This window comes from Numida meleagris, chromosome 1, assembly GCF_002078875.1.
Source record: "Numida meleagris isolate 19003 breed g44 Domestic line chromosome 1, NumMel1.0, whole genome shotgun sequence".
Lineage (NCBI taxonomy): Eukaryota > Metazoa > Chordata > Aves > Galliformes > Numididae > Numida > Numida meleagris.
The window spans coordinates 88,355,794-88,499,972 of record NC_034409.1 but is presented as its reverse complement, the minus strand read 5'-3'; the positions used below and the strand labels follow the sequence as shown (position 1 = coordinate 88,499,972).

At 37.1% G+C, this 144,179-nt stretch overlaps 2 long non-coding RNA genes across 6 annotated transcripts; both read left to right on the top strand.

The window, feature by feature from the left end:
- On the top strand, positions 33,008–84,907 carry LOC110401030. Of its 5 annotated transcripts, XR_002440220.1 has the most exons (6): positions 33,011–33,113; positions 38,098–38,191; positions 63,234–63,338; positions 68,299–68,366; positions 69,218–72,748; positions 74,867–75,962. It is a non-coding gene; the product is annotated as an uncharacterized LOC110401030 (long non-coding RNA). The 5 variants fall into 5 exon arrangements; XR_002440209.1 differs by lacking the exons at positions 38,098–38,191; positions 63,234–63,338 and adding an exon at positions 83,894–84,907 and having other exon boundaries at positions 33,008–33,113; positions 74,867–75,028; XR_002440219.1 differs by lacking the exons at positions 38,098–38,191; positions 63,234–63,338 and having other exon boundaries at positions 33,008–33,113; positions 74,867–75,028; positions 75,158–75,962.
- LOC110401041 lies at positions 42,534–45,283 on the top strand. Its single transcript, XR_002440223.1, has 3 exons — positions 42,534–42,665; positions 43,388–43,435; positions 43,574–45,283. It is a non-coding gene; the product is annotated as an uncharacterized LOC110401041 (long non-coding RNA).

Sequence of the window (144,179 nt, the reverse complement as noted above, 5' to 3'; positions counted from 1 at the left end):
CTGATGGACAAACACTGTGGATACATGGATGCACCAGTCAGTTCTCCTGAAGTGCAGTTTAGAGGTAAAACCATTAGTGACAAAGTTAATACGATTGAAAAGTCTAAGTGGTCTGCATATGCCAGCAAAAAGTTATTAGCCTGTGATAGTACATTTAATATTCTTTTTGTTGTCCTAGTATCTGTACTGCACATTCATTTCATTTGCTTACCATAAACAACTAATATTGTCTTCAATATTGCAAGGTGCTGCCCATTAAAGATGGCATTTCCTTCATATAAAAGTTTACTAACCATCTTATGATTAAGGAAAGTAATGTATGCTTGTGATACTTGATGCTTTGAACAGATACTTCACATTTTATTCTATCTTGAATTGAAAAAAAATCATAAAATTCTGGGTAAATAGATTAGGAAATGAATCCAAGTGCAACTTTAAGTATAGTAATCTTTGCTGCTGCTTTGAAAGTGCTACTGAGAAGATAATTTCCCACAGGTCCTGTATTGGCATATAGAATAGTACTGGCCTTGGCAGCAATCAGTGTGTAGTTTCACACAATACCTTTCTGTCTTCCTACATGACATGTTTGTTAGTAAGTGGTGTTTCTTTCCATCATCGTTTACTTTTTCTTGCAGTTTCTTTGGCAGTTTCTCTGAGATTTCAGTGTAGTACTGTGATAAAAACTCTGTTAAAATCCAGATGAATTATATCCACATCATCTTCCTTTATCCTTCCAATCTGCCATGATGCTGTCGAAGCCTTTCAGGTTACATCGTTCTAACCTGTGCTCTTCAGACTTTTGTTCTGGCTGTGACTCAATAAGTTCTATACAGGATGCCTAGATATATTCATAGTTTTTTTTTATTATTGTGCTTAGTGTTGTACCCATATTCCAAATCAAGTTTGATTTGAAAAGCGTTTCTGAAGCATGCTGGATATGAACTTTAAGACCAAAACTTCCGAAGATGCCTGAGGGATCCAAAATGAAATGTCCCATTAAATTGAGGAGGAGTAAAGTGTCTTGGTTCCTTAGTGTCATTGGTTTGTATAAATCTTGATATTCAGCCTAACAGGAAAGCAGTCTAACATCTCATTACATTACATTTGTGTCAGAATAATAGGCTTGCAGTTTTCTGCACTTAAAAGACCATATGTTGAAAAATATCAAATTTGTCTTAAAAGGTCTTGTTTGCATTTTGCCTTCAGATAAGCTAGAATTTTGTTTTATGACTGCATTTATTTGCATATTGCAAATCATTACCTTCCTTTTTTCTATCACTTTTTTTTCCTGAGATCCCCTCTACTTCACCCAAAGGAGCCAGGCAGTTCACCTTACAGCAGTTGCTGGTAGGGACAGCTTCTGCAGGATGAGGGCTGAATGTACTGAGGTGTGTGCTCAGTAACTTTGCTAAATGTTAAATTTTAATCTGTTTATGTATATAAGTCAAAATCTTCAAACCTAAAAGACCACTGTTATTCCAGGGGGACTGGGAAAACACTTAGCCTTGGGAAAATGACTGAGAATGGAAGTTAAATCTAATCTTTGGAGTAGACGTTTGAACGAAGTCTGCCTTTGGCAGGAGCTGTTTAAGACAGCAAACCTACTTGCTGTCTCCTTTAACTCAGTTTTTCTTGGGTGGAAGGCTGTACTCACATATTATTGGGTTTTGAATTGATCTCAGAATATAATTTTACTGGGGAAAACATAGTCAGTTTAAACTGTAGTGGAGTGCTTTTGAAATGCACAGCTGAATACCAGCAGTAACTCTGCATACAGTAAGTGTTTTTCTGTTTGTTTGTTCTTCCTGTAAAATTAACTCTCAGGAATGAACATTAGGGATTGAAATGTATTGTCTTCCTCCATGTCAAGAAAAGAATTATAGTAGCAGGTAGCTGTTTCATTTTTACAAACCATCTTAAAATGGAGTTTTGTTTACCAACACATCTAACAATAACAGAAATAATGTTATTCAGGTAGCAAACTCCAATGTTTATGCTAAAAGACTAAGAGTTTTAACTAAGGAACAAAAAGGGTTTTCCCTGAGTGGAGATATTGGCTGACTCACAAATAGGAAATCTCTCTTCCTGACCTTCAATCCAACCTTCAAGGGAAAGAATAAAGAAAGAAAACTGTGAATGTTGCTGTAGAAAACACCACCATGATTAACAACTGTTCTTTAAAGATAATGCAAACTATCCTGGCAAGTTCATAATTGTTTTCAAAAATGTATTTTTCAACATGTGTGTTGGTTTTGACATTATCAGTCTCACCACATTCATAGCTGTAAGAACTAATAATTTCAGCAGTAGTATTGGAAAGATGGAAACCACACAAAAGATCAAATCCAGTGTAGTCTTTCCACCAGAGGACAGGTACTTTCTATTGTGTGAAAACAGTACAAAGCATCCAGGCAAAATTATAAATTTATAGGACATCATGCATCTAGAAACCTGGAATGCACACTAAGCGTGCAATAACTCGTTATATGAAATAAGGAAAAAAGTAGTTGCTGTCTAGTCTTCCTGTGTTTCAGACTTCATCCTTGTATGTTTCTATACAGCATTGGAACAAATAAAATATTCTTTCCTTTTTCACATTATCATTTTAAAAAAAGTGTTCATCACACAATCTTCACTTTCTTCAACATAGAATAATTTTCCAAACCAATTTCAAAACATTATCAATTTGATTACATGGACAAAAGTGGACTATTTACATACACTATACGTTTTGTCCCTCCACTACATACAACATCACAAATTATTCTGTTATTCTTCCTAGACAGGTTTCAGGTTTTTCTCTCTGTGAACAAGCATTTCATTACTGCTCTTAAAGGCAGTCTATTCTGTATTATCAATGATTATGAATCAATGTGTTGTGAATGATTCCACTCAGTGACTCAATATAAGTACAGAAGAAAGCATTTCTTCAGACAGTTCTTATTTTACTATTGTAAGGTCACTCTTCTGAAATTCTGGAAACAATAAGACTTGCACAGAACAGTGATTTGTTTACAATACCATAAAACTAAGCAGTTAGTTTTGTAGTCAAGTTTTGGATTCGGTGTGTCACAGAACAAGTACAATGACGATAATTTTTAATATAGGCTTTATCTTTTTTTTACAGTGTAGCTAAACTCCCTTTCCATAGGGATGGGGAAAAAAAAGCTTAAAATCCATCTAGTGTTCAAGCTGAAAACGTCGCTAAGTGTTTGCTGTTATCCCTCCCCTGAAAGTGCACAAATGCTCCTTACGTGGGCTCTTGCTCTACATCTAAATATAAGCAGATATAAGCTTTCACATTTCACTATGAGATTTTCTTTTTCTGTTACTTGTAGGCAGTGGCTTCATTAAAAAACAAAAAAACAAAAAACAAAACAGAATAAACTATGCATTCACTTCAGTGATTGACTTTCTTGTGTGTCTCATATGGTTAAAAATACCATTTTCCTCTTTAAAATTAATTGTTTGATCTACTAACAGTTGGATCTGTATAAAAATACTTCTATATTGCTTCTGTTATCGACTGTCCTATTTGGACACAGTGCTAAACACTCCAGAAAAGGGGTTAAAAATCTTTTTGTGGGCAGTGTTGAGCAATCAGCTCCCAACGATTAAACAAACTTCCCTGTGAACAAACAGTGATGTTTCTAGCCCCTTCTCTACTATCGTTTTTAAGATTCTCCTTATTTCCACAAGTACCCCTTTGTCTATGGATTTCTGCTTGAAATTGTAATCTCAAAATATTAGATCTGATGATAAGTATTGCTAATTATTCATTTAATTTAATAAAGAGCAATAAAATTGTTGTTTGGTTTGAGTGGGCGGGGAAATTTATTTTTCCTGTAGCTTGGTTTGATCTCTTTTTTTCCTCTGTTTCTGATGAGAGTAAATGTTGAAAACGTCCAGTCTGCCTGCATTGCTTGTTACTGGCTTTTTATTTTTTTTATACCACCTGGCAGAGGCTCTATTTTCTTTCTACTTAAGGTTTTCCTGCTAAACAGAACACAGAAAGAAAACAGAGAGAAGTATAGATGTGTTTTGAGCAAAGCATGTGATTGTAGCTACAACAGGTGTAGGTTTCTCTAGCATCATCAAACCGTTACAAACCAATTCAGATATTTTATGATCTTGCTTGTACTTACTGTGAAATCAGACCTGCTTATTTCCCAGATTTATGATTTAATGCTTCAATACTTAGAGGCCCTCTGGGAGCTACAGGATCCAAGCTCCTATTCTCTGCTGTTTTGATACAATAGGAAAAAGATTTCTTTGTTACAGCTTTTGATTTCATGGACTAGTAGGTTTTGCTACTAAACGGTGGAACTGTGTAAGCGTCTGCTTTTCAGTCCCTCCTCTATAGTAAGATAATGCTGACAGTAACTACTATATCTAGACGTCTTGTATTCTTTTCAAAAACCCATGCTCGCTGACAGTATTTTTACAGCAATTTACTTCCAGCATTTTTTTGCATTTATTTTAACAGTCTACACTTTTTTTTTTTTTTTTAATCTGGGAAACTTACTTTAAACAAAGTTGTTCTTTCAGAAAGATAACTAAGAATCTTATGCCATTCAAACAGGTTAGTGCAACAATATGTGACTGACAGCTAGACCACTAATGACAGTATGGTGAATCAAAGCTTTAATGGTTTTAAGCAGTCTGAAAATACAATGCTTGGATTTGGAGGATTTGATATGTGATTGAAGAGAGAAGAATATAGAAAATATCTGTGGTAATCTGCTTTAATTAAAAGCTTAGGCTGTGTTGGTTGTTGCAGTCAAGTCACAGATGCTTTACTGCAGCGAAACAACTTGCTTGAAGGATTGTGTCTTCTTTTTGTGTTGTTTTTTTTTTTTTTTCATTAAGGTGGGAGGATGAGAAGCAGGGGAAAACCTCAAAACAAGTATATTAAGCATTCAGACAAATGAAACTTAAATTCTCTTTTAGAAGCAAGATTCTTTGTTACTGTGGATATGTCCAATTTGCCTGGTTTCAGGTGGCAAGTGGGTCACTAGTGGATAAACGTTTAAATTATTTGAATTCTCTTGAATCTGAGGTAAATATTACAGGTACAGTGCCTTATTGGGGCGTTATGGCTTTTTGTTGATTTCATTTCTCTGTTATTGTGCCTTCTGACTTTAAACAGGGATTTTCCGTTCATGAGTAGATTTTTGGGTGAGTCCTCTATTCGAAGTATTAAAGAATTTTCTTCCCTCTATTCAAAGTATTAAAGAAGTTTCTTCAAGGCAAGACAGCTTCTGAGGATGCTGATGGTTTCTTAAGTATGGTCTTCTCTGGCAGGAATTTGTTAAATTATTGGTAAATAACCAGAGAGACTCCATAAAGCAGGAAAAGTTTTTGCATGTAGCTGGTTTTAACTCATCATAGGAAACCAGGTAGGAGTGATGTTAGTCAATCTATAAAAGAATTATATACTCCATTTTGAAACCGTTGCCTAATAAAACCCAAAATTTAGGTTACTGCAGAGCAACAATTGAATACTGTTTTTTGTTTTTATTGTTGTTGCTGAAAGCAAATAACTAATTAATTGTTCTTTTTTGAGAAACTGGATAGTGATTATAATTTTGGTTGCAAAGGAAAACAGCTTTCATAGAATCATAGAATCATTAGAGTTGGAAGGGACCATTAAATGTCATCTAGTCCAACACCCCTGCAATGAACAGGGATACCTACAGCTAGATCAGGTTGCCCAGAGCATGATCCAGTGTTGCCATGACAGTCTCCAGGGAAGGGGCACCCACCATCTCTCTGGGCAACCTGTTCCAGTACCTCACTGCCCTCACTGTAGAAGACTTTCTCCTTATATCTAACCTAAATTATCTCCTAAATAATCTCCTAAATTAATCTCCTTATATATAACCCTTTTTGCTTCTGTCTTCACTGCAAAGACTCCCACTTGGGAATCTTGGACCCTGGAGGTAAGTGAGGGAGTCTGGGGAATGGAAGGCTACCCTTTGGTGAGGGAGGAGATGGTCCGAGAGCATCTAGGTAGCATCAATGTGCATAAATCCATGGGCTCTGATGGGATGTATCCATGTGTGCTGACGGAGCTGGCAGGTGATTGCTGAACCCTCTCTATCATCTTTGAGAGGTCTTGGAGAATGGGAGAGGTGCCTGAAGACCTGAGGGTAGCCAATGTCACTCTGGTCTTCAAAATGGGCAAGAAGGAGGATCCGAGAAACTACAGGCCAGTCAGCCTCACCTCCATCCCTGGAAAGGTGATGGAACAGTTTGTTCTGGATGCCATCTCCAGGCAATTGAAAGAGAAGAAGGTTATCAGGAGTAGTCACTGTGGGTTCACCAGGGGGAGGTTGTGCTCAGCCAACCTGGTAGCCTTCCATGATGACATCACTGGCTGGGTGGAAGGGGGGGGAGTAGTGGAGGTAGCCTACCTTGATTTCAGCAAGGCATTTGACACTGTCTCCCACAACATCCTTATAACAAAGCTGAGGAAATGTGGAATAGATGAGTGGATGGTGAGGTGGGTTGAGAACTGGCTGACTGGTAGGGCTCAGAGGGTTGTGATTGGTGGCGCAAAGTCCAGTTGGAGGCCTGTATTTAGTGGTATTCCTCAGGGGTCGGTACTGGGTCTGGTCTTGTTCAACATCTTAATCAATGACCTTGATGAGGGGATAGTGTCCGCCCTCAGCAAGTTTGCTGATGATACAAAGCTGGGAGGAGTGGCTGATATGCCGGAAGGTTGTGCTGCCATTCAGCAAGACCTGGACAAGCTGGGGAGTTGGGCAGAAAGGAACCAGATGAGGTTTAACAACAGCAAGTGTAGAGTCTTGCACCTAGGGAGGAATAACCTAATGTACCAGTACAGGCTGGGGAATGACCTGCTGGAAGGGAGCTCTGTGGAGAAGGACCTAAGGGTCCTGGTGGATGACAGGTTGGTGATGAGCCAGCAGTGTGCCCTGGTGGCCAAGAAGACCAGTGGCATCCTGGAGTGCATTAAAAGGAGTGTGGCCAGAAGGTCAAGGGAGGTAATTGTCCCCCTCTACTCTGCCTTGGTCAGGCATCCTCTGGAGTACTGTATCCAGTTCTGGGCTGCACAGTATGAAAAAGACAGGGATCTCCTGGAAAGAGTCCAGTGGAGGACTGCAAAGATGATAAACCGCCTGGAGCATCTCCCCTGTGAAGAAAGGCTGAGTGAACTGGATCTGTTCAGCCTTGAGAAAAGAAGACTCAGAGGGGATCTGATTAATTTTTACAAGTATCTAAGGTGTGGGAGGCAAAGGGATGAGGCCAGACTCTTTTCAGTGGTGCATGTCGATAGGACAAGGGGAAATGGCCAAAAACTGAAGCATAGGAAGTTCCATACAAATGTGTGTAAGAACTTCACAGTGAGGGTGATGGAGCACTGGAACAGGCTGCCCAGAGAGGTTGTGGAATCTCCTTCTCTGGAGATGTTCAAGACCTGCCTGGACGCCTACCTGTGCAACCTGGTTGAGGGAACCTGCTTCGCAGGGGGGTTAGACTCGATGATCTCTAGAGGTCCCTTCCAGCCCCTACAGTTCTGTGATTCGGTAAATCTACTGTCTATGAGCCTGAAACCATTTCCCTTTGTTCTATCACAGCAGACCCTGCTAAGGATAATGTCCCTTTCTTTTCTGTAACTACCCTTTAGATACTGAAAGGTCGCTATCAGGTCTCTGTCCCAGAGCCTTCTCTTCTCCAGGCTGATCAGCCCCAGCTCTCCCAGCCTGTCCTCGTAGGAGGGGTGTTCCATCTAATGGATCATTTTTGTGGCCCTCCTCTGGACACGCTCCAGCAGGTCCATGTTTCTCCTGTACTGAGGACTCCGCATTTGGATGCAGCACTCCAGGTGCTTGTGCAGAGTAGAAGGGCAGGATCACCTCCCTCGACCTGCTGGCCATGCTTCTTTTGATGCAGCCCAGGATATGGTTGACTTTGAGCTGCAAGGGCACGTTGTTGATTCATGTCCTGCTTCCCAACTATCAGTACTCCCAGGTCCTTTTCAGTGGGGCTGTTAGAGAATTCTCAAAATCTGCTAAAATTCAGATGAACCTTGATATCCTCAACTTTTTTAGTGTCCTTTAAAAAGCTTGAAAGCAATTAGAATCTGAATGTTTTGAGAGGAACACTAGAATACCAACTCTATCTGAATAGGTTTTAGATGCAACAAAACCTATTTGTTTGGATGTGAATTTGCATTGCTTTATCTCAGTAACTTAAAATCATGTCTTATGGTCAATGGGAAGCTATGCTACTATGTAGCTGCTAATGTAGTAGATAAGTAAAAAGAGAATAAAGGGCTTGGATGAAGTAGCATGTGGTTTCTACCTGAATAGTTTTTCCTTTTCTTTGAAATTCCCTAAGACATACATTGCTTTTTAGGCTGCATCTAGATGGAGAAACAATCTGCTCACTGAGTGGATTTTTCTTTTTTTTCTCTTCAGTAACTCTTGAAGGGTTGTATAATATTAGAAAGATGGAGTGGGAGAAGGAGGGCTGAGCCCTGAGGTTTGTTATACCTGTGTGTGTAAGAGGAGATAGTCTTATTATGTAGTATCTTGCTTTTGGGGATTTCTCCACTGTATCTAGCATTCTAGTTGCAGATCACTGTATTTTCATGTTTGTATGGGTAGCTGTATTATCTTGCTTTTATTTTTCTCTCTCTGCATTTTTTAATTTTATATTTAGGCACAATGAGAGGAGGAAAGATTATGTGTAGCTGAGGTATACCACCAACATCAAGACCCTACTTATGCTTACCGATGACCAGCACAGATATAGCATTATTGAATCTTCTTTCACAAATGAAACTGTCAACAAATAGAACATACTACACTTCTTTTTATAGTGTTCCCCCAAGGTACGGGTATGATAGAAAATGAAACAGGAAGATATAGATAAAAGATGACCCTATGTTGGAGTAGGAAAGCATTTGTCATGAAGACTACACTCAGATACATACATGCAATCCCCATTGGATTTGAAACAACTTATCTGAAGGCACAATCTAACTCTCAGGATGAGGAGGGCAAAAAAGAAAGATTTTATTTTGGTTTGGAAAGGCAGACTCTTCTGGTGATTCTAGCCTACAGAAAACCCTGAGGCTTTTTGCTGTCTGCTGTGCTATACAGTACAAAGTAACACCTTTTCCTGGTAATGGGTAATGGTTTTCTGGAACAATAAAAACAAATTTGTGTTATCATGTTACTTACCCCTTTTTCCTTCCTTTTCCCTCCACCCCCCAGAAAATGGAAGGGGTAAAATCTGAAACTGAAAATGCATTAATCTTGACAAGAATCCCTAAGATTACTCCTCTTGTCCTCTGAGAGCATCAAAAAAAGTAATGTCATGGGTCACTTTCGGGCTCATTGCAGTGAAAATTCAGTAAGGTTGGCTGTATAACTGCTTTAGAAGTATACTGATAGAAGGTGGGAGGGAAATAACATCCACTCTACAGATGGCTTTTTATCTGTATAAGCACTGACAGGAAATAAGTGTATCTATGCAATAGACCGTATAAATATGGTGAACTTTGGAGTCTTGGTCAACAGCAAGTTATATCTGAGTCAGCAGTGCATCCTGGCAGCCCAACCTGGGGTTGCATCAGGCCCAGCACTGCCACCAGGCAGGGAGAGGGGTTGTCCTGCTCTGCACTGCTCTGCATTGTGCAACCTTGCCAGCACTGGGTGCAGTTTTGGCTGCCACAACGTAAGAAAGATATAAAACTATTAGAGAGTGTCCAAAGGAGGGCTGCAGAGATGGGACAGGGTCTTGAAAGCAAGGCATATGGGAAGAGGCTGAAGTTCCCTGTTTTTTTCAGCCCAAAGCACAGGAATAGTGTGGAGCCAGGAGTTGGACTTGATCTTTATGGGGCACTTCCAACTCCAGATACTCTATGATTCTATGAACAAATCTGGCTATAATCAGTATACACCCATTAGAGACTTCAGTGTTTGTGAATGTAAAATTCAGATTTCGTTGTGCAAATGTGTCACCTTTAATTTAACTATGGTATTATGTGGGATTTAAAAGTATATTATAAAGTTTTACAGCATAAATTTTTTACTGGCATGTGTTTGACATAAGTATTCTGCTTATTAAAAAATGAATTTAAACCAGAAAAACTGCTCTCAGACTTTCTGCTTTGCTACACTACTGTGTGCAGAGAGATAGAGAAAGGTTTGAAGAACTCTATTTTAGAGCCACATAAGAGTGGCTTTTATGACGTTCTTCTTTTGAGACCTGTGATTTCTAATTTCCTTAAATCCAGCTAATTGGATTTCAGCAATAACCTATTGTGCGTCTGTGATCAAGACACTGAATATGTACTGTAACTTTGTGAAGACAAAACAAACAAAAATGGAAATAATGATATTTAATTTATTAAGTAAAGTATTTTACTTCATATGAGAAGAGCCATAGTGGGCTAAATATAGTTAGTATTTCTGAGCCCTTATATTGCTATATCAGAGGGACTTGAAAGAAAAAGATACTGCTTTAAGTGGTCTCAGCTCAGCTGCTTCTAGGAGCAGAATCATGCATATCCAGCCTTCCAGGAAGGATGGGTATCTTCCTTTTCCAAGTAGTTTATGGATCCTCTTTTTAGCTCTGCTGGGCTAAGAGAAAACAGACTTTAACAGTGCCAAAAGAGAGGAGGGAGGCAGGAATACAGTTTACTGTTCAAGAATGTCTGAATTTTTTCTCCTGGGCTTAAAATGAATATAATTTTGAAAATGATTTCTACCTAAAGAATTGAAGTAGATGTTGCTATGGAATATTTATTTATTTTTAAATAATCAAAGACAGATCAAAACCTCTAAGTTGCTTAGAATACTAGAAATCAAAACACTGATTGCAGTGTGATGGCAAGCAGAAGACTAAGGTGGATAAAAGATCTTGAATTGAAAAAGATCTTGCTGTTTACACAGTTTACACCAGTCTTAATGTTTATGTACCTCAGACTTCCCTTTCTGTTTACAGTCTAAAACCTTACATCATTAAAAATCATGATAGATGTCTCATTTCAACTATCCTTTCTAATCCAGATCCTTGCTGAGTAGTCTGACACGTGCTCTGCCTTAAAAGACTTTATCTTCAGAAATTTCAATTTAAATAATATATTAAACACAGTGTGAAAGAACTGTCTGCATTCTTGGCTAGTTAGAGATACTTAATGAATAGTGTAATGTCAAAACAGGGTAAAGAGCAGAGTGCTACTTCTCCAGGATGGTCTCCAATGCTTCGTGGGTCAGGGGCACTCCAGGCCAGAGGTGATGCATAAGCTTTAAGATGGTTTTGTCTTCTACAAACTTGTCTGCTAGTCCTTTGAACTCTAATTTCTACTATCCACGATAGAGTCTGGCAAGGAGCTAGCTTAAAATGTCAAGCAGCAGTGACTTCAGAGAATAAGTCCAGAAGATTCAAATATTTAATTTCAATTGTGTATGTTATGTTTACCTTGTCAGAATTCTTCAACAGTGGCTTCAAACTTCCCTTCAGTGGAATGATAGAATCACAAAATTGCAGGAATTGGAGAGAATCTCAAGAGATCATGGAATCCAACCCCCCTGCTAAAGCAGGTACCCTAGAATAGGTTGTGCAAGTAGGCAACCAGACGGGTCTTGAGTATCTCCGTAGAAGGAGACTCCACAACCTTTCTGGGTAACCTGTTCCAGTGCTTTATCACCCTTATTGCAAAGAAGTTCTGCATGTTAGTATGGAAGAACCTGTTCTAATCCATTTGCCTCCCACCTCCCTTTAGATATTTATAAACAATTATCAGCTCTCCTCTCAGTCTTCTTTTCCTCGAGCTGAACAGACCCAGGTTACTCAGCCTTTTTTTTCATATGGCAGATGATCCAGGCTCTTTATCACCTTTGTTGCCATCCGCTGGACTCCTTCTAGTCGTCTTTGTCTTTTTTAAACTGAGGAGCCCAGAACTGAACACAATATTCTACATGTGTTTTCACAAGGGCAGAGTAGAAGGGGAGGATCACCTTCCTTGACCCGCTGGCCATGCTCTTTTAATGCACCACAGAACTGATACTTCCTTTAAGGAGATGATGTCAGCATAATGTTAAGGAACTGTTACGTCATGGAAAAAGTAACTGGCTTACCTGAGAGCAGGGGGGAAGTCCTTCCCAGTGGTGCAAAAAGATACAAAGGGGAATAGGTGCTACTGGTTTAAATGAGTCATTTGGACTTAGAGACATGGAAGTTCCCTACTACGCTGTGATAACAGCAGAATTTCAATACCATTGATTCATCACAGTTTCACCTCTGGATTTTGGATGAAACAGTGCTGAAGAATGAAGGATGGAAAAGAAGAGTAGTGCTGTACTTTTTTCTTTTTTTTCTTCCCTCTCCTCCCCCCCCCCCCACCCTTTCAGGATAAATGAACAATGTCTGTTCATAGTTTCTTAATGTGAGATTCTTAAATTTGCTTAGTTACAGCACTGATGAAAGGATGGGCTGTTTAGTACCGATACCTCCTAAAAAAATACTGTGAATGATATTTAGAGCTGATATGATATTCTTTAACTGCATCTGAACTGTGATGTCAGTATTTTTATCTCTTAGGATACATGTAGAGTTGCATAAAAATCTTTGGTGTGTTAAACTTCATAGTCTTTTGAATCCAAAAATACTCTGTAGGCAATATCCATCTTATTCAAGTCCTTTATAGAGTTGAGTTGCTAGTTTGGTTTGAGTAAAGTATATGTATACTGAAATCCAACATTTTTTCAGTAGATTTTTCCTTTTCAGCAAATATTTACTGGCACTCTTTTAATTTATTTTTCCTTCAGAAATTTAGTGAAGGAACTTTATACAAAAACCATATCTGCATGCTAATGACCAGTTTAGTTTTGGAAATGTTAACATAACTGTAGAATGACTTTTCCATACTGGAGATAGACTGCATTTAGAATCAAAGGAATGTGAGCCTCGTTGTAGAAAGAAGATGAGTGGAAGACTAAATGATATGTCTGTAGAAAGGAGAAGTTGGGTGGAAGACTGAGTGATACATAATTTGTTCAATTATCTTGCAAAAGATAATTCTCCTGAGCAAACTTTGTTTTGTATTTTTAAGAGTTGCAGTGTTACTGTACTAAATCTAACATTGATTTGGTAGTAACTCTATACTCCAAGTGAAATCCCTACCCTTCAGAGTCCTAGCAGTAAGTTCATGTGTCTAAGCAACAACAGAAAAAAATAGTGCCTTCAGCCTGCCATTCTGCATCCTTGCTAGCTTTTGTCCTTGCCATTTTTTAGACTTGCACATTTGTAATGGTGGCCTGGTGAAGTCTCTGGTGACTGGAAAAAAGGCAATGTAACACCCATTTATGGCTCCATCAAGAGCAGGTCCTGATCTTTCTATGATGGTATAACTCCATCAGTGGACAAGGGAAGGGACACAGGTGTCATCTGTCAGGACTCCAGTAAGATCTTTGACACGGTCCCCCATCACATCCTTCTCTCCAAATTGGAAAGACATAGATTTGACGAGTGATGTATTTGATGGATGAGGAACTGGTTACAGGATCGTACCCAGAAGAGTGGAAATCAGTGGTTCAGTGTCCGGATGCAGATCAGAGATGAGTGGTGCCCCTCAAGGGTCAGTACTGGGACTGACGCTCTTTAACTTCTTCAGTGACATTGACAGTGGGATCGAGTGCACCCTCAGCAAGTCTGCATATGACACCAAGCTGCATGGTGCAGTCAACACACCCAAGAGATGGGATGTCATCTAGAAAAACCTTGACAGGCTCAAGCAGTGGGCCTAGGAGAGCTTCATGAGATTCAACAAAGCCAAGCACAAAGTCTTGCACTGGAGTAGTGGCAACTCTTGCTATCAGTACAAGCTGAGGGATGTAAGGATGGAGCACAGCCTGCCAGAAAGGAGTTGGAGGTACTGGTGGATGCCAAGCCGTACATGAGCCAGCAATGTGCCCTCGCAGCACAGAAAGCCAACCATATCCTGTTTTTGATTCATTCCAGTTGCACATGTATTCTCTGTCTGGATTCTAGCATTAAAAAAAATTAGTTTTCTGGTATTTTCTCGTAATGAAGTTCATTGTTAGCTTTTCTTCTCCACAGGCCTCTCCCTGACTAATAGACCTTGGCTTTCAGTTGCTGATTTTATAAGTCTAAGTCTACACCTCACCAGTCCCTTCCTTCTGTTTCTGAAACTCTGGCTGGTTTAAAGTTAAGATTTTTTCAATGGGTTACATCTGTACCAAAGTACCAGTACTTTGTCTTCATTTTCCTTTTCCTGAAAAGATTGTTTGCTTTCCCCAGTAATTTCTCCTGTCATTCCTTCTTCCTGTAAACTGATGTTTCATCTGATTTGGGTATGTGATGACTTTCGCTAATCAAGAGTTATAGACAGCCCAACTGCAACACAGAAAACTGCCCCAATCAACAAGTTCAATCTATTAATGGAGCAGTGTGCAAATAAACATCTGTGATTGTCACAGCTGTTTCACATGCCTGAGAAGAGGGCAGTATTACGTAAATAAGTCTATGCAAAAGAGCTAGTTCAGCTAGGTTTTAATATATTACTATGTAAAAGAAACAAAACACCATTAAACAACTCAAGATCTCTGAAAGAATGTTAACCAGCAAGATTTAAAATTTAAAACAAGGACAACTTCTGTGGGATAGACTGTCAGTAAAATAACTCCAAGGCTGTGGAATCAGAGAAAAAGAAAAGTTACTGAAGCTAGCATGAAACTATAATGATTACAATGGTTTTGCATCCATCTAGTTCTTTTCATACTGAAGTGTACTCCTAATGGTATTCAAATCATGTGCAGGGATCATTTCATGCACTGCTGAAAACCTTTGAAACAAAGGCACTGCTTAGCTGCACAGCATCCCAGTCTGATCTGCATGGGAAGTTCAGATTGACAAACTATAATTACCTGAGGTAGTCTGGCCAAGACACCAATACTAACAGTCTTGCGTTATATAAAGAGAGCCATGGGATCTTTAACAATAACCATAGGTGGGTGGTGTCGTGGTTTTACATCTCATCTCTATTTCAGAGAAAAATGTGCTTATACCCCCACTGAAACAGCAGAAATTGAACGTACATTGCCTGGAGTCCTACCTGTCTCTTCTTTTTAGGTCCCTATTGTACAACACTGTGCTGCCTAGAAAATAGACACTGCAAGCAAAGTGTCTGCCGTTCCCTTAGCTGTGCTGACAAACAAACAAACAAACAAACAAACAAACAAAAAATTATGCAAGAAGTTTGTCAGTGAGGCTCCTGGAAATGCAGAATCCAGCCTTGCTGGAAGGGTTATGTCTGCACCGAGCATGTAAAGGTGTACCAGTATACCAGTGGGAGTTCTCTGAAGGACAATGTAATCGTCTCAGACCTGATAGTGTGAATGGCCCTTAACTGGTTTTGGACAATGTGAGACTCGTTTAGCAAAACCAGGCTTTTCAAGTTGGTCCAGTACTCTGGCATCTGCTGGCTAGAGCTGCATTGGGGTGCTCTTGCAGGCAGCTTGATGGGGAAGGCAGAAATGAGCAAAAAGGAACACGCAGCGCCTCTGCCAGTTGGTTACATCTGCGTGGGAAGCTCTGTCCTCGGGGTCCATTTGATGCTGCCAGGTGCCATCCCTGGCATACCTTTAAATGCAATGCATTTCTATTTTAAGCATAGTCTCTTTGATTTTGGGGATATTACTCATAAGCATATATTGTTTCAAAATATACTTTGACTGATTTGCATAGGTAATTGCCATCTTGGTTTGTTCTGGGTAGACTTTGCTTGCTGAATCTAATGCTCAGCCATTCTAATTCAGTAGCTAATCATCTGGGTCAGTGATGATACAAAATAAATACACTGTGAAAACAAAATAGTTTTAGCATATTGGGTCTTAACTGCCTTTAGGGTTTTACATGCTTTTCTAAATTGAAATTTCATACGCAGAGAATACCTCCAGTAGCACAGTGGCTTCTTAATCCCATGCTTTTGTGATAAGTTCCTTTCTAGAGAAGAAAATAAAATGTAAACTTAATTGCTTAAACTCTGAAAAATGCTTTTCTTTGAACTCAATGAAGCACAAAGATGAATAGTTTATTACTAAAGGGAATTTAGCTCTATTTATGACTGCTTGTACTGTGAAATTGGCTGTTTGTGATATCTGAAGACTTGCTTTCTTTTCAGGGATACTGCACTGTGGCTTAGACTATATTGTAAAGCCACACTGTAAGAAAACTCCACTCTGTAGGACAACCAGTTTCTATATTTTGTAAATATGGAGCTTTAGCATAGGGTTCAAAGCAGTGAACTTTTTATAAGTCATTGGAATGCACCCAACACTGATAGACTTAAAAATGATCTTTCTGTAATTCTAGATTAATGCTGTTCCATTGGTACTACCATTACCTCATTTAAGACTCCAACACTGCTAGACTGTCTTTGAAAAACAGTCCAGAATATAGTTATAATGAAGTCAGTTCAGTGTGATGAACAAATACATCCTGAGTAAAATACTTTATAGTACTTCGGAGTGCTTTTACTGGTGGTTAAGGCCTGCTATTATGCAGTAAAAATGTAGCCCAACAGTTAGCACGTCTATAAATTTCCCAGCTCATCTGAAAGTTTTCATATTCATATGAAATCAATTAAAATATTATTCTTTTACATGTAGTGGAATAAACCAAGTATTTTAGGTATGTCATCTTACCCGGTAGAAACAACCTCTGAAAAAAATATTTTCATTTTCTCCTTTAGAATGGCTAAGGAGGTGAGGAAAGAATCGGAAGTAATCACTAAGTATATTAGATATATTAAAACTTAAAGAATTGCAGCTGTTCTTTGAGATGCTGATGAGATGTAGTGTATAGCAGTGTGTCCTCCTCTGGTCAGCTTTGCTTGAAGCCAGGAACAGACCGTGAGCTTCCCTTGCCCAAAGATATGTAAAGCCTGATCTGTTTAGTCCTCACAAGAAAAAGGGATAACTTTTGCAACATCTTTCCTATAGAACTGCATGGATTCAAAGGTACTGGAGGAGGTAAGAAAGATGACACATCTTAAGATAGTGTTTGATAGCCTGATAAGTGGGATTATGTGAAAAGAATAAAACCACTAAAATTGCAGAGCCAGGAGACTCTGATGTAGGAGGCACATTCCAGGTCTCTGTTCTTGAAAACAGATTGGTTTCAGCAAATAACTCAGCAATTTAGGAAAAAAAATGAGGCGATGTTAAAAATATATATTTTAGGTAATACATATCCAGCTTTTTTTCTTGCTTTGCAAAAAGTCTGTTTCGATAATGTGTATCAAAAGAAGTGAAAACTTGGTGTATACTTACTGCTTCCAGAGAAAAAACTAGAGTGAAAATCAAAAAGAACACATATTTAAAAAGACATTGTTCAATTACTGAGCAAAGAACCTGAATATCTTGGTTGCTTTTTTTTCTACAGAACATTGTTTCAACAGTTGTGATGCTGTAGTGTTGCATTTTTATGAAAGACTAATACATTAGACTTCATGCAAAACCAGCAGCTACTGAAGTCATGCTAACATCATTATTTTGATACAATTCTATTAACATTTTTGATGTGTTAACACAACTGCTTGCTGTATTGTATGGGCCACCAGCCATCAACTCACTGTTAATTTATTGCATTTGAATTAAGCAACAGCTTTTCTAGTGCATGAAAGTGATAGAGCAGCAAACCTGCTTTCAGAGATGAAGAGGACCATATGTTTCTTGGTGTATTTATGCTTGCTGGGTTTTATTTTCACCCTGTGTCTTGGTCTTGGCTAGCAACTGGCGTACTTTAACTCTGGGAAGATTGATCACATTGCCAGTGCTACTCTGACTGGATTAATCCTAACCCTGTGCCGTTGTGAACGTGTACATAGTGTTTTAGCTCAGACTGTGCAAAGCAAGCTCACATCTGTTTGCAGTATCTTATATAATTATAGACATTATCAGTACATCTGTAATATTTATGGTACTCCTCCTGCTATGCATGGAGGTGGAATTTTAAGGCATAAAAACCAGCACCTGAATAAAGTCATTCACAACATTTGCAGGGAAATTCAAAGCAAATTGAATTACCTTGGTATGTGCAGTGTTTGTTGCTGAAGGAGTTAAATGGCACTGACTGCAGTATACAGGGTTCACTTAGAACTCTGATAATGATATTTTTGCCAAAGTGTCTTGCTTGCAATGTGAGTAGTGTTCTCTCCTGTCTGATAGAAAACAGAGTATTTAGAAAGATTAGGCTGTTTCCCAAGTGAAAATGCTTGAAAAGTTCTTATTTTGCCACTCACTATATTGAAAATATGTTAGAACTTTGAGTTTCACTTCAATTTTTCAGTTGGGAAATTGCCAAGAACAGTACAAAAAGAACCCCAAATCTAGTCACTGATTTACACAAGAACCTTTCAATTACTTTAATATAGCTTTAGTTCTTGCAAAGGATATTTTATGATAAGATAGCTGTCCAATCAGATATACAGAAGCAACCAGGAGGAGGTAAATGCATGTGTAAAAAATCCAGAGTATGACTACCTTCTCATTCATGCATATGTGCAAATGAAAGGATGTACTGAATGCAACTACATGCATCTTTCTCCTGTATCTAGGAGCATTCAATATTTTCTGTTGATTCTAGGTAAAAGTTTGGTTGATAAATTTGCTTATGCGACCAAGAAGATAAGAATAAACAGATCTGCAGATTACATGCAGTAGACAAAAAAAAAAAAAAAAAAACCCTAAAAAAACCCACAGTGTTTCAGTTTAGGACAAGTGCAAGATAATGCCAATACACAAATGCAGGTTTAGAAACAGACTCAGAACTGTTTCTCCTCAGTACAACAGGAAATTAATGCAAATCAGTATTGTTACTAATGTGGAAAGGAAGATGAATATGAAGTAAGTTACTCCACCCAGCATAGAATGCACATTCTAGGGTGGAAAATACAATTCCAGAAAGTGGGTTAGTAAAGAGAAGATCACTGACAAAGTTTAAAAAATCAGAAAATCTAGATAACCCAATTGTGAGGAAATCTTGAGTAAACTTCAGAATTGAAAAGAGAAATTATCACATCACAGATTTGAAATAAAATCTTCCATGGAGAACAAGAGAACAACTTTTTCTCCTGGTGCATGGTGAAAAGAAAAAGAGCAGATGCTCATAATTGCAGTAAGAATGATTAAGGTGTGATATTAAGGAAAGTTCCCTAATATTTTATTATCCTAGAATTGCCTTTTGGCTCTTTTGTTTTCAAGCTGTTCTGTCGCAAATGGCTTGCAACAATGTACTGGATTTGTCTTTCATATTTTCTTTTGTACTCTGAATAGTTTATGAAAATAAGTAGAAATTAAGGACAGATTTTTCACTTTGGTAAATCTAACAGTCTGTGTAAACAAAACTTTTGAAATCATTAAACAAATTCAAAAGGTAACAGAGAAACTCCCCAGCAGAAAATTAAAGCAAATTAATTGAGTAAATTACTTCCTGTGAATCATTAACTTTAGCTTTATTTCAAAAATGTGCTTATTATTGATCATTAATTAGAATAATGGTGCTGTATGCAACCTTAATTGCATTTATTCTTAGTACAGATATTTTCTCACTGCTTTAAAAATTTGCATCTTTCAATGTACTTCCGAACAGTTAGTTTGCACACTGATAAGTGTTAACGTTGTGCTAAAACCTATGTGATATCATTTTGTGAACGCTGGAGAAGTAAGAGCAAGTAAACAAGATTAACTGCAGGCTGTGATGCTAAACATATTCAATTATTCAAGTGAATGTTTCTCTCCCTTTCAGCTAATGAGAAATTTATGGATTAGCCTTTTCTGCCTTCCCTGGTGGATATTCCTTCCTATTGTTAAGAAATGAGGAATAATATAATGAGATACTCACTTGATTACTATCAATAAGACTTCAAATGGTAATTTTATGAAGCAGCAGCCAAATTTATCCCAGGTGTAACATCAAAAAAATCGATAACATAGCAGCAATGAATATTGCTGTAGAAAACTGATTATGTAGATCACTGCAACATATCTATGTGATAACTTTGACTCAAATGATTTCTTAAATTACAAAACATTACATCTTTTTTTCTAACAACATTGAGTCTTGCAGTGTGTATTTAAAATCTTTGCTTGGGAAAATGGTCAGTCCATGGAGAATCAGCAGAAAACCTTGCTGACCTCATTAAGGTGCTGCCTAGGCTTCCAGTTCAAAGATGTATATTATTAAAGGCTGAAAAGCAAGCCATGGGCATGCTCTACATGTCTGGCAATTCCCACAGACAAGCTTTTCCACTAGGAGATCTTAATGTGGTCTCTTGGGAGAGGCTGGAGTATCTGGGAGATATGGGTAAGCTAGGACAGGGCTGCAGTGCCTCTTGCAGACTGCAACTTCCTACAGTCAACTGAAAGGGGAAGGGCCCCTGCTGTGGACTAGGGCTGTGAAGGGAGTGTGCTGACAGTTAAACTAGATATGTGATTACTGGGCAGTGCTTGAGCCCACACCAGTTCTTCAAGGACAGCCATATTCATGGTTATTGAGCTGACTGCAGATATTGAACTATTCCATCTCCTGGAGTTGCTCCTGCCATTACTTTTGCTCAAATTTTCAGAATGGATCTTAGTCTGAGATCCCCTGCTGTTTTCAGCAGACCTAATATAGTGATTTAGGATGCATTCAGCAGACCTGATGTAGACCCAGAAGAGGAACCCAGCTCATCAGACGTTCCTGCTGAGATATCCAATAACTAGCCAAACTTCTCAAGGCAAAGCTTCTCTTTGTAAACAAAGTGTCTCAATAGACAGTCTTATTTAATAAGAAAAGTTTATTTTAAAGCCTCTTTTTTTTTTTTTGGTATTTCATTTTAACACAGCTTATCTTAAAAAAAAACCTAGAACTGTATGTTCTCTCTATTGATATGAAATGAATCTGTCATGAACATATTGCTCATTTTTAAATTAAAATTTTCTATTACTCAAAGCATAAGTCTTAAGATGACTGGCAATCATTCAAGCTTTTGGAACAGAAAACCTTAGCACAGGCTCATAGAAAATTCAGCGAGAGGCTTGTGCAGGAGTTCCCTTCCCCACAATGAGATTTCACTAAATTATGCTATCTCCTTCAAGAGTAATTGCAATAAATTTAATATGACCAGCAAACGTAAAGTATGTCAGTGTATCACAGTTCATTACAATAGGATCTCCATTGTGGACTAATAATAAATAGTAATGCTCAGATAACAGCCAAGAAAATGTAACATCTGAGCATTGAAAGAACATAAATAAGGCTCTGAACTCATTGGATCCTGTTCTGAATAGAATAAATGGATGCCCGGCGGACTTCTATCAAAGTGATGGATGAGGGTTTTTCTTTTTTGACTACTGAAAATGCAAGGAAATAAAAAATGTACCCAACCCCCAGACTTTTAATCCTCCTCTTGCATTTGTAGCAGATCTCCACTCCAATGAGTGATTGAGGACTGCGAACACAGAATGTGAAGGACAACTACTCCAGCAGGAATATTTGAGATGATAATCCAAGTTGTAGTGGCACCTTGGGCACTTAAAGGAATATGGTCAAATAATTTCTGCTGTGGGTTTTGCTTTGCTTTATTTTTCCATGTTCGTAAAAATCATGTTTTCTAGAAAATATGAGCATAGTATCTTCTTTTCTTCTTGAGGAATCCTCTCATTTGGAAAGAGTTGACTTTTCCCCTTTTTTTTTTATGCACAGTTCAATTTAGTATGCTTTTTTTTTCTGCAGTGCTGATCCGGTCAATCAACAGCTAGCTGTTATATTCATTTTTTAATACTATTTTGTGCTCTTTCAAGCAACTCTGTCTAAGCACACTGAAACACACTTCAGCTGCAGCACAGTACAGTATTTTAATCTTTCTATGATGGTAGTGGATGCACAGAGAACTCTACATATTTTTAGACTATAACTGAATAATTTAAAGCATTGCCAGATTATTATTGTGAACTCATGAAGGAGAAAATTAAAAGTTCAACGGACAAACTCAGTGCTAATCTAGAACTATCACTACATGTGGTGATAATAAACATCCATAAGTTGTAAAATTTGTCCAAACAGCATCCATGAATTGACAATGTGTGTAGATAATTTTGTGATAACATTTTTATTGTCATTCAGGCTGAAGCAGAGGTAATCCAATCTCATTTGTCAAGGCTGGCTTATTATTTCAGCCATCTGAAGGGAACATTTCTTTCCAAAGTTACAAAGGAAAAAATATCTGCTGCAAGGTAGGTATACTGAAGGGTTTTGATCTTGTGAAGTATATGATATAGGGCAGAGACAATACACCGGACTTGATTGATGAATGGTATGGCTTGCCATGGATTAATAAAACCAACGACCCAAACACCACCTTTTACTTTATTCTGTATCTACAGCATTTTATAGTTCCTTACAACTTTGGAAGCCTTTATTTATTTTTTACAATATTTTATTTGCAAAAATCCTTATGCATTGCTCTAGCATGCAGTAAACAATATTTACAATGTTCTGTGTTTAACTTCAAACTTTTCAGTTGCAGATATTATACATAACAGATAAAGCACATATGCTTTAAACTTCTGTTAAAGTCTCTCACCTGTTTCTGAGAGACGCAATGACTTAGTGCTAGAAAAAATATTTCATTTTTAGACACTCAGCTGAATCCAGGGAGGGTTGCTTTGACTTTGCTGGTGAAGCAGTTGTTAAAATTAACATGTTCCTTCTCTCATGTCTGAAATAATAACAACTATGTTACTTTTAGATCAGTGCTGACTGTGCCATGGGGGTGAATAAAATACCTCTTGTCTGGCCTCCCAGAACTGATTGCTGGACAGCAGGCCTGTTGATTTCAGAGATGACGTGCATGGTGTTTCGAGTGAACACTCGAGCAACGCAGAGTTTACTCAAAAAACATGATTTTCTTTTCTTTGGGCAAAAAGACTTTAATATCCAAAATGGACTGCTAGGTTTACCTGGTTTATCTCCTGGATGGCATAAGCTGTAAAATAGAAACAGCTGATGTCAATAACAAGAACATAGGTTTTTTTGGAATTCAAGAGTGTTTTTTTCCACTTTATTTGTTTTTTTTTTTTTTCAGGAAGACAGTAATTCTGAAAAGAAGTGAATTTTCCATGCAATTGTTTCTCATCTACATTTTCACCTGTTTACAGGCTAAGCATTGGGTAAACATAAACAAACATATTTTTGTTCATAAAACAAAATGTTGTCTAATTTTGTATAGATCAGACTATGGCCTGGTTATTGAACTGTTGTGTCACTCATGACTTGTTTCTGGTATTAGAAGAGTAAATAGTTGCAATCTGTAAGGAAGCTTCCCACTTACTATTGTCTTGGCTAAAATACAGTATGTGAGGCAGTGCTTACAGGCTTGTAGTTACTCATACAGGATGTGTGGTACTAAGACTCTCCTCCCCAGTTTAAAAATACTGAATGCCAGAATGGAGCGTATAATTCCTGGTAAAAGTTTGTCAGTTCCCTTACACAAAAGCAAAGCATTTTATGATTCTGCTTGATAATTTGTTCCTTAAACCTTGCAGTAAGACAAAGACTTGTGAAGAACGTGATCATTGTCTTTGCTTTGGAAGTTCTTCTGCCCTTGTCTGGATTTTAGCCAGGATATTGTATAAGTCAGGCAGGTGAACTTTTCCACACTACTACCCATTGTAGACTCCTTCAACCTGGCTTGCAGTTCATCTCTGCCCTCTCTTCAAGTTATTGCCTCCATGGGTTTGCTACCACTAATTAGCCAGTTAGTCCTTGATTAGTTTCAGTCAAATTAAATCAGGCTAGCAAAGACCCTATCACTAAAATTGTTTCACCTGAATTTGGTCCCCATCAGCTGAAAACAGAATGGAGAAAGTTCCATGAAAAAACATCTGATGCATCTGAGAGATACCTATCCTTTGGGGAAGTGGGATGATGAACAGCTCCAGGGAGAAGGACAAGGAAAAGGAACCTGAAACTGAGATTCACACTGAGCATATAACACCAAGTTTATGTTGAAAATGACATGGGCTATGTTCTGGGTAGATCTTGGAGATGTTTGTCTGGCAATCTAAAGTGAGAGGATTGTGTCAGAGGTATCTAGTCTGGAATTCATCAAAGGTGAGAACATCAATCTGATAAGGAAATCTTGGTTGATCCTTGAGAGCACAAAGCTGTTTTCAGGCTGAAGACATTATGTGTATTGCTGTGCTTGTGCTGTATGATGGACGCAGACGCAGAGGATTTCCTGAGTGTCCCAGAAACGTGGCTGAATTGCTCTGGCTTTGTTTGGGAGTGACTGTTACCACACTGCCCAAAATAGGCAGCTTGCAGTTATCTATTTGCATTGCTGTGATGGACATTGTTGTCATTTGGGATATTGTGGGCAATGCATTGTTCTTTCCTTTTTAACACTTTTCATCCATTTTCTACTTCCTCTTCCTTAAGTATATTGATTAATGTGAAACCCAAATTATTTCACTTGATACTCATATTTCTCAGAAAAGCAGCCCTTGAGGTTAGGGTTTTCCTATCACTTAGAGGCGCAGAGTACCATTCAAACAAAACTAAGGCATACATGTGTTTCATACATGTTTTCTCCTTTTGTTCTCTGAAGGAAAGGCACCCATGCCTATGACTTCAAATTTTCATAAAGTTCAGTTTTCAAACAGTGTCATAGTTCTCAGTAAAGAGATCAAATCAAAGCTGCATCAAATTGTATTCTGACCTCAAGGTATTATCCTCAAACTACAATTCAAGGTGCTTCCCTTCATTAGTTTAATGAATGCTACAGCAGTTTGTCTTGGTTGACTTTTCCCATGAATAATTGGAAGCCCTTTGTTGCCATGGCTTAATATAATTTCATGCCCTATCTCTTAATGATTCGTAGGCAATTTGTTAATCTGGAACTTTATTTCCTCTGAAATACTCCTGTCCACAGTGATTACTTCCATTACTGCACCAAACTGACGGAGAACTTTGGCACTTGGCCGTGAACCATTGCTCTGTTTCCATCAGAACAGATGCTAGGGAAATTTGCTTCTTTATTCTCCTCACTCATTTTGACCAGAGATTTTGATCAGATGCTTATTATGTGAAGAGGGGCTTTGATATTAATTAATTTACATCAATATACAGGTACTTCTCTATTATCTGTCTGATCTACTACAGGTATAGATGCCAACTCAATCATATTGGCAGCTGCTTGTCCTATACAAAGCATTTGTGCTGACTCCTGCTGATACACCTCCTAGGATTTAAGCTGTTGAATGAGTTGCTGAACAAGAAAAATAAAGTCTACTGCTCATCTAAAAATAATAATAATAAAAAAAATTAAAATACTTCCTTTCCTCTCTGAGTAGATCCTAGACATTTCTCTTTTTTTGGCTGATAGATCTAATATGAATTTCCAGAAATTTCAAAGCTCGAGTCCCAGGAAGTATATAATACTGTGGAGTTAAACGTTAAATAACAGGTTGTGATTTTTAGTTCATTTAAGTGTTACTCAGGCACATAACTATGCATTTATGAACAAAACTAACATTTTAGTTCAGAATTAGGTGTGGGCTTTGCCACTGTGGTTTGCTTTGCACCACAGGGTACACAAACTGGATTTTACCCAGACCCAAACAAACTGAGGCATGGTTATTGTACTCCATTCAGCACCATGTGTTTACCTATAGTGGTCATCTGACTGTTCAGCTTTCAGTCCGCGAGATCAGGGGAGGCCCAGTCCTGACCAATGTCACATATCTTGTGAATGTAATCTTGTTAGCACCACTGTAGAGCACCATGCTTGGCTCTATGGATCATCAGTTGTGCTGCACTGCCTGCTGTTGGAGCAGTAAGGCATAACAAGTGAGTCTGAAGACCAGAGAAGTGTGTCTCTCTTTACCTTTTTTCTGTTTTCTTTTTAATTGCTACTCCTGAATGCCCAGGTAATGTTGTCAATGCTAATGAAAATTAATGACCCTTCTGTAAGTGTGCAGTTTACAGACATGTGACAACTGTGGGTAAGGACAGTGAAGAACTGTCCCAGTTGAACTTTAGTGTTTTTGTTTGTGTGCTTAAAAACAACAATAATGTATTTTACTGTAAATTGTTTGAGATGATCTACAAGAAAGGGAACGTGGTTGGAGACTGAGCAACGTTTAAGAATGTGTTTACAAGTAAACAACATATCCCAGAAAGAGCAGATCACAAATAGTATTCAGTTTTACCTGCACGCATGCAGACTCTGGTGACTGGGTGTAATTGAAGACTGATTTAGTGCCAACTACATAGTACAAATTGAGTGAAAATAGAGATGCATGTTTGTACTCTCTGCTTGCAGAAGCAAATTCTGGAATTTAAATGCTTTTGTGGCTCTATCTCTATCATGTTGTAATTTTTCTTGATGATAGTTGTGGGGTGGTGGTGAGTAATATCTTAAACTGAAAGTACTAGCCTATTTATGGAACGTACTAATTCATGTAGAAGGCATATTGAGTCCTATTTTTTTTTTACACATTGCCCGAAAAACAGATTGGTTTAGTACTGTGGAACCCATGGGCTGGATGCTGTCATCAGCTTCTGTGTGAAATGAGTTGTTTTGGTTTTAGGAGAACATTTTTCCATATGATTGTGTATTTAAAGCGGTTCATTTTGATGATAGAAAGCATGATGTTGATTTTTATAACCTCCTATGAATTAAACTGACAGTACACTGGCTAGTGTTCTGGATGTACATTTAAACAAATGAAAAAAGAACCTTCACCATTTTTTTTTTGACCAGTTATGAATACCTCCTTATTCAATAATATAAATGGTGCATTATTTAATTTTATTGGCTTCCATGGGATGTTCTGTCTCCATTCGATTGAAACCAGTGTTGAATCTGGCCGAGTCTTTCTTATTGCTGAGCTAAGGAAGTGCTTCTGTTTGATGTTTAACATTAGAAAAATACATCACAAGAGATAAAATCTTGTTTGTTCATATCATTATTACTGATGGCAGCTTGGGGACTGCACCTCTGTGAAATAACAAGCACCTAAAAAATTAAGCAATTACAAATATAAGCATTCACACAAATATATCAACTTAAAAAGTATGTGCACACATACAAAAATCAGTATTTCATGGAAATAAGCACATATTTTACAGATGAACATTTAGTTTTTCCTATGCAAAATATTTATAAACAAACCAGTGATTTTTAAAATCAGTTCAATATGGATTATAGAGAAACTAACAAGGTTTGACTAAATCAATAATATTCTCATTAATACTATCCTCAGAGTGAAAATGTTTATTGTTAATTCAAAACAGCTTTGTCTGCAGATGAATTTGCCATATCATTTTATGTTTTATATATCACTTTCTTGCCAGCAATTTCTGATCCATTAACGTGAAACCTTTATAGATTTTCCATATAATAACAACCATTTATAGGAGTAGGATTTTATTTTTTTATTTTTCTTATTTTTTAAAATTAAGGTTTTGTTATATAACACCATGTAAAATGTGCAAATTGTGAATATGTGGATAAGTTTCTCTTGCTTATGGTTGGGTAAGCCTATGGCTACAGGCTTTTTTTTCGTGGGTGAAGGTGATTTTTTTTATATGATGTGTGATTTTACTGGAAGTGTACAAACAAGTGTTATTTTAACTTTGCATTTTGATGCTCAGAAAGATAGCCTCACAAGAATTACCAGTTGCAAAGAGAAAGGAAAAGTGTTGCTCAACTATATTCTGTCAGAGTAACAAGGAAAACTATTCCAAGCTTGCAGTTTAGCTTTTCTACTGAGCACAAAGTCAGTGCAAATCATACCTACAGCCAAAGCAAGTGGAGTTCTGCTCTTTGTAAGTGCTTAAAAAGAACAAAGCTGCTGGGTACCGTGAATTAAGTAAACAATTGGGGAACCTCAAAGGTATTTGAGAATTGAATAAGTAGGTATACACATATTAATTTACATTCATGTGTCTTAAGTCAGAATGTTTGAAGTTGGCTGTTTATAATTGGTTCAGAAAAGAGCATTAACCATCCTCAGTAGGTACTAATTTCTTTTTATCATTGCAAGTAGATGACTTATAAATTAGGTGTTAAACTGTGTGGCCAAATTATGTGCCTCGTATCCAAAAAGGGAAGCTAGTCAGAGTTATCCTGCATATTCTCACGTCGTTACTGGGCTATGTATGGCTCAACTTTCATATGAACAAAAGCATTGTTGAGACAGTTAAAATTCACTGAGGACTGCAAAACCCGTTAAGGGCTGCAGTTAAATACTTCAAGTGGTTGACTCTATGTGCTCTGTGCTGCTGCAACAATTTTCTGCCATTGTTTATTTCATTTACTAAATGACAAGGTACTCTTGTTAAAACAGTTTGTAGTTTGGCTAAAATTAGGATACAGGAAAAAAAACCAACCACCAGTCTGATCCTATAAGGATCTTTGTCTCGTGGGACTACATGAAAGCACTTTAATTATCATAAGGCTGAGCAGTTTGGCATCTAGTTCACATCTAAACCCTACTCATCTGTATCAGGGAGACATTTTTTGTCCTTGATCTACTTTAAGGGCATAAATTGCCATGATATCTGCCTCTTGCTTTTCTAGTACTTTCATTTTAGTCCTTAATCCTTGGTGAATACCAGAGGAGATGTGCTTGGCCTTTAAACACGTGGCAAACACCTTTGTTATCTATATTAAGAGAAAATATGTGATTCTAGAATAAACTATATATTAATTGTAAAACTTATAGTAACCATTCATGTGAATGTACTTAACTTGAGGACGTGTACACTTGGATGAGATGAATCTCATGCTGTGAGTTGAGGTCAAGACTGAATTTTCCCACAAGGCCTATAATACACAGTAGGCAGTGTTAGGGTTAAGGGACTTATTCCTTCAGAGTTGCTTTATCAAGAGCATTAAGACTACAGTTATATGCAGTCATCTTTGTCCTTGTATATGTCATACACTGGGACAAAGACCAGGGAGAGCAGTGAATACTGGTGTTTCCCTAAAAAGTGAACTTTCTGGGGTGGAGGCTGATGGCTTTATACCAGTCCCACCTCCCATTTCCAGGTACCTGTATCAGTGCTATGTGAATTCCCTGTCACTTGGCTCAGGAAAATCCGGGCTGCTCTTACGAGGCCTGCACCCCTCCCTGACGTACATGCTCAATCCAATGCTAGTTTGATTTTTGTGAAGGCCAAGAAAAAAAATGTAAGGCTCAAGAGAATAAACAGGAGGGCAAGAAGAGCTACATCCAAGTTCTAGTATCTGTGGGCATCACTGATTATCTGCAATCTCTGGCTCAAGTTGTTCTTGTGGTCAAATGCATCCTCAGGAATTTACAGATACTGTTATAGATGCAAGTGGGAAACTTTTCACAGCTGCTAATTAGATGTGTTTTTGCAACATATTTGTTTTTGTTATTTCAGTAGTCATGCTATTCCTGTCAAACGTGTACAGTTTATTGGCAACCAGACAGTGGACTACAGGCTCCATTAATGATGTTTTGGCCACAATAATCTGTGTGTATTTTGTCAATTATCACAGTCAGCCTTGAGAAGGAAACTGAGGTAGGTGGGGGTGGGAGGGCAGAACTGAAACCTCTTGGATTTCACTGTCTTGAAAGAAGCAGGATGTTTATTTTCTTAGTCACAGGTCTGATATCACTATGCTAATGTATGCTGCATCTGAAATTCCGGAAGTATATACAGAAATCAAAAAACTTGAAAATCCCTGTTTATATGTGTAGCTTTAGATGGTCAGCTTGATTTCATATTGAAAAACTCAATCTCACTTAATGATATAGTGGAGGAAAATGTACTGTGTACACAACTGGATAGATGGTCTAAATAGTTCATGTGAGGATCACAAAACCTGACAGACTTGTAAGTGACTTAACTGAGTTAGTTTTTTCTGTACGCATATTTCTGTTATTAAAGGAGACACAATAACTCTTCTTTAAAACATTTTCTAAAGTAGCGATCATTAAATAGAAAAAAAATCCCCAAAATATATGTTTGACATGAATCTAACAATGATAATCACCTAATGAACTGAATGTACAGATCCACTGTTTTTTCAAGAGTTGCTTTTGATGCCCAAACTACTCTAATTGCTACCTGGGTAATTGTGTAACTCATGTAAATTACTAAAGACAGGTTGATTTAAACACAGTGTTAAAATTTAAAAGGAGTGACAGTACTAATAAAGTGAAACAATCAGAATAGATCTATTTGACGAAGCCAGTAATTATAAACTTGAATACCAATTAGTTCTGAGTTGGTAGGTTTATTTCAGCTCTTACGCTGGACTTGAGAATAATTATATTCATTTTCCAAGCTATCCAAAACATACAGAAAAATAAAGTGTGAATTCATTATATGAAAACAACACATCTAGCACTTGTCTTTCCAGTATTTCGATTTAGTCATGATGAAAATATACATGCTGGTAAATCCATCTACTCAAAATAGAAAAACTGTTACCCTTTTGCTGAATTTAAGTAATGAAATCTATCAGTGAATGAGTTCTGCAGGTGGGAGAAATCGATCCAAGTAGGACAGAGTGAAACAGTGATGGAAAAACTGCTAAGGAGGTTTTTGAAGATATATTGACAATGCATTTGCTTTTCTCACAGCAATTTATCTCACATTTAGAACTATTGCCTTTAACAGCATAGTCATTATAGTGGTGCTTTCCGATTTTCTCTTGTGAGTGACAAAACCATCCATCTATCAAATATGGACAAAATGCTGTTTCTCCTCTTTTCCTTTGGGATTACTATTAAGGTAAATTAATTAAAATTGGAGTGTCACGATTTTTTTGTATTATCTATGAATGCAAATAAGTGCCTGTACTTTCTGTAACTATGTATTAGCAGAGCAAATACAAATTTACATATTTTAAAAAGTTTTATATTTAGGTTGATTGAAAGCGTGGTGTTGTAACAGCAAGACTTGTTAAAATAAACTCTCAAGGAGCAATGGGGAAAATCTTATTATTTGGGACATCATAAATTGAACAAGAAAACTATTCCATTAGAGGTTGTGCTCAAGAAGAGATGAATGAACTTATTCAGAGTACTGTTAGGACTTCTTTAACGATGTACCCTAATAAATTTTGGCAGGAAGGAATGTAACACACTCAATTATATGTAAAGTATGTATAATTTCTGCTAAATCTTTGACAGTGAAGTTTATTTTTTATGCTAGCAACTGAGAAATATGAAACCAAGACAATAAAAATATGTGAATGTGCTGATATTATGGAAATTACTTTTTCATCACTGCTTTTAAACACATATATATATATGAGGAAACGTTTGAAGCAATGTCTGTTCCATATTTTTTTATATTTTTTTTATCCTAGAAAGTTTTGAGAGACAATTCTTTGGTCTGAGGTGCACTCCAACTATCAATAGTTTAGACAGTAATATAAATACAGTAGTATCACTGATGTCACTGCAAAATTGGGTGTCTTGTATATCTTGAGCATCTGCGTGAGGAATAAGTACAAATACAAATTTGGATTTCTTATTGTTGGGTATAACAGCGTGTCCATTACTGGCAATGCTTCATTTATTTCTCAGTCAAAGTAGATTATAGTGAGAAGAATATGGAAAAAGTGGATGATGGAAGTAAACAACACTTCAAGAATTTGTTCTCCCAGTTTCAAAATTTGATTAAGTCTTTTGAAACAAGGCATGGTATCACTTTCAAATGCTTTGTTTCAAGTAAGTGTATCAGGCATAATACTAACAAAATAAAAAAGCTATTGTCATCTTACTCCCAAAAGCCTGGCCATTCATAGTATGAGCTTCTGATATGGATATTTCTTCAAGCACAACAAACAATATATATATATATATGTATATATATATTTTTTTTGGTCAGTTGATTGTTTCCTACTTTTTTTTCTTTTAAATTATGTAACATTGAGATTAGCTGCATGGAAAAAGCAAATCTCTCAGGAAGTTATATTTTAAACTAGTAAAAGTTTTGTTGAAAAGTTGGACAAAAGAGCAACTGAGAAAGAGGGAGTTGATGGGTTTTGGTAGGTCATGAGGAATATGTTAAAAATAAAATTTCTTCATGCAATGTGTATTTCGACTACAGATTTGCAGTTGTACTGGATAGGAAAAGCTACTTTCGTCAGAATGTCAAGAATCTTCCTCAGTGTTTTGGTTGTAGAAATGGTACAGGGAGACCAGATATGGAAACTTTCAAGGTGATTATGATGATGAACCTGGAAGAAATCTCTGTGTTTATTTTGATCTGTTTCTGGTGTTTACATTTCTGACAGAAATCACAATTTCAATTTTCCTGAGCCTTTATTGTTCATATTCATTGTGAGTGTTAAGGATTTTTGTTTGCTGGTTTTACAGCAGAGAACGTAAATCAAATTCATTTGTAAATGAATCAAAAATATTTTTTCCTGTTAACTTTCTTTTTTTGTCTCTTAAAAATGTCTTTTTAAAAAAAAAAAAAAAAAAGCACATGCTGAAAAAGCTGCATAAAGCTCTGGAAACTAACTACAAGAAATCAAACTGTACTCTCAGACATAGGATTCTCTAAACTGGAAGCTTGAATTTTGCAATATGAAATCTTGAAGCATCTTGATTTTCAAGAATAATTCCAAAAATTGCTACTGTGTCTGCTATAGTGACAAAGATGCTAGTTACTTCCAATTAATAAACAGGGATCATACATTCATGACACAACTTTTTCACTCAGTTGGTATGTTCAAACCAGTTGCATAAAACTATGGATTATCAGGTGTACAGATAAAAATACTAACTAAGCAACATTAGTTATATGCAGAAAATAAGTAAATATAGAAGTAGGGTTTTTTTATGCAACCCTGTTGTAGTGGAAATGCTGAGTCATGGCTTGAATCAGTAATTAAGCACCTGTAGGAAGGCAGGGCCAACCCAGGGGAGCTCAGGTGCATGCAATGTGACCAGAAGGGGTGGAGCCAGGATCCACCCCTTCCCAGACCTCATTTAAGGCTTGGCAGTGGAGGTGAGGGCTTCTCGTTTGGAGATCCTTGCCCACCTGAGGATCTTACAGGCCTTCTGAGGGTATACAGTTTTTGTTATTTCTGCACCTACTGCTATTGCATCTAAGCAGATCCTCGCTTGCTGTAGTCTGTGACCTTTCTGCTCTGCTGTCTTGTTATGCTATCATGTTACACCTATTTAAAGGAACATTCATCAGGAGGATAAATCTTATTTAGATAGAAATGTTAACAGTGATGTTTGGGAAACTTTTAATTTTTTGGAAATCTAGTTTAGAAAACAACTATGTGGTATACTAACAAACTTGCACAATGATTATTGTTTGCTCTCTAAACAATGAGGTACATTCCTGTGACAGGAAAAAAAACTCAGAACTTTGTTGGGTGAAGTTAGTGACCTGCTACTTGAAGGAAGAGAAAGTCATCATAGAGCAGCAGCATTCGACCTTTTTTGAGTTTATGGGTTGCAAATGTTGTTGTAGCATCTGTCAGGAATCCCATATAAGGAATCTAAAAATTCTGTGAGAGATCATAGTTCACCTAGTTACTTTTGACAGAATGCACAGGTTAATACTTCATATCTATCCAGAAGTCCCTTACTAAGAGTCTGCAAATGCTGTGGTTTCTGATAGAAGTTGGGTAATATTGATGTTGCTTGCTTTACTGCTGCTCATAGAAGAAGCTTGGAGGGAAGCACTGGAAAAATCTGAGACATTTTGGCTATGTATGGACAACTCTTCACTTGTGTGAACAGTGAAAACTTAGTCACTTCATTTTCCTTGCTTAAGTAACCCCTTCTCTATGCAGTGCCAGTTGCTCTTTGGCTCTCCTTAGAACAGGCGTGATTAAGTGCTATTACATGTGAAAGTAACAGGTTGCTTTAATTGAACCGTGACTGCTTATTTCTGTTGTATCAATAGCTTATTCAAATTTTAAATTTGGTATGGTTTACAAATAACAAATTAAGATCAAAAATTATTTTTTTCACTTAAAATACATGAGGAGATTTTGCAGTACATATTAAGTATTATAATACTTTATATGCATGAGTATGAAGGAAGGTTATGTACCATATTTATTTCTTTTTCTAGAAATAAATTTGTATTTCTAATTTACAGAAAGATGGACTTGCTGTTTCTGTATCCTATGAGAATCTACCTCTACTCGTTTATATTTCAAATTAATGTTATTTATTATTTTTTTATCTCAGTTCTTCTGTCCTCTCTTTTCTTGGCTAGACTCAGGTCTGTATACACAAATACATAACAATAAATGTGTTGTTAATATGCGAACACTGTTTCAATAAAGAGCTTAAATTTTGGACTCCAATGAGTTTTACCTTCAAAATTAATGTATATGAACTGTTGTGAATTTGTTTCTTTGAGATTTTCTGTGAAATACCAATAAACACAATTAGAACAAAAGCTTGTGAGAAACTATATCCTTTAAATATTGTTAAAGGTATATTAAAAAAAAATCTATTTTCAGTTAAAAATGACCGTAATCAACAGAATAATATAATACAGTCTCTTTCAATACAGATCCACTACTATATAGGCGATGGCTTTGAATAAAGCTAGAGAATACTACGTATATGTATTGGCTTGTTAAAACATATTTTGTAAAATATTTTTTTCCTTTATAATTGGAAATTTGTGGACAGCAGCTTCTGAGTAAACTATTTTCCTTTCAAACCATAGTGTTCTGTTGGTGAAGTGTTGGAAATGAAACAATATAGTGTGAAACTTGCTGGATTTCACGCTAAATAGCACCTACAGGCTTAAACAGTTGAGGTTTGGAAGAAAAGAGTTTTAATTAGTATCTTTCTGCTTATGGATTTCACTTTTAATTATTATTTTGAATTCTGTTTAGTTTTCTCACAGAATCAATCTTTTTAAAAAAAAATCACAGCTCAGATGTTCGTTTCTGCAAGATGGTTAGTGCCTTCAATTCTCATCAAACTCATTGTAAAATGAATGAATGCAACAGATTAAGAAATTGAGTCTTAAATTATTCATTATTCACAGGACTGGGAATCTGATGTAGCTAGGAGAATTCATATGGGTGGAAAAAGAGGATTCTTTGGAAATTAGTATGTTTTTGAACATGAAGTGGCAAGGACAAATCTCTAACAAACTAAACACAGTAAGGAATTTTAACAAAATAACATGGCAGGATATCTGGTAAAAATACAACTTAAGAACAATATATTTGGCTGTAAATTGTGAAGTTTGGAGATTCACTTCTAGCAGTGAAAACTGAAAAAAATAATTGCAAGATATTTGAAGACAGAGCCAAATCATGTAGTTGCAGTAATTCTACTGCTCAGTATCTTGTGGCAATTGTGCAAGATATCCAACAGAATGTTTATTTATGGGCAGCTCAGAGAATTGATATTTGTAGTTAGAAAAATCATATAAAGGCAGATGTGAGCACAGAAGATTAAATAAAGAAAACATTTTGAGGATGGGAAAACCAAGACTTAAACCAAATGTACCAGCCTGTGTAAAAAGGATTTTTTTAATTCTGGATATCTATGACTGGAGAAAGTACATTATTATTATATTAATCTAATAAAATTTAGTGGCTTTTTAATGAAATTCTTTCATCTTCTGTCTCACAAGATTGAGAGCTCTTTGGATCCCAGATTGTAGGAGAAAGTTCTTAACATCATGTCATCCAAAGGACTCTGCAGCTCTGAAGGGATTGGTCCAGACCTCAGGGTCAACAATTTAAAATCTAGTACTTTTTTTTTTTTTTTTTTGCTATCTGAACATACACAGCGCCCTACTCTACAACGTTTCCTTTCGATGGTAGAATAAAATACTTTACTTTTTTGTATAGAAAATTCTTCTTCTGCATTATCTATGAGTATGTCTTGCAACACAGATATTTGAGATGCAAAATTTTTCTTTTTCAGAGCTTTCTTTTTCAGAAGCTACTTATGATAACTGTCAACAATTTTTAAATTGCTTCTAAGTGTCTTGGGATGGATATTTTATGGCTCAGCTAAGAGGAAAATATCAAACTTACCAAGTGTTGTCCTTCTTGAGCAGTTCGTTGCATTAGCCTCTCATGCACGCTAGTCATGAATTGTATTGTCATAGTTGGCTATTTTTATTGAAGACTAACTCCGAAGAGCATGTCCTATATTTTGACATGACTGTAACCCACACTCAACTCAGGTGCCATCTTTGTCTTTAATGGATTTTCAATATTTGTGAGCTAGCAGGTCACGTTTACAAGACAGGCACACAGCATCTACAGAAGCAACTTCTACCCACATCTACTTTGTTTCAGTTTTTCTCAAAGTAGCTCCTTAAAAGGTGAACGACTGCTACCTTAAGTCCATTCACCAGTTGTCCCTTCTGACAGTAGTGAAAGGCATGAGTTGTGTTGATGAAGATATAATGTGGCTATACTGAGGTTAAGAACAGTGCTGATAACTTTAAGATAACTACTTAAAGCCTGTAATAATTATTTAGAACATCAGAATAGACTGTATGTACAATAATTCTATTAAAGACTGTGGAAGGAAAAAAAGGTATAACAATTAATTTAATAGGTCTATCTTTATTAGAAACATATGAAAATTTATCTTTCAAAAAGATATGTTAGCATCCAAAGGAAAGAAGGCATTAAGAACCTATATTAATTTATCAAGAAAAAAAAATCACTTGTATCCTACCTACTTAACTCAGTGCAAAAGGTAGAAAAATAGATATCAGAAGCTTGGTAAGGTTTATGACGTTATCGAAGATAATGCAAAGTAGGGAAACACAAGCAAAGAGGAAAAACTGTAAGTGCTGCGTGAAAGTATTTAAAACTCTATAATGAGATGATCTTTGATGTTTGCTGTCAAAATGGAGGGATGCACGGAGCATAGCTCAACAGATCTCAGTATGACTCAAAGTTCCTCGGTGACTTGGGTAGCAGAATATAGAATATATTTACTAAATTTGTAGATGATGCATACTTGGGCATTCTTCAAACTCACTAGAGAATACTGCTCAGATTCAGAGTGATTTTGCTGAAGAAGAGAAATGAACCAAGCACTGCAGAGTACAATAAAGACTGTGTAGGGTAGGAAACTTTGCAATAACATGGAAAAAGAAAGTCTGGAGAATGACTGGCCATAAGTTTTGCAGAAAAAGGCATGATTATTAGGTGAATGTGGGTCAATTTTACAATGCATCTGCAAGAAAGACAAACACTGTAATGGGCCACATAAACTGGACTGCCTATGCAATGCATACAAAGCAATCCTTTTGCTTTCCTTAGCACTAAATATTTAGCCTAAGTTTCAGTTCAGTGTCCACCTTTCAGGAACGAAGTGTAGTTGTGGTTTTTCATACTGAAAGCATTACTGTCTTTTCTCTCCTTTCCAGAACTTTTGTTCTCAAATACTTCTTCACTTCATATTTTTCAGCTTGCAGCTTAGTACTGGCCATGCTCATTTGACTACTCCATGTCCCAACCCTACCCATCCATCAAAACCTATTAATTGCCCATAGCAATTCATATAATGCAGTCTCATTGATTCAAAGATTTTGTGACTCCCACAAGATCCTGCTTGCTGAATGTTTCATCTGATCTGTGTCTTCCCTTCTACACCTCAACTGGCTTTATGAACAGGCATTGCCTGTGCATTTGCAGCTAAGGGGTCTTTCCTCTATACTGAGCAGTTAAATTTCCTCTTTGGCTTTCTGTGTATGTAAGGGTATGGGACTTTATAATTTATGGACCATTCAGTGGTGATAGTTAGAGAGAAAAGCCTAGGACCTCAACAGAAGGACACTTACCTGCCCCAAAGTTGCTCCACAGACAGAAACCTGAGTAATTAATGTGTCACTAGACACAAAAATAAGCATTTCTGAACTGGTAAATTGATGCAACATGTTAATCCTGGTTACAACTGATTTAACTGAATCTCATTTCGCTGATTAAATGAGACTTGACTATTTACAGCAGCCTCACTGTACACTGAATACTATACAACCATCTTGCTGCATTTGTTTAATTTCTAAAGTTGCTGTCTGTTACCTCAGGCAGGTAAGCGGCAAGGCCCTGCTGTGACCACACACACTCTTGTGCCTAAGCAGCTCTAGAAACCGATGTGCTTTTGATGCTGCCAGTACACAGGTCAGTGAAGAAGCGTCTGTTGCACCATCTCAGCACCTCCAGATCTGTGAAAATATTGAAGCAGATGGGGATTTTTCCTAACAGCAATAACTATTTCAATTCACTTTCAACTGTGCTTGTTCCTTGGGAAGTTAATCCTTGGCTTCACTATTTTTATTATTTTTTAAACTGTTTCCTGAGCAAGATCGTTTTTCTGTCATTGGTGAGGAACAGTGCATGAATGTCTGTTCCTTCATGTGTTTCTCCTGACAGTGGGGAAGCTTTTCTTAGTTTGACATGCAGCATTAAATAATTTTACCCTTGAATTCTGAGTTTCTTGAAATGAGCTGAAATCTAAAAATATTTCTGGCAGAAGCAGTTACACCAGATATCTTAATTATTATGTTTCCAAGGGAATGACAGCCTGTGTAAGGGAAGTTGACATGTCTCCCTGCAGCTATGCGATTTTTATATTGGAACTTGAGGCTATTATAAATTACCTAGGAGAGAGACAGGCATGAACATGTTACATCAGATTTACACCAGTTCTCACAGGATGTAGTAAGAGGATTAACCCTTTCACTTCTTTATAATTTTGTACAATTGAACTTACTCATGATAGCAGATATCTCAAATACCTATTGAGACATGATAAAAACATTTCTACTGTTTGCTAGTCTGCAGCTTGATTGCCCACAATGACTGTGGGGAATGCAGGGCTCAGGGGAGGGGAGCAGCACTGATGGAGTGACTGTTGGGGGGGTGGGGGGGGGGGGAAAGCACCTGTTTTTCTTGATAACCAGCTTGATTTTGAGGCACTGCTTGTTATTCCTACTGCCAAATTTTCTTCTCTGTCAGGGCATGCAAGCTCTGCACCTGCTGCCTCCTGGTTAAATGGGAGAGGAGGAGGCATTCCTCGGACTCCATACTGTGTAGCTAATAGAACAAATGAGTAAAGATGAAAGTAGATTTAAAAATAGACCCTGCTGATTAAGTATTGTGTTGTCACTTTGCATTACGCTGTCATTTAATTACTTATCCAATTTGTTCAGAAGATGTTTCTTCCACATTAAAAATATGACAGGGAAAGTAAAAGATATTTTATAGAAGAATATTATATGTTAAGGTTGTTCTGCTAAACTTAAATTTATCTGGAATGAGAATAACCAAGCTAAAAGAGACAAACATGTCAGTGCTAGAATGGACTTCTTAAATTGTTCACAAAAATACAGAAATCTCTTTAACTTTGAATATACTTATCACTAGAGAAAGTAAAAATTCTTTGGAAAAAAATCATATTTTATGTGAAGACTTCTATTTAGTTTTGAGCAACAAGCAGCTGTCAACTGCAACCAAAATGCCACAATCATAAAACAAATTGCTGACAGTCTGTAATTTGCAACTAAGATATAAAAACATTGATATCTGATTCTCTCCAATTGTTACGAACTAACTTATCTACTTGTCACTCAATTTTTTTCCTTGCCTCTGTCCACAAAGGTATTATGCTTGAGTACTGACTACTTGAATGCATGGGCTCTTAGGTTGCCTTTATTCTAACTCCTGTACTTCGCTCTGAATAAGTCACAAAGTCACAAAAACTCTGGGACAAGCTTCTATGTGAGGTGATTGATGCTTTATACCTGTCTGTGTTCAAGAGGCATTTGGCCAATGCCCCCACTTATAGACCTCAACTTTTGGTTAGCTCTGAAGTGGTCAAGCAGTTGGATTCAATGATCTTTGTAGGTCACTTCCAACTTATTTTATTCAATTTCTAAAGTCATCATTACTACCTTAATGGGCATATCTTTAATTTTAGAAGTTATACCCTTACAGAGACATGCTGTCCTAACAGTAGACACTGCTAGGATATTTATGAAGAGAAATAGAAGAGACAAGTCATGTTCAAACTTCACAGGGCTACTAGGAGAGCTGGGCTAAATAGCATTTTGTATGGTATGCTTCCTCATTTTCCATTTTTGTTGGGCCCAGTGTTGGTAAGTGTACTATCAGGCAGTGGTTATGTTTTGTTTCCCCAGTTCTTCACAAGCAAGTGGATGCTGGTAACAGCATGGATATGCGTCGTTATCCCTGAAATCTCACCTCTGTGAGAAAACCTCAATGTATTTTCTTGTATCTAGATTTGTGAATGTGAGAAAAATTAAATATTGGAATACTCGTAGTTGTTAAAGTTAATCCAAATATGGGTTAAATGTGAAGTGGTAAATTTCCCTGAAATTTCTGAGTTAGCCAGCAAATGAAATACCTTGAAGTGAGCATGTAGATTACATGAACAACTTCACTTCCAGTGGCTTCTTAAGACACTGAAATTTTCTGATTTTTTTTTTTTTTTTTTAAAGAAACTTTCAGAGTTTTAGAGGGACTTCCAGAGGGATCTTGAGAGGTGGGCCTGTGTGAACAATGTGTGATCCAGTAAGGCAGCTGGAAGTCCTGCACAGATTGGGTAATGAGTGGATAGGGAGCAGCCATATGGAGAAGGCTTTGGGGTTACTGGTGGATGAAAAACTCAGTGTGACCCAACAATGTGGACTTATAGCCCAGAAAGCAAATTATATCCTGGGTTGTGCCAAAAAATGTGCTGCCAGTAGGGCGAGAAATGTGATTGTCTCCCTCTACTCTGGTCTTGTGAGGCGCCACCAGGAGTACTGCATCCAGGCCTGGAATCCACAGCACAAGAAAGCTGTGGAGCTCTTGGATTGTGTCCATATAAGGGCCATGAAGATGAGCAGAGGGCTGGAGCATGTCTCCAGTGAAGACAGGCTGAGAGAGCTGTGGTTGTTCAGGCAGAAGAAGAGAAGGCTCTGGGGAGACCTCACTAAGGCCTTCCAGTACTTGAGGGGAGCTTATAAACAGGAGGGAGACTGACTTTTTACATGGTCTGATAATGATGGAACAAAGGGAGTGATTTTAAACTAAAAGAGAGGCAATTTAGATTTAACATTAAGAGGAAATTCTTTACTCAGAATGGTGAGTTTGCCAATAGAAATTATGTATGTCCCATCCTAGGAGGCATTCAAGGCTGGGTTTGATGGGGCCCTGGGCAGCCTGATCTAGTGGGTGGTAATCCAGCTCATGGCAGAGTGGTTAGAACTAGATGGTCTTTAAAGTCCTTTCCAACTCAAACCCTTCTGTGATTCTACAAGACTTCATCTTAACGTTTCCAGCACACAAATTTCTTAAATTATTTCAAGACTTTTTTTTTTTTTTTTTTTTACTGAAGAGAAAACCTTATGTTGCTTTTACCATTGGCAGGTTCCATCATTGTGCTGCCTGTCATATTATAGTCTCTAAAGTATCCTGAAATTCTCTTTAGACCCTTCTCTAACATTATAGGGTCAAAAACAATAATGCCCTACAGAAAACCATGCAAGTAATATGTTATATTTCTGAAGAATATTAACAGCCAGCTATAGCCATTCGATTTTGATACAGACGGATCCCATGAATTTCAAGTGCAGCTTACAGAAAGCACACACTTTGAGGAAGACTGCAGCAGGGCAACTGTTGTGTTTTCTGAAAGCCTCAGATTTTCCAGATATCAGTCAATTCTTTTTGACTGAGAACCACATTAGCAAGAGATTGTTAACCAATATGTCTCTGAATAGGAATGAAATAAGCATTGATTTCATAGAATAACTCTGAAGTTTTGTCAGGACAGCAGAGATTACTATTATGAATGGCTATGTTTATTCTTAAGTGGTGTTATTTCATTCCTCACTAGTGAAATTTAATCTGAATAAATTCAGACAGAATCTGGCAGGTAAGAGAAGGTCCATGAATTGATTGTGGCTGTGTCAGTTCCCCTGTGCAAAGGGAGCATGCTGGCTACTGGCATCTCGATTTGCAATCAAATAGTTTCCTTCCCCAACAGAACTTGGGTTTGCAATAGGCCAGTTTGGGGAGACAAAACGATTAGGTGTTCCCACCTGCTCAATTTACAGCAGTCTTGAGCAATTAATCCCTATGATCATATAAACATACTGTGACCAGTGAAGCAGAAAGGAAGGTTATGTTTGCATTGTTGGCACCTGCATCCTCTCGCCCTATCACAGCCCACCTCATTGTGTGAGCTTTGTGTATCCCTGGATGAGATGACAGCACGTGTTGAACTGGTGCATGCACTCTAGCTCTAGTCAAGTGTTTCCTGAGATGTACTGTTAACAAGCAGATAGCCAGGGACAGCTAATGGGGTACCTGCACTCTCAAGCCCATGCTGCTCAGTTGAGACTTGTTAATAGATTGGAATAGCTTGCAGGGCCAGGCCACACAATTTAACTTGAATACACAGCTGCAGGATATTTAAACAAGAACATTTCTCGTTGCCTTCAGGTAAGCATTTCCACATAGCTGTGGAAATGGTGAGCAAGATTTTGGAAAGCTACGGAAATATTTGGTTAGAGCAGCTTAGCTGAAGCATACCTGCAGAGGCTGCACAGACAAATGACTTGCTTCTGGCATTGAGGACAGATGTTGGGTAAATATTTAATACTTGTTATATATTTAATATTTGTGACATTCCTTTAGTATCTGACCTTGCTGACTTGTTTCTGACTGTGTTAAGCTCAGTCAGAAGAAGCCAGGGGCAAGAAAATAGTGACTAAAATGTTTAAGCCCAACAGTATGAAATAATAATTAATTGTGCTTCTGTCTAGAGAAAAACATAATGAGGTTTTACAAGAATTTTTTCATGCACCTATGCATGGAAAAAAAAGTATTTGGGGTGACAGTGTTTGTTTTTAGTTTTCATTAACAGAGAAAATGTTATATGCATAATTATAACTGCAGTGTCTGAAGCATGGACTCAGATGTGAACAATCCAAATAGTTTATTACAGGTTCTAACATCCCTTATATACATCCACAAGTTTTCTCTTAACTTCCCCACCCGCCTTTACGTGTCAACAAAGCATTCCACAAGCATTCCTTAACCTGCATGCAGGCGCTTATCCAATCAGAGCCATGAGTTGTTCCTAGCCATGCGCTCTTCCTCCAGTCTGGGTCATCATCACGCAGTTTACTTGACTTTGTTTTTCTCTTTTTCTGGAGATGTCCTTGGTCCTTGGCCTTGCTTTCTCATGCTGTTTATCTTGCTCCACAGATTCTGCTCTGAATAGTCTTTCTTGTATTCCCACATATAGCCACACATACATGACAACTTATTCTAGCCCCCCTGTTGAGTACAATTCCTTACGTTTAGGTAAATTTTGATGGATCAGCTTATGAAGAGAGACACTTACTGCAACAGGTAAGATCTCAGTCTCACAGGGTGAGAATCAAACTGGATGCATCTAAGAATGGTTAAGTACCGGATGACACAAAAAGAAAGTATTATGTCTTTGTTCTTGATTGACAGATTTTTTTTTTCCTGCTCTTTCAATTTAAGGTTCCTGACCTGATGATCTTATTGGCTCCCTAGACTGCCTCTATATATCCAGGACAATGGTGAATTAAGGGCTTTTTTACCCTTATTTTGACAGGCTTTATTGATTTGGGAAAAATTCCCTCTACTTACATTTACAAGCACCGATGGAACACAAGGAAAAACCATCAAAATTGAGGAAACATGTCAAAGTTTTCCATCTGTCTGTCATTAAAAAGATGAATTGCAGAACAGGGCTACAGTTAAAGGAATTTGTAAGCAGTGATTTGCACAAAACACAGTGGGTGATGCTATGAGTAGTATTGATTTCATAGGGAATAGCTTAGCTGCACTGCACCTAGAAATCAATGGACAGGTAGTGTCAATTTTGAAGTCAGAGGTACTATGACTTCCCTACCATGCAATATCAAGTACTCTAAAATGTAGCTTGTTTTTTCACTGGAAGAGGAGAAGATATGATTTTTCTCCCTTTCCTCCTCTATGCAATTTAATAAGGTTGTATGTATAACCCTTTTATGTCAACTATATATGTCCCCACGAAAACACACTGGGAGTGTAAGGTAAAGGAATAAAAACGGATTTATTTGATGCACCTAAATGAACAAATGCAGCCACAATTTTAAAAGTACATAGGTTTTAAAACAGTGATACTGTCATGTCCATGAGATTATTGGATATGAGGGGTATTGCATCAGAGGAGACAACTCTGATGCACACTCAACTCAGGTATTTGAAATAATCTTAATTTCTTTCCACGCTGATTCCCTTGTGTGAAGTAGATATAATATATTTCACCTATTTCAACTGTACAGCCTTCAGGAAAGAAATTTCATGTATAAATATGTCACGTGACATCTTTGTCTGCTGTTGTAGTATATGAAAATACTGTTGCCTGAGAGAGAATGATGTTTTTCCTTCATATCTGTCTCTGTCATTGATAGTGCCTGAGAACTCCATATTGGCCACTAACTCTGGAAGAACCGAAGTGAGGTCTTTTGGAAAACTCCTGTGCTTGACTTGTTTTTTGTTGTTCACAGATGTAGTTATATTTCTTCTGCAATGAGGTCAGATTTCATATGGAACATGTTTTGTAATTTGTTTGGTTATTCCACGATTACTTGCTTAATTTGCTCAGGGGAAAATAAATCACAGAATTCGAAGCTAGTGAAAGATTTTGGCAAAGCTAATTGCAGTTGCTGGCTAGTGATTTTTTTTTTTTTTTTTTGTAATTTGTTTGTACTGAAATCCAAAAGCTATATTTATACTTAATTTTAGGTAGTGTTGTGTCCGTTGCAAAATAATGTATTATGAAGCTTGAAGCATATATAGAGCTAACTACATGGCTACATGAAGTACTATGAGCCAATGTTTAGAATATTTATTTTTCTCCATCCAATTAGAGCCATGACCATTCCTTAAAACTTCTAAATTTTTAATCAAGGCTTTCAGGCAATTAATACTGACAGTAAAATGCCTACATGTCCAGTCTTTTTACAAAACCTTACTATCAATTACCATGCCTGAAAAGAAAATAAAATTTGGCTTTAATTCTGACAATAAGGCTGTCAGAGACTTTGAAACAAATTATTTATGATAATGCTTTTGAACACCATTCCTGTCTATAGTGTAGTAGAGCTTCTTCAGTAGAGCTGAAGTCAGAAGTATTCCAGGAGGCTCAGCTGAGTAAAGAGAGATTTGATATCATCTGTTTTCTCTCCTTGGATGCTCCATTCATGTCAAAACTGTTTTTTTTTTTTTTTCTTAAAAAAAAAAAAAGCCTTCAATTTTGCTACAGCAATTTGTCCATGATTAGGTAAGGTGAATAATAGCTGTGTCTCTTAGATTGTCAGATGTCCGAAAGACAATCCAGAACCTGTAGGGTTTGTTTTGTTTTGATTTACTTTTCCTCTCTTCAGTAGAGGAAAAGTAAAAAAGTGTTTTCATTTGATACCTCTGCAAAGTAGTTGAGAAATGTAGTTTCTGGCATCCCTCTTGATTTTTCTTTACCATTTGATAACAATTCTTTCTTAAATCTTCTTCTAATGTTATCAGGCATTGTGTCTCCAAATAAATATGGAAATGGAAAGCTGATCTTTGATGCTAAGTGACTTATTATTTGTCTCTTTAGAGATAAGAGAACTAAATGTTTCTTAATTTTCTAAGTGCTTAGTTTTTATTCTCACAGAGTGCTGAGAGACATAGAAAAGTCTGTGCTGGACAGGGCTTCTGAAAGTTTTCCAGTTCAACCTCAGTTGAATGCAAGTCCTTAGTTTAGGTTATCCAGGGCCCTGTTGGCTGAGTCTTGAATATTCGCGGTGATAGAAATTCTACCAGTTCTCTGGAGAGCCTTTTCCCAAGCTTTAATTTTTTCATGTTTTTAAAAAATAAATTTCTTATATTCTAGAAGAATTTCCATTGAAGCAACTTATACCGATTGCCAGTTGTTTTGGTTCTGTGCGTTTTCATAAAGAGAGTATCTTCATCCTCTCTATGTACCTTTCAGGCAGTGAAAGTCTGTGATTAAATCTTCTCTGATCCTTCTCTTCTTCAGGCTGAACAAACAATTCCTTTTACTTGTTTTCATGTGTCACTTCTCCAACTCTCTTTGAATGCTTTGGTGATCCTCCACTGGCTCTTATTTAGTTTTTCTGCTGTCTCTCTTGTGCTTGTGGGGGAATGAAACATGACATCATATTCCTAGCATGACTTAAAAAGTGCTGAGAAGACCTGAGTGATCTCCACAGTTTTCTCTAATGGGATATTGGTGAGAAGGTTCAGACTCTACTGCCATACCACAAACATCCACCTCTGATGTCATGGGCCAACATAATAAAATAGCAGGCATTAATTTCAGAACAACTCTGGTATTACAGAGATAGATGTCTTTCAGAAAATACTGGGTTTTGATCTATGACCCTCTTAACATTTGTAGAATGAGCAAACTTGATATTTTGGTATATTTTCATATTTTCTAAGATCTGTTCATGTCTAAGTTGGGAACTAGGCAGATTTGGGGCTTGTTACTTCTCTATCATAAGGAAAAAAAAATATGATTAAAAGAAAAAACTGTTAGATATTTTTTCAGTCATTTCTATCAAGTTGATACTTTTTTCTCAAATAGCATGATTTTTTGTGATATTGAGCACATCCAGTTAAGAAAATATGTCTTAAGAAAAATACTGCAATCACTAGCTTATTACTTGATTGATCCTGTCTTTTATCATATTTTTTGAGAGATTATACCTGCAGTGAAGTTGATCAAATTTCTGATTATGATTAATAGAGCCTTTTTTAAAATTAGACCTACTATGTAGATTTTGTTTCACACTTTCAACAGCTTTAGCATGCAAAAGGTCTTCTAGAACAAATATAATTGAAAAGTAAAACAGATTTTTCAACTGAGCTTCTGTGTAAGAAGGAGCAACATGAGAGAAAGTTAATTATCCATAGATTAAAACATCAATTACTTTTTCTTTTCTTAATACTTCAAATCTTCTTACCTTACTGATAATGCTGATAAAAGGGGAAAAAAAACCACTTTCAATAAAATTTAAATCTTAGAGCAGCCCAGTAGCCTAACATCTGGACTGCTTGTTAGATGAGGGAATGGGGAAGAGGGGAAGGCAGGTAACACAGCAGTTACTCATCTGAAGCACTGGAGGAGAGCAAATGCCTCATAGAAATTAAAGAAGTCATAGAGCACTTCCACTCCAACTTTCTTCCTAAATGAAGGCATAGGTAAGAAGAGGTGTGCTCCCTCTGTGCTGCCCTGTTACACAGCCTGCAAGGCATAACAGAGCTCATCTGTCTCTTCTTTCTTTATCTTTCTTCCTGGCTGGCCATTGCAGCTCAGACGATAGTCTTTCCCTTAATTGAATGAGACAAAGTCATTCAAATCTGCTGAAACAGTTTATCCTACACAGAGATTTGGCTGGGAACTAGAGATTCAGAGGCTGAGAGGGATGAGAGGTTACATGGAAGGAATTGTCTGTCTAGCTCACTCCCATCTCCAGTGCGTAATGAGTACTATCACTGCTGTTCCTAACAGGCTTTTGTTTTTTTTAATAGCTCCTGTGGTGAGAGTCCATAATATCTCCTGCAGGCCTTCCTGTTACTGTGCTTCCCACTTCCTAGCTCAAGTTTAGCTCAAATGTAAACTGTTTTCTGTATGTCTTTATTAAGAATAAACCACTTTCTACCTATCTGCAGCAGGCTTTTATACACTTGAAGGGATGCTTCTGCCCACTTCTATCTTTTCTTCTTTTGACTGAGCAAACGTAGTTTATTCAATCCTGCCTCAGAGATCGTTTTCCAGAGCTTGTATCATTCTTCTTGTTCTTTAACCTGAAATTGGTGAATAACTTTGCTCTCGTATCCCAAATTACACATAGGAATTACTCTGGTCAAGATCTCACTAAGGCTGAGCAGAATAGGATTGTGTCTTGTCTAGCCTGGTTATATTTCTCAATTATTTGTTTTGTTGTTTTTTCTTTTTCCTTTGCACAACATTATTAACCATGGCATAGCTCATGAACTATTTCTATTAAAATACTACTTAGTCATTGGTAATTTCTTCTTGAATGTATATTGATCCTCTGGAATATCATAATTCAACTTTTTCAGACTTTATCTCCAGTATGTAGAAACAAGGCTAGAACTCAGTCTTGTCTTCTGAAGTACTTGCAGTTCCTTGTGGCCTGTGCTTTATGCATGTTTGCTATTTAAGTACAGAACTGTCTATGGAAAATCATCAGTACATTAATGCCAAAACATGTGATTTGGAGAAACTTGTATTTGACAAGAGTTTCGCAAATCCAGAGCCAAGATTTGAGCTTTTGCCCAGAGATCTGTCCTCACTGGAAACTCCTGTCAGTACTGTGGTAGCTGATATGGGGCCTGGCACTTCTTTAGTGGCAATGGATGCTCCATCAATGACAACAGACTTTCACTGAAACATCCCAAGTCTGGGAATGTGTGGCTTATTGAAAATTCTGAAGAAAATAAATTAGTCAAAATTAGACTGCATCCAATTCCCAGCAAGCCACAAAATTTAAAAAGAAAACAAATATTTTTCTACCTCTATTAAAAAGGGGCATCTCAGTTGAAATGAGAAAAGATACCTTTAGATCATGTACAAATTTTGCTCTTATATCAACCGTTATGGACACTGCTATAATGGCATTAACCAACTCTTAGTGGATAGATGATAATGAGAATAAAACATGGAAATCCAGCTCTGGTGGAAAAACACAGTCTGAATGTACACTGCTTACAAAACTGGAACTGTCCTAACTTTAGAAGGTAGATTGCCAAAGCAGTGTCAATATATGTGCAAAGCGCTAGAAAGACACCAAAGTTTTTATTGAAAGCATAGAACCTGATCACCAAGCAAAGCGTACCAAAGTTGACTCCTTTCACATAACTGGATTTCATTTCCTGCAGTTCTGACTGCAAATACTTATTTAGCCATGGAAGAAAAGAAAGGATAGTTTTGATAAGCATGTAAGATTCTTTTTTTCTTTTTTAGATATGTTGCGCATTGTATCTCAATGTTGGGGTAGAGCTACAGCAATTCAATCCATTTTTTTACATTAAGATGTTTGAAAATAAGTTGCTGACCATCTGAGAGGTGTATTGGTAGTTTCCTTGAGAGCTGGTCTTGAAAAATCTACTTTGGTTTAGGTTGTCCTATTTCTCTAAGCTTTTGATTCAAAGTATGTGAAGAAGGTGCTCTTGCTCTTGAAGCTCCCAATCCTACCTTCTGAAGGATGTGCATGTGACTTCCTGCAAAATTTATAAAGGCTTGATAAGAGACTCAAAAAAGCTTTTAATTCCAAGCTTGGCTTAGATGACCAGGGAGCTAGACTTGCCAATAAGTAGGCAATGTTGTCCTGCCCCAATATACTGGTAAATGACAAGTGGTTAGAGTGGGAAAGTCGTCTTGTTTATTTTTCTTTCAGACATTTCCACACGTTACCACAAATGGCCTAAAACATCTAGAAAACAAGCAAAGAGAAAAACTACCCCAGCATTTCTGTCCTTTAATAATCAAACACTGGGTTGTCCTAGAACTTCATAGTCACAACTGGACTGTGTGCAGCTTGAAAACTCAATAGCAAAGCGATCACCTGAGGTATGTTTCCAATTGCTAAACAGTTTGGACATTATCTGAATCTGTTATCTGTAAAGTATTTTGACTTTCTAGAATCTAATTATAAGGACATGGATTGATTAGCTCTTATGCTAAATTAGGAAATGATACCCCCTTCTGGATTATGGTGTCTGTCTCCACTAATATCTGCAGTTTAGAATCCTACAATGTATTTAACTCTGATCTTTCTATACAATATCTGCAATACAGGAAAATGCCATTAAATTTTAAATGAGCAAAATTCAAATGGGTTCTCTTTGCATTACAGATGTTTCAGATGCTAAAACTGGAATGTTGTGATATTTCATGCCTCTATTTTACACAGAACAGATTGCATTTCTATAATCTTTTGTTTCTCTGTTTGCCACTTGCCAATAATCCAGCAATGTCTCATTCCAAACTTGGGCTGCTTGGATATATTGGATGAAAAATGTGTTTCTGTAAAGCTAATGACTGGATCTGGTTTATAACTATAAGGTTCAGGCTGTGCTCTGAGTTTTAAATTATTAAAAACACATTTAAAAGAAAAATATGTGAGAATAAAGAAAAAAAAATGGGAGGAGGGAGAGTGGGAAAAGAGTTGAGGGCATAGGCCAGAACAGTGGGGCAAACACTCGTGCTTGAGAGGATGTAGGAGAAATTCTAGTAATCACAAATTTGCAGAGGTTGTATGTGGCCTCAAGAGTTTGAGTACAATCCCTCTGCTAAAGCAGATACCCTATCAGAGGTAGCACAGGTAGGCATCCACGTGGGTCTTGAATATCTCCATAGAAGAAGACTCCATAACCTCTATAAGCAACCTGTTCCAGTGCTCCGTTGCCCTTACCATAAAGAAGTTCTTCTGCATGTTAGTATGGAACTTCCTATGTTCAAGTTTTAGGCCATTACTCATTGTCCTGTCACTACACACCACTGAGAAGAGCCTGTCCCACCTCCCTCTAGATATTTATAAACATTTATCAGATCGCCTTTCCATCTTCCTTTCCCTATGCTGAAAAGACCTGGGTTACTCAGCCTTTCCTCATACAGGAGATGCTCCAGGCCCTTCATCATCTCTGTGGCCCTCTGCTGGACTCCTAGGAGATTCCTTTCCTTTTTTATCTGGGGAGCCCAGAACTGGACACAGTATTTAAAATGTGGCCTCCCCAGGGCAGAGTAGAGAAGGAAGAAAACCTCCCTCCACCCACTGGCCACGCTCCTTGTAATGTACCCCAGGATACCACTGGCCTTCTTGGCCACAAGGGCACTCTGCTGACTCATGACCAACCTGTTGTCCACCAGGACACCCAGGTCATTATCTGCAGAGCTTCTCTTTAGCAGATCATCTCTTATCCTGTACTGATGCATGTGGTTATTCCTCCCTAGGTGCAAGACTATACTTGCTCTTGTTAAACCTCATCATGTTCCTCCTTGCCCAACTCTCCAGCCTGTCCAGGTCTTGCTGATTGGTAGCACAGCCTTCTGGTGTGTCAGCCACACCTCCCACCTTTGTAGCATCGGGAAACTTGTTGAGAGTGGACTCTATCCCTTCATCCATGTCGTCGAAGATGTTGAACAAGACTGGACCCAGCACAGACCTCTGGGGATCACTGCAAGTTACAGACTTCCAACCAGAGGTGCTGCTGGTGACAACCCTCTGAGCTCTGCCAGTCAGCCAGTTCTCAGTCCACCTCACCATCCACTCATCTATTCCACACTTTCTAGGTTTTGCAACAAAGATGCTATAGGAGACAGTGTCAAGTGTGTTGCTGAAGTCAAGGTACACAACATCCACTGCTCTCCTCCCATCTATCCAGACAGTGATGACATCATAGAAGGCTGCCATGTTGGTCAAGCATGCTTTCCCCTTGGTGAATACATGGTGACTACTCCTGATAACCTTCTTCTCTTCCAATTGCTTGGAAAGGGCATCCTGAACAAATTGTTCCATCACCTTTCCAGGGACAGAGGTGAGGCTGACTGGCCTGTAGTTTCCTAGATCCTCCTTCTTGGCCTTTTTGAAGATTGAAGTGACACTGGCTATCCTCCGGACTTCAGGCACCTCTCCTGTTTGCCAAGATCTGTCGAACATGTCAGAGAGTGCTTCAGAAATCACCTCTGCCAGCTCCCTCAGCACATGTGGGTGCATCCCATCAGGGCGCATGGATTTGTGCGCATTGATGTTTGGCTAGACGCTCTCTGATCAGATCCTCCTCAACCAATGGGAAGTCTTTCTTTCCACAGACTCTCTCTCTTACCTTCAGGGACTGGGACTCCTGGGGATAGTGTTAACATTACAGACTAAAGCAAAGAAAACATTCAGAATCTCTACCTTCTCAGCATCTGTTGTTATCAGGGCACCTACCTCATTTATAGGGGACCCACATTTTCCCCAGTCTTCTTTTTACTGTTGACATACATACAGAAACAAAACAACAAACAACAAAAAACCCATTGTTATCCTTTACCTCCTTTGTGAGGTTTAATTCCAAGAGGGCCTTAGCCTTCTTCGTTGCATCCTGACAACATTCCTATATTCTTCCCAGGTGGACGGCCCCTTTTTCCTATGCTTCATGGACCTTATTTCCTTTTAGTTTATCCATGAATTCCTTGCTCATCCACACAGGCCTCTTGCCACCTTTCCCTGATTTCTTAATCTTAAGTATGCACCACTCATGAGCTTGGAAGAAATGGTGTTTAAGTGTCAGCCAGCCTTCATGTGCCCCCTTACCTTCTGATACTCTAGCCCATGGGATACCTCCAAGTAGGTCTTTGAAGAGATCAAAGTTGTCTCTCCTGAAGTCCAGGGTAGCAATCCTATTTAGTTCTTTGCTTCGTCCACACAAGATCTTGAACTCCATGACATCACGATCTCTGCATCCCAAGCTGCCCTCGACCTGCACTTCCCCAACCAGTCCTTCCTCACTAGTAAGAACAAGGTCAAGAGTCACATCCTTTCTCGTTGGCTTCTCCATTACCTGTGTCAGAAAGTTAGCTTGCTGCAGGAATCACCTGGACCATGTGTGCCTGCATGCATTTCTTATACAACAAATGTCATGATGATTAATAGATAAGGGAAGAACAGTAGGATGAACTTCTGAAATTCCAGATAGGGATAGGAGATACAGGTCACTCCCATATTTTACTCATTACAAGTGAGCAAATTTTCCCATAAGAAAAGGTGGAGGCAAATAAAAGTTTAACAAAGTCACTGGCTACTGAGAGCTAAATACAGGAACCTTCTCTCCTTGAGTCGAAAATCATTGCTTCACTCTTTGTTCTATAGAAACAAAGAATGACTCTGGAGGTAAACGCTGCTTGTGTTGTGATGGTCACTTGTAGATGACAACTGGAAACAGCAATGCCAGTCAGTGTTGAACACGGACTGAAAAGCTGTACACAAAAGGGTTGATAATAGAAAAATAATAAATAATGATAAGCTAAAAATCATAGCAGAAATATTTTGCTACAAAACTATTAGCCAATATTTCATCAGTTCTTCTGAAACATTTTTCCTTCTGAACAGACAGACAAAGGGAAGCAGGAAAAATTCTGTTTTCTTGAAAACAGACCAGCCAAAAAACTTAGTCCTTGCACCCATTATCCTGACCTTGAAAATCATTGTCACAGGGATGCACTTGTCTGTGTTTGAAATGCAAGCAAAATTAAGTTCATATTAGCTGGTGGTCTCAGATCTTTATGGTCTGGGAAAGCTAATTAATTTACCACTTTAATAAGAAGCTTGTAGAAGGTAAAATCTTGCTTGTTAGCATGTTAATAAGGCTGTAAACTGAGTATTCTGTTTCAATTGCAATACAGCCTGCTTTATGAGAGCAGAGGGATTAAGAGAGCTTCCTCTGTGGTACATACTGATATAAATTGATAAAAATAGTAATTAAAAATTTATCTTGGGGCTGAGGAGATAATAGGCTTGCTATGAGACCTGAAATACCCACTCCCCATGGAATATAGACACTGAAAATCACAGCCTAAATCCTGTCCTAGATAGAGTCTACATGCTTAAAATCAAGAATCATCAATTCAAGGCCAGAATTTTCCAGTACACAACTTAGATTGGATGCTCTTTAAAAAATCTTAAAAAAGTGTTTTTCCTGCTTTGAAGCTGCCTTGTTTTAGCTGTAATACCTTTCATCCAAGTGGGAATTTGAGGTAGCCTGCCAACGTAACTTTTTCCTTACTTTTCAGTGATGAGTAGTAATCCACAAATATTATTGTCATTATTTCTCATGGTCTTGAAGCTATTTGGCTTTGAGGCTTTGGCCCCATGTAGCACCAGAAGGATGTAGGAAAGTAGATGGGAATGTTTTAAAAACTCATTGTAGGAAGCTGAATGGAGAATTCCTTGGAGCAGACTGTGATCTGCTAAATTATTGATCTACTTGGTAAATCTTATGTAATGTCTGTAGAGAACAGGTATGCTCTAAATTTGAAGGAATGAGTCTTTTTTTTTTATTATTAAAATGTAGAAATGATGGTTTAGGTTTAGTTGCATCCAGTGTGCTTGGATGAAAAGAGTTGGCTGTGAAGAATTGCTAGGTAAAGCAGATACTGAAAAAGAAGGAAAATCTTCCTGTGTAGGAAGTGCTGACTGATACCTGCTTGGCACTGTGTGATTCCTGGGAATGGAGTTAACATACTAAAATACTACTGAGTGGGGTAACACAACTGACCAGAACAATAGCAAGGGAAAGAACAGGAAAGAGCTGCCAATGAGACGTTACCTGGCAAAAGTCAGCATAGTAGAGTCAATTGCCAACCATAACCTAAGGGAGGGGGGTGACATTGCTGTTGCATACTTAAGATGGAACTTATCAAGTATGCGAGTTGTGGCCCACAGAACTACCAGATTTCGTAAAGGTGACAGAAGGTTCCACGGTCCCTTTTGCGTGGGAGCACATGGGGTTCCTGTAAGTCACTGACTTTCTGTCCTCAGTGGGTTTCTTTGTAGCGTAAGTGACAGAAGTCTGTATCATTAGTCTCTGTGATAATATATTCGGTACTCCCTATACACAAGTCAAGGAGCACCACAACTATCAAAGCCCTCCAGGACTTTGTTCAGCAGCTGGAAGAGCTGAAGGAAAACACTCCTGATTAGTCTGTGGACATAAGCTGAAACTTCACTGGCTCTGGAAAACATGAGATATGTCAAGGAAGGAGATATGAATTTAAAAATATGAAGATTCAAAAGTAGTACTGGGGAAAGTGTAGAAAATTAGGTGATCAGGGCAGGGATTTAACAATGTGAAGTAGAATGTGTAACGTTGAAAGCACCTGAGAAATGATGAATAGACCAGGCAAAGTACTGTGGTGGAAAACAGCCTAGAGGAAATTTTGGTATATTTTCCCTTGAAGTTATAAATGCTAGAATTGGAAATAAATTCAGAATCCTGTAGGGAAATACTGGTGCTTTATGGAAGCTGTTGGGAAAGTCTGGAACAGTATTCATCATTTGTTCTGAGAAAAATGTCTGTTTTGAGAATGCAGTCGTGGTTCCCCTCCTAAAATTTGTTTGTTCTTTGGGCTTTCATCTGTGTAAGCTGTTTGGGCTTCCACTTCTGTAAGCTTCCCAAAGAGGAAAAACTGGGATTCAGACAACAACTATCTTCATTAAAGCTAAGTTTTATTGGTAGGAATCACATTGATCCTATGTATGAAATAGTCCTACCTTAAACTTCTTTCCTTATCACCTACTTTCACATTACTTTTGCCGTGTACTTCACAGCCCTTTATGAGTTTCAGCCTTAATCTTTAGGTCATGTGCACTGTAGCTGAAGTCAATGCTACAACACAGATGTTATAGGATCTGTGACCAAAAAATAGTAAGAGAGAAGCAGGTTTGCTTCTGAAGTGAAAAAGGAAACTACTGGTACATATGTACCATGGTAAAAATGAATTCAGAGATTTCTGCTAACCTGGTCCACAAATGGCTGAGGAGTACAAGGTTCTGCCTAGGTGTTCCAATGAGCACAACTACACTACAGTGAAGATTTTTGTTTCCTTTCTTTGTTATGTGAGTTACTCTTTATATTGCAAGATGGTTGTTTATCTGCGTTTGTAATTTATTTAAGAACTTCTGGGGAGTCTGACAATTCTGGAGCAAATGTGCTTTTAATACTGTCTTTAAATGGAAGGAAAATTATACAGTATTCTTCTCAATTTGTTTTACTGAAAGGAGATTTTTTATATAACCAGTTATGGTGAACAAACTGTCTATAGCAGTGGCAGAAAAAAGTTGACAACAGTGCTCATAAATCATATCTGACATAGTGATGGTCTCTGTTACCCGTAAAGTAGTGCTGGTCCTTATGCAGAAGCCAGTCCAATGGTGCAGGTCAAGTGGCCAGGCTGTACTTCTAGAAAGTGATGTTATTTAAATTTAATTTGCCAGCTTTATTGATTCTCTTCCCTATCTTTAACTAGAATTGCCACATATTTCAGAGAAAAGGCAGCAATATTGAGTTTTGCCTTAAGGCAGCTAGAAATCTTGACTGTTCCTAGTCATGATTTCATGTTGTTCTGAAGCATACATAACCCTTTCTTCTCACAGACCCACTGAGACCTCTGGAAAAAGCAGGAGAGAAAAAAGGAGGTAAAATGTGTGAGTTAGACATCCATTAAAAAAAAAAAAAATTAAGAATGTTGTGCATGTTTTCTTGTTTTTAAGAGAGGTTTATTAAAGGTCTCATGTTAATGAAAATGACTATACAATCAGTCACTGTGTGTATTTCTGAAAGGAATGATAATATGCCCTTTACTGTAGCTCAAAAGGGATGCTTATTTTAAATTTTGTGTATTAATAGAGGAACCTTGCTTTGAAGCCAATGACCATTGCAAATATGAAATGTATTTACTGTTGGATACAAATATGCATTTGTTAACTGCCTTTCAGCCTATCATAGAGTTCAGGGAGATCACCTGTAAAGTCACCCAATTGACTAAAATCACAAGGAGAGCTAGCCAGCTCCTGAAGATAAAGTACCATGTGGATAGTGTTTCACTTGATAGCACTAGACAATGCAGTCTATTGTGGATTTGTTTGTTTGTTTTGTTGTTTCTCTCTCTTTTTTAAAGTATTTCACTGTATTTTCTTCAATTTGCAGTATTCATTAAAAATGTTGCAACTTGTTTAATCATTAGGCATCAGTGAGGGACCAGAAAGAAGACTTCCTCTAAAAATAACTTCTGAAAGAATAAATGTATAACTCTTATTCTTAGAGAAATTCATTATGAAAGGGAAACTATCATGACTTAAATTCCAGGAAAAGTAGTCCACAACTTTTTAACATTACTTCATTTCCACACTTTTGTAATTTTTATGGTCTTCTGTAAAGTCAGCAATATGAATTTAAAATTTTTTTTTTGTCATTTTCAGTGAAGTTGTTCTAAGGTTCAGTCCTCTGGGTAGAGATTTCATACTGATAATCTCTCTTCCTATCTGAAAACAGAAGTGCCTGACTCACAACTGGCTGAAATCAGTAGAAGTTTGTTCCTTTGGCTTCAGTGGACTTTTGAGAGAAGATTGCTTGGATTTTTAGTAGAATTTTTCTGTTCAGAAAAGAGTGAGCTGGAATTATCTCTTGCTGGATCAGAAGGAGGCTCTCATCACTGTCTTTTTCAGGACAATGATTACACCTCTTTCAGGTTTTATCAGTCTGTGGTGAAATATCCATGCTTTGTGGCCTCAAACTGCAATAACATATGTAATACCTGACAAAAATGAATAAGGAATTAGTTGAATATATCTACATCTCAGAGAAAAATGAATACACGTCTTAGGTTGTTACACCAAAGCCATGATGCTTCTCTCTCTTTCACTCAACTTTTTTAAACCTTACGGTAAATTTTGAGTTATATTCAGTAGGGTCGAGAGGGTGTAGAATAACATATTAGATGGCCAATGCTGTATCAGGCACTAAAGGGCATGGCTATGTGGTATATCCATTGGGATGTGTATAATAAGCCTTTCAAAGTGATAACAAACAGCTTTTAAAATGGCCTGATTAATCAAGTGCTTTTCCCCAATCCGGCAAGCAAGTTCTCTCTTTTCCCTACATTCTAATATAATTGGTCATTCCTTCATACTCTGCACACATCAAATCTGAAAATGCATCACTGTAGACAGAGCCTATTTTATCATTTATCTTTTCCAGAACAACATGCTGACATACTTGAATACATCACTAAATCCTTACCTGGAATTTTGAAAAAGGGGTGTAGGACCTTTCTGTGATCCCCCAGACATCATTAGAGGTAGCACAAGTGGGTTCTGAACAATGAAACAATTTGGAAAAAAACAAGCAGTGACCTGTGCTAATTAAAATAGCGTTGTCACTCTGCTATGACATATTTACGCTTTTAACTGCAGCACAAAATAACAGGATTTTCTCTTCACACTTTTGCTGGAATTTTCTGCATATTTCATTCATTGTCATGAATTTTCCCTGACAACTGAAAATCAGCTTCTACTTTCATTTCTGCTCCAAGTTAAACCAGGGTAATTATAGGGTAACTGTGAAAATCACTTGTGGTGCTATAGTAGTGTATTTCTTACATGTCATGTTTCCTGATACTAGAAAAAATACCTCTCACTTTAATGTGATTGCAGCCACATAACACGCAGTACCTCAGACAGGTATTGACTCCCACCATGATACAAAAATATATTTATGTAAATGTATAAAAAAAGAAAAATAAATATATATATGTACACCTTCACTTAGCCAGGTGAACTATTCTTCTCATGTTCTTACTGCTATTGTGAACACTCTCCAGATTTTTATCCTGGGAATCAAATTCCCACAAACATCCTACATTTCCATGTGTGTCCTTCCACTGGTATCTGTCCATAAGACTGGCTGCTTTTTTTTCAGTAACTTACATCAGAACTTCTGTTCCCTTCAGAAGAGCTAAGGAAGAGACATAGGAATAACTGAAGGAAACCCTAAAGATAAGCTTAAAAATATAGATGTACAGAATCACTAAAGACTGGTGAGATTACTGGAGGGGTAGAAGGTAGGAAGGGGATAGTTTCATATCTTTGTATTGTGTAGAAAAAGGCAATTCCCATCCCAAAGGACTACCAGTGTAAACACTTGCAGAAAAAGAGAGAGTCAAAGGAGGAGCAGTGACTGACTCAAGGTCACACTGCTGTGGCAGAGTCTAGGACTCCTTCTACCTTGTCCAACGTGGGAGTGCCCCAAACTGTTATCTAAGTCTCAAATTTGTTGTTGGTTCTTTTGAAGAGAAAATAGTAGTTCTAGCAAAATATTTCAAAGCAGAGCTCTCGGTATTTGAAGACGTTCATTCACTTCAGGTTATATTGTATGTGCGATATTTCTTGTGCTGATTCTTTCTGGCCTCTAGAAATAATATCATCAGAACATCTATGGCACTTGCATGCGTTACCCTGGAAGGTAGAAACATAAGCAGCATTTGCCTTTTTGCTTGACTGCTTGCATTCAATTTAATTTTACCTGTGCTGCTTGTGTTTCTATTTCTTAGAGAATGTACCTAAGCTGGAAGTTCAGATGGGCACAAGGTTTTGAGTATTACTTATATTTCCAGTAACAACCAAGCTGTTAGTCCATTCATAACTCATGCATGAACCAAAACATCAACCTGCTTGGGGGAAAAAAAAAAAGAAAAAATCACAAAAAAAATCATAAAACAGTTCCTCTTTTAGAAAGAATAAAATAAAGCTAGACAGTTATAGGTAAAGAGTTTTATTTCTGGCTTATGTTTTAGCAATGGCTACTGCATAATCAAAATCAAATTATCCTGTTGATAATTTCCTCCTAAGTGCTAATTGCAGGTGATATGAAACAGACAACACCTCTAGTGACTTGTGGCAATTCACACAAACTGAGAACCTATTTTACTTTATTGTTAATGGTTATCTGTGAGAGGCAGACCTTTTGCTTAATTATGACACAACAAAAATCCTATGATTCTTAGAGTAAAAAATGTACTCCTAGCATGCATGGTTCTTGTGATTAGACATGCAAACCCTCATGTGCTGTTTCTCCAGAAGGTGCTGTCATTGATCATGTTTGATAGATTTCTATCAATTAGGTCTATTTGTCTCCTACAGCTTTTACTTCTATTTACGCTGCTTTTCCGTGGTCAAACCCACTTTCCATTGAAAGTCAATGTTAACAATAAACATGATTTATATATATATATATATATAATGCTGATTTATGTGAGATAAAGAAGCAGTGTATTTTATTACCACAGAGGATTGCATTTTCAGAATGTTGAATAAGCCTTGTTAAAAGCGAAAGGATTTGCAGTGGAGTCAGATAAGTGACAGCTTCTGCTTGTGCTTCTAAGCTAGCATCACATCCTGCTGGTGGTGTGCTTAGGGCTTCAGCTGCAGTGATTCGTGCACAAGCTACTTCTTGTAGATCAGCAGCTTTTGTAAAGACAACACTCACAGGGAAAGTGTTGCATGCTAGCAGTGGCATGGCATAAGTTCCTCAAATATACATCTCTGCTTTGTGTATGCATTCATAACATAGATTTTAAGAATTAGCATTAACTTTGTGAGGAAGACTATTTAATTACTTTCTGCCTAGAAATGCTTGTGTTATATACCCAGACTCTGAAATGGCATTTATGTAAAAGAAGTTTATCAATGCAAACAAATCAGAAGAATGTGGTGCTTCCTCCAACAGCAGCTTCCTCTAACTTCAGTGTGTGGTGACCCAAAAACCTTGGACACAGTAATGTGACCACCACAAAATCTTATTGATCAACAATCTGAAAGATATGCAATCTGACAGAGGATTAAGAATACCAGTATATTCTGGTATGGAGCAGTAACTGGTTGGATGATGTGAGTCTAGTGACAGGGAGACTGTGGTACTGCTTGGAGTCTTCCTTTGAGATGATTATCACTGGGGAGTGGCAGGTCTGACTGTGAGGACTAAGGTATTTTCTGCTCTCTGGTAAAATTCCTTCTATGCTACCTTTGTGCTGGGATGGTTTTTGGATTTTTTGAGTAGGCATCAGAGGACAGCCAGCAAGACTCATACTGAAATAACACTGGAATATTTGTTACTTCCTTTCTTCAGAAGATTATGTCCATTTTGCTTTTCTTCTTTATTTTATTTGCTTATTATATTTAAGTTCTAATGTTTAACTTAAATACCAAACCAAGTAAAATTGTAGCTATGTTATTTTCTCAGAATAACTTTTCCTTCCAAGATTTTCTAAACTCTCAAAATACATATATTTTTTTTCATTTTGTGAACCTGATGAACTGAAGAGAGGAAGGTAGTATACCTGAATGTTAGCTATATTTGCAATCTAAAACATCTACTAAACAACTGAACTTATGCTTTGCATTTGTCCTTTTCTAACAACATGCAATCCATCTCCTGTTGACTTCAGTCAGTTTCATGTTGCTTACAATCAACACCACCCACATTTTCTTCACAATTTAAGTATTGGTTATTCCATTTACTATATATACATGTTGTTCTTTATCTCAGCTCTAATTAACAGTTAGCTACTAATGTCTTTTTTATGACAGCAATTAGCTTGTGTGCCATGCTCGCTCTGCCTTGGAAGGTTAGGACTTGTCAGGGAAAGGGGAAAAGAGATGTTTCAGGTGCCCAAGAGACAAGAACAGCAAATGCCCTGCATTTACTGTTAGAGAAGAACTGATCATCAGGCAAGTTTGCTTTTACCCTAGAAAGATGCTCCTAAGCCACAAAGTTGAGATTTGAATCTGGTCTTCTATAACATATTTTTACTGCAAAGGAAGGTTTAAGCCTATTAATTTTACCTGCAGAACACCTTTTTAGAGAAGTATTCTTTTTACATTGTATTCTTACTGAATTTGAAGAAATCATTTTTTATTTTGTATGTACGTAGAATCATAGAATGGCCTGGGTTAAAAAGGGCCTTAAAGATCATTTACTTCCAACCCCCCTGCTGAGTGCAGGGTCACCAACCATCAGACCAGGCTGCCCAGAGCCACGTCCAAGCTGGCCTTGAATGCCTCCAGGGACAGGCCACAACCTCTCTGGGCAGCCTGTTCCAGTGTATCACCACGCTCTGAGTGAAAAACTTCTCCTAACATCTAACCTAAACCTCCACTGTCGTAGTTTAAAACCATTCCCCCTTGTCCTACCACTATCCACCCATGTAAACAGTCTTTCCCCTTCCTGTTTATATGATCCCTTCAAGTACTGGAAGGCCACAATAAGGCCTCCCCAGAGCCTTCTCTTCTCCAAGCTAAACAAGCCCAGTTCCCCCAACCTTTCTTCACAGGAGAGGTGCTCCAGCCCTCTGATCATCTTGGTGGCCCTCCTCTGGACTCATTCCAAGAGCTCTGTGTCTTCCTTGTGCTGGGGGCCCCAGGTCTGGATGCAGTACTCCAGATGGGGCCTCACAAGAGCTGAGTAGAAGGGGACAATCACCTCCTTCTCCCTGCTGGCCACTGCTTTTTTAATGCAGCCCGGGATACAGTTGGCCTTCTGGGCTGCCAGCACACACTGCTGACTCATGTCCAGCTTCTCATCCATCAGGACTCTGAAGTCCTGCTCTGCAGGTCTGCTCTCAAGGAGTTCTTCCCTCAGTCTGTATAAATACTTGGGATTGCCCTGGCCCAAGTGCAACACCTTGCATTTGGCCTTGTTGAACCTCATTAGGTTCTCATGGGCCCACTTCTCCAGCCTGACAAGGTCCTTCTGGATGGCTTCCCTTCCCTCCAATGTACTGACTGCACCGCTCAGCTTGGTGTCATTTGCAAGCTTACTGAGGGTGCACTTTAGTCCATTGTCTATGTCATTGTCTATGTCATTGATAAAGATGTCGAAGAGCACCGGTCCCAAGACTAACCATTGAGGGACATCACTTGTGACTGGCCCCCACACTGACACAGAACATATAGTTACACTTCATGAAAGTGAGTTTGTTGTTGTTATTTTGAAAGAAATTATATTGGACTGGAAAGGGATATTCTGTCTGTAGACCTGCTCAGGTGGATGTACAAAGCTCTCAATGAGTACTACGAGTACCAGCCCATAATTCAAAACATTAACTGTAAAAGAATATTTGATTGCGATTTCATACTCAGTGTATTTCAAGTGATATTAAAACAAGAATAAGCACTATGTGCTAGAGTCCTCCTTCTGGGTATTTTGAGGACTATTATGGGCTAGAGGTAAGTGAACTTTTTTCCTTTTTCTAATTATTTTGTTTTCCACCTCATGCATTTTTGGAGGGCTCTAATTTATCACTTGGAAAGTGCTTTAAGATCCTTCCACTGAGCTGACTGTAAAAATGCAAAGTATTAGGAAACAAAATCCCAAGAACAATTAAAAATTAATCACCTCCAAACCAGAGCTTTCAGAGAAATAGCCAATGGAAATAAAAGGACAACCCAAACTTCCAGGAAAAATGCTCTATTCATAGGAAAAAAAAAAAAAAAAAGAAAACCCCTTTCAACTTGAGATATTTTTTTTCTCCCTTGTGCTGTTCTCTTCTATTCCTCCTCTGCAGCCTCCTTGAAAGTTCACACACAAAGCAGAAGGAAGGAGGGCAATGTGGGGATGCCTCTGCACTAGCTCCCTGATGGCAGTTTTTCCTCTGAGCCAGACTGTCCCCGTGAGTATTGGTTATTCATCTCTTCAATAAAATGTGGTGCAGCTTGCAGCCCGAGCTGGCACTCCCCATCAGAGAGGCATGGAGAAGCATTTAGGAAGAGAGGTCTGAAACACAAATGCCATAGGAAACTGCTGAACAAGAAGAGCAGAAGATGCTCCAAGACCTCCTCTAAGAGGATCCATTATCCTTGCAGAGGTTTGCTGATCTACCCCTGAAAATCTCGGGCTACTGAGTCTCCGCTGCCTTCTTAGAGAGTCTCTTCAATGCTTTGTGATCCTTATCTTTGTAAAATTTCTCCAAATGTAAACCTGCTGCAATTTAAACTCACTGCTTGTCCTACATGGACAGGTTGCAGCAAAGCTCCTAGAAAATAAATTGCCAGAAAGGCAACATCGGCCAGTACAAGTGAGATTGTATATTTGAAACAAGAAAGATTGTATGTGGCATGCTGAACTGTAGTGCTGTATGCACAGGACAAAAAAGCGTTTGAGAAGAATTTATTTACAAAAAAATAGTTATGGTAATTGGACTTACAGGCATAACAGTAATCTGAAGTAAAATACTTTGAGGTCAAAGACTGGCTGTTGAACTACTTTTTAATTATCTTGATACATCAGTTAAGTACATCCATTAGGAATACAAATCCCAAGGATAACAGTGACTTGCTGTACAGAACCTAGCCACTGCTGCTCCAAACTAAAGGTGTTAAGAACATGATATGGTTATCTAGCTGAACTGTGGAAAACTCTGGGAGTTTTTTTCTTTTTTTTTTAAAACTCTCCTTAGGCGGTTGTCCTTCTGTGTCCTTCTTGGCCTTTTTCTATGGAAGTGAAAAGCTAGTCATCTTATCTGTTCAGACTTTTTTTTCTAGCTTCAATTATTTTTAATGGATGTTTGAAGTTCTTCTTTTACAAAATGTGCTGAAAGCTACTCTTATACTAGTAAAAGAAATTATTTTTTTGCAACCAAGCTACAAATGCCACAATTTGTAATAGTAAAAAAGATTAAGTTTCTGAATCTTGATATCAGTTTTGCAAACTGCTTCACATGACAATTTCTTTTATTTTTTTTAACAGAAGCCAAGTGGTCCACAGTCTGCCAGTCCAACAGGGTAAACAAATCTGTTTTTCAGGGTTCCCTTTGTCAAATCAACCTCTAGCTGAAATACATATTTACCTCAGATGAAATGTATCAAGCCTTTGAAGCAATAATTATAGCTGTCTGGTCACATGGAATAAAGAATTGGGCTTAGATCAGGATCAGCAACAGAGTTCCTAAAATACATAGAACTTTCAAGTAGGAGCTGGGAGTATTGTTTTGAGATAAACACAGACAAAATAGCAGTGAGCCCAAATACAGGAAATACCGATGTGCAAGAGGATATTAGAAAATACACAGAAATCAAAGTTTCTACTTAGAGAAGCAGTTTTCTGTCTTCATGTTCAGCAGTGTGTTATTCTCTGGCAGGTGATCAGGCATCACCTCAGCATTCACCCTGCACCTTTTTCTTAGGATTCAGGTGTGGATCTGCAGAGGAAAGAGAACCTTCCTCAGCATGCTTGTGAATGAATCAGCCTCCCAGGGGACACTGGAATGCTTTGACAAATTTCTATGTTGTAGGAAAACTAACCTCTTTGCAGTAGGTCTTCCCGAAGGATCTTAGTCAAGGAAAATGTAGCATAGGATTGCATTAAATAAAATCTCTTGACAAAATCTGGAGCAGCAGGTGCTCTTTGTTGTGGCAGTCTGAGAATAGCACTACAGACCTCAAGGAATTTTCTTTTTTTTTTTTGCCTGATAAGTTTTTAATGTTTTAATGTCTCCTTGGGGTGAGCACCTCTACTACCAAGTGCCTCATGCAGCAGGTTACGGAAATGCTTTGGTTAAGGGAAGAAGTTGCTTAAAGTGATCCTCACCTTGGCCAAGGGTCAGGCTTTGGAGCAGCAAGGTGAAAATATCTAATGTGAACAGGTTACTTCTAAAGGGCCAGTGGAGCAGCACGCGGCACAGGCACAGTGGCAGTGACTGACAGGACACTCCAAATCTTTCAAAGCCTGTTGGAGATTCCCCGGAAGGAAAACTCCCTGCAGAGAGCCTGTCAGCCTAGCAGTGATACCAGATAAACTGATCGGAAAAAAACATCAAGAACCCTAAATAACCTAGCTAGCACAGCCTGGTGTATAACTTCCTATTCTGTTACTGGATAACTTAGAAGAAAAACCAAGCTAGTAATCTGATGCCAAGACTGCAGAAGAAATCAAATCATCTAGTGCTCTCATGAAGCAAGGCTGTTCCCACCAACAGAAAAGGAAACCAGAGAACCTGAATGAGATTATGCAGTGGTCTTTCCTCAGGAGTTCATCCTGAGAATTTATTAAGAACAAAACTGCCAATAATGTTATTGCAGAAAACACCAGAATGAAAACAAAAGAAAACTCGTGAACCAGGATGATATATTTATTGAAAGCCACAGTTTTAAAACAGATGATAGGACAATGCATTTAGCACCATTCCACAGGCTAACTTAGCAGTTTTAGAATTTGAATTATTTTTTAGTGTATCATTTTGTCCACTGAAGTTTAAACTTACCTCAAAGGTCAGAGAAAATAGTGCAAAAGCAAACAGAAATAGAGGAGATATACCCACAATTTAGGTTATGTTATTTCATGTATTTTTTTAACTAAGGAGCTGAGGATGCTTTTTTAGTCCAAATATTTATTCAGTTATTTTTTAGAATCTGTGTTCTTAGTGAGTTTGCTTTTTGGGGATAAATGCAGAAAATAAACAAAAATCTCAAGATCATAGTATTTTGTTTATAAGTCCTAAGTTTCCATTGGCAAACAGAGAGTATTATGAATTAATTTGAAATAAATACAGGAGTTTTTAATTTGTCAACAGGTTTTGCTTTTGATTGTTAACAACTTCATTTTTCTACAGCATTAATGTGCAATAACGTAACTAATTGGTGTCAGTACAGAGATGTACTTAATTTTTGCTGCAGACTCAGAGAAGAAAGTGTATGGATCCACTAGAAATAGATTTTTCAAGCATATTAATGCATATGAAAAAATAAAACACTGAATTTGGATGTCATCATTTTCTCATAAAATGACTGCTGTACTAAGCTACAGTTTGAGATGACAACTTTTACATTCTTGAAACCTTGTTTTTCAATTTGTAGTCCATAGCCTTTGTTCCTTGTCAACTGATAATTCTGCTGCCTGTTTATTCTGAAGACAGGCTGCAAAGTCCGGTTCCTTCCCTCCACATCGCTGCTCCTGCAGCAGCCATGGTTCAGAGGGCTCCTGCCCAGCACGGCCTCTTTGGGTCATTGTGAACCCCTTGCACCAGATGTGAATTCAGCACAAAATGTTACTACTGCAGCTGCATGCCCATGCAAACTAATTCCAAATGGATTTTTTTTTTTTTTTTGCTTCTGACCATGCTTTGCCCTCTACTTTCTTATTCTCTTTTCTACATCATTTTTGTTATGTACAGCTGAGGGACTAGTTTTGACTCAGTTAGCTCCATTTTTGCAAGACTATTAATTGCTTATAATTTAGGTGTGTTCATACATATGGAATGATCTGAATTAGAATTGCTGCTTAGATCATATGAGGTCAGAAACTTAGCTGAAGAAACAAATTGAGTTGTCTCATCATCTAAAGCATTCTTAGATAAAGGGGGAAAAAATAGCTGATGTCCTTTAGGCAGAAGATTTTTGCTGTTCTCTACAAAAGAAACTGTCACAGTTGGACATGCAATAACATTCCTCACAGCTGGAAGATTAATATCACTTCACCTCTCTTATACGTTATTCTCATCTGCTGTGCCAAACTGAAATTTGTTTCCATGTGCCCTATAAGGAAAATAAACTTTTTTGGCTATTATACAAAGAAACTTAGCTTTCAAATTAACCATTCTCCTGCACAGTTTTACTGCACACTCATGTTCATAGCTCCTTGGCTTCTGACTTGGTGATTTTTTTATTTTTACTTTGTTTTTCACTGCTTTCACTGTTTTTTTTTTCAGGGCCTGATTTTTGTGGACTTCTGTAGCATTACCAAGAAATTCCCATTTATTCTGGGAATAATAAAGCTGTGTTTGAAATCTTCTGATTGAAAAAAAATCTGAGAGTACAGCAGAATAAGACGTATACACAGAATGATGTTCTGAAAAATTAATATAACTTAAAATTATGATCACTTTCCCAAAGCTGAATAAAAATCTGATAGAAGGCATGCCTCAATCCCATATGGTAAAATTGAGAAGATTTCTTCTGTCTCTTCATTTAGGGTGTAGATTAGTCTGTGGTCCATATCAAAGTAAAAGGGATAAAAATATGAGTGGAGTTACATGGGACAATAAGCATTTATAGGTTTGAAGTTGAAATCTGTAGTAAAGAAACTGTTACTCATTTTTTACAAGAGGTTTTGGACAGAGGGAATTTTAAAAATAGACTAGTCTATGTACAAGTTTGATTTTTACCAATGTAGTTAGACATGTTTGTCACTAGAGGAACGGCCAGGATACATAATATGACATGTTCTTGCAAATCTGATTTATATGTTAAAAAAATCTAAAAAATAAATCATGACAAAAATATGAGTATTTTAGCAAAATGCCCACAGTAGGGAAGAAGACAGAATTGATTACTTGGTTTGTTTTGACAGTTCATATTCAAGTTTGCTTTACATGTAGTGAGGCATGCTATCTATGTTTACAATGGTATATTTCTTTGGGTGATGTATTTTATTACATTTAATTGGAAAGAAGTTTTCTCCCCACTTTCCCAATGTTCTTCCAAAAAGTTGCTTCTACTATTTAGTTATTTTTTTTGTTTGAAATAGTATTTTATCTGTCAGAACACTGAAGAAACGTGCTCTTTTGACATGCATTTTTAATTTAGTTATATAAGTTTGAATTTAGACATCTCAGACAAATGCATCTTTCTTTTCAGAAATGAAGAAAACCACAAAAATAATTGGATGGGAATGAGAAACTTGAAAAAACTCCTCAAACTGACCAGTAAGTTTGAAAATTCTGTTCTTGGTCAATAACTTAAATCATAGAAGACCACCAGAATATGATTTTTTTTTTTAACGGATATTATGGATTTTTTTTACTTTTGTTTAAGATATTTCCTTTACTTTTCACTTATCAAAATCTAATTAGCATAACACAGGTGCTTTTTTTTTTTTTTTTTTTTTTTTGATGGAGTACATTCTCATGGACAGGCAGAAACTTACACTGGCTATGTTTGTATGCAAGGTCTGTCTTTTTATTCCTTATTTAAGCTTGCTAACAAACTTCATCTTTATTATTAGTGATGGGAAAAGTCTGCAGATAGGTTTGCTTTTGCTTTCATTTTCTATAAAAAGAATCAAGGAGTTGGGAGTGTGCAAGTTCTTAGTGAATTCATTTTTATCAAATTAAAGAGATGCAACAGAAGTTTGTACAAAACCATCTTATTAACAGCTCTGTACAAGAATTTGAAGGCAAACTGTTTTTGTGTTCTATTTTTTTTTTAAAAACTGTCTCAATAGTTGGTAAGCATTTACTTACAATTATTTTTTTCCTCCAGATGATGGCATAAGTAATTGATTTGATAAAAGGCTGAAACATATGAAATCAGTAAACAACCATCAAGATGAATTTGACACACTTCCAAACTCACAAACACCTAGCAAAAGTAATTTCTGTCAATTAGATCTGTGAAATTTTATGTTTGACCAATGACTGGTAGCCCATCTAAGTGTGCTGAGCTGTCCCAAAGCACATCAGAAATATACCTCAAATTTAGCCTGTATTTCGGATGCAATAATTTGAGTAAATACAAAGATAAGATGTCTGATTGATCAATCTCTCACTGATCTCAGGTTTTGTTCAGTACCAAAGGAATTGAGACATTTCCCATGGTGCAGAATATCTTCAGTTCCCTCTCTTCAAACTCCGAGGATCTTCAGATCTGCATCCCCTCCTTCCTGTAAAATATTCCCAGAAGAATGTTATTCAGAGAAGGATCTCCCAGGTCATCCATCAATGCTGTCAGACCTCAAAATCTACTAGAGTATGATGTGAACCCAGTTGAGTGTCCTCAACGATATTTTTATCCAAGCATTATTCACTTACTGTTAACTCCTAGCTCCAGTTAATATTAATTCTGACACTATAAAACAGTGCCAGTAAAAGAGATGCAGAGGTGCTCATCCAAATTCTTCCTTTGCTTCAAGATTAGTAGATTCTATATAAAATATTTTAGTCTGTGCTGGCTTCTTGTTTTTTTTTGTTTTATTTTTCACTCCAGACATTAATCTGTACATTTTTGTTCAATTTGTTTTCATATCATTTGGATATAGAAGATGTATTTTGCTTGGCATGAAACAACAGTTTTATTTTTCATCTGACAACCATTCTTTGATGATTATTTGAAAATAGGTGAGGTTAAGAAGAATATTCTTAATATTGCAGTGAATACATAGCATAATATTCTGCAGAAAAGTGACTATGGCTGAAACTTTGAGGAAGAAATACTCAGTTGTCATTTTAATTTCTTCTTACTATATCAAAGTTATTAGTTTCACATCGCTGTTATTTAATACTAAATTGGGAATGTCATTTTTTTTTTGTTCTTTGTAAAAATTCACACTGGCAGAAAAATCCACATATGAAATACCTTATTTCATAAAGTTTAATGGTAATGTGAAAATAGCAAATCTGACATCAGCTGTTTATTTGGTAACATCTGAAATAGATCTCATTTTGATTTTTTGCATCATAGCAATAACAGTTCCAAGTGATTTCAGCACAAGTAGTTTGGGACTTTTTGCATTTGATCACAGCAAGGAACTGAATTCTTCCAGATCTGTTCTGATAAATTCCTTTGCTCCATGAGCATCATTCATGGCTATAAGGTGTGCTTGAATCATCTGCATAGATAACTTGCAGAGCTAGGCTCGGGACTTTGCCACGGGCCAGAACTATGAGCTATCAAAGATCATTCCCTATTTATTTTTATATATTTTCTTCTCTTTTTCTATATCTTCTGCACATGAGGGCTCCAAGGACATATAAGGTGACTTATCACCTTGCAAGTACGAAGGATCAGGAATCCTGTTCAGTGTTGCATACTATGCCTGCTGACAAAGTCTATAAAGCTTCTACACTCTACGAAGACTTCTAGACTCAACAAGGGGCTACAGAATGGTGCTGGGGCTGCTTCCTCTGGGGATCCAGTCAGTCTCATGACATAATAAATTAAAAAAGCACAGTACTAGACATATGTTTCTTAACCAGATTAGCTTAACAGTGGAGGTTATTATTTTATAAGCTTGGAAAGTTAAAAAAAAAAAAATGTTGCCTGTACTTTTGTCCACTTTATGTTGGCAGTTAACCCAGCTGTGTCCACAGTATGTCACTGATGCAGATGAGATTAGATTTTGTATTTTGTTTGAGGGGATCTGACAGGGTGAAGGTAAGCAAGATGCTGCCTATTGGGTCAGTGTGGAGCCTCTGGAGCACCAGGCCTTCTGGCATCCCCTCAACTCAAACCCCTCCCTTCCTTAGGCGGTGCCAGAATGCCACTATCTTGCGGTTGCTTTCCAAACTTTTTACCACATGCAAAAATTACAGTAACGAAGGAGACTGAAAGGATACTAATTTTTCAGCTAGCTTCTTTTCCCTGTTCCTTTTTTCCTTACAGGAAACTACATTAGAGTCCCAAAGTAACGGAACATTAAAAAACCATCTGGAGAGCTAAAGCAATTTTAATATAAAGAGTTACAGTAGCACTGATGCATGACCACAAAGACAGATATGATCCATTGTAAGTCTGGCAGCGAACTTGCAGTAGTGCTCAGGAACATAGAATTTTGGTATTTTAAAAGAAATCCCTAGATAGCTAAATAAATACAGGCTGAAAATGAGAGAAACTAAACTTTAGCTGCATAGAGTAAGTCTGTATTTAGCAAGTACTTGTTTTCTGTTAGGATTATGCACAAATACACCTGCATGTGCTAAATAAATGGAATGAATGTGATGGTCATGATGTATGTATAGATACGTGTACACACATTAAAACATAAATTGACTTAATATTATATATGTTTTTTTTCTAAACCATAAACAGTTCCTAGTTGTTATTTTAATTTTAATAATTAATTCCATTGCAAATTTTTGGCTTTTTATACCTTAAAAATTCTCCTGTAAGATTTAAAATGTGATATAAAGATACAAAACATTACCGCTCACGGAAACATGCTGGATTCATATAGACATTTTCATTTCAGTTTCTTCACAGAAGAGCAGTAGTCTGTTTAAAGGGAGTTAGAAATTTTCACTCCTTTTCATGCCCAATTATTTTCCAGACTATTCAGTGTTGGACACATGGCAGTGTGTGTTGTGCACCTGGCTGCTCTCATTCTCTGGTCCTTGTGCAAAGGGAACTTTGGAAGAGAGATGGACTCTGGCCCCATTCCTCTGTTCAGCCAAGCCATGAACCTGGGAGACCAGACTGCACACAACTGCTGTGACTGTGTTATGCTGCAAATGCAACCAACCCCAAATGTTCACGTGACCATTGTATCTGCCACGGCGCTGCTCTTCTGGCTTTATTCCACAAGATTACTGTGATGAGTGTTACAACAAGCAGATTTAAAATCAATGAGAAGACCTCCCGTGGAGCTCTTGAGTCCCCATTCCTTGGGCTAATAAGACAGTAGTTCAACATCCTTCAGAATCAAGACCTATGTCAGGACGATTCCTGCCAAAGTCAATGGAGTTGACTTAGCAGAATTTTCAGCTCTGCAGTCTCCAGCATGACACCCATACAACACATCTTTTCATTACCTTGTCAACAGCTGGCACAAAATGTTATGAGAGAATCTCAGCTTCCCCCAATCCTTGTATACAAGCGCTCCTCAGCATCTCTATAAAAAGTCTCACAACACACTGTAGAAGTTACAGTTTTTTTTTATATTATACCTTAGTATTTTTACTCATATGTTTTCACTTTTATGAAACAGTTATTTAGGCTGTACATAGACACATATATTTATTTGGATTTGACATCTTTTAGCAATACACCATGCTATTGCCATTGTGAAATGAACTGAATAGTTCACCCAGAATTCATAAATCATTGGAAGTGGCAAAATGTTCTTCCTTAGCTATGTAGCAGATTTTTATTTTGGCTAGCTTATTTGATTTAATGTGGCATAGTATTACTCATTCCTAGCTGCTATTCCAATCAGTAAGAAACAACAAGAACCCTTTGGGACATTTGGGAGATAGGAAAGTTATAAAGCTATTCATTGTAGGTATGTGACTGCAGTGTAGTTTTGCCTTCTAGTCAGTCTGCTGATTATTGGGCACGAAGAGTAGAACCCTTGATGGAAGAAAAGGGAATGAAAGTAAGTGGATTTGTTCAGTTATCTACCATACAGTGAGATGGGAGAGTACTGCCATATTCACTATGAGGTTAATTATTAATGAGCAGTTCAAGTGTCTTTCATCTTTCCTGCAAACAAGATAGATCTGCTTTCTAATGTTAAACTAATCCAATTTATAATTTTGGTAATGTTTTCTACTCTAGGTTTGTGTTTGTTAAACAGGCTTTTAAGTTGTCTTAAATTTTTAATTTTCTTTCTGAGCTACCCAGGATACAAAAAGAAACTTTTACAAAAAGATGACACAACAATATTTGTCAAAGCACTGTATCAACAGTCTTATATGTTACGACAGGTGACAGGACAAGGGGAAATGGCCTCTAGCTGCACCACGGGAGTTTTATGTTGGATATCAGGAAAAACTTCTTTACAGAAAGAGTTGTTAAGCACTGGAATAGGCTCCCCAGGGAGGTGGTTGAGTCACCATCCCTGAATGTGTTTAAAAACCGTTTGGATGTGGTGCTCATGGACATGATTAGTGGTGGGTTGTTAGGGTAGTATGGTTAGGTTGCGGTTGGACTTGATGATCTTGAAGGTCTTTTCCAACCTGAGCAGTTCTATGATTCTATGACATAACCTTTCTCAAACAGAAATTTTCTTAGAAAATTATGCTAAAATTTGTTGCTAAAAGAAATTTTTGTTTACTTCCTTTATCCACGGACGGATTCAAGCAGTTGGTATTGAAGTATTTCTTACTTTATATCTGTTCTTTGTTTACTTACCCAATAGGAAAGCAAATAAACAAAACAAACTAACAACAAAACCCAGAAATCAGTATCTCTATTGCTGCCTTTTTTTTTTTTTTAAGGAAAAATCTTTTTGAAAATGAACAAACTGAAGTGTTCTGTAACAAGCACTTGGAAATTCTTACAATTTATGTTTTCTATTTTTCATATAGTCATAGAATGGCCTGGGTTGAAAAGGATCATAATGATCAACTAGTTTCAACCCCTCTGCTGCGGGCAGGGTTGCCAACCACTAGACCAGCCACATCCAAGCTGGCTTTGAATGCCTCCAGGGACAGGGCATCCACAACCTCCTTCGGCAACCTGTTCCAGCACGTCACCACCCTGTGTGAAAAACATCCTCCTAATATCTAACCTAAACTTCCACTGTCGTAGTTTAAAACCATTCCCCCTTGTCCTACCACTATCCACCCATGTAAACAGTCTTTCCCCTTCCTGTTTATATGATCCCTTCAAGTACTGGAAGGCCACAGTAAGGCCTCCCCAGAGCCTTCTCTTCTCCAAGCTAAACAAGCCCAGTTCCCTCAACCTTTCTTCATAGGAGAGGTGCTCCAGCCCTCTGATCATCTTGGTGGCCCTCCTCTGCATCCACTCCAAGAGCTAGATTTTTGTTTGTTTGTTTAAGCTTTGTTTGTTTTCTTTTTCCTTACATTTAACAGTTAAAATGGACGTCTGAGTTTGCCTAATGTATTTCAGAGCCAAGAGCAGTTACATTAACAAGTTGTTAGGTGGAAGGCAAACTAGTGCAGTGGCTTACTAATACAGCAAGATTTTTGGGGAGTGATGTTTTCTGTGATTACCAGAATGCTTCTAGGAACTTTACTTCCTGCTTTCCAGTAGGATACCTGCTGAAATGTTTAGAAATATTGCATAGACATTCACGTGAATTCAGTGCCTATCAGATTTTGAGCTCTGCAGATTGTAGTTTAGAAGAGTACTGCCCAGACGATTTTCTCTGTGCATCTCCACTGACATAGTTTATTCATGATCAGGAAGACATGTGCCTTGGCTGGAAAGTCAGTTCATCACTGAAATGTTTCTTCTTTGCTGGAGTTACCTATTACTGTGCCAGCTACAGTCATGTTGACTTGGGAAGACACCCAAATATATGTATATCGTTTCTGTGTGACTGGAACAAGAGCATCTATTTTACTTCATATATGTCCTTGAGCATGCATTACATGTTAGCAACAATCAGATATCAGTAATATATTCAGATCTTTAACCAAGGAGTTGTATTTGTTGTATATTGTACTGCTGGGAAACATCCCAGCCTGTGTAAAATATTCCTTTGGAAAAAGTTGCAATAAAAATATTGCTTCCTCTTTTGTTTCAGCAGGAATCCAGAGACAGAAGTCATCAAAATGGAGGCAAGAGAGCAGGACCTTCTGAGCTGGATTCTTTGAGGCAGGTTGAATAAGTGCTCAGGAGTGGACTAGAAAGAAAGCAAAGGGAATGTATCCCTTTATAAACTTTTTCAAATGGCTTCACAGTGAGGGTAAGAAAAGAATTTGTTTGTCCATTGCCATTTTTCAGTTTAAAGCACTAAACTATGCAAAAATCAAGGCATAAAACTCAGAGATAAGGCTGCAATTATGTCTTTTGTCCACTTTTGTCTTTTGTGCAGAGTACAGTATGTGAAATCACTTGCTGTTTGGAGACTTTTGGATCCTCACTTGTTATGTTGAGCTACAAAATAAATTTTTAACGTGGCCTCTGAATTTTTCAAGCCTTAGTTTGTATGAAGTTGCTAACAAAATGCAGAATTATTACTTTTATCATTCCAGTTTTTATAAATAAAAATAAATGTGTGTAGGGAGGAGAAACAAAAAATGTGAAGATGTGCAAAATTATTGGTAGATTTTAGAGTGCATTTCTAGTCAATTGCTCTAAATCAGTGAGGCTGAGTGGAATGGCCTGTTTCTGAGAAAGGCAGTCTTGATTTCAGGCTTATTTGTCCCCAGATCAGAAGAGAACTTTCAGATTATCACCATGAGAAATAGCTAGTAGTTTTGCTGCCAAGGATTATTGCAGAGCCATAGCCAGAGAGCCTGGATAAGAATAAGTCCAAGTCTATCAGATTTGGCTCTGAAGGGAAGGACAATCTGTAGAACACAGCTTAGAAAGGATCTGGCTAGGAAGATGACTGCCTGAAGATGTGCCCTCTAGGAACTCACAGATCATGGGAGTGTGGAAGAATGATAAGAGGGAACATGACTAAGGTTTAAAATGTGTTAAACAATTTAAATAAATGAGATCTAGACCTTCTTCTTCCCTGAAGAAAAGAATCCAAAGTAGAATGGCTGTGAGGTATGGGAGAGTTTTTACCAAAGTTTTAAATATTTGGAAGTGTCTAGAAAAGGAAAATAAAAAGTATAATAAAAATAACTGTAATTCCAAATTCAATAAAGCATATATTGAAAACTGGCAAACAGCAACACCTTATCACTTTGTACTGTGAAATTAACACACAGATTTTGTAGACAGCTAATATCACATCAGCAAGGTGTCACTTTAGACACCTCAAACCTTTGATCAGTTTTAAATGTGGTGGGAAAATAGACCTGCTGAGGAGAAGGAAGCTGCAGGAAAAATTTTTGAAGAAAGCGAGATGTATCCTAAGCTTTTATAAGTATTTTCAAGGGCAGAAGGAGAGTACTTCAAAACTCAGGCTGCAAAAAGAGAGTAAAATTAGGGGCAGCAAGATTCAAATATTACTCAAGGTTAGTCAAGATTAGCTGTATGATGAATGTTCCAGAGAATGCTGCATAAATCAAGATAACTAAGATAAATGAAAGTCTAATTTAAGGAGTTTGCTGTCTCTGGATCAGAACTGGAAGGAACCGAATGCCTGACTGCCGGTTTATGAGGTACAAGAGCAATACCAGGATCAGGGGCAGATCTGTACAGAACCAAGATTTTGGTTCAGGATACTATGAGCAAAGTGCTACCCTTCTCTAAAGAGCATAGAAAATAATCAGCTGGGAACTGAATTTGGACAGTCTATGGGAACTGTTGAGTCATGGCCTGAACCACTGATTGAGCACCTGGAGGAAAGACCCAGTCAGCCCTGGGAGCACAGGTGAAGACAATTCACCTGTGTGACCAGAAGGAGCCTGGCTCCACCCCTCTTAGGCCTCATTTAAGGGCTGACTGCCGCTGAGGAAGGATCTCTTTCTAGAGATGCCTCCTTGGGGGAGCTTTTCCCTGTGAACCTTAAATCTTCTGATATGGGTGAGTGATCTACTTCCTTTGTAGCACCTTTCTATTGTGCCAGTCCTTCCACCTCTTTTGTAATGCCTTTTCCATTGTGTTGATCTTTCCGATCACTACAGACAGCACTGCAAATTTTTGAAGACTATCTCCTCCTGCAGGGAGAAGCTTTGGGCTTTTCGGACTGGTATCTCTCTCCTCTATCTGTTTACTGCAACCCTAATTGTAACTGTACTTTAATTTCTATACTTCCCTCTTATGGCACACTCATTCCTCTTTTTATCTTTTCTTCCTTTCCTCTCCTAATTACCTGATTGAATATCCAGAAGATATGATCAGAGAGGTCTAGACTCCTCTAACTATATACTATGCAAAAATTGAGGAGTTCTGTTTAAAGAAAGCTAAAAAAAAATTGCTGCAAAAAAAAAACAACACATTTTTAAAGTATTGTGGGAGAGTCTCATGAGAACAGGGAGGGGAAAAAATCCTGTATTCTGTGGGTAAAGTCTCAGTGAGGAAAATCTGTAATGCACTGACTTTGTCCAACAAATCCAAAGTTCTGCTAGAGCAGTGGAAAGTCCTAAGAAAAATGGGAATATTGACAGCATTTGACAAATCACTTGGGTAAAGATCTTCAGACCAAGGACACTAGGTGCATGAAACTTGAGGAAGAATTTGAACTGTGGTCCAGGTGCAGCAGGGGTAATAAACTCTGTGTGCCTTAAAAATGATTAATTGGTCTGCTTAAGATCTGGGGTTCCTGAATATGGTCTGCAAATTGTGATTAGATGACAGTTGCTGGAAGAAGGTGGCAGCTGAGTGCCTCCTGAGCTTCTCTTGAGTGGGGTAAGACTGATTTGGGATTATAGTCAATGCAATCAGACCAGGCAAAATTAGTCCCCATTGTCTACCTAGATTTTCTAAATTGGTATTTTACTCTTTTTTTCTACATTCTCCACTGCTTTTCCCCTTCCTTGTCCTACGAAGTTCTATTTGTTTAAAATCCCTGACAGTGAGTAGGGGAGGTATCTCTCATTGAGCCCTTCGTACTGTAATTTAGTTTCTCCAATTTCTTGTTGCGTGCTTCACTCAACATCACCTTTTTTTTTCCCATACCTTTTATGTAGGAATCAATTGAAACTGAACTCATTCCTTTTCACTACACAGAAATGCCCAGCAATAAGATGTTATGTTAACTTAAGGGAGTTACGGCCTGAGTATGGACACCCAGTTACGTTCAAGCCATTGTTCCTTGCCGATTACTCACAAACCTGTGTAGTAAAACATTCCATTGCACTTACTAATTTGTACGTAAGTAATGGCGAAGTGAGTGTTGCCTTCTTCAAGATGAATATGAAGGGGAAAAAACATTGAGTAACTATTGTCATTACAATGATATTGCCTTGAATAACAAACAGAAGCACCAGAATTCACCAAATTGATAGTACACCAGGCAACGTAATTTCCCTGAGGCTGCTTGCTTTTTCCATAGAAGCCTTAGGAAAATGAGAATTCTCAGAGCAGAAATTCCGAACGCACCTGTTTCCTCCAGGACATTTTCCCTTTCTATCCTTCACCTCATCCAGAGTCACGTGTCTCCTTCTCTAACGAACTTTAATTACAAAATCAGGAAATATTCTGACATCAGAACAGCATGATTAGGCATATGAATAATTTAGTTTCATTAAAACATTAATCAGAAATAAAGCTTGTTTGCAGGATTTTTTTAGTCTATTGCCGTGATATACCACTTCTTCAGCTTAAGAATTACTTTTCCTATGCGTTCCTTCCATGCAGTGTTTCTCCCTCCTTCAGCTTCCAGGCAGTCATTCCTGTTTCTCCTCCTATCGAAGAGTCTGTGGGACTGCAAGCTGAGCTAGACTGCAAAAATGATTCTCATTAAAGATGAGTAAAAAGAAGATGAACAGAGTTTTTAAATTTCTCTTTGACATCTGGATTTTTACTGGGGTACAACTTGCAGCGTGAACAATGGAAAGTTCCAGCTTTACGGAGAAGTTCAGTCTCACGAAAAAGTGAGAACAGGAATAAAGAAAAGAGAGAATTTTACAGGCTGATCTTCAAGAAAATGTATTGTGGTAGTGTGTTATTAAACATCAGTCCCATTTAATGCACTCTAAAAGAAACCATTTGAAAACAACAGCCCAAGATATTTTTATCCAATAACAGCTGAAGAGAGAATTCAGTAGGATGAACAATGAAAGTTGTCTCAGGCATAGAAGGACTTTGCCCATTTAGTTTACAGGCAAGTTATTTCAGACTATAAAATAATTGAAGTCTTCTTTTCCCTAATCCTCAAGGTTATGTCACTGGGCAGTTTATCATTTATGAAAAGCTAATAACTGCCTTTCCAGGATCTGAACCTGTGACACTGAGTAAGTCAGTTGATTGCTGTGACTTGGTACAGCAATTGCTATGTGCCTACTAGTTAGCAATTTGGGATTGATTTTTTTACTTTGAGCTTGAAACAGAGGAGACAAGGGGACTTGTATGTAATGTAATACATATATTACACTCACACACCTATCCCTACCTCACATCCATGTCAGATTATTCAGTGGTTAATGCATTACAGTTGAGCTGTTCGTGTTTATTAGCAATGGAATATTGCAGATTACATTACAAAAATCCTGTACCATTTAGAAATTATTCTTTCATCCTGTTACTTTAGCTAAAAATATGCACAGATGTGTAAACACACTTTATTACATAAAAGAGATACAGAATATAAACAGAATATTTATCAAATTTCAGATTATCATTAAAAAGTGTAAAAATCTGATTCTGCTAGCCCACTGGCATATCATCCACATTCATGTGTTCTGCCTCAAGCGGTGTAGTGAAAGACCACATTAATGGGAGGAAACAGGTGAAAAAACAGTATGGATTATACAAGTAGGAGAGTCAGTAGATGTTGCTAAGATGAGGAAGCCTCTCTGACACTGCAGAGAGCCTTCCACAAAAATTATATTTAAAAATTAATAATCAAACAGTGACAAAGTGATGTTGGAGTTGCCCTCTCAGAAGGGAGGCAGTGTCTCAAATACATCATAATCTCTGCTAGAATCAGGAAAATTACAATAGTTTTCTTATGTGAACTCACATTTTAAGGTAGAGGATTAGGCAACAATTGCACAGAATATTTAAAACTGAACAATCCTGCTAAATGTATTTTGTATAAGCTATGAATATCAATTGCCTGCACATGGTAGTCATGTTCCTCTTTCCGAAACCTCTGCTAACAGTGTCACCCTGAAGAGAAAATAGCTGTGAAGCATGCAAAAGATAAGCGGAGTTGCCAGGTCCCCTTAGATGGACATTTACAAAGATCTGAATTCTAGTGACTTTTAGGTTTAAAAACTTACTTTGGAGAATAGTGTGGTTTTAACTGAAGGCTAACAACGTCTGTACTTTTGCTGCTTCTTAGGAAAGGGACCTGCTTGGTCACTAGATTAGCTCCCACCAGCTATTGTAATTGCAAAGCAGAAGCAACTATTGGGATGACAGAATACAGATACTGCATTTCCTCAGAAAGTGTAGAGAAATTAAATTTTTTGCATCTAAGCTGTAGTGGCTTCTGTTAAAACTAGTTTTCTTTTACACAGGTGGAAGTGACTGCATAAATGTTACGAGATTACAAAGTGATAGTCTTGATGAAGGCTATGAGTTCTGTGAAAAGGTGTAAAACTTCTCTATGGTATGGTAGCAGAGAATGAAAGAAATGAAAGCTAAATACTTTTCCTCACTCTTTCAGACTATATGAAGGATTCTAACTCATAAGGTGGACATTAGTGGTCTACACAGATCGGCTTTGTAACCTTTTCCTACTGTACTAGATGCATTCTCTTCAATCTGATGTCATCTGTAAAATGAAAGAGAAGCAAGAGCAAAGAAGTTGAATACTATAATTATTAATCAGTTACATTTTGTAGGTGTTCTTCTAGGACAGGAACTTGCAGTGAATGGAGTAGGGTGGGATAGTATTATTCCAGACAAGAGTATGCTTTCTATAAACAGCAGCAAATATAACAGGTTGAAGTATTCATCTTGGAATGTTTATAATGATGCTCAGCACTCACATGGATACTGATTCGTGAAAAAGACCCTAGCAGTTGATTCAGTTGAAAATGCAAAGGAGAGGCGACTATCCTACAGGGTAATAAAACCTTGTAATTTCTGGTGAGAACATTAGTACATCATGGCCCAATATGCATTCTTATTGAGACTTGTCTTCCATCTGTAGTCCACACAGGCATTTACGATGTGAGATCAAAAGAAATGATGCATGCTTCTGTCATGCCCCAGGCCAGAATTTAACTGAGATTTAGGTGAGAAAATTTTGTTGCTTCTTAACCAGAAAACTACTGCTCTCTGAGGCTGTTTGCCAGGTGCCATCAGATCTAGATCAAGTTCAGAAGAATTTATAGCAGATTTTATCAGTTACAAGTGCTGTGTTGGTAAGCAGTTAAGAGAAATCAGATGTGTAAAATGAGATTATTATTTTCTTTAATAGTGGAAATAATGGCAAGAAAAATGTTCTGAAAACATATAATTCACTAAAAATGTCAGATTTCCAGTTTCATTTTTTTTATACGTAGGTTGACATCTGTGCAGGAATGTCTACAAAGAATGAAAAGGAAGTAATTTTACTACCTCTATCTGAAAAATATAGGTCCCTACTGAAAGTGCTTTATAGGTTATGGTGTACTAAGGCTATATCTCAGTCTGGTGAAACACAGCTCTGTCAAAAGATCTTATGTTTACTTGGGCAAGGAATTGAGAGTATTTCATACGCATCGCAGCCAGGGTAAATTCTTCATTAGAAGAAAGACCATAATTTTATCAAGTATGCTTACTGTCAGAATTTACCATCAAAATATAATGAGCATCATATTCAAATTCTAATGAACAAAATAAATCTGAAATATGTATTTCAGATCTGAGTCTATGATTATTAGAATGGGAGTAATAGGTGAAATAAATGTTGCATTAATAGAGTTTTCCTTTTTTTTTTTTTTTCCCTCATTTGATCTCTAAAAGCCTTTATCAAAATAGCAACTAGAACATCATAGCTTAATCTTGCAGTTCAGGAAGTGCTTAGTAGCTGACAGTGAAAACAATGCAATCTTCTTTACCACCATCCCACAAAATAGGTTTATGTATTAAACAGAGGAATTCAAAACTGAAGTTCACGGTTTTATTTCACTTTAAAATGTTAGATAAAGGGAATCTGGGACAGAATTTACAAATACAGAAGCAAGTGGTATCGACAGCAGTTTATTCATGTCCCACTTGAGTCAGCTCTGTGCTCTTTTTCAGTAAAATACAACGAGACACCTGCAGGACTTTTAGCTTCATTTCTCTGCTACTGTGAGAGTACAGCTTGCTGTTAGAGCAGGAACTGTCAGTCAGAAAGTCTGGATTCAGCTCCTGGGTCTGGAACAGTTTTGGAATGCAGCCTTGGAGGACTTATTATAATTACAGAGGAAGAGGCAATCTGGAGATAACATTTTATTTTCTATCCTGCAGAAGTAATGCAAGAATTAATTAAAGTTTGCATAACAGTGGGAGATCCTGAGGCTGAATATCCTATAGAACTGCTAATGATTTATCACGTCTCTTCTTGACCATATGCACACAGTTATATGTTTTCCCCAAAAATATTAATCTTGCCAGAATAAAAATCTTGAGCTTTTTATTATCTCTTCATCTCATGGCTTTCTGTGAAGAACAAAACTAGTTTGTAATTGATATAGATTTCCAGCAATCTCCTTTTTATCCTTCTTCATGTATTAAGTAATACATGCAAATTTATCCACTATGTTTAGGAAAAATTATTTGCTCAGTATTCTTCCAATTTCTATTGTCAGATTTTGTCTTAATCTGGAATTAACTGGACAGTGAATTTAGGCATGCATTTGATCTCTTATACTGCTCATACTGAAGCATTTCCAGTATGCCAGAAGGTATGGCCACCGATATTGTTTGCAGGCTATCCTATTCATGTGTTCATTGGGTGAAATAAAGATTATTTTTAAGTGCTTTTTACTTGACAGTGGCAGCAGACCATAACATAAAGGGACTGATGCAGTGGTGGGAGAACAGTGTGTCATTTTTGAGCAATAGACAAGTTGAAAATTTTGCATCTAATAAATGACTCCAGTTTGGTGTAGTTACTGTTACACAACTGAGATCTCGATTCCACAGATTACTACCAGGATGACCTGGAAAACTGAAAAATGTCTGTAAAAATTATGGGTACTATTGTTTAAGATACTGAATTTGTCTTTACACTGAATTCTGTCTGAGCTTATTGCAAGTACAGCATGATTTCTGTCTTCCAAAGATTGTCTTCTGAAAAAATTATGTAGGTAACCATGTGTGTTACCTCTTATCTTTAGTATCTTTACGTATCTTTTAGTACTCTCCTCTCTCCTTCAAAAAGACAACTCATCATTTGAGATATTGTGAATGTCTGATGTCTTTCTCTGTTCTGGTATTTCTGAAGCCTACTGTGGTCAAAGGAAAGAAGCTATCTCAGCGAGTAATACAGGAAACCAGATCACAGTCTTTCCATACAGGTCAAATATGGAGAGAATGCACTTTCAACCTCACTTTTCTTTCTACAGAATATATTTTGCATGTAAATCTAATCTCTAGAAGATAATATGGCTTTTAGTTACACTTTGTTTCCATAATTTAAAAGCATCTCTAGAACCCCAGGAAATTTGGCTAAATCTTAAAAGACAAACCCAATAATAATAGTAATAAAAACGGAGCTTAGCAGTTTCATTTATCAGCACTGGGATCTGTGGGTAAAAATTGTATTATTGTATTATGTAATTGTGTGAATAATGAAGACTAAGGTTCAGAGATCCATGACTGCTAGACAAAAAATTCAAAACTGAAGTTCAAAAGCACTTCCATGTTGAATGCAGGTCACAAATGGCCCCTTTGATATGCAGTTGTTTCAATGAGCAACAACCACCCCCAACTTCATTCACAAACTTCTGTTCTCTGACTGTCTGCTCAATGTCATCTTTCTTCTCAGATTTAGGGTGTATTGAACAATTACAAGGTCTTGTTATCTATCTAGAGATATCAATTATTTTGTTTTCATTCTTGATTCCAGTGTATCATGGACAACTTTGGAGAAAAGATCAACGCCCAATTCACAACCTCAGGAATTTCATTATGTGTATGGTAATGCTAAATAATCTGATCCTGAGTGAAGAATGGTAAAGCATGTGGCACCTCAAATGAGTAATTTTTTTTGCAATGAATAATGAATAGTTACTAGTTTTTGTTTGGATCTGAGGAGCCAAAGCTTCTACTTATGTATCTCTGACAGTGAGAGACTGAGCCCGGATCTCCCACTTGATGTTTAAGAGTGTAACAAATCTTCATGGTCTTCTCTTCTAAAAGAAAATAATAACTTGAGGCATGTGTGGATAAAAGGATATTGAATCATTGCTAAGTGAATTTCTTTCTCTCAAAACTCCTTTGATTGAAAACTTCTCTGTTCCACTGATAAACAATAATTTTTCACAAAAAGTACTTTTATTTCCTTCCTCTGCTCTGAAAAATTGAAAGCCCATAAATGTTCAGTTGACACAAGACGTTCATTTCAGAAAGACTGCAGAATTATATTGTGAACACTTCTCCTCCCATCAAAGCTCTCTGGGTAGCAACACCTTCCTACTGTTCACTGCTGCTTCCTGTCACTGGGAAGGTGTCTCGTACGTGTATGGGGAGCGGTGTCATCTGAAGCTCTGCTCACAGTAAACACCGTGCCTGCATTTCTGAATCAAAACACGGCCATTTCTGATTTCTCACTGAATTTTGCAACAGAGACTATGGGTTTATACTTTCCTCTGTGGTAGATAGAAAAGCACGTTGTTTTCTTGAAATTTTGTCACATGAAAAACAATTTAACAGTTCTTATTCCATAAATTGCTTCTGTTTTATTTTTATAAATAAAGAAGAAAGCAAGGTAGAAAGCAAGGTTGGTGGTTCTTCTGATGGATTTTGAACTTGCTGTCAAGTTGAAACTTAAAGTGAAGCGATCTTCATTCAATTGTTTATTTCTTGCCGTATTTCAAAAATAAAGACAACATGTTTTTGTCATTAAAGCTGGGTACCGTTAGATATTTGAAGAGTCCTAGTTTACTGACTCAGTATGTACTCCAAAAAAAACTCAACAAACACAAATGTCATAAAATACAGAGATTTGCAAAAGTCCTCAAGAACTTTCCAAAGTTCTGGGCACAGTAGCAGATTTATTTATTTATTTATTTATTGAATCTGTATGCTACAGCAGTTGAGTGTAAAACAACTTATTCTTGTATAGATTGATTAGAAACTGAGGGATGCTGGGAGGATTTTTGTACATCCATGTGGGAACTGGAAGGATCATTGTTAATATTTTATTCCAAAAGATGGAGTTCTTACTCCTATGCAATAAATATTTGAATCACAGTAAGCCACTGTCAACCATATGACTACATACAAGAAATTTGATTAGCATTTTGCTCTCAGTGGACAATTGTTGGTCCACACCAGGATTATTGTTACAGCTGTTTTATTGTTACACTTAGTTTTTACTAGCAATGACACAAATCATTCTGTGGAAGACTATGCCATAACAGGAATATTGTCTCATTTCAGATTTAGAAGGATGAGGAAATACTCTTCTAGTCCAAAGCAAATGAAGAGACATTAATTACAGAATGTGTCCTGCCACAACTCTTAGTGTTCTTATTAAGCTGTCTTCAATGTAAGGTTCTTGTAGCTGTAGCAAAGCCTCATTTGTATTTTATTTATCTCTGTCATATTTGGTGTAAGCATACAAACATCTAGAGTAAATTAATTTAAAATACCAGAGGAAAAGTAGGCAGCAAAATTTAAGATGCTTCTCTGCTAGTTTATTTAAAATGACCGACAGTGAGCCTTGTGATATCTAGTGACAGGCTTTTCAGATGTTGTATTACAAAAAAAATTATTTAATATTTTCAAGTGTGTGATACCTTGAAAGTCACTGTACAATCTGGAAAGTTATGAAATTGTATGTGTTTCTGCTGCAGAACTCAGAACTGAATTTTTGTTGATCATGTTCCATTTTATGCATCTGTAGAGCTGAAGAGCATCATATCTGGATATATCTGTGGTGGAGATAATCTGCTTCAAGAGGGAAACAGTGGCAGCAGCAGCCACTGGTGTTGTAGTAGAGTCACCCACGTCAAATAACACATTGTTAGCAAATGATATCGCTACCCAGCACTTGAAGTCAGAGAGAGTTGAAGGCTGAGTTTCTTTGTCTTGAGCACTTACAAAACATGGCTGTTTGAACTAAGGCCCATAAATTAAGGCATTTGATGATGTGACAACAGAAGCAAGGGTCTCGTTTCTGTCTTCCAGCAAGCTCTCCTTAGAACTGAAGTAAGCAGACCAGACATAAACACTATGGTTTCTTTCTCATTGTATTTTGTATTCAAAGGAAAGGTAGAGTAATTAGTACTTAACATCTATATCCTAGTATAAATTTAAAAAAAATGTAGATAAAGTCCAGGGTTGCTCCTGAAGTAATGTCTCCTATGTTATTATGTTGGCCCATGACGTCAGAGGCAAATGGTGGTATGGCAGCAGAGGCTGAACCTTCCCACCAGTATTCCAGTATGTTTTGTTGCTGTTTGACAGATGGCAGCAGAGGGGATGTCTAATACAGTGGTGTCTGACATGGAAGTGTGTTTGAAGCAAAGGTATCTCGTTGAATTCCTCCATGCAGAAAAAATGGCACGCACTGACATTCATCGATGCTTGATGAATGACAATGAGGCAGTGGGTGGTGTATTTCAGCAGTAGTGACAGTGATGTGAAAGATAAGCCACTTTCTGGATGACCATGAAGATGTTTATGATCATGGCATGCAGGCTGTTGTTCATTATGGGTGAAAATGCATAGCTAATGGTAGTATGTATGCTGAAAAAAAGTGCTGCATAGCTAATTGTAGTATGTATGCTGAAAAAAAGTGCTGCATAGCTGAGAATTTTCTCTACCAAATAGTGTTATTTTCCTCCTCGTTTCTTTTGTAGTTTCCATGAAAATAAATAGGAGACATTACTTTTGCAGCAACTACTTATATCTAAAGCAAAATACAGTTTTAAAAGAATCAGCTTCTGGATGTACACCTGTCTTATACAGATAAATGGAAAAATATTTTTACATAAAGTAGGGATGTGTTACTGCAGACTCCAAAGCTGCAGTATTGCCAGCCTTGTGGACTCAATAATTTAAGTAAGAGGAGTGTGATTTAGCAGAGACCTAGGAGATGAAACTGTATGTGCAGAAAGAGCTGTTCCTCATATGACCCCCCTTTTCTAGATTTGCCATTTCAAATAATAGCCAGTTACAATGTCCTGGAAAAGGGAATACTCAATACTTTAAAAATGGTACACTTTTGCCATTATAGGTTTTTTTTTTCTGAGGTCATACACTAAGTGGATAAATTCTGCATTTGGTTATGTGGCTCTGTGATTAACGATTCTCGTAAATCATAGGGTGAGAGAGAGAAATGCAGGTGATTATATGTATACAAATGCAGGTGACTGACAGCGGTAGTAATAAGGCCTAGATGCATATAGCCATGGCTTAAATATATATCATTTTTTAAAAGAATTTTTTTGCTTACTATAGACCAGCTATTATCATTCCAGCTATTGTATCGAAAGCTTCTGGTTAGAAATGGACTTTGGAAGTCCAAATGGTTGTCGGTGACCAGGCATGCTCATTTGCAACCTCCATATATAAGAGAGGCTTCAAGGGAGCAGAAGCACTTTTGCTAGGAGTGACCTAGTATTCTTCAAGTGTTCTGGAACTGAATTGATCTTTCTTTAAATAGATGCATGAAAAATAAAACCAGAATGATTTTGCCATTTCATTTATCTGACTGATTTACCTTTGGCTGGTGACTGTGGCAGTTTCTCAGAAAAAAATCCTCTGTACTCTACCTCACTGTTCTGGCTGGGAGATGGCAAAACTGATGTCTACAATCAAATTACCATCAGAAAATATCAGAATCCTTGCTAATGCCTAGAATGTTTTCTGAAATTCTAGATTTCTTCAGATTTGATTTAAAAAGACTGTCACATTACAGACAGATGAAGAAGTGCCAATGAATGAAGTTTTAGGCCTCTTTTCCAATCATATAAATTCAGGGCGGCAGGGATTCTTGTTACTTGTTTTGTGCATATGCCATTCACTAGGCTCTTATGGTAGGATAGCCATCTAAAAGATTCATGTAAGAGAACATGAAAAAAAATACCAACAGGAAATTAGAAAATAAATAATGTTCTTGCTAATCTAAGATGACAGTGTTTTACAAGAGAATCTGGCATCAAAATGAGGGAACAAGCACTGCTGGGAGCTCACTGTTTTTAGAACTCATAGATTACAGCCCAGAATAGCACACAAGAAACTTGTGAGTAATACCCATTGTATGCTTACTGACATCTGGAAGGCTGCCAACATCTTCATTTCAATAATTGCACGCTCTCGGTGATTGTGGTACTATACAAAAAATGGATCAAAAAACAGATCCTGGGAACAGTGAATGGTTTTTGTTTTTCCTTTTCTTTTTTTTTTTTTTTTTGGAGGGGAAGGGATGGGGTGAGGGAGGAGTAGGTATAAATGACTAAGTGTTATATCAAGAAAGATAACACAACTGAAAACTTAATTCCTGGAATGCTAGTGGGATCTGGACTACTATTAAAAAAATAACTGTAAATGTAAGCAATCTGGACTGCTTACTCATATTTAAATTTCCTTGCTTAAATTTCCTTATTCATTTTTGGTTTTCTTGAACAGCCAGAGAATAGGAATTTACTGGAAAACTCTGCCTTCAGTATATGGTAATGAATGTTGGTTTTGGTGTTGTTAAGTTTCTGTAAAAAACTTTTGCTTAGGTAAATTACTGATGTGCAAGGCAGCCCGTCTCCAGTTTATCACATCCTTTACTTTTCCCCTCACTGGGTATGTATTTGTATACTACAAAGCCAGTTACTCAGGGAAATCAATTTTTAAATACCCGTGTATGTCTGTTCTCAGAAGTAGGTTATGTTTGTTCATCCACTTAAGAAAGGAAAAAATTCTGCATTGTCTTTATTTTAAAACAGCTCAGCAAATGTCTGAATATTTGCTGCTGAGCCCTACATCTAGAAGAGCTGAAAAGAGATTCAGATACATTTAAATAATGCAATTTCATTCTGAGTATTCTAAGAACGTGATGAAAGGAGAGAGGTTAGATTTGTCAAACATATTATTCCTGGCAAATTAGTCATTCAAATTTAACAAGCATGCAACAGATGCTTTATTTTTCATGCCTCTGAACCAGTTCTTCAGCCACTTCCTCTAAAAAATGACATGTACTGGGGTGTCTTCATCCCTACTCTTCATGCAAGTTAGATCACTGGAAATGTTTTCCCATAGCTGCAGGCCATATCACCATTCCCTATCTCAGTTCAATTAAGATGTTACACTTTTCCTCCTCCCTGCTCTCCTTTTATCTCTCCTTTCTCTTATGTTTCTACAGTACTGTTTTTCTCCACTGTACTAGAATGGTCCTGAATACTGATAAGGTTAAACTTGTGGTATATTACTGGAGGAATAGGCTTACCCCGTGGTGTCTGGTATCTTGTGAACATCAAACTTTTTGTGTTCTGATGGTTCCAAGAATTACCTGTTTTCAACCTCTATTTCTCACTAAGTTTAAATCCAAGTGCTTTTCATTTGCAAAGTTTTCCAGTGAAGACTCAACACAAAATAAAGTGAAATTATACTAGCTCTCACAAGGCTTCTATTAACATTAAGGATTAGAAAACCCTAGAAATTAGGCTGGCCCAACACAGAAGTTCCTGTTGTATTGTAGCAGCACAGTTGGTTTGATGATTATTATTATTTTTGCTTTGTTCCTCTATGTCTCTTTGTCATTCAGCCCACTTGGAGGCATTTCTACTCAAGTTCTTATCTTTCACATTTCCTAGTTGGTTTTTTTTTGTTACTGTTTCTTTTGGTATGATTTGTTTCTGCTATGTTTTGATTTTTTTTTTTAAATCTTAATTGAAATGGAGTGAATTTGAAAGAAGAATTTCTAGGTTTACACTAACTGAGACGTTTCAGTGTAAAAAAGAAAAATTTTGGTGCACTGTTGTCGTAGGCGAAAAGCGGGGCAATCGGGATGTAACGCGGAAGGCACCTCCCCATGGCGCTTGTTATTGGTTGACCTAGTAAGATGAACTCATGTCGTCAGAAGGAGAGGCGGCACTCTTTGCCTGGATAAGGCAGTGCATGACCGCTCCATATATGGTCCTCAGAAAGGCGTGGACAGCGCGTGATATTCAGCATGATTGGCCAGTAGCTCGCGTGAGCTTCTGGAACAGTCGAGCAAAAGATAAGATACACTATATAGTCTTGTAACTCTTAACAATAAATGCCATTTTGCTGTTCACCATATTGGTGCCTATATGCAGTGATTGGCCAGAACCAGGGTTTCGGTTTCAGTGTGCAAGGGTAAAATACAGAGGGTTGCCGAGGCATGGCAACAGTGCACCTCCACTGTCAAAAAAAAAAAAAAAAAAGCATATTTAATAAATTAATTCAGGATACTTGGCTAAGTCTCAAAGCCTGGCAGGCCAGATTAAGTGACTGAAACTGTTTGACTGCTGTTATGTAAAGTTCTTCAGTGCACACTTGTCGTTTTCAGAAATCCCCATGCACTTTTTCAGACTTATCAATTTCAAAGCCTAACAAGAAAAAAGAATATGTATATATTTATACATATATAATTTGTGCTTAAGATATAATTTAAACAATACCAAGAAGGAATCTTAAGGAAGCTTTTGGAGGTTCATGTGGTCATGTATTTTTCATTTCTTATTTCCAATTATTGCTTTATTACATTACCTACAGTTTTTGCTAGGAGCCATTTTTATGTGTTCATGATCTGCAGGGTAACAGATCAGAATGAACTCCATTGCCTGTTACTGGAAGGACTACAGAGAGTAATTGAAAGAAGGCTATGAAAAAAAACCCTTTGTTTTAATAGAGTACTTGCAAAATCACATACTCTGTCTCTGATTATTGAGTTTATGGCAGTGGGCATATGGCAATGGAAACTCTTGTTTGTGTGGTTGTATTTCAGATCTAGTTATACTGTTTCCAAAATTAAAAATATTTTAACTTATTTTTAAAACTAAATAAATCAAACAAACCAGAAATAAGCCAGAGGAGAGAGAGAGTCAGTCTGAGTCTTTATCAGCAGGCCCTCACTGGCTGGCCTCCCAGAAAAGACAGGAGAATTTCCCCCTCACCAGAATTCAAAAGATCACATCTCCCAGAGCCAGAGCTCACGTGAAATAGTTGAGTCTGCTAGAAACACAGCACACAGGAAGTGCACCCAGCACTGTCCTTAAGCATCAGATAGCCTGCCGCATGATGCCATGATATGGGATATTGATAAAACCAGGACAGACTACCAGGATTTTGAACTATGCAGGGATGTTGAGAGTGGAGATGAACTTGTCTTTGCCCTTCAAAACAAATTCTCCAATTCATATTTTCAGAGTGACTCCTATTTATAACGGACCAACGTCAAAATGTATCAGAGTATGAAGCTTGCTTATATTAGTTGTGCCCATTTTTCACTTTTTTTCTTTTTAAATTCAGGATCATTTTATGACTAAGATGAATGTGTTATACTTCAGGAGCAAGGGAAGTATTCAGGGTACTTATTAATGTGTTTGTAGCCTGTTTGTTTTATTTGGTTTGGATTTTTGACTTGATAAAAACAAAAGAATCAGAACAGAAGCAACTCTTAATATCAGCACAGCATTCTATCTTTCCCAATGGTAGCATTTTATTTTAATTTTTTTATTATTATTATTTTTAATACTTCAATACCTGGATATTGCTTTCCAGAAAACACTCTTTTATCTCTTGTGGGTCTTAATGCTGTTGAAGTTCATTTGTACCTATCCACATGTAAAAGGAAAAGATGCTAGAATTAGTTTACTGATTTGTTAGGTCTTGTCTTTCTGTAATCCAAATGCTCAAGCTTTTCACAGTAGATCAAATGTAAGCATGTGCTGTAGTTTAGTTAGATATATTTGAGGTAGTACGATAAGGGTAACCTGTAACATTGGATGTTAGGGAAGTAAAAGAAATACTGCATCTTAAAGTTTACTAAGCAGCAACAAACAGTTGTGATAATATTGTTTTAAAGTGCTTATAAACATAGTACCTGATGTCTGCCATTATTAATCTCACAGTTTTAGTCCCGTGTCATTCCATTTTCCATGTTGTGTTCCATTCTCCATGTTGCTATTGCTGGTCTGATTTGGAAAATAAATTCCTGAATGGAGTACTGGGGAGATGAGGTATCTCTCCTTAGTGTAGCCTCCAGCACCCTGTTGCCTTAGTTTAAGTGGGTACTGCAGATAAAACTGAAAGTGTGTCTAAGGCATGCAATGCAGTCTAAAGAAGTACCATCTTGTGGCATGAAGGGGTCCACTGCCTCACCTCTTGCTCCTCTAGGGAGAAACTACTTGGGTGATAAGCTGGGGTGTGAAGTTGTAGGGGAAGCGCTGATGGAAGATGGAGAGAACTGAAAAATTAGTCACTAGATGAGAGATAGCTTCTGGAAGTTATTCTCAGATAAATTTTCTCAATGAAATAGGATTTTGAAAGCAGAACTCAAGAGGGAAAAACACTGGGAGTGCATGGTCCTTCCTCATTGTCAGGGACAAAGGAAAAAGAATTGAAACTTGCCGTTTCAGCCTGAGATGACTTTATTCTTGCTTCCTTTGTCATACAGGCAGCATCAGCTTTCCTAAAATATTTCAAACAAAACAAAACAGGAACAATGACGACAACAACAACAACAACAACAAAAAACAGAAAAAAATAGGATAAATAAGTAGATTGAAAATTGAATTTCTTGTATTGTGGGTTGCATAAATAAAATCAGTTCCTTTGAGTTTCCTGGTATTCAATGTCCTGTGTGGTACTACATCTGTATGTCCTCTTCCAACCCTAATAAATACATCACCTTGGGAGATCAGTACTTTTTAAGTGGGTGTGTTTTTCAGTTCTTGTATTAAGGCAAATTGCTGCTAGAGTTTCAAATCTTTCCAAGTCAATTTGTCTAAGTCGGAAGTATGTCTAAACCAATGTTTGTAAAGGTAAGCGATCAGGCTGGCAAACTAAAATATATTTCAGGAACACTAGCCTTTTTTTTTTTCCAACTGTTCCATTCAATTCACTCTGTCCAATAAACTTATATTTCCTGAAAAAGTTTGCTTCCATTATATTCATGTTCAGAACTTCACTGCTACAGTAGAGAAGTATAGGAATGTATAGGGAATGTTACCATGGTGGAAAAGTCTAATAGGACTATTAATAATAAGGACATTATCAAATTCACTTAATTGCTATTGAAAATTCCTAATTGCTTGCAGTGGTGATATGTACTTAGGTATAGAGAAGAGGTAACTAAAATTTAAGTCAGTATAAATACCAAATTCTAAGGTGTTCATTAGGAGATTATTAGTATTCCTTATACAGAAGCACATCTTAGCACATCTTACAGTATAAGGTTTCTAGCTTTTTTTAGGAAAAGAAATGATGTCTCATTTGTGGCACATTAAAAAATTCCCTGAGTTAAACCTTCCTTTTTTGCTAGTTAACTCATACTAGTATAGAGATTTGAATATGCGTTTACATTAAATTTAGAGTTCTACATATTGATTTTTTTTTTAAGTTAAAATTTAGGCTCTACCATTTTCTTTTGAAGAAGAAAACTTGCCATAGGTAGATTCTGTACAAAGTAACCCTTGTAACATGTCAGACTGCTCTTCTGCCATCTCTTTTCCGTGACTGCTGCATGGAATCTGGGCTGATGCTAATCTAGAAGGACAGTCACACCTCATGAAAGAATCATCACTGCTAATCAAATCAGAATGAAACCCACCACTCTGCATCACTGGAGACATTTCTCGTGCTGAATATTTCATGCACTGGGGGCTGTGGCTGAAGATGAAATTCTCTCAACAGCTCCTTGTTGCGTGCAAATATTTACTCAAACACTCTGGTGTGGTTGAACTGGTGTGCAGCAACACCAGGAAGCCTTGAGTGATCCTTATAAGTAATGGTAATTACATGTGACTCCACACATGCTAGGTCAGAGTGACTTGCAGACAGCCTCTTGCTCTGTCAACGCTCCCCTTGCCTGCATGATTAAGTGGGCAGTGTGCCACAGGAAATTTGATGCATACAGGATGACAAATGTCTGTTTTGGCTGCTGAGAATTGAACTCAATCGTAGATCTGCAGAAACATCAAAACACAATCAAAGGCTGACATCAAACCCGTGAGCCAGGAGAATTCCTGAGGCAAAAAGGGTTGAACCTGAAAGTACAAGGAAAGTGTGCTTTAGTTTATATGGTATGGTACACCAGTTTGTTTCTGTTGACTTATTATGAGGAGGGGTGGAAGAAGTAACACTCAGAAAAATATGTCTCTGCCTTTTCAGTTATTCTTTACATTAGAGTTGTAGCAGAGGTGTGGCAAAAGAGCAGAACGATATAAATCAGTAAGTTTGCTTTCTGTTTCTATATTTAACCTTTTATTTTTGGATATGTAAGATGAAAAGTGTGCTTAATTCTTTTTTACCCTAATAATATCTCCCTGTGACATCAAACTGAACTCTGTTATAAATAGTGGCCCAAATGCTCTGCTTTTGTCGTTATTTAATCTTATTTGATGGCTGTTACAAAAGTAACTTCGATGTTGTTACTTGCCTGTTGCTTATATTTGGTACCATGACAAATGGTGGCACTAGCGGTAAGGCTGTGGAATGGAATTCATTACACATCTCCCAGTGGAGGCAAGGGCTGTGTTCATATTACATTAAAGCCCTAGGACTAGGTGTGGACAACCTGAATAGTGTTGTATGTTGATGCATGTGATGGAGGCCACTTCAGGTTGGAAGCACACTGTAACCTTACAACACAAACACACCATCGTTGAGGGAAGCATATGTTCCTTTATGTTTTGCGTGAGTGATGACAGAGATTGTGTTTGGCTAGTGAATTTTACATCAAGCTTACCTTGTGGTCTTCCTTTTACCTCGAACACTTCTGCTTTGGTATTTCTGGTGCTTGCTTACAGCCTCACAAGGTTTATTGCTCTTCCTGAGTACATGTGAAGGAAAATGTCCTGCAGAGCTGCATTGATGTTATTCTTTTGCTCTGTTTGTTGACCAAAATAATGAACCACTGAAAGCAATTTGAAGCAAATGTCAATATTTGTTGGAAAAATCACTTTCGTTAAATAATATTACCAGGCTCTAGTCATCCGTCAGGAGACCCAGTGATGTCTCTAAAGCAAAGACTTCATAAAGAGTTCAAAGGAATGTTGTGAAAGGATGCTTCCAGAGAGGGTCTCCAAGCAGATTTCCTCACAGTGCAACTTCTGCTCTGTCTCAATTGTACATTCTGTCATATAGTCCTGATCTTTTGAATTAGTGTAAACTCTAATTGCTTCGATGCCAAAACAACTGAGTATACATAGACTCTTCTAGGTATTGAAAATGTATCTGTGTGAAGTACAGAGGATTAAAATCAAAACACCTTCACCCTCTGTGTGCCTTGTTTCACCTGCAGTGGCCAGATAAGTTATAAGCACAAGCATCTACAACTAGTGATAGTGGCCATAACTGCTTCAGTAAAGGCTGGAGATACATGATTAACCCTTTGCAAATAAAACTTTCACAGCCTAAAAAAGAACATCAAACTAGAAGCAAACAAACCCCAAAGAATATCTCTGCAAATATACGAAGCAAGCTCTGAAAAACAACTTAGCTTTCTTCCAAGAATGACAGATTTATTTTCTGGATGAAAATGAACAAGTTTGTCATACTCCCAGCTGCTGCCTTTCAGTGTGCAAACTGCTTTCGCATGCAGCAGCATAAACTCTGCTTGCCTCAGGCTTAGGGTCTTGAGCTCTTCCTGTCACTGTCTAGATCCATAGTGGTAGACGGAAACTCTGTTGGTTTCAGGCATGTCCTTCCTCAGGCATGGTCTCTCCTGGGGTTTATGATTTCACAGGTAGTCTAGCTCTGGAAATATAAATTTCTCATTGCAAGCTGGAGATTGATAGCATTTTTTTTTAGGTGTTGCTGTTTTTTGAACAGCAGTACTCACACTGCTATACATGCATTTGTCTCTTGCTTGCTGTGGTAAGCAGAATGCTTCAAGATGTGGGCATGATTGTTTGCCACTGTAAGCAAAGCAGCATTTGTGAAGAAAATGTTTTTCTTCAGGTGCAGTATGTGTACACATGTACAACATCTTACCACAAAATCTTGATGTTGCATGATGTGGCTTTACTATTTCTTCTTCTGGGTAGATAGACACCTCTTTAAACTAGACTGAATCTGAAAGAACTGCTGATTGTCCTTTTTTTTTCTTTTTTCTTTTTTTCGCAAATAGGCCTCTTTTTCTCTTTTCTTTCTTTTGAATGATATTTCTGAAGAACATTTCAAAAGTTGCGTGTTTCATCCTTTCGAAAAAGCACTTAAACTACTGCTGTGTAAGCAATACAAGTTTTTTTGGAGAATTTTTTTGCATTGTGATCTTTCTCAGGAGTTGCTCAAACTCATTCCATTCATATCAAGAAGTGCTGAAAAAGTTGTGATGTGTTGTATCAAGTTTCTGTGGAAATGAACTTTACTATTCTGGATTTATTAAAAGCAAATTCTGACTCTGATTGCAAGAATTCATAGCATCTCATGGTACCTAAGAAATGAATGTGTCGCTACTCTTGAGTGCAGAGCAGCAGCATGGAGTCCCTTAATGCAGCTGTCTTTAGAGTTTGGCTCTTTGCTATTTGCTTAGTACCTGGGAAGCACTGAGTGGTGGTTCTATTAAGTGTGTGATTCTACAGACAGTATAACACACAGCTAGTCTCTATTACCTCATGCTTGATTCTAGTTTTTGCTGCTGCATTATGGGTCATAAGTGTGTCTTAGCCTGCAGGGTTTCTGCTGAGCTTATCTGGACTTTTGCTTGAGTAAGATAACAAGGATAAGAGTAAGAATTGTAAAACGTTACCAGGTACACAGAGAAAAGTTCAACTCTCTCTTTTATTAAAGAGAGTTTTGTTTGTTTGTTTGTTTGTTTATTTTAACGTAAAAAGGAATGTTCTGTAGACTCTATTTCAATGCAGTCTTCCAAGTGAAAATGTATAAGGTTCAAGGAACATAAGTCCACAGTTTTCCAGGCATTTCCTGGCTGCCTAAAACAGTATGACACACCTGCGGTGAGTTGTCTGAAATAGTGCAATTACAGTTTCTTGGGAAATGTACGCTGAGGAAATCTTACTTACAGCTAAAATCTTATGATCAGTATAAGAAACCTTAATGCATGTACATTGTAAGTGCCTGACCTGATCTTTAGAGCAAGGTCACTGAGATTCACACTAGTAGCTACAGTTCAAAGTCGGTACATCTTTGATAATATCTTGTGTACATGCTCTATCTAAGATGTTTTACATACTAAACTTTCTCTACTTGTGAAAATTGGGAATTATATTCCCTGTCAAATTCTTTCAGAAAGATATGGAAAAAACTGGAATTTTTTTTTTTTTTTTCTTAGTTAACTTCCCTGAAACTACTTTCATCTGTTCTGCTCTTGGAAATATAAAGAACATTGTTTGCTGGAAATCCAGGTAACAATGTTTGGTCAGTTCTGATGACATCTACCTGCGTTAAAGCATAAGTGTTCCCTGGGCTGCACTGGGTGAAGAGGAATTGTCTTGAGCTACACATAAAATATATAAGGTAGTTAATGTATGTAAGTAATAAAACTTAAAAAAAATTTTTTTTTTATTAAAACATAAAAAAGAGAGCAACAAAAACACAAAACTAATGGGATATTTGATCTTTTTTGTGAACCCCATGCATCATTCTGGTTTGATGGAAGTGGCTGCAATTCTCAGTGAGTTCTCGAGGAATTCATCAGAGATTTTTGATCTATTTTTTCTCTTCTTGTGCTTCATCCTTGATGTTGTTTACAAATATAGGTACTGCCAAAAAGCAATGACATGAATAAGGTGTGATTGTAAAGCAAGGGATATCTTTTTTAAAAAAGTCTAGTAAGTACACATGATCAAATTTTTATTTCAGCTGAATGTGTGATTGCAACTGTACACAGCACATTTGAAAATTTTCATGTAATGTATTTATGTCAACTGAAAATGGAGTTGCAAACATATAAAAAAAGAGATTATTTTTTAAAAACCTTGAAATCTATTCTCAAATTAATTTATCAAAATGGAAAGCATAGCTGCATAGTTTTTGCTGTTCACAGGTTTGCATTTAGACAACATATCAAAATGCATAAAAATATTTGCCAAAACTTGAGTTTGCCGTAATTTAAGTATCATTTTGAATACTGTTGAGATATACTTTTTAATTAACTTTATACAGTTTTGTTTTTTTTTTTAACAAACTTTACACAGTTTGAATATTGTGAAGTACAGCACAGGTAAGTTTCACCATGAAGGTGTATGTTTAACTCACTTAAATGAGCAGTAAAATCCAATGAAAATGCTAAATGCTAAATCTGTGAGCCATTTTTCATCTTCATGTTCTGACACAAATTTTCCTTTTGATTCCACAAATGGCTAAAAATCACATACTAATGGTAAGAGTTTATGATCTTGTGGGGATGCATTACTAGCTGTTTGGAGCTGCATGTGGCCCACAGACTGTGGGCTGGACATGCCTGCTTTTAATAGTGAATAAAAAAATGAGAATGTGTTGTGCTGCTCTTGTTTTCCAATGGGTAAAGCTCAGAAAATAAATCACTTCCAATATCCTTTTTCTGAGAGGAATACAAGGATACTCCAGGCAGAATCAGAAATAAACTTCAAGTAATTGAAGTTCTGCTTTATCTGCTTTTCATTCCCTAATGGACCTTTGTCCCCCAAAAGACCGAGATGAGATGGGTATGTTCTGATTAATGTGGACTATTTACCATTTCTGCTGATAAGCTGGGGGGATGCATTAAATCTGCCTCAGCAAGTGGCAGTGAAGTTTCAAGTGGTAACGAGGACAGCTGCATCTTCATTGACTCCTGAAGGTCAAGCATTTCTAAACCCTTGCTCAGCTTATAAGACTGCTGATGTGATTCAGTTAGTTATGAAACTGTAGCATCAAGGATCTTTGCCATCTTCTGTGTTGGTGGAAATACTACTAGCTGTAGTTATGATGATATTCCAGGTATTACTTTCTAGGGTTTTTGGATAGTAGTTTGTGTCAAGCTAGAGACGTAATTTGAATGATTAGTAAAACAGCCCACATCCTACATGGAATTTGAAGTTATAGAGCTAGACATGTAGTTGACGATTACATGAGGAAAAGATGGATCAGAGTGCTCAGCTTCCACAGGCTAGTGCATTTCAGACTTTATGGACCAGTATTGCATGTACTTGGTGTCTGAGAAAGAAACAGTAGTGATTACCCAGAATATTGCAAGCCTTTGATGTGCTTGTCAAAGTGAAGGTTTTAGCCTGTTATGTGTTGTGTTTTTTTTTTTTCCTGTAGTATTGAAGAACTGCATGAAATTTAGATTTCAAATGCACCTGAGCATAATCTAAATTTGAGAGCAGAGGGGAGGGAAGTAGCTACTTTGCCCATTTCTGCTTAAAGATAGAGTGAAAGCAGGGTCAGAGATATATGTAGTCCTCTGGTCGTGTACTGCCAGTATTGTCTTTGCCAGCACCACAACCCAGCGTGCCAGTCTCTCCTGCTTGCAATTCTGCTGCTGCTGCTGGAGGATCCTGCATGTGGAGGAGTAGCCACTACTCCCTTACTATTTTTTCCATACCATCAGCAGAAATCTTGTACTTTTCAGCTCTTGCCTGACCTTTTGTTCTTTGTTTATGCTTTTTTTTTTTAACCTTCCTCCCAGCTACATTCATTTCCTTAGTGGTCAATGAACGTTGCCAGCCCCCTCTGACTCCTTCCTTGTTTTTGCTGTCCTGACCATGTTGAATTTTACTCTGAGGGAAGAGAATGTTTTCCTTGGGAAGACTTCTACTGTCTCTACAGGACTGAGAAGCCTTGAACTGATCCCAAGAAGAGGTTTGTTTATTCATCCCACGGATGATGGCTCTGTTCACATTAGAGAAACTGTAATGTAATTAATGTTGCAACTTCAGCGGTGCAAACCACCTTACTCGTAAAATACTGATGTACTTGCTTTATTATATATTTATTCTAATAATTCAGATAACTTAATCTGATCAGTAGAAATTTTACTTCAGTGTAGCTACCCTCTTTTGAAGTCTACCCTAGTGCCATGTTCCTTAAAGAAAAGGTAAAGTACACTCCTGATCAAAGGCGGTCGGTGCTACTGAACTGCCAACTTCTTGCACAACTTTTATGTAAGCTACTTCTTGGTATGATTTACATATTGTAAGTACTTTGAGTATGGCAAGGAATTTCAGATCATAATGAATACAGGGCTACATTTCAAGTACATTTAATTCTCTGTCTTTGGTAGAGGCTAGTACTACAGTTACAAAGAAGGGTTAAAAAGAATCACAAAGATGTAAGAAAAAACTACTTTTGTGGTTATGTCTCACTTGGATCTCTGATAATTAAATACGGATGCATAATGTGAGGTGATCCTCAAAGTATGTTAAGCATTAGTTATAATTCTGCATAATTATTTCTTTTGTGTGTTGATCACTTTTAAATAGTCTAATTTCTTGTTTTCATATAAGGAAGATCAAACTACATGTTGAGTGAAAGCATATTTCCTTTTGTAATGAATAAAATGTTAATATGTCTTGTGCAAATGCTTTTCTGTATAGAGAAAACAAAGCTGTTTTAAGGTTCTTCAAATTTATAAGAGTAAGGTGTGGACAGATAATTGTGGAATTGAAATCACCGGGAGTTAGAATAAAAGTTCAATTACCTTCTGGAACTTTGTTCTTGCTGTAGAGCCAAGAGTAACCAAGAATACTGTGGCTCTTTCTATTGAAGTTTTGTCATTATAAAGCTACAAAATTTACAGCAGAATGTTCTAATTTCCATCAGATACTTTAAACTTGAATTTGGATGTAACGGGAACAAAAAGGGAGGAAAAAGTCCCAAATCGAATAGACTTTGAACTGTCTCATCCTAATGGCCTAAAATATGCAAATTCCTGTTGTCTTTTATTTAGTATCTTGTTGATTTTTGAAAACTTTCACAAGGAAATACGTAAAATTAAAAAAAAAAAATGGGAAGCTGTTACTTCTCTGAAATCTTCAAAAAAGTGATGCTTTCATCCTGTAGCAAAAATTCCTGACATGCTGATATATGACCAAAGTGATGTGCATCTAGCTGCTGTGAAGCAGAGAGTTTTATGGAAAAGCCATTCAGTGCACACTAAAAAGACACCTGCTGGTCAGTGCTCAGATTTAATCAATTGGCCGACTCATTGCTGCCGAGTTCCTGCTGTGTGCACATTCCATACAGCATGCCAGCCAAAATTGGGATTGTCTTTGCTCAGCAGGCGTTTTACCAGCTGAACTGAATGGCAAATATCCCCCCAGGCAAGCCACTAGATAGATAGTAAATGTCAATGGCATATAGTATGTGGATACTTTTAATTAATAATTTGATACTGATAACAGAATAGCCCTTGAACTGAGTTACTGAAAATGTGGTTCTATAAGGCTGACTGTATGCTTCTGTATATGTTGATTGGGGGTGTCAGATCTGTGCCCTTTAGAGAACATGTGGACTCATACAAAGTGTTTCTTTTGTTCCAAGGAGATCACTTAGAAATTAAATTCATAGCCTGGGCTACAAAGATTACCTATTTATTCTGGTTTACAGAGAATATGACCAGGCCTAGAGAGTGAATTCCTTCTGGCATACCATATTATGCTATAGAAGAAAGTGTTTCACAGGTGATAAAGGTTTACTGATGACTGCTGGAGGGTTGAGGAGACTAGTTCATATAAATTATTTGCTCTGAATTATACATAAAGGTATCAGTGCCCACGCCCATGTATTTATAAGAAAGCATGATTTAGTGATGAGAATCTTTTATTTTAAGGTCTTAGGAGTTTAACAGTGAAATCTGTGAGATGCCTGTGGTCCACCAAGAAAACACAAAACAAATCACACAGAAACACTCAGTGAAGGAGGCGTAGAAAAAAAAAATGCTCTAACTTATAGCAGTAGGGGAAAAAAGCAAGTTAACTCCCTTAATTTTGGTGAGAAATATATTGACTTTTTTATACTGACCGATTTTTCTGGGTTGTCAGAGCTGGGTTACAGTGCGATTGGGTTTATGATGTAACATTTACTTGAGGCAAATGGGCACTTGAATTATGATATTTGTTTGTATTTAGTATTACTTCTGTATCTATTTAAAGACAGTAACACCATTCCAAATCGGTTCCCCACAGGGTTTATCTCAGTGATTGGATAACTGCAGGTAGGAAGAGGCATGTGAGGGTTGTAGTAAGAGCCCCAACAGAGTACTCTAGATGTGGCCTCACCAGAGCTGAGTACAGAGGGACAATCACCTCCCTGCTCCTGCTGGCAACACTGTTTCTGATACAAGCCAGAATGCCATTGGCCTTCTTGGCCATCTGGGCACACTGCTGACTCATGCTCAGCCGAACGTTCACCAGAATTCCCTGGTCCTTTTCCTCTGTACAGACATCCAGCCACTCTGCCCCAAGCCTGTAGCATTGCATGGGGCTGTCATGACCAAAGTGAAGGACCAGGCACTTGGTCTTGTTGAACTTCATCCCATTGGCTTCAGCCCAGCGATTCAGCCTGTCCAGATCCCTCTGTAGGCAGAGTGACACTTCCTTTAAACTTGATGTCATCTGCAAACTTACTTAGAGTGCACTCAATACCCTCCTGCAGATTATCAATAACAATATTTACTATTTACTATTATAACTGGAGCTAGCTCCTGTCCGAACTGCCATGCAATTATGTTTTATATCTATGAAAAAGACTGGTAAATGTTGAGATGTGCAATTGTTTTGGGCTCCTTAACTTTTCATTTACTATCTTCCAATGATCTAAGCTCCATAAATTTTGGGCATTAAGTGTTCAACAAAGCTAGATAGTATGACACAGTAGTTGTTATATTTTTATACAGTTTTTTCAATATGAAAAAAGTAGAGTATTTCTTCAAATTAATGCTTTCCTGCAAGCCAGAGATTGCATGTACAAAGCTAATCTGCTGCACTTTCCAAACTCAAGTAAAGGCTCCACGTGGTTTTTTACTGCCAATTCTAACGTATCGCATCACTGTATCTTTTTCGCAGGTTGAATATGTAATCATGGATAAATACAGGCATATGGCCAAAGTTAACATATCCTGGTCTGGGAAACTTACCTCTCAGCTATTGAGTTTGTCTTTTAGCCTTTAAATTGTACATCAAAGAAATGATGTCAGCGTCATACCTCAGAAATCTTCAGAATGGCACAAAGAACTTCTTAGAATCATAGAATCATAGAATTAGCTAGGTTGGAAAAGACCTACAAGATCATCCAGTCCAACCATCCACCTACCACCAATAACCCCACTAAACCATGTCTCTCAACACTATATCTAAATGTTTCTTGAACACCTCCAGGGATGGTGACTCAACCACCTACCTCCCTGGGCAGCCCATTCCAGCGCCTGACCACTCTTTCAGAAAAGTAGTATTTCCTAATGTCCAGCCTAAATCTCCCCTGGCACAACTTGAGGCCATTCCCCCTCGTCCTGTCACTAGTTACAAGAGAGAAGAGGCCAACCCCCAGCTCACTACAACCTCCCTTCAGGTAGTTATAGAGAGTGATAAGGTCTCCCCTGAGCCTCCTCTTCTCCAGACTGAACAATCCCAGCTCCCTCAGCCGCTCCTCATAAGGCCTGTGCTCCAGACCCCTCACCAGCTTCGTCGCCCTCCTCTGAACACGCTCCAGGGCCTCAATGTCTTTCTTGCAGTGAGGGGCCTCATTCTCTTCCTTCAGCTGTGAGTTTCCTGATGGCAGTAACACAGATTGAACAATAATATTAATTACTTTTTGTCTTTATTTTTGCTATGTAATGTATTTTGGATTTGATACTCTATTTGTAACTTTAGCACAAGGTTGAACATGGTTATCACACCTCATTGGTTGCACATTTTACCCTTAGACAGAGTGTTAAGAGTCTTTCTCTTATTGATTCCTAAGCTGAGCAATTTCAATTTTTATTTTCATACTTTGACCTCTAACCCTGGGATCCATTAGGACACTGAGACAGCAAGGTGTAGACACATCAACTTAAGAGGGAAAGAACTAAAATGACACAGTCTCCAGCAAGGGATGCATTAATAGATCTGAATTCAAACATAGAAAAGGCAATTTTTTTCCTGCTGGGAAGCACAGTCCTCAAGAGAGTCATCTCAGACTGAAGAACATGATATGAAAATCAATAAAGGCCCTATTGTGCTAGTGATGTGTCCGGGAAGTGTCATTTTATATCTTGTTAGTGGATATCTAAAGGAAGTTAAAGCTACTTTGCTCATAATAATTGGATAAATCCTCTTTCATCAGTGGTCTATTTTGCTGTTCAAAGTAAAAGTGAAAAACGGTGGAGAGCCCAGTTTGATATTGGATATGATGAGACTGAATGAAGACAATGAAGACAATTTTTTTTCATTAGATTAACGCTGTTTCCAGAACTGGTTTTCAGTTCTGTTTTTCAATCAGAGGTATAAAAGAGTAATTAAAAATAGAAGGCTTTCTTCTTTGTGTTTAATTGGAATAAAACTGTGCTCTTGACATTTTTACTATACTGCTTAATGCTCCAGACAAAGAAACTGTAAATGCATCATTTACTTAATTGCAGTGAATGAAAGAATTATGGATCTTGGTTAAGTTTATCTGCATTATTAATATCATAGGCTGGATAAACTCAAATAATGAAAATGACAATAGCACACATAGCCCTGGATATACTTGTAGCATTGCACAATTAGCAACTAATATGATAATATTATTATAGCAGTTTTAATTAAGTTATTGATTAAAAAGCAAATACAGTTGTTAGAAGAATATGGAAGAGTATGGAAGAAAAAAAGAAGAGAGTGCTTTCCTAAACTACAACTGAGTTTCTCAGTTTCTTTCCTTAGGCAACAGACATTCTGTAGTTGCTATTTCATGTTATCATTTGAGATCGTATGTGTGAAACTTAGAATTGAACCTTTTTCCTTTCGTGACTTTCAAGCCAGATTATTGTTCATTTACACATTAGTAATTACAGGAATAGGAGTTGCGGGAGTTTACTGAATATTGAAAGAGACCAAGTAATTCGATGCTTAAATTTTGCTGGTGACAGACTTTGTAAAGGTGCTGCTCTCCTCTGCTTCCTCTACACCACGGGAAAAAAATGAGCCAGGGGGTTGGGAGTTTAGTTGTCTTTATGAAACAGAAGATTTCCCAATTGGTTTGCTTTTCTGGACCCACTTCTCCAGTAACTGACTTTCACACATCCCCATCCTTTGAATTAATTTTTTAGGTAATTCTTGTCTCTATTGTGATGGTGTGAATTTATGTAGTTATTTGTTTTGTTTCTTTAAAACTATATGAAGAAAGATTGAAGACCAGAAGCTCTTCTTTTCCAGCTAAGAATTGCATCAATCTAGAAAGAAAGATTCTGTTCTACCTGCTGGGCTGTTGAATGGATTAGTAGTGCTAGATGGAAGGCAGAAAAGCTGACCTTTCCCCTTTCAGTGTTAGCTTTGATTTTTCCTAACAGGTGTGATATATAGTTTATTGTGTAAGTATAACAGGAGGCAAAATCAATGTTAAGAAACTGTCGGGTTTCCTTTTTTACCTATTCCTTCCAACACATATGAACTTGCAATGAAGATGTAATACTCATCAGTAGCTGAGGGTTAATTTGTCCGAGCACCCCCTCATATTCCTCCTTTTATTATCAAAATAGTCTTAATCATTTGAATGGAAATCTTACTGAAGAAAAGTAAGTTATTCATTTTCACACTACTGAAAAATGATGTTGCTACAGGTTTTTTCTTTAATAGCAGTTGTCCTCATCTTGTTGATTGTTGACACAATGACAATTAGGTCCACCTTTGTTTCCAGGATTTTGATAGAGGCATATTGGACCAGAAGGCCTGATAGTAAATACAAGGCCTGACTAACTGAGATTAATTTAGTATGTATGTACAGAGCAGTTAAAAAGATAAACTTCCAGCAGCCTTTAAATGAATTTTCTCAGCCCTTAAAAGTAGTATAATCAATGCAGCACGAATGGCTTTTCCACCTACCTCCAACCTTGCTAGACTATATTTGGCAACAGCAGTGATTACATGACTACTACCGACAGTTTAAAACTGCTATAACCTCTAGGTGTAACCTCTCAAAATGTATATTTACCAGTTGCTAACTCTTGCTATTTTTGCCGTGAATACCTAGTCTCTTTCAGAAACCTGTTAGATTCTTGACCTTTTGTAGGAAGACGTTTTCTTGCATGTTCCTCTTCATTAGAGTTGTGGGAATGTATATATGTATTTCTTTCACTAATGTGTGTGTATGTGCAGTTTCTTATTCCAGCTGTACAGAATAGGTCAGAGGTTATTTCTTTGCCTCAAAATGCTGTTCTCACTTCACTATTGACTTCTTTTGTAAGTCTGATCTTTTTCACACAAACTCAGTTGAACAATAGAGCTCAGTTAACATCTACTAAATTTCTGTTCTTGAACTTAAATGACTGTCTTAAATGGACAATATGCATTAATTTGAATAATGGATTTTACTAAAATCAGTTCAAAACTCTTGGTGCCATGTTAGCCTCCTGTTCTCCCTTTTCTTGCTCATTGGAAGAAAATGGCTGGAATAGTATGTTGGGTAATTCTTTAAAGAGTACTTTCCCTAAAGGTCTAGGTGCGTTGACCCCAGCCAGTCATCGTCCCCTATTAGCATGGAGGAGAGAATTGGACAAAATTGATAAAACTCATAGGTTTGGATAAAGCTAGTTTAATAAGGGAAGGAAAGAGTAATAAAAAGCAAAACAAAACAAATCAAAAAATAATGCAAAGGCTCACCGGGCTCACCACCTACCAAAATTAAAGCAATGCCCAGGCAGCAATAGCTACCTCCCCTAAACACGTCCTCCCTCAATTTTTATTGCTGAGCATTTAGTTACATAGCAAGGAATATCGCTTTGGTCTTCATGGGTCAGCTCTCCTGGTTGTTTCCCATCCCAGCTTCTCACCCACCCCTGACTCGCTCATTCTGTGGGGGCAGAGCATGGGGAAAAAGAGGAGATAAAGCCTTGATGCTGTGCAGGTACGGCTCAGCAGTAGCCAACACACTGGAATGGTATCAGCACCAGTTTAGTCACACCTCCAAAACACAGTAACAAGTGAACTACTCTGAAAAACACTAGTTCCATCTAAGCTAGACCCAGTACAGCAACAGAATTTAAAAATTGTATATTTTGACTTTTGAGCTGCTTGCTTCTTTTGTGCACCTTAGAAAGAAGATAGGGACTCCAACTGAGTTTAGCAGCCTTTATCATGAAGGCACTGGAAAGTCAGAGATTGTTTGTAAATTCAGGTAAATTTATTCTGATAAGAAGATGTAGCTTCTTTCTTCTTATTCCTTTTCTCTGAGTCTGTGACAGGTAGAAGGTAGAACCTCCTTAAAATCCTGCTCAGATCCTGACTTCTGTCTGCAGGCAGAAGGGAGTTTCAGCCAGTCTTTGACTAGTGTTTCATTCCTAACCTCTCTTCTCACAAGCAAATATTATCTCCCACTGCTCTTGAAAATAGTGAATAGATAATAGGGGTTAAACCAGCTGCTGAGAACAGAGTTGCATATTTTACTCCCTTTCCTAAGCCTGTCATCCCATCAGTACTTCCAGAAATGTTTCATTACGTTCATGTTCGCCATGGTGAACTCTCTTAGAGGAGATAAGCCGCTGCAAGTCAAATCAGCAGCAGCTCAGCATGAAACTAGGCCTAGACTTTTTGCAGAGCATGTGATAACTGCATTAGAACCCTGTTCTATGAACACCTATGCTGATCAAAAGTGATTTGTGTGGTGTTCTTAAAGAAAAGAAAATTTCATGACAGGGTGATGTGTGTGTCAAACCGCCACACAGATCTTACCTTACACTTCCAAAAGATAGTTTCCTATGCCACGAGAGGGATTTCTTCATGGATCTAGACATCCTTTATAGTGTTTGCCTACCAAGGAATGTTCCACCACCAAAAAGCAAAACAAAACAGACACAAACCCCTAAACAAACAAACAAACAAATCCTCCAGTGAATCCAGTGAGTGCTCTGTACTTTCCTCTACATTCATTAGCAGAATACCCGTCCTCCCGAGTTGTCTTGGAGCCATTTCTTCATTTCAGATCTTAGAAAGTGGGCAGTTAATGATAAGAATAAGCTGAACAGGGCCAACTTGATGCCTTGGAAAAATGGAAGTGCTGATAGATGGTTCAATGCACCAGATGGTTGTATTGAAAATAAATTAGTTTGAAAAGCAGCAATAATTTTGTCTGTTTAAGTCACACACTTACTTAAAAGGAAGAAGTAACTGCTTCATGTCTATTATAACAGTATTTCTCAGTTTACTATTCAGATTGTTTCAGCTGTAGGATGTTTCCTATACTAGGAGACCATGAAGTGTCTTGAAATAGACACTAGAGATATAGGAATTCTTTGTAGTTATTGGAGCATTCTAGATTCAGTTATTGTGTTCTGTGTGTGCTTTTATTTGTCGTTGCTTGTATGATTTCTCTGATCAGTATGAGCAAAAGTAAATGTTTAACTGCATTTTCATAAGCTATGTAAAACATCGCCTTTTAGTCATCATTTAAGTATAGTTTTAGAACTAGAAAAACAGGGAATGAAGTTGACCATTAACATATTTTCAAGCCCTGCCTCTAAACTGTGGTATCTTAGTTATACTGTATGACAAAGGATTTCTGTAATAATCAAATCAAATGTAAAACATAGCTACAAACCATCAAGAAAACTATAAATTATTGAGAAAAGTATTGGGTAACTCTTCCTGGGCCTTTATGTTAATAATTGTCATGCTGTCTGTGCTTTTGGAGCCTGTCCCAAAGGTATAACAAATTATGGGAGGGATCCAGGGCTTCTGTTTTGTCTCTCACCACAAGCTGAGGCCTAGGCAGAGGCCCTTTGGTACACAGCTGAACAAAGATACAGAAACACATTTCTGTATTATAGTGTGTCATGGTTTCATGATTTTCGGTTATTGGTACTCAACATTATAACATCATGTAGTGGATGTACCTGGTTCTCAGAAGAGAAGGACTACTACATTCCCCACGGTACTTTGCTCCTCTGTTACCATTTTCCAGCCAGAGGGAAAAGATAAAAGCTCGCAGTATAAAAACTTCCAGATCATGAGACCTTGTCCCTTTTTTCCGCCATCTCTCGTCTTGGCAGCACCTCGCTCTCCAGCCGTCTTATCGTCGGTAGTAGAGTAAGGCCTACCTTGATTTTGGGACATTCTCTCTCTCTGTATTGGATTTATCAGCTTAAATTGTAATTATATTGTATTATAGTGTGTTGTTTTGCATTCCGATATTTTATTTAGTAAATTAGTTTGTTTCTCCTCAGATTGTTGCCGCTGTTCTTTGCTCTCAGGGCCATCTCCTCACCCTTTTCCCCTTTTCCTTTTTTCTGGGGCGTGGGCCTGTGGGTCCCCCGTCCCCTTCGTCATGGAACCGGGCCAAACGCCCGTAAACCGTTGACATAGTGGTAGAAACCTAATCTGTCAGTCTCCTGATGAGCATTGAAGGGCTCCAGGTGAATCCTCTAAAAATAAATGGAGCTAATCCTACCCTTCCTCAACTGCTGACGTATTGGTGAGCTCTCTTCTGACCCTAAGCTGCATTTGGGGATTTATTCCATAGGTGATGAACAGGTCTTGATCTTAGCAGTGCTCAGTGCAGCATTACTGATTATTATGTATTCTGTTCCATTTGTTTGTGTCTAATTTTTCATGCATCTATGGCTCTTTTGTCACTTAGATTTCGGTATTGTTTTATATGAAAGTAAATTATTGGCTTGTTTGTTGGTGTTTTTTTTTTTTGTTCTTGTGGTTTGGTGGTTATTTTTTCTTGAAGGAAAGTATTGTTCTCATTTAATTCATTAGTAATGATGACTAATGTAAATTGTTGGTTACTTCAGGCTGAGGTTTTTGGGCCGTGAAAATTAGAGTCTGGGAATTGATTTGAATAATTATTGGTAGTAAGGTCTTGCTCTTAGCAGCAAATGGGAGTGCTAAAGTATACGAGGAATTTTCTGCAACAGACTTTAAAAGCTGGAAAAGACAGCTTGGCTATGGTTCAAGTGTTTGCGACCAACATTTTCACAATTTTACTCATCACTTCAGTTTTATTGGAGGCACCTGAGGAATGTTCTTTGACTTCTATGGGCAATTTCCTGTCTTTAAATATATATATATATATATATATATATATATATAATAGAAAGCTTCTCCAGTGTTTGAGGTTCCTTTTTTTTTTCTTTTTCTGTGAAGTAATATAGAAATGGCTGTTTTTGCCTTGCTGTTAGTAGTACTTGAATGAGCGATTGGAATATGAGATGTTGTTTCTGCAATTCACCAACATCTGAAGAGAAGCATGATTAAAAAGCAAAGACATGTAAGTCTAGATATATTTGTGTGGAAGTGCGTATGAAGGCCTTTGAAGTTAGCTATATTTTTTTCTTATGTACATAACATTGAAATAAAATTATGTACACTGTATGTGAAGTAGCAGGGAGGTGTTTTCAAAATCAGTTGATTCTCTAATCCTCAAATTGAATCTCCTACATAAAAAGGAGGTGGTGGCAGGTAGTGCAAGCTGTACAATATATAATGGTTTGTATAATGTATAATGGGCAAGTTAGGAGCTGCAAAGACTTCTTCCTTTTCTCTAAACCCCTTTTGTCTTTTAAGTTGGTGTAGCAGCTAGATTCATGTTAGATTTTTACCAAGTCACATTGTGAATTATGAAAAAGCAAATGAGAATTGACTTTTCAAAGATATCGGAGTGAGATTTCTATTTGTAGAATAAAGGTAATCTGCAAGAATTGAGAACACCTTGAAGCTGGGATGGAAAAGCGAGAAAGTAGCTTAAGAATTTAGTTTTATATGAATGTATAAGCTGCCATTCCGTAGATACAATGAATAGAATTGTTATAGTTTGTTTGGCCTTTTTCACTGATAAGGCATGTGTTAACTGTGGTGAGGGGCATTTCTGTTTATTTTTTTCTGTTCTCTTCTAGTATGTGCTGCGAGTATCGCTACGTTACTATCTTTGACAGGAAATGAAGGCATCCAGCTTCCATGATGGTTCAGGAATTCAGGTGGAAGCATGTTCCAGTGTCATAAATTTTGATCTGTTATGATTTCTCTAACTGGAAGAAAATGATATGAAACTGTGTCAAAAACATTTTACCTGGCCTCAAGTTATTAGCTAACATTAAGAAATGCTTTAAGTAAGCTATACTGTGAGTTCTCTATCAGCTAGATTTATTGGAGTCAGTGCATTCTGAACAGACAACAGGTGTTTAGACAGACAGGAATCTGATGCTATGTTTCTATCTTTGATTTCAGAATCTTTCTTTAATCCTAAAACTTTGTTAGTGATTATTAACTGTCTCCCACCCTCTTAATAGTGCAAATAAGGGCTCCTCTGAAATTTCTTATCCACTGAGGGCCTTGACCCAATGCAAAAGGAAGATAATGTGCATTTTGACAATGTATGAAGAGCTCTAGATCTGTCCTATTATGTGAGACATTCAAAAAACTTTGGGTTTAGGTGTTTACAGTTTTCATGTTCAGTCTTCACTTGATGTTATGGCTGTGCTTAAGACAGTGTCAGTCTGTGGGAAGGACAGAAAAAATCTTGGAAGCTGGCAAAATTATACTACTTCAAGAAGAGATCATTCTAGGTACTTTTTTTTTTCTTTTAAATGTTATTATTTATTTATTTTAAATAAAGTCTGTGAACCACTGGAAAGATGGCAAAATACTTTTTACTCTAGTAGGCTGCATTTCCATTTTTCATCAAACTCTTCCAAGGATCTTAGTCTTGAAATCTAGATAAATATGCTTAGACGTATTTTGTATCACTCCATTATTCCAGATAACTTTATAAAAATCTTGTATGTGGTTTGACTCACAAATGTAGTAATAATCTACACTTTTCTTCAGGAAAATATTGTTTTTTTCTTACAGTTTATTGGATCATTGACTGTTTTCTAGACAAGGAAAACTTGCCAGTCTCTTCAGTTGTCGGGGAGTACCATTTGTTTACTGATATTTTAGTGAAAGTAGGTTTAAATTCCAAGGGTGCTAGTTCTAGCCAGCAAAAGACAGCCAGAAAATCCCTCCAGGAACTACCAGAGAATGTGAGAGAGGCCATGCCATGACACTAAAATAGTGCAGTAGAAATCTTGTATGAGAAGATTATCTGTATTGTGTATTTTTGTATAGTGTGTATGAGTCCCGGCTCAGTTTTTGTTTCAGTTACATTGTACTGTATTTAAAGGGTCCCAAGTAAATATTTATACATTTTTCTGTATTTCTAGCAAGCTTGAAATGTCTAATACCATATTCTGTAGTCAATCTGAGATTTGTACTATACACATCCAGAGTCTCAACCCATAGGTGCAAAACAGCCCTCAAATTTCCATATCATGAATTTTGTGCACAGCCTGTGCGAATCACAAAATTAACAATGTGGGAAATTGTTAGCTGACAGCTAATATATATGTATATATACATATGTATATACATATACTCCCCATTAGCCCTCATTTCTTGCTCCTGCCTTACAGCATTGTTATTTACAGACTGCCCAGAGAGGTGGGTGGTGGATGCTCCTTCCCTGGAGACACCCAAGGTCAGGCTGGACAGGGCTTTGAGCACCCTGATCTATCTGTAGGTGTTCCTGTTCCTTTCAGGGAAGTTGAACCAGGTGGCCTTTAGAGACCCCTTCCAATTCAAATGGTTCTGATTCTATGACTGATTTAATGCACATCATTCTTTCTATCTTCTTCAAGACGGATAGGAATCACCTCTATGGAGCTGCACGGAGTGTATATGCATGTATTTTGAAGCTCTGTGGCACAGAATGTGCTGTATTTCAGAATATGATATAGATTTGTAATTAGCAGAAGTTAAAGTAACAGACTAGTACACTCAGTTCATTGTGTGCTTCATCCCATGTAACACATGTAATATGTATTAATTCCCACTACTACTCACATATCTAAACATTTTTTCTTCAGTTTACTTGGCCAGTATTTTATCCTGTCTTCTGAGGATGGACTCCATTAGTCATTTTAAGTAGTGACATATGTTCTCAATACTACAGATACACAATTTCTGTTCTTCGAGATGAACAAAAATGCATATTCTGTCTAATCCACAAAACAATTTCTATTTTGCTGATGTTATATTGATTTTTTTTTTCTTGTAAGTACTGACATGGAAAAAAATGGAACAGTTTGTAAAGAAATATGCAATTGAAATATTTAGCATTCCCTATCCTGAAAGTACAGATGCATCTCAGCACAATATGAGGAGGGGCTTCCATGGAAGTCAACTTATTTAATGGACTGCGACTAATTAAGACACTAGAATTTTGTATTAGTGTTTGTACCTTGAAGTTACTTAGAAGTAGAAGCATACAGATGTATATGGCCTGCCCTGGGATGTAGGAGAGTCTTCCTTTTTTAGAGTCTTATAATTTATCAGGCAATTCCAGTTACATTAAATGCCTTAAAGGCATTAAGAAGAAGGACTGTGTTGTTGCAGAAACCACCTGTGATGTCTTCTGTTATGCTTTAGATTGTGAATTTGTCTTAAAGCTGTAAGGTTTCCTTGGAAATTTTGCTATTCTGAAACAATTGTATTTAGAGCACATCTGTCATGCTGTATTTTTCACTGCTGTACTTCTGCAAAAGTAGCAGCAGAATCATGACATTCATGGACTGGACTTTAGCAAAGGTCATTAACAGGCTGCTAATTCAGGAGATGCCTTCATGCTCTAAATGAACATCAACATAGCCTCAAAGGACTTAAAAGACACAAGAGAATGTTTGAATCACTGCTAAAACACTGGTAGACTGAGGAAAAACTTCAGACATAACAAAACCTCTGCAAATCTGAAACCTGTATTATTTAACTGTGTCCAGGTGAAAATGTGAGAAGCCATACATAAATCTTGTTTGTTGATCCAAGTAGACCTACCTCATGCCCTAAGATGAGAGGGAAAAATTCAACCTGAAAGGAAGCCAGTGCCTTTTAAGTGTACTGGCTTCCTAGCACACAACCCATACGTTTTGGCTACTTCTCAACAAAAGAGCATGACAAGTTTACTGCAGCTAGATTCCTACTAGTTCTGTGACACCTGTGCAATGTTGGCTTTAATAGCATGAAGTCAGTCAGAGCTTAGGAAGGCAAACTGTTACACCTGAGAACTGGTTTGTTTGTGGAAGAAACAAAGAAGCCTAAGTGCATCTTTAGGTCCTCTAGTTAGGCTTGATTTAGGAGACTTCTTGTCACAAGCTTCCAGAAATAGGAAGAGGAGGACTTCTATTAGGAATAAATCAGGATTTTCAGGCTCAGCTTGTTGCAGTAAGAGTGCTGTGGCTTCTTATAGTTTAAGTGCATCATAGTATGTTTTTTTCATCAGGCTCTATCTTCTGTATTCAAGGGTACAGGAATCACTATTCTCATCAGAAAAAAAACCTCTTCTTCTCTTGATTGTAGGTAAAACCTTGTAACATGCATGAAAAGAGAAAGAAGAAAAATATGTGGCATTATTTATTTTTAATCATAATTCAGGCATATGGTTAACAGGTTTGTTTCATTAACAAGTTATTATTAAAAAGTAGATCTCATAAATTTGGGGTTTTTTTTAAAATTTTTTTTAAAGGGAAGTGCTAACCTTTGAAGAACAAGAATGTGTGGTGGAGTCAGATTGATAGGTGTTTTGGCTGTGGAACAAGTTTGGGACTGATGGTTCGTTGGCATGAGGCAGAGTCTACCAGCGGCCCCAGAGAGCCAGGTGAGCGGTTGTGATATACAAATCATGTAAGCCTCTCTTAACAGAGGCAGCCAGAACTCTTGTGGAGACAGGAGTTTCATTCTAAACTAGCTGTGCTGTGGTCTTGCTGTACATCTGGATAATCTCGATCTTTTTCAGAGAGGAAGTAAAGAACAATTTATCTTATAACTTTCTTACTAGCACAAAGTAGATAAGGTAAAGAAATGGTATTTAGTCAAGATTTATGTTTCCTTTTTATATACTTTTCAATGACGAAGGTAGTTTCTGGAGTCTGGATCACTTAACTCTTGAATGTCACTTAAAATTTAATATTTGATAGTCAAGTTAATAAGGAGCTCCCATTTGAAATCAGTAGCAATGAAGGTAAAGGAACATAATTTCAATATTCCTCTCCAGTTTAAATTAAATTGGAGTTATTTTTCTGAACATTTCTCAAAGCCAATAAATGTTATGCATCAAAAGCAAGCAGAATGCCCAAATGTGAAATGAAAGAAGAAGATGATGAGAACAAATCTAAGGGAATCTTGCTGAGATTACAGACTGTGCCAGCTATTGCCCATTTGGAGGACTATTTTCACATCTGGTTACAGTGTTGGGAAAAAAAAAAAAGGTGAAAAGGATAATAGCAGTAACAGATAAATCAGTACAGATAAGGTCAGCATCCTTATTCTGATATTAAAGAGGTTATAATAGCAGAAGAGAGAACTTTGTAGATTTTAAGCAGCAGCAGCTTAAGAACCTATAACTGTTGTGAATTGCCTTGTTTACAAAAGAACAAAAAATAGACATAATTCAGCAGAAATAATTCTCCATTGTCTAAGATTTTATTAGATGTGTCATGAAATAAGAGGATAGACAGTAAATTAGTGGAAGAGGGGTGTTCCTGCATGCAGGAATACACATCTGTCCTTGTTTTTGCCCCTTGCTTCCTCCATGATTGAAAGTAGTACATCTGTAAAAGTTTTTGGGGTGTTGGAGGAGAGGAAAAATTTTGAAGAAAAAACAAGCATTCCTGTACTGTGAAGAAAATAGCAATAAAAGACTCTAAATGAACCAATGTCTATGGACCAAATGAACTCATCCCCTCTTCTGTGTTGTAAATTTATACGGTTTGTGCTTTGCAAAATGCACCACAACTGTGTTAGTGCTTGGAAAAGAAATCACTTTGGGGTTATTTTGATTTTTAAGATTGCTTTTGGGGTAATTGTCCTTTTCCTGTGTTTGTGTTGCTCCTGCCCCCACCAGCCTAGTAATGCAAATAACTTCAACCTGGGTTGGTAGAGAGGTAACCCAAACAGCTGAGCAAGATTTAAGCATATTTGTTGTGTTCTTGGGAAATGAGGCACCGAGCCATTACATTTTTTAACTCCATGAAAATTATTGGGTGGTAATTGCTTGTGGAGTTTCACAATACTTTTTTTTTTTTTAAAGACGAATAGGTCTGCAAATTTCAGATGCCAAATTGCAGTTAACTATGCTTCAGCTGAACAAATTGCTATTCTAATCCCTCTACTAGCGTGAGCTGAAGTACTTTACTTTGGTTCCCAAAAACAATTTGAACATCTCTGTCAGAACAAAAACTTCAATACCACATAAAAAGGCTGACTGAAGAAGAACCTATCAGAAAGGATGCTTTGTTACATACAATGTCATGCAATTTTGTATTGCCAAATATAATCTTGTGTCCTGCTATTTCAGAGGGTTTTAAGAGACAGCATTGCTGGAGTTACTTAGAGGAAGTTAGATTTTTTTTTTTTTTTTTTGCAGTAAATGAGAATCTCCTTTGAACATAATGATTAGTAAGTAATTTGGCTTGATTTAAATCCACAGACTTATAATGCTCTATTTTTTCACATAATTTATGTTTGTCTGTACTGCAGACATAAGAATAGTAGTGGTGGTAGTTCCCTTAAAATCTGTGTGGAACTCAACCTTCTGTCAGAGGCAGTTTCCCAATTGTAAGATGAATAAATGGTCTTATAAATGTGCCTCTGTGCTATTTGCACATTTGTGATATGAGAAATTTGGAAATATTTGTATCGTGTAATAAAACCTAATAGAGCTCTTACGATTTTCCTGACACTGAAACTGCAAATGCATTATGTATGATGTGTCTTACAGTATTAAAGATTGTTAGTGATTGGCAGAATACTGCCTTTGTGAACTACAACAACCAGTGATTTTACTTCAGCTCTTAAATGGTGAAATGCTTACAGTAGTTCTCTTAAATGTACTGTGGCATGCAGTGCTAAGATCATTTGAAAATAAAAGTAATATAAGAGCAGATTTCTTCCTTATGTCATGGTGTGGCTAAAAGCTGTACAGCTTTCCTTCCTCATTATAGAATTTCAGTAGAGGTCAGAGCACGTCAAGGGACCAGCGGTGGGATGGACATCCTTCCACTTTTACTTTTAGGATTCAAATCTAGCCAAATAATTAGTAGCTGCAAGTTGTTACCACCCGGTGGCTAAGCACTCTATGTAAAATTAATTTGGTAGTCTCAGCCCAGTTCTGAGTAAACACATTTCCACTTTACAAATATGATGAAACCTGGCACTAATTGGCACCCTTGCTAGCAGCCTCATCAGAGATGCCAAAATAACTGAAATGTTTCTTTGCTTCTCATGGTGGTCTCTCCAGGTCAGCAGTGAAATACAGGGATGGGACAGTGTGGAGAAGATAGCACAGCTGTTGTCCTTGCTGTTTTGTGGACTGAGTCTGCAAAGTTGTCAGTCTGGAACATTTCTCATGCCAGACTATGTGGAGTTATTAGAGTTTTTCCACCACTGTTGGTGTACTTTCAGCAGTCTGCTGGCACTCAACTTAGAAATCGTTTTTGCCATCTGTGTGGTTGATGCAGTGATAGCATAATAGCTAAGTGGTTCAAATGTGGGATTCTATAGTATATTTAGGAACTCAGAATTACAACCAGTGTAGGCAGAGCAAATTGCTGACAGGTAGCTATTAATCACTTTTAGCCATTCTTTGCACTGCCAGCTGCTTTGTAAATGAGGATTGGCACACAGTAGATGAATACCTCCTCACTGTTCAAAACGAAAGGAGACTGTGCTTTGTTTTTAGTGGTAGTAACCATGTAGATGTCAGCGACTGCAAACGGAGTTCACAGATTTCATTGTGAGACAGTATTTTAATGTATGCAATGCCAGGAGGGATGCAGATCTGGGGGAAATAGTTATAAAGAGGGAGAAGAAAAATTCTTTCATGTTTCCTTTTGGAAAGTGTATTTCTTTGATAATTTACTTTTTTCAGTTGAACGAGAAATTCAGTTTGTGAAGCGTGGGGTTTGACTCTGTTGATAAAGCAGGGATGCCAGTGTTGCTTAGGGAATCCTCACTTGCTCTCAGTGGGGCATTACAGTAATTGATGTGGTTTTCTTGTTATATAATACTTCATTGAATTATCAATGTCAGGATTGCTCCAAAAAGTTGTACTGGTATTTTGAAAAGAGACAGCTTTCTCTGGAAACTTCTCAGATTCTTACAGAGTGACTGCTGCTCTGCCACTGCTTTTGTGAGGATTATGCATCAGTCTCTCCAGGGATAGCATGCAAAATGAAGCTCCTGGCTACTTTTTGTAATTCAAGAATTCAATTTATATCAACCTCCAACTCAGACATGCGTATAGTACCAAGTAACATTGGAAAACTTCACCTCAGGTTTGAGTGGCACCTGTTTAGGTTGAAAGTGTGCGTGGCACAGGTATGAGAAACACAATGGAGTTATTGCTTTTGTTTTTCCCTATGCTGAAATGGATTTTTTTAGGGATTTTTTTTTTCATGTGGTTGATTATTATATTTTCTTTATTCAAGCTTTTAGTTGTGCAGTTTTGTTTCTTTGCAATATAATGTCGAAAATATGTTCAAGCTCACTTTCCAGAAACTTTGTAATTTGTGACAAAATGATGCACTTCTACTGCTTTTCCATTATATTTTCCTCAGGCTTAATATACTGCCTCATTTACTGAACCTTTCTTAACTTCTAGCATGAAGCCAGAAAACTTTATAGATATACAAATATATATCAATATATGGATAGAGAATGTATTTGTTCAGAACATAGTACATCCTTTGTATTTTGTCTTAAGACAGACCTCCACATGCTTGTTCTTTTTGAATCACTGTAGTTCTATGGTTTTTATAGAAGTATGTCAGTTTGTGCTAAGTAATCAGCTAGATGAAACTAGCTGTCTCTGTTCTGATTTATTTCATTGGTACAATAAATGTTCTTATATCTGTACTGGGGTACAGCGCCTCAACTTCTTGGGCTTTTTTGATGGAGGTTGTAAAAGTGTATAGATGTTATAAAGATCAATGAAGTTCATCCAGAAACTGCACACACCTGAGAGAGACTCCTAGAGATACAATTAATTCACTTCTTGGGAGAAATTACTCTGGGGATCAAAACTTCTCTGTGCAAAGTAGCAAACTATTGAACCCAAAGAACTGGAAACTAGCAGGGCTGTTGTACGTTACCCTTGAGATGAAGAATTATGAACATATATACAGTAGTATCCTAATGTCTGTAATGTGCATGAATTATTAAAAACTTGATTTCTGTTTAACTGACTATATTTGTGCCCTTCTATTATAAGAAAGGGTGAATTTAAATTGCCTGTCCTTTGTTAACCACAGTGGTATTTTATCTGCTTTAACTAAGCTAATGCATGTTGGTCTCTTCTTGAAAGTAAATAAAGCTTATCTTTTCAGTCTGCTTTTACAGGGAAGTTAGGCTATGCCTTTTAAGCATTCTTTTATAGACTGTTTTTGAACATCCTGTATTTCATTAGCAACTAGCTAATCTCCTAACACTAGCTGAAGGATGGTAGGTGGAGTGATAGAATCCTTTAAGTCTCACATAGTGCCATCTCTCTCAGTCCCAGAAAAAGAAAAAACTGTGTAATAGCAGGCATTTATATACTGACAGCAGTAGTAGCTGAACTACTTTAAAGTCAGCCTGTTTGTAACCAGGTAGATTTGGACTTCAAATTTTTAGTATGTGTATGATTTTAACCCATACTTCCCAAGAAAAGTTGTTACTGAGTTTCAGAAGCTTAGAGAATTAGAACATCTTTGACTAAAGTGTTTCTGAAGGCTGCAAGATTGGTATCCTGTGATATCAAAATTTACAGATGTTGGATTTTTAATGACTTCTTTTTTCCCAGTCTGATAAAGTAGTCTGTCTAAACAAGACAGGCAGAAAAGCAGAACCCCAAGTAAAACTGTGTTTCCTATGGACTGACTTCTTGACCAGCCTCTTTAAGATTGCTTTGCAAAAGAACGTTAATCCAAACTGGAAACCGGATATGGTCTGGAAATAGCATTCATATGGAAAAAGATGTGCTGTCTACCATCTTACGTTTTCAACATACCTATTGAAATTAAATGACAGGCTTTGTCACAACAGTGCTTTTTTTTCTGCTCACTGACAGCCTTTAGATGTGTCATTCAACATAGCCATCTTCTACTTATGTTCATAAACTTTTGGAGTTCAACATTGTTAACTATTTCTTAGCTTGCATAATGTGCAGCAAAAATGAAATCTGAATTAGAGTGTTTTATACCTTGTTGGAGATTGGAAAAACTAGAAGAATGTAGAAGCTAGAAAGAAGGACAGTCTGATAAGATCATTCTTCTATTCACATATTTTCAGTTTGGTCCCTTAATTTACAGTAGATAACATCTTAGTAATCATTAGAATTGGAGTCATTTTTAAAATTTTCTTATTAAAATGATGGCTTGCAGGTGTTAAATCTGGCCACTATCTGATTGGGACTGGGATTTATATTTTAAAAAATACTAATGCATTTTGTTTTACATCACAAACTCTGCTTTGAATTTGCCTTGTGCATATAGAATAGACATATTAAAATGTAACTCATGCTATAACAAAAATGTAAAGATGCAAAAAGCAAAGTCATTCCTTTTCAGTCAGTGTTTAAGTAATTTTCATGCACGCTTTTTTTCCTTAGGTATAGTATACTGGAAATGTTTAATACAACTATTGCTGCTTTCTGTAGGTGTCTTTGATTATAGTCTATCAAAACTTTGAGTGTTATAGAGCACTGGAATAAGCTGCCCAGAGAAACTGTGGAATCTCTTTCTCTGGAGATGCTCAAGACCCATCTGGATGCTTTCCCGTGTGACCTATTCTAGGGAACTGCTTTAGCAGGGAGATTGGACTAGATGATCTCCAGAGGTCCTTTCCAACACCTACAATTCTGTGATTCTGTGAAAACAGGTGAGTACAGCATTTAGGCTATTCAGTTTACAAGGTGAACTGAGAACATTTGTGACATATTAAAAATATTATGTTGTGACTTAATTTAAATTATTAGGTGTGGGGCTTCTAGTTAATGTGGCAAATGCTTAAACATAGTTGAGAGCCCAGAATATCCAGATGTAGTTAAATTTTGGATTGCATTTTGGCGTTACAATGAAGTAGAACTAAGAAAATGTTTCAGATTTTTATTTGGGAACCTATTACAAAATACTGTCTTGCTCTTACATGAATTTGGTGTCTATTCCAAGTCTCATTTTCTGTTCCCCTGGGGATGCACAAAACTGTCTGGAAGAATAACATGATCATATAACTACATTCACTGAACAGGTAACATCAATTAAAAGCAAGGTTATAAAAACATTTTTTTAAAATCAAGCTTCAATTTCAGTTCATGATCGAAAGAAAAATACTGGTGCTGGTAGAAATGGAAACAATTAATTTAATCACTCTTTGTAGTTACTTGTTTAACCACTTCAAAAATTTATTCATTATAAGACATTTACTCAATATAATTCATTTATCCAGTACTATAATTCATTTGCTACTTTATTCATTTACTCAGCATAATTAAGTCTCCTGAAATGAATGTATTTGTAAAGATTCTCTATCTTTTCTCAATCCTCCTATCAGAGCATTGAGATGTCTCAGTTAAATCGAAAGAAAAATAAGAGTTGTCATAAAGATTAAATTCTTCACAAACAACTTTGTGTTTATAGCTCATAATCTGTCTGAATTGATACTGATGCTGACTAGAAAGTTGCTGCCCCCAGTTTAAGTACACCTGAATAATTAGGGGGTCATGTAAGATCTACAGTGGCATTGTTTCTGTTCTGAAGGTGTCTGTGATTTTGTTTCTTGGTTGCATTTTATTTCTGTTTTCATTTGTTTTCCCCTCCTTCAATGGAAGCCAAGAATCTCTCATTAATCTTCTGAACATTAATTCTAAAATAAAGCTGCACAGCCCGTGCTAACTGTCTAGAAAACTATGTCAACAGAAGGTTTTGGGAAGGCTGAGGTAAACTGCCAGTGAGAAATGCAGAGGGAATATGCTACGATACCAAGGTGGTCAAGATACCTACGTCAACTTGATCATCTAAATACAAATTCTGTTTCCTTCACAAAGATAGGACAAAGGAGTGATATGGTCATTAATCTTGGAGGTAGCCATTTGAATGAGTACAGAGAATTGAAGTTGCAAAAGTAATATTTCACACACCTTTGCCTTATCCGAAAGGACAACACAGTTACTAACGCAATTTCTGATTATTTTCCTACTCCTCACAAGCCAGCAAAGCAGGTTTATCATTTGCAGTAGTTAGTAAGAGAGTAACGTAAAATGGCATTCAGTGGTCTCCTGCTTGATCACACAACTTTAGTGTGGACTTCCACCTGTTTCCAGGTTACTGGACTATTGAATATTTCCTGAAATTGTTCAATTGTCAGCTGTTCTTTCCAATGCCCTTAGCCCTTTCAGTTTTCCTAGCCACTTACCTCCTTGCCTTCTTGTTTACAGTGCTTTGTTTTCACACACTGTGATTCAAAGGGTAATTGAGTTACTAAAGAAAAAAAGTGGTGAAGGTTGGGTGAATGGCTGACATGGAGTAAAGTATCTTCAAACGCCAACCTCCTGTTAAGATGGTGTGGCATGTCCTGGTTCCTTCTGAAGAGTATGAATAAATCCCTTAGAGATCTTGCATACAAAATCTCTTTTAAAAATGAAGTAGAAAATCCATAATCACGTGGTGTAATGTAGAGAAAAATACAAAACTAATGTTGTGATAACGTCATCAAAAATCATAGTCACATGAAAATATTAATTTACACATGAAATTTAGACTAACGGCACTTTCACTTTATATAAAATGAATTTAAAGGGAAAATACATTTCAGATATATGATGACTAACATCTTTATTTTATATATCTGTGACCCTATGCCTTTAATTATTGATTTGGTCAGTAACAAAAATATACATGCACACATTGAATAGTTTATATAATCATGTAAGATTATTATAATTCTTTCTTGAGATAAGAGGTATTATATCAAATAAAGATAGAATGTACCATACTAAAAACTGTTTGATGTTAAGAGGTCACAAGTTTTTTTTTGTAATTCTTGGTGTGCATGCATTATTTTGGACTGTCCTTGACATAAGCTGAAGGGCAGAAAAATTAAGTAGTCTCTCTGAGTATGGAGTGAATCACAGTGTGTTGTACACTACAAGATTTTGGCTGCCAAAACATCAACAGAAGAATGAAGATAGTGTTGATATTGATGGTACCTTTGGTTACAGTGTACTACCAACAAACAAAAATGCTTTTAAAACGGTAGTGAGAAAGGAGGTGGCATTGAAAAAGAAGATTAGGGTTTACTTTTCTAGTATATTGGATGATACTTATAGAACATGGTGATGCAACATTGCCTTAAATTTAAGGTACATTCTGATAAGTACCCTGTGAAATTATGAAATGTTGTAACATATTTTTACATCTTTCCATTTCTTAGTGTTAGATTGTGATGATTTTTTTTCTGTTTTTAGAAAGTACTACAACTGAACTCAGCTGAAATTCAGTTTTTGCTTTGAACCTTTGAATTCTGACTTCTAATCGCAATCACCATTGAGGTGTTTATTGCAGTCAGGAATCAATTGATTTTGATTGCTGTTTTCATGATGCCATGAGCCTACAAGTGAAAATCTGCTCTTATTTCACAGACGAGGGATATCTCTTATTATCTGAAAGCTAAAGAAAACCATGTTATAAATCTGTGTATCCCATGGCAAAAATGGTTTGGCTGTGCTTATTTTACTTTTCCCAGGATACTGCTGCAAAGAAGTTTGAAATATTACAACAAAATTACTTCAGTTATTTTAGTTTTAGATAATCACTTCCTTGTCTAGTGCTTTGCATGTATTTAGTAACTTACAATAAGAAATATATATATATATATATTTGAGATTAGACTGATTTCTTAGCTAAGTAACTTGGGAGTTGTTGCAAGAACATTTTCTCAGTCTATGCTCTCAGTTCTGGAAATTTAAAACAGTGTCAGGTATAAATAGAACTATAATGTCCCGAGTTTTATTTTGCATTTCACTCATTCTTTTGATATGAAAAGCTGCTACAATTCATTATCTCGGCAGAAGGAGTATTGTAGGGATGAAACAAGTTGAGATTTGAGGTAAGCTAAATCAGAATGGAAATATCTTATTAAATGAAAGCCTTCGAGATGCAAAAAAAAGTAATTCTTCTATTAAAATTATTGCCCAAAACAGTAACTTCTATGGAGCCATCATGCCTCTGATTTAGCAAAGTACAGAACTGAGGTATTGAGTCTGAGACATTAACACAATATTTAACAGAGATAAATAATTATTTGGATGAGAAAAAGCATTTCTTATAACTTCACAGATCAGCAGCTTAAACTTTTTCTGCTTACTTTAGTTTATTAATTTTAAAGATGATAATACTTAGGGGCCACAGTTTTCACAGCTCTAGATATGTTTGCTGAATTCTATAGACCTGGAGACTTTCGAACAAAAAGGCAATTAATTCTTATTGTTTGTATATATATTAAAAAAAAATACAACAACAGAACTGTTTTGAGAATGGTGGGAGAATAGTGCCAGTTCTTTGCCCTTAGGTTCTTAGTATAAAATACAAACACAATCTTTGAAATGTTTGTGATACACACTGCTAAGAGAATTAGCATTGCAATGCTAGATCATTTTTTCTTGAATGCAGGAAAAGGTCAAAATAATTCTTTTTATTGTACTACTTGGTCTTTAATGAATAGATATTTTGTTCCGTTGAGGATCTAGCCCTACGCTTTGACAAGAATTGAAACATGATGCGCCATTTACTGTCTGAGATAAATGTGAAATACTTAACATTTAATTTGTATTAATTGATACTATGCCAACAGTAAGAATAAAGTCATGTTCTTCCTTGAGAGAACTGAGAATGCTCTGTGCACTTTGATGCATTTGAGCTGTATCTTTATAAGTAGAAAAGGTTTATGACTGTGACAGTCAATATACCATTTTGTGGCAACTCTGATACACTGTTGGCTTTTCATTGCTGCCTGTAACATTACAAAGAAAGTCATTTAGGAAGATACGTAATGACTTTCTCCATGGTAATAAACCTGTCCCACTGCATTGTTTAACTTTATTTCTTTTTGGTAGTGGACTTAGTCTTGAATGAGGTTTGATGCTTTCTGGGAAATCTTTCTTTTGTGTGCAGGACAAAAATCCACTCCTATTTTCACCTAGGAAGATGGTAGCCCAAATGTTTGTTGTGACAAAGATACTACTGACAGAAAATAGTGTCTTACAAAGAGATAATGAAGAGGTCATGCCAATGAAAAATACAATGTATTTTCTTCCTGTATGGAGGAATAAATTATAGTGTTGGCATATAGAAATTGTTTAGAGTTTTAGGAATCTCCTAAACATGAGTAAATTTTAACTACAATAATGGCAATAATCTTTATGTAGTACTCCACAATTAGCTATAGATCTGTAATGATATAAATTTTCATACCTTTTACTTCTAAAGAAAATTGTTGCATCCACTGGATAGCATTTCTTCAGAATAGTATTTATAATAAATGGAAGCTGCCAGGCATGAAACAAGAAACACTTTTTTCCCCCAAGTTGTTTTGTTTCAATGAGAACTGAAGAGCATATTTGTCCCCCATTTTCTCTTATGTAAGCAGAGGCTCATGATTTTGCCCATGTATTCTTTTCTGTGTAGTACTAAGACTGTGCTCTAGAGAAATTTGTTAGTTATTTGGTGGAAATGGAAAAGGTGCCAGGAACATTTTCAGAAAAGATTTCCCCTTTAGAGGATCTCAGGTGTCACCCTTACACAGTAATGACAATGTTATGGCGTAAATACCCATGCTGACTCCAACAGAAAACTTTTCAAGAACAGACACTTGGCTCCAAGCTCCAAGTGTTATGCACACAGCTTGCTCACATGAAAATTCACCAGTGTTTGTGTATGTTTTCTTTATACCAGCACAGAGTGGATGGGTGAAAAATGGTGTCAAGTGGTCAGGTAAAAAAAAAAAAAAGTTGCAGATATCTGCAGTCTGTCAAAATGGAAATGTTCTTCCAGAAATCAAACTGGATTTTAAGCCTTCTTTGTGCACACTCCTGGTGATTTGTCTACCTGGATCCATGATACTGAATCCTGTAGCTTCTAGGCTCTTGTGTTAGAGCAGATTATGTACAAAATGAGAAACTGAGGATTTTTTATGTTTCTTTTTTTTTTTGTTTGTTTGTTTTTTTTTTTTTTTTTTTTTTTTTTTTTTTTTTTTTTTTTTTTTTTTTTTTTTTTTTTTTTTTCTTGTTCTTCTGAATGAGAAGAAAAGCTAGTTGCAAGATGGCAAAATTGTGAAGTGAAAGGACCTTACCATATGTATCTCTGCTAGTATTTTCTGGGAGACTGACTTGTTTTCCTTTCTGATTCTTTATGCATTTTCACTGAATCCTAGTTGCACAGCCTTGATGACTTTCTTTCCACTGGTGCTGGGAAGTCTTAGTCAAGAGTATGCAGTGTCCGTGCCCAAAGGCAGTGTCACTGTGGTGGATCGGTCAGAAGGTGGCAGGGAACTTAATGGCCCAAAGAGAAAACTGTGTTTCAGAGACTTCATCTCTGCTGAAGGTCCCTCATAGGAATTTGAATGAAGTCAGGTACTGATGGGAAGAAGCTTGGCCAATTTCCCAGACAAGGAGGAGGATGGGAAGGACAGGGGGCTTCTCAAAGGAACCTATTGTTGTGTGTCTCAAATGGGAGTAAGGAATGGAGTATGTCAGCTTGCCAAACCAGCTGTTGTAAGGACTGCTACTCAGTAAGTATCCAATCTTGAGGACCTCTTTGAAAATCTTTGCCCTCTACAGCTATGAAAAGACTGTGTGTAATCTGTCACTAAGTCAAGAATACATTTGGCATAGAATAAATTGTTTGGATCTTGCTGTGTTTTGAATGAAATCATGTTTCTATCTGAAAGACTCATTGGAGCAGATAGCACTTTGTTAGTTTACACCTTGACTCCATGTGAAATGAGTAAGTCCTAATGAAATCAATTGCTCTTTGTTATGTTGTTGAAATTTATGGTGACATAGGCTGGTTTGTTTAGCAATAGGGAGCAGTACATTAGTTTAAGGACCAACATATTAGTTTAGCAAAAGGAATCAGTTAGTAATAGTTCTAAAACTTTCCATTTCAACTTTGCTTGGTGTGTTAACAGCCTTGTTTTTCTCAAAGATTTTGCTTCATAAGAAACACTGGAATCATAATAGACTACTTTTATCTTTGCATCCACCAAGTGTAAGGACTTTTTCCTCAGATTTCATATATATCTTGTTTTGGAAATTGCTTATTATGGCCTAACAAGCAATGGAAGTTTGCCAAATTGGGGAAAAACAGCTAGAGGTCAGCCAAAAGTATCAGTGATGAAGCTGATGATGGAAAAATTGTGAGAAAGTAAGTGGTCGTACGACCATCTTAGATGCACATACGCATGCCCAGAGGGACACTAGCATATATTAATGTATTTCTGAAAAATAATGAATAGGTATGCTAATGTACTGCATATGTTTGTCTTAACTGTTTCAATGTAGAACTTTGAGAGCGGGCACTTGATTTGTCAAGGCGCCTGGTACATATTGTGAGGAATAAAGGAATGCCACTTTTGAACACATTGGAGTTAGAGAATTTTCTTCCTGGGTTTCAGATGACAATGGTGTGTTGCATTTCTGGCTTGTAGTGAAAAAGAATGAAGAGACCCTTTCAGTGATTCCTTACTAATATGTATTTATTTCCTTTTGAAAACAGAATTTTAGTACTTGCTTCCTTTTCTTGATGTTTGGGAATGGTGCGAGACGATTTTGGGCATGAGCTGCTTAAGAGTATATTAGTGTGTTCATCCAGTTGGCCAGATACTCATTTCTCTGAGGTGGACTTAGCAAATTTTTTAAAATGAAACAGAGCTTCAGGCTGAAGAATTCTGTTTATTAATCAAACTGAGTATGCTATGTCCATCCATGGATATTTCTGTGCTAGGAGAAGTGTGGTGACCTTTACTGACTGACAAAAATGTGAAGTAAAACGTAACTAAGGAAGAAGAAAAATGTATCTGAAAGCAACAGGAAAATGCATGAATTGGAGTTTGAGCAAAATGATTCCCTAAACAGAGAATAACCAAGCCATTTGATGACATTGTGTTACAATTTAGGATTATCAAAAAGATATTTCTGTGTTTCTCCATGATGGTAGATGAGTATACTGATGGTAGACTCAGCAGCTCAAGTCTGATGTATAAAAACAGTACTGGAAGTGCAAAGAGCTGTGGTGCTGCTTTTAAATAAAAGCTGGAAGTTATCTTGGTTATCCAAGTGTCTGTTTAAATGGGTGTATTTATTCAGATGCATTAACAGGTTTTTATCAGGTTTTGTCTGAAGAATTTCCCTCTTAAAAATTTCAACGATGTAAGTACTAAGTATACTTTGCAAAACTGTGTCTTGTGGAAGCGTAAAGAACATTTGAAAGATTTGATGTAGAAGAGTTTGCTGATTCAAAATGATTTTACTTCAGAAATATTTTTGAATTTTATTTTAAAATTGATGGCTACAAGGGCTTATAAAAATAAAAAAATAAAATAAAAAAAAAATCTTTGCCATTTGCTGGACCATACCAGATAACAGCTAAATCAGATGAGATATGAACGTGTTTTCGTAACAGGACTTTTGACACTGCTAGAAAATAGAAAAATGTATTCTCTCAAAATCACTGATCTTTAATAATTAGATTATCTTTAGGAAGAACAGTGCCATGGTATAATACTTTCATTTGCTACCTTGGTGGTCATAAGTTAGAAATAAAATTTGGTACTGATATAACATACACTAAAGAAAAAAAAAGAGAAGGAAATCTTAAGCAGTACAATTCATGTTCCAGCTATCACTTCTGAACTTGATAACCTGATAACCGAACCTGGATTTTGACCAGGATTTAGTTGTCTTTAGAAAAATCAAAGTTAGATTCAGTGAGCTGGACTACAGACAGCAGACATCTGGGCCTAAAAAAAAAAATAATAATAATAATAATAAAGGAGATGAAGAAATAGTTAAGGAGATGCGTTTCAGTTCAGAGCTGCAGCTCTTGATTGAGAAAATACTTTCTGGAAGCTTTATTCTACTATTCGTTTTCAGATTATTTATTTGGTTGTGGTTTTTTTTTTTTTTTTTTTTTTTTTTCCTCTTGTTTTGCCCCTCACAATAATAAGAGCTGCTACCACTGTGGGGGAAAAGTATAGCCGGGTTATTTTTGTCTTTGCATTGCCATTTTGGGCAGGGGTGGTAGGTATTCAGAGGCAGGCTATGCAATGACCTTCTGTATTTGCAAAGTTAAAAGCAGATATTGAACAGGAGAGATCCTTTACTGCCGAAGTCTTGTTCTGAGAGGCTTAAAAAGCTTCTACCTTAATTTCAGATTCTTTCAGGAAGTCCACTGGTACCTGCGCTGAGCTGCAGACCTGTCTGTGTTTGAGGGAACAGGGTAGTGCTGGAGGCATTCAACTGCTAGGTATCCACAGGTTCCAGTTCCTTTAATTGCATGTTGAATGGCATTGAACAGTTTATTAAAGACTTGCTGCTTGACCAAGCCCCTTGGGAGCTGCTTCTTTGTTAACGAATATTTCCTGTTTTGATGCTATCGCCAGTCAAATATCTGCACAATATCTATTTGGTTTACAATAGGGATTTACCCCAGGGAAGCGAATGGGCCTTTAACCTCCCGTTTAGCTCTGCCTAGCATGCCTTAAGCACTCTGTAGTTTTCTCTCTCCTCCCACTACCGTTGCTAATAACATGGTGGCACAGTCGTTTTTCATACTGTAACTTAATTAGTGGAAGAGACAGTACTTTGTTTTTCTCTAACACCTAACACTTCAGCTTGCTTTTTCTGACATCATAGGCCATGATTTAGTGTAGCCAAAACGCAGCCCGTTCTCATTCTTCTCACTTTTTGTATCACAGTGGACATTGCACTCATCTTCTACTGCTTAATTATTTTTAACTCAGGATGGACTCAATCTCTCAGGTCATTATAGCATCAGTAGAAATTTTGTATACACAGGATTTTCTGTATCAGTTCCTTTTTGTTTTTCCTCACTCATCCAAAATATTTGTTTAAACTGTCATGACTTATTTCCCCCATATCTGTGTAATGTAAGGAAACACTCTTCAACTGTTGTCATAATTAACCTTTTTATTTAGCTGCCTGGTCATCTCCTCTCTCCATTTCTTTCTGAGATCATCTACAGACCAACATTTGCTGAACACAGTTCAGAAAACAACACATCTGAAACTTCTTGAGTTTGTAGAAATTTCACAAACAGAAAATACAGCACTTTTGTCTGTGTTCCAGGTCACTACTATATTTACTCTGCCCGTGGTTTTAGAGTCTAAGCCCTTCTGGAGAAGGTTCTTTAGTTGAATCCTGAGTCTTCTTTCCTCTGGAGCTCTAACTAGGTCCCATGTTGTGTATATTTACTATGATGACTAACCAGAGAGCCACTATTCCGCCATTCAGCAGATGTCCTGTAGGAGTTATTTTGGTTAGCTGCGTGCTGATGAATATTACAAGTATTTACTGTTTGGTTTCTTTGAGTTGGATTCTTTGTCCCACAGGCATGTTTCTCTTCTTGGGATAGATGGTGGTTTTTCCATCAATTTTAGTGTTGTTGTACATTTTGTATTTAAACACATCTCAGAGGTTTGCGCTGACTTTCCATTAATTTTCAAACAACTGAAACTCAGTCCATGATCGCAAAGAGTTAGAAGCATGGAGGCGAGTGGACTCAAAATGTTACTGCAATGTTTGTATCTGATTTTTCTAACTGACAATGTTTATACACCGAACAAATAGAAAGTCTGTTTAAATTGAAGCTAGCATATGACCAATTGGAATTTTGTCAGTATGAAGGTTGTTACAATGTGCCAAATTGAGTGAAATCAGTAACTGTTTCAGGTGTGGTTGTCTAGAAAGATAACACCAAGTCCAGTATTCCGCACAGAATATAATGTCCCATGTATGCGCTTTGCCCAAAGTCTTCCAAGGTAGATTAGAACTGCTGGTAGGAAAATTTTCCAGGTTTTAAAAATGACCTGTATTTTTCAATCCACAAACTTCAGTAGAAACACTGTCTTCAAAAAACTTAAGATGCAAGGTGTGTCCTCAGAGCTGCAGGAGAGCTGGTAAAAAGATTAGGTAGAAATAACAAAGGCAGTGAAGATCAGTACTTGTCTAACACAGTATTGTGTAAAATGTCTTTGATCTGCATATTTATTGTTAAATAAAAAGACCCTTGTAAACTGAGTTACAGCATATTATCCAGTGCACCACACGGTCTTGCTGTGTTCTGTTTAACTTGTTCATTTAGTTGATGAGTAAGAGGAGTGCTGAATTCAAGAGCATATATACACTAAATGAAGAATATGGTGTTTAAAAAAATAAAACAGGCAAAGCTACCCTCCACCCCAAAACCAAGCAACCAAATAAAAAATAGAGCCCAGATTTCATGCATGGGTTTGAGTAGTAACTGTGTGGTGTTTGCAACTATTTAAAGAGATCAGCCCTTTCATAAAAATTGAGTAACTAAAACTTAGGTGAACTTCTTGGGGGTTCATCTTTCAGTTTGTTGCAATTAATCGTTTTGTAGCACTTTTGGCAGAAAGTAATCCATTTGGAGAAACAATGAGCTCTATCACATATCTGTTTCAGAAAATACTGGGTTTTAGTCCATTTCTCCAATTCTTGTATTTTACATTTTTTAGAAGCATAAGTAATTTACTCAGAGCTACTTATTTTGTTCTTTCCTGAAGGCTGCTTTGAGGACTGTGAGGATCTGTTTCAAGCAGGTAACAAGGATGATTTCTTCTAGAAAAGCATTTATAAGCCTGATTCATCTTTCAGGCTTTTGGAGTATTGCTGAGATGATGCATTCATCTCATCAAAGCCATTGAAGGACAGCTGCCTCTCCAATGGCTAAAAGGCTTTTACATCAATATATGTGAACCATCTCTAGATAATCTCCCTGTAAAAATGCTATAATCTGTGTTCTCTTGGAGGCTATGAGATTTCCTCTAATAACATCAAATTTAAGGTAAGTTGTCTGACATAAAGGAGGAATCAAGACCTTCAAACACACTTGTTAGATCTCTGAGAGTGATAGGTAAATGTATACAAGGATATTGTCTTGTCTTGATTTAAAACTGAGAAACTATAGCGAACCTGAAAACAGTCACATATGGTTTTACCTTCCCCTTTGCTGTAAAGTTTTTATGGAGTGACAAAACCAAGGCAAAGTTGTACATTATAAAATTCCTTTTAAATCTATTTTTCCTGATTTTTAGAGCATGACCTCTAACAGATAAGTGCTTTGAGGATTAAGAATACCTACCAAACTTTCTTTATCTGAGTACCATAAAATTCACTTCCCTTAATATAAGTTAATTCATTTCTTGCAAAGACCAGAACTGCCTAATCTGATCTATCATAGCAGTTAAATCTGAACACATTTAGTGTGGCAAATTATTAGTTTACCCAAAACTTCTTAGTGCCATTAACTTTAATCTCAGAGCTGAAGATCTCTCCCTAGTGTATAGTTCCATGCTTTCAGTTTTAGTGCTGTAATAACACCAATAAAAATAGTAAAAATCATAGCCAAATGTGTATTTTATTTATACATTCAAGAATACAAAAAGTGATATTGCATTTGTTCATTTGAGATAAAAGTCATGATCAGTAAAGTGTCCATGTCCAGTACGAGCTTGTATCTTGGCAGATGATCGACATTATGCACATTTAAATGCCTGTAAATTCATGCCTAGGAAGCTTTCAAATACAAAGGAATGATTGTAGCTGCATTTCTAGAATTGTTTTTTGAATTTATTTTTATAGCAGCTTGGTAATAAATATGTGCCAATATTATTATGCTCAAATAACCAAACAGCTGGAAGTCTCACCAGTTCATACTACTTTTTAAATACTTCTTTCAAATCCATTTCATTCTGTATCTTTTCTAACAATACTTTATATTATGTACTTTGTACAATTAAGGGTTTTCTGTAATAATGTACAACTGCAGTTTTCTCAGATGTTAAAACAGTAGCTGAACAGGATTTGGAGATAGATATTTTGTTGTTGTTGGTTGGTTGGTTGGTTGATTTGTTTTTCTTCTTTGTAAAGATACAGGAATCTGTGAACATTTCCAAAATTAGGGGAAAATGATAAACCTGCTCTGTTTTGCTCTGTATTGACTGAATCAAGAAAATAGGCTGTTACCCTAAGATAGCTATGTGTGGAATCCTAAAATGAATGTTAAATGTTTCTAACTGTATTTTACATTTTTGTAAGGGGTTATATTGTATATGTGTCTTTTTTTTTTTGTATCAGTACCGATCCTTTCTAATAAGCAGTAATCGTTTGCCCAAATAACCTCTTCTAGACACATCTTTTTTGCTTCAGAGGAAGCTGTAAAACCAAGTTACTACTGAACCATATATAACGGATGGCCGAGCTTTTCCTTGGTAGGCAGTTTTTAATTCTCTCCTCTTTTAATGTTTCACATCTAATTATAACTGTACTTTAAAGTGATCGCTTTCAGAGCCTTCTTGATGATGCCTGCCTGTCTACAGTAGTAATGACCATCATGAAATTCTACAGAAAATGATAGAACTGGAGAACAGTAATCTAAATAAGCTTTTGACATAAACACATAAATATGAATCTGTTTATGAAACATCTAATAGTTAACTAATATTTCTACACTTTTAGGCTGGAAAATGTTTGGTAAGTAGAATAGTAGCATAAATAAGGAGAGAATTTCACTTATTTCCCCATTTTTGGATGTTCTTACTGGCATTTGGTTGTGGGCTATAAACATATATGAATGCAAATGCGGACATGTTCTTCCCCACATGATAAGTTGAACTATGAAACGTTATTCCACAGAACCTGTAATAGGGATGGGACTCTATTCCAAACAAATATCTGAGTTCTGTATTGTGTACAGACATATTTTCACTTTAAAAGTCATTGTATGTTCCTGGATTTCAGTTATTCCTTTAAATTCTTAGTTGATGGATTATTCTTTGAAGAAGCAAATCTTAGTCTTTGACAGCAGCATATAAAATTTGGCTCAGTTTTATCAGTTGAAGTTTTCAGATTATCTTTATGTTCTGCTTCACAGCTTGAATTTTTGCAATTTAAACTGCTTTTCAGTTTAAGCAAGTAGGGTTTGTAAGGTTGAACAAAAGGTTTGTAAATACAGAAGTGTTGACATTAGAATTGTTGATAAGTTTGCCATCAAAGATAAATATGAAAGCACATTCACTAAATATATTGGAGTTTTTAGTTTTATTGAATTTGGTTGCTAACACTTTATTCTGATTATTTCCTTAGTTAAAATTAAATCTTTACTTCCCTGATATTTTTAAATTATTGTTATTTATATAATTTATTGGAACCAGAGTTTTTTAAACCAGCAAAGTCACTTTGCTATCTTACTGTATTACCAGTGTGGTAAAATCTTTAAACTAGAAACATTTCTGTAACATTCTTTAAATAGAAACTTGCACATTTTTCCCTTCAAGCTCCTTTTTATGGTCAATGACATCTGTCAGTTCAGCCACTGAAGTGTGGTGTAAAACTGGCACATAACTCAAGACCTCACCTATCAGGTTTCCTTCTTCTAAAGGGTTTCAAACAGGTGCCTACAGGTGATTGTACTGAGAGTCAGTGCTGTTACAGAATTAGGTGTTCGACCATAGGGTAGAAATATTTACCTTTCTTAATTTTTACTATCTGTTAAAATGAGATTAGCGTTACCTCTACAGGACTTGTAGACTTGCAGGTTAGGAAACCTGATTACCAATTTAGATTCCCTAAATTAAGTATTCCTAAGTTTTACAGTGTATTATCAGAACCTGAAATTGGAGTTGATCTTTGTTCCTCTTTTGCTGGTTCTGTGTGGTTGTATACATGGGGTGTAATAATATGCTTTTCTTCTGTTTTAATAGGCATAATAATAGTCTTTTTATGTGATGCTTTGAAAAGAGAAAAGAGGTGCACTTAGAAAAGTGTCCTTAGGCCCCTGGATTAGATAGACGTCTAAAATTTAAAATGGTTAAATTTTTGCATTTTTTAATAACATCACTAGATCTTGCAGTTTGGTTCTCCCTTCATTGATCGTCTCTCAACTGACTGTTACGAAATTGTATCGATACTGTGGATAACATAGGGAGTATGCCATTAATGTTTTTACTGTTTGCAATTTGTTTGTGACAGCACCGTTTATCATTAAGTACCTGCTAATGAACCATTGCAAACACACTCCAGTGAAAGAAGTAAATGAAAATATTTATGTGAGGAAAGCAAAATGCATTTTTAGGTTCTGTGAAATCTCTATTGTCTATAAGGGATCCTCTTTCAATCATTCTGAATGTACCATTAAGCTGCATTCAGGGGCAGAACTGAAAGAAGTGATATTGCCAGCGTTTCAGAATGTGAAAGTGGCTCCAGTATTTCAGCACCTGCCACGCTATCAGGATAGCTGTGTCTCTCTGCAGATGGGTCACTTACCTTGTCATAGACCTTAGAATTTTAAAGAATAAAATGATTCTTCCAAGTGTCAAAGATGCCACTTCCAGGTAGCTTAATTGTGTGGAAATTGAGGAGTGGTCCAGTGATCATATACCTTAATTTCATTAAGATCTGGTTCCTGAAAATGGAATGGTTTTCTTGAAGCACTGCATTAATCAATCTTCAACTTCAATAGTTCAATTGCATTAATTTTTCAGCAGTGAGTTCATACTGTGTGGCAGTACCGACTACGTGCATGTCTGGTTAAAAAAAAAAAACAAACTTCAAAAAATTCTGGAAGAATTGTTGGGGAGACAAAGCAAAATATGTGTGCAGAAGTATCATTTTAACTTTCAGGAGTATCCAGATACTTTTGCCTCCCGCTCCCAGATATAGCATTTTTTAATACTTAGTTTTCAAGCACTTAATGACTTGTTCAGGGGGAAACACTCAGCAGGACTGTTTTTGTGTTGTGCAAGGATATTTGCCAAAATCTCTTAACGTGATTTCCACTCATTTTGTACCAAAGAAAATCTTAGTTTCATTAGAGCTACAAAACATGCAACAAATTAAATGACGTGGTCCTCGTCTTCATGCTAATTGCTAAAACAGGAGTTATGTTGGGGTGTGATGGCTAGATACGTTACTTAGTATATCTGAAGAAATGCCACAGAGCTTTTCTACAAAAGACAAATTGAGACGTAGTGAATAGTAAAAAAATATTCATAGAATAAAATAACTCCAGACCCCACATTTTAAATGTAATGATGAGAACTCTTCCATGATAATGTCTATAATGGGTTCAGTTCTACCAGAGGAAGGGGTCATAAAATCAGTTCAGAACACTAGTGTGGGTGAAATCCTGAGAAAAGGTATATTGATTCTGGGAGAGGGTCTAAAGGGCAAACAACCAATCCTGTTCTGTATCAAGTAAGTTATGATCTTTAGCCACTGTGGAAAATTGAGTCCTAATATACTTCTATCCATACCTGTCAATTTCTTCTAAGCACTTTCAGGTATCAACATTCTCCCCTATGTCATTGAATTGAATTTGACCTTGGCATATAAATTGTGTATAATTCACTGAGGCAACAGAAGGCTGGTAATTTTCAAGTCTGTATTGGTGGAATAAAAATTTATATTAAACTTCTGGCTTTCAGAGAAAAGTTACTCTGTCCAAATAGTCCTAAACTACTGTCATGATGTTGAAACCATGGAAGTGGAATGACTAAGACAGAAATAAATCAGATGAGCCTAGGACAAAAAAATAAATGGTGCTGTAATAAGAACATGAATTCTGTATTTCTGAGAAATCACCGTCATGCCTCATGCATTCAGATGAATTTCAGTATTAGAGTTTATCATGCACCCGCTCTAGTGTTCCTATCTATGACAGTACTTAGAAATAACTTCTACTAGTTCCTTGATTTCATTTAGAAGTTTGTACCAAGTGATAATCGTTCAATGTATTTTCAAGTTCCACCTATAGAATTGTAAAGAAAACTATTTGCTTCCGAATTTCTAAATGCTTGAATAATGTTTTACAAAAATCTTTTTTTCTTGTCTCTTGTTCAAGGTTTATAAGACTTTCTTTGTGAATGATTATACTTTCTAAACATAAACACAAAGTTCCCCAAGTAGCTCCAGAATACCCCTCAAAAAATTAGTCTGCCTTACTGCTCTAATAGCTATATTGTGTGACCAGTGAACTGGATCAGCACTGATGACCTTGTTTACCTAGCCATCCATCAGGTCTTGCTTGTGTGGCTCATCTGATTTTGGGAAATTTCACCTGTAGGAGCAATTGGTGGATTGATTGAACCAGGACTGGAGCGACAACAATGCACGCAAGGACTTAGGGGTCCTGACTGATGAAAAACTTGACGTGCATTTGCAGCCCAGAAGGCCAATGGTATCCTGGGTTCCATCAGAAAAGAGGTGGTCAGCAGGGAGATGGAGGTGATTGTCCCCATCTACTCTGCCCTTGTGAGGTCCCGCTTGGAATACTGCATCCAAGACTGGGGCCCTCAACACAGGAAAGATGTGGAGCTTTTGGAGAGGGTCCAGAGGGGGACCACGAAGATGATCCAAGGGCTGGAGCACCTCTCCTATGAAGATAGTCTGAAGGAGCTTGGCTTGTTCAGCCTGGAAAAGAGAAGACTGAGGGGAGACATCATTGTGGCCTTCCGGTATTCAAAGAGAGTTTATAAACATGAGGGAAATCAACTTTTTACAAGGGCAGATAGTGGTAGGACAAGGGGGGATGGTTTTAAACTAAAGGAAGGCAGATTTAGATTGGATGTCAGGAGGAAGATTATAATAGTATTAAGCAGGTGAGTAGTCTTGGTGAAGGTGATAAATATTAAGTATCTTCCTGATATAGAGCTCAGGTTTTTTTGGTTCTCTTCCACAATTCTGTTTGTGAATGGATTCTGGAACACACTTTCTGATTAGTGTTACTGAGACAGTTCAAGAAGTTACTGCTTTGCTTCTGCTGGAATTTGCCACTTATATAGGCACTTAACAAGATGGACCTTTGATCTATCTCAGTATGGCAAATATATTTGTCTTGATACCTGTGCTTGTTACTTTCTTAGCCCAACTCCATGCATTCCTTGCCATGCTTCATCTCTCACATTACGGGGGCAAAGATGATAAATCTTCAGTCCAGAAGTTCTTTCTACTTTCAATTATAAAACAATGCTTCATTTTTTTTTCTGCGTAAAATACTAAGCTTTGATTAATAGAACGAACCCTCAGAATAAGTTTTTATGTTCAATTCCCAACCATGGTGAAATGCAGTGTCCTGAGAAAATGACATGCAAATGCTCTCTAACTTGATATTTTACTGATAAGAGGTCAGATACAATCAAGTTGGCACGTAGGTTCTTATCTCTGCTCCTGTGTGTCAGGCCATTAGGTATGAAAATAGGAAATAAATGTGTTTGGTTGACATGGATACTCCATCACTGAAAGTGGAGGACTATCTATTTTCCTTAGAATAATAAAATCAGTTATATTAGAAAAAATGATTTCTGCATATTGATGATTTTAGATAGAATCTAGAACTTTATAGAGTGTTCCAGCTGTATCTTAAGCTAACGATACAAAATAACTAGTTGTGCTGGTTAACTGTTAGTTTGATCCTTGCCATTGTTTTAGCCTAAGGTAATACTCTTTGAAACGGTGGTCAGGAACAGCATTTATTCAAAGATTGCATATTTCAAGGATCATTGGTGTAAACAGTTTGAACACTGCTATTGCGGTTTTGGTGTTGAGGAGAAAAAAAAAGTTTAGCAAAGAAGGTGGAAATGGTAAGTTTGAATACAAGAGAGTTTCATTGATATGCTACAACTCCATGGAAAACTAGTCCTTAATAAGGAAAAGTCATACTTTATTTTTAATGTCTGCCTATACATTTTGATGGTATTTTGAGCCAACACAAATTTTCTGGTTTTGTATTCTTTCTCTTGGAATTCCTTCATATATTCACATTTGTCTAAACCAAGCCTATATTGGGAAGCTATGGCTGCAGCGATTTCTTTTTAGAGGAGTACTGTTGTTCCAAGTAGACTGGAACACCAGATTTCTGTGGTGGTAAAAGTAATCATTTACTACACTACTACGTGGATTTTATTCACCATCATGACATGTTTCAATCTGCTTATTTCTCTTTCAACACTCTGTGAGTATTTGTGCTTTGGAAGTTACATTGAGAGAAGCACGTGTACTGTGTTGCTGGTTTTGTTTGAGGACATACCGAAGCCACCACTTGTCTGTCACAAATTTTTGAGCACAAGTTTTAGACAAAGGTTAGACCATAAATTGCTGGAGAGTGATTCAAAATCTGTGTTTCTCTTAAAAGTTCTTCCTGAATCTGCAAATGTGTGTCCAAAAATGCCGCATGACTTCACAGATTGTCAAACAGAAAAGTAGGCAAATGGTTCATTCTGTGAGCCCTACTGTTGTATACTAGGTACTAGGCAATATATATTGATGTAACAGCACAGGAGATTCAGGAAGTTAGAAGAGCTGCCATGTGAGGAAAGGGCATCCAGAAGCTTGTGATATGGATATATAAGTGGATATAGGACATGCTATTTAGTACATTTTTGGATCTATGCTTGATTGTGTAATACAAAAGAAGTATGTGAATGCAGTAAATTTTAACCTCTTTTTAGCCTACTACTTTATAGAGGAGGATGTAAGGTTGCTCAAAGTTTGTTTGTTTGTTTTTAATGTAAATTATTAAATTATTCAGTAGATTTTTTTTCCCCCTAACAATAAAGGATGCAATTTGAGATTGGATGAATTAAAAGTTGATTTTGGCAAATACTGTGTAACAAAACCATGTCAGAGCTGACATGGTTCTGTGACAAGAAAAATTAATTCTCTGGTACTTAGTTATTTTGAGTACTCCTAGACCGATCCACACTATTGCACCACCTTAGCTTTGATCTTCCTGTGATTACGGTTATAAATTTGGAAGTCCACATCATCTATTCTCAGCTCAGGTTTGAACTTCAATTTGAGCCTCCTGGCAGAAAAGAAGCAAAATCTGTTTTATAGGAAAGGCAGAAGACTTGTACAGAAATTTCTGAAACACATAATTTTTTTCCCTGGGGAATTATTTTCTTGTATGTGCTGCTTTGGAAAAAAAATATAGTGACTCAATGTATTAAACTTGTTTCCTGCATAGATTTGAGTAAGCAGGTGAAGAATTTACAGATCTTTAAATATTATCCAGTAAATTTTCTAGTAAACAAAAATCTATCAATTTTTCTCCCAAATAGAGAAACTACCTGCTCTTTATGCTCACTGAAGATGTGCTTCATTCAAATTGTTTACCTGATTTTCTGTGACATTGTCAACCCAAGCATTCTTCTAGATGACAAATCTAAATTTTGCAGTTTGCTTTAAATGTCTACTTTTCTCTTGTGTATTAGCAGTCTGTATTTTCTTGCTAATGATTCTCTAAAGACCCAACGTTTCTAAATGATATGTCAATATATCTTTTATAAGTGTCAATTGGAAATTTTAAAATTATCAGTAATATTTTTGGCATGTTTACCCTTTAACACTCACTATTGTGATTCAAGATGGCACTACGCATATTTTTATGTCAAAAGTTATGTGTAACTTTAAAAACTGTTGTCAAAAAGGCATCTTAGAACCATTATAAACTTACATCTGCTGGGAATTCAGTTATTTGCTATGTTTGATATGTGTATATTTTCCCACTACAGCAATAAATCTTCAAATTCCAAGGAAATTCAACATATATTAAATATTTTTTCCCTTAAGTTGGACTTGGTTTCAATATACTTCTTAGGATTTAATATCCCATTTTCTTTTCAAAAGTTGTTATTGCTACATGTGGTTATTTCATATTGGAACAACTTGAGGAATGAAAAAGTTGGTATTTTTAATAATTAGTGTATTAAGTCGTGGGATGTGAGGATGTAAGCCCTCAAAAGGCAGTAGTAATTAGAATTTCTGAGAATAACCATATTGGTGCTGTTTCTGTGTTGCACAGACACCTTAACAGCTACATGGGATTTGTGCCTAGTTCTGTCCATAGCAAGAATTTACTCATATTTACTAGGCTTTTATTTTCTACTCAGACAATCTTTTTACTGTTCCTGACTTGGAAAACTGCAAATGAAGTGAAAAGTAGATCAGCAGGGCAAAGAGAGAGTCCTATAAGCCCTGGGCTATTGCTAAGGCCCACAGTGTTATTTGATGCCCCGGCAGTGCTTGGATCGTCAGTGGAGAAAAAAAAAAAAATTAAAAAAGGAGCTTTTTTTTGAAAGAATGAAAGCGCAAGTCACATTCATCTTAAATGAAAGGGGAATCTGACATGGTAAAAACATGCAGCATGTTCCACATTTCTCCAGGAGAAAGCATTGGGCTTTCTTGGACTTAGGGAACTTTGAGGGAATAGGTGCACTGAAAAGTTGTGTGTTGTTAATATAATAATATAATTAAGGGTGTTGATATAATGTTTTGTTGGAAGGATGGAAACTTGAACAGCTTTTAAAATAGAACACCAGTGCTCCTATTATTTTTTTTTTCTACATTCCCAGCCTGAAGCCACTGAGAATTTTCTTATTTAATTTCACCAACTATATATGTATAGATGTATTAATAGTGACAAATGAGCTACCCTAAAAATGAGTCAACTATTAGGGTAAGGACAGTGAGGGGATAAAAAAAAAAAAAAGAGGATAAAGATGAAAGGGTAATTCTTAACAGCAAAGTAGAAATCATACAGCAGTGACGATCCTGTGCCTCCTACACCCTAGCTAAAAATATTTAAATATGATTTCATATAATTGATTTCCATAATGAGCTCGTACACAAGGCTGCTCCAAAGTAATGCCTCCTGTTTTGTTAAGATGGCCCACAATGTCAGAGGTGGATGGTTGTGATATGGCAGTAGAGTTTGGATCTTCCCACCAACGTCCCGTTATATTTTGTTGCTCCACAACTGATGGCAACAGAGGGACAGTTTGACAAAATGGTGTCTGAAATGGAAGTGTGTATGGTGCAAAAGTGTATCATTGAATTTCTCCATGAGTAAAAAATGGCTTCCACTGACATTCATCGACTCTTATTGAACATTTATGGAGACCGAACAGTGAATGTGAGCGTAGTGAGGCAGGGGGTGGTGCATTTCAGCAGTGGCAACACTGATGTGAAAGACAAGCCATGTTCTGGAAAAACATGCAGAACTATCACATCACAAAGTAAGGAGCATTTCAGTCAGCTACTCCATGAAAATCGGAGGGTTGTGTGTTGGGAACTGTGTACACCGCTGAGTGTCAGCTTTAACACACTGGAAACAATGCTGGCAACATTTCACAAAGTTTGTGCCCCATGGGTCCCACGAATGCTCACATGAGATCAGATAGAACACCATATGCAAGTTTGTCAGGACCTATTGAACCAATATGAGGCTGAAGGCAACAGTTTCCTGGATCACATCATTAACAGTGACAAGACGTGCTGTTGGCTCTAAATGTCAGGATCCAAACAGCAGTCCATGGAGTGTTAATGTGAATTCTCCATCAAAGGAAAAGTTCAAGATACAGCCTTCAGTTGGTAAAGCAATATGTTCTGTCTTTTGGAATAGGAAAGTGGTGATCCTTCTGGATTTCCTGAAGCCTGGAAACTATCAACTCTGACTGCTACATTGTGATGCTGACGAAGCTGAAGGCTGGAACTTCCAGCATCAGGCCTAAGAAGAAGACAACCTTTCTTCTGCAGTATGAAAATGCCAGGCCCTGTACAGGTGGAGCACATTGCCAATCTTGTTTGGACTGTCCTACCACACCCATCGTATAGTCTGGATTTGACACTTTCTGACTTCCATTTGTTTGGGCTGGTGAAAGATGGACTTCGTGGGCAATGTTTTCCTGGGAACAAAATTGTCGCAGCAGGTGTGTAACAATGGTTCACCTCTGCTGGTGCAGATTTTCACAAGCTCAGTATATAGGGTCTTGTTCATCACTGGCAAAAATACATAGCTAATGGTGGTGACTATGTTGAAAATAGTGTTTTGTAGCTGAGAATTTTCTCTACCAAAGTGTTATCATTCTCTTTGAATTTGTTATAGTTTCCCTGTAAATAAATAGGAGACATTACTTTCAGTGCAACCTATGTAGCTTGATAAAATGTGAGAAAATTATCCTGGTAAGCTAGCATGTCTGATTAGTTTACCTTATGCCCATAAATGCACTGGAGTTGGTCCAAAGTGTAGAAGAGGACAAAAAATATCCATGTGCCTTCAAGGGGTGAGAGAGGAAGTAAAAGGATGGAGAGCAGTTTGTGGCAGAAAGATGATGGAAAGAAGGGTGAGAGTTGGAACATTTTTGCCAGTTATTCATCTCAGTGCCTCATACTGTTTGCTAAACTTTGTGGCTTTTGCACATGAGATTATTGGTTGTGTTAATGACTGTCCATAAATTTATTTAAAGCTAAACACTAGTTTGAAATTTAGCTTGAAATTTCTATAAACTCTTCTTACATGTACTAGTAATAAGTACAAAAAAGATAAAAAGTACAAAAAAGATAAAAGGAATAACTACAAAGTGAGAATCTGTTACAAAGCAAATTTTTTGAGTAATAAAGTACAGCCCCTTGCATCAACTTCATTGACCAACATCTTTGTATTCAACCCCTTGTATCAACTTCATTGACCAACATCTTCGTCTTCAAACTGCTTCCTCAGCTGTTTTTCTTTGAGTTATAGAGGGAGCTGTTTC